The sequence below is a fragment of the Prionailurus bengalensis genome, chromosome D1 (assembly GCF_016509475.1).
Source record: "Prionailurus bengalensis isolate Pbe53 chromosome D1, Fcat_Pben_1.1_paternal_pri, whole genome shotgun sequence".
Classification (NCBI taxonomy): Eukaryota; Metazoa; Chordata; class Mammalia; order Carnivora; family Felidae; genus Prionailurus; species Prionailurus bengalensis.
The window spans coordinates 49,477,448-49,578,731 of NC_057346.1; the positions used below are offsets into that span (position 1 = coordinate 49,477,448).

General features: G+C 40.5%; 1 protein-coding gene across 1 annotated transcript; it reads left to right on the forward strand.

Annotated features, from left to right (window-relative positions):
- The first annotated feature begins 13,625 nt into the window (after positions 1-13,625).
- RAB30 (RAB30, member RAS oncogene family) lies at positions 13,626-97,503 on the forward strand. Its single transcript, XM_043580099.1, has 5 exons — positions 13,626-13,859; positions 73,242-73,342; positions 76,677-76,760; positions 83,675-83,858; positions 88,302-97,503. Exons 2-5 carry the CDS (start codon positions 73,250-73,252, stop codon positions 88,550-88,552), a joined length of 612 nt encoding a protein of 203 aa, XP_043436034.1. The 5' UTR covers positions 13,626-13,859; positions 73,242-73,249; the 3' UTR covers positions 88,553-97,503.
- The last annotated feature ends 3,781 nt before the right edge of the window (positions 97,504-101,284 follow it).

A 101,284-nucleotide genomic window follows, 5' to 3' on the forward strand; every position in this document is an offset into this window, starting at 1 on the left:
TGCAGTTGATTTATAATTATTTTCAAAATATAAAACTGCAATGTGACCTGCACAAGAAAACTACAAGTCAAAAAGAATTCTTGAACTAAAAATTGTTCTGTAAAATCTCGTAACACATTGTCACTGTGTTTATTTCTAGGTACCAGATCACCTAGATGACAGCTCTGGAAAGGAAATTAACTATAGGTCGACAATCCCTTACCCTAAACAAATTGGGACGAGGTTTGATGCAGAATTCAGAAATCCTTGTAGTTTAGAATGGCAATAAGGTCCATACACCATGAATTATGAAATGGCCACAGCTGGGTCTAAGACAGAATGCTCACACCTAGTAGCATAGGTAAAGCCTACGAATGGTTTCACATTAATATACTAGGCTAGGTTTTGTATCCCAGCTATTCAATTTCCATCTATAACATGAAGTCCTGTTTAACTTCAAGTTATGGATTGATCAACATGAGTATGTCTGAGTCATAACTGAAATTGTCTGTATTGGTATCATGCACTAATTTAGAGATACTGGTCTGGTTCTTCCTGGGTGGATCAAAAGGACTTTGAAGCCACTCTTCAGTTTCATTAATGATGCTTTTGCCCAAAATGCTTTACTGCCTTTTAAAAAAGCTATGTGAAAATATACCCATCAATGGGAGGGTGGGGAAGAATGGACATTAAAGATACCTATTAGCTGTAAATCACCAACACAAACCCCTGAAATCTTGAAACGTTTTTCTTGGAGGGTAAAATATAAATGATGAAAAGATACCAAGTATGTTGTGAAGGCAAAGCAGAGAAAATTACTACAGCATAAACTATAGCTTATCTATATTTAAAGTTTAAAAATATTTTTTTAAATACGAATTTTTAAAGATGTGCTTAGCTATGAAACTTATGTTTTGTGACCCAGTCTATTTCGCATGATTGTACTTCTGGGAAATAGGAGGGAAAGACCATATTTGTAGTCTTGGCCAAATGGGAGAGATACCTAGGTCTGGGACATCCACTTCATTTCCCGCCGCCTCCCCCCCACCCCCCCAATTCCTCTACTAGTTAATGATGGATTCTGGGCAGATTTGTGCCTTAATTTTAAAATAATGACAATTCTCACCCTCACTACTGTTGAGTGAAAATCGTAGCTGCATACATATTTATGACAGCATTTATTAGCTTTCTGTTAAAGAGAAAGTATCCCTCTTTATTCACCTATTGAATGTCTGCTAAGGAAAAAGTTATTTCTACTTTGGGTAGGTTAATGCTCAAATATTTCAGCAGCGTCTAGATTAATAGAGGCACACAGATCTGAGGGCTATCAGGTGAGGACAGATTAGTTGAGTGTGGCAGGCACTTTTCCTAAGTTTTTTGGATACATTATATCATGAGCAAACTAGACAAAAATCCTTCCCTCATGGAACTTACACACCAGTAGGACCACTTGAGGACGTTAGCCCTACCCTTTATTTATAAGAGACTACTTGGGTTACAAACAACCTCTCCTCTGTTCATTTATAGATCAAAGAGCATTTAGCGTCTACTATAGTATTCCATAATTGGTGTACCTTGATGAATTTAACGTTCTCTGACATTGTGAACCTCTTATGGAAAAGTTCATTTATTCTGTTATTGCGCTCTTACTATATACCAAGTGTAGCAGATACAATTTTACCTATACTTTCAGACAATAGCAGCCCCTTCCCCTGCTCATCCACAATGAAACAAATACTTAGTATTTGTTTTCAGGGATAATTTAGTACTTTTTAAAGAAGCATCAGAGTTTTCACCATGAGAAACAACAGAACGTCCTTTAAATCTACTTTATGGTGTGAGTATTTTGATTTTGAATTATATGAGGTAAGGTATCACAAGTTTTTCAGTGCTTAGGTATCTAAAGATTAACTAATTAAGCCTTGGATACAACAGTGAAAAAGAGAAAATTCTTATCATTAAAAAGTTTAACAAATATTCTTAATCAGGGGTTCATAGAATTTAGTGGGTCCATGATTTGGAAGGGGAAAAATTACATCTCTTTGTGCAATAACTTCTAATAAAATTTGAATGTAAGCATCATAGTAGTGCTAGCAGTAAAACATAATTTTAAAAAATGTTTAGCCATTTATTTTTGAGAGAGCGAGTGAGCGAGCAGGAGAGGGGCAGAGAGAAAGGGGCTCCACACAGTCAGCGCAAAACATGATGCAGGGCTTGAACTCACGAACCAGGAGATCATGACCTGAGCTGAAATCAAGAGTTCGATGCCCAACCGAGTGAGCCACCCAGGTGCCCCAAAACATAATTTTTATAGTTCACGGATGAACTGTATTTTCATATATTACAATTGTGCACAATTTGAAATACCATTTATACTCACCACTGTTGAAGTTGTAAATTATTAGAGCTACTGCTAGGTCTTGTTAATAAAGCATATTTATTCTTATGTAAAAGCTTTTGGTAACTATTTCATTACCATTGGCTTCCTTTTTTTTTTTTTTTAATGTTTATTTTTGAGAAAGAGCACGAGTGGGGGAGGGGCAGAGAGGGAGACACAATACGAAGCAGGCTCCAGGTTCTGAGCTGTCAGCACAGAGCCCTATGCAGGGCTCGAACTTAAAAACAGAGAGATCATGACCTGAACCGAAGTCAGACGCTTAACCCACTGAACCACTCAGGTGCCCTACTCCCTTTGTTTTTTAAAATTTGAGACAGAAAGAGAAAATCCCAAGCAGACTCTGTGCTTTCAGTATAGGGCCTGAGGTGGGGCTCTGATATCACAAAGTGTGAGATCATAACTTAAGAAATCAAGAATCTGATGCTCAGCCAACAAAGTCACCGAGGTTCCCCAATCATTTGCTTCCTTTGTAATCCAATATACTGTTCTCTATACATTTAAAAACATTTTGTATTTTTGGAAAAGTGACCCATAGACTTTACTCGATTCACAAAGGGGTCCAGGACACTAAAAATGTTAAGTCTAGAGGGCCATAGTCTTCTTTATATCTCCAGGGCCTTTAGCTTGGCAATTACTCAATACATTCTTACAGAATCAAAGAAATCAATTTAGAATGGATTGAAACTGTGCCCCAAATACTGATATTTTGTATGTCTATAATACTTTATGTATGGCTTATTATTCAAAAATTTTAATGAAAGTAGTATAGGGCACTTTGCTCATTTTTTAATCAGATGCTTTAGATTAAGATATAATTTGTTCATTTCTCTTAAAAAAAACCCTATATTATACACCTTAATTAAGCAATTCATGTGGTTGGGCTTTATTTTTCACTGAATATATGTGTGCAGAAATGCTTTTTAAATTTTGGCAGCAATAAGAGCTATTGAGCACAAAGGAAAGAAGACTGAGGAACATGAAAAATAGAGGGCCTATCTTTAGAATATTTAGAAGTAACTTTGGCAAGCTATTTCACCATGGTGCTTTCAAGAGTAGGTAGAGCAATCACCCGATGAATTTATTAAAAATGCAGATCCCTAGATCTCAACCTTAGATTTTTTAGTATATCTAGGTGGGACATCAGAATCTGCATTTTTAGCATGTATCCCAGATTTGGATGCTAGAAGCCTGTAGATCATACTGCAGAACTAACATCACAGAGAACCATGTATTTGGTATTGTTAAATGCTTTTTCTTTTTCCTTTAAGTAGGCTTCATGCCTAGCATGGAACCCAGTGTGGGGCTTGAACTCAGGACCCCAAGATCAAGACCTGAACTGAGATGAAGAGGTGGATGCTTAACCAACTGAGCCACCCAGGTGCCCCTAAATGCTACATTTTTAAACATAAAGAAACAGCTTAGATTCAAGGGGTGTTTGGGTGGCTCAGTTGGTTAAGCATCTGACTCTTGATTTTGGCTCAGGTCATGATCTCACAGTTCGTGCGATCTTTCAGCGCAGAGCCTGCTTGGGATTCTCTCTTCTTTTTTTTCTGCCTCTCCCCTGCTTACACTGTCTCAAAAAAAACATTTAAAAAACCCCAAAACAGATTCAAAAAGTTAATTTGCCTAGGCTGACATTTTAGTTACTAATTATCAGACCCCAAATCCATAACCCAGGCCTGACTCCAAAGCATTTCTTTCAAGTTAAGCCTTTCAAATTTTTTAGATTAATATTCAAGTGGGCCATAAAGCTTGAGCTCACCTGAAAGTGGTTTTTAGACAATACTTTCCCTACCTTCTCAATCTTTAAACTGTCAGTGTGATAGAGTCCTTCAGTTAATTGTAAATCACGGCATAAATATTGCATGATACACATTTTATATACACATATAAAATGGTGTAGACATTACAGGATATATTTGTTATATACACACCATACAGGTAAAGTAGTTATATAAAGTGCCACTTACTAAGTTAGGTATCAACCCAGTGAGAAAGGTATCATTCCCACTGCACAGATGAAGTGAGGTAGTTTAAAAACTTGTTCAAAGTCCACATAGAAATTGGCAGAAGTGTGATTTCAACCCAGGTAGACTGACTGAGACTGCTGTAAGCCACCATAGCATACTGCTTTTTGAGGGCTTATTAAATGTCAACCATTTTCATTTATTTCCTTCTTAGGAAAACTCAATGAATTCAGCAACTGTTATTTTTGTAAGATTGAAAGTCTCAGAATGATGAATAAGCGCAGTCACTTAAGTATTGAGATTCAAACTTAGGATTTGTTGAAGTCCTTACTTTTTACTAAAGCAAATTTCCACAATCAAGTTGTGATCTTAAAAGGATTTATCCATCATAATTTATAATACTATTGGCAAATACGTGATAAGTAGGCTGTAGTTCTATTTTGACCTCAACTAGTTCACAAGTATTTTAACAGGATGTTCTCACCAGCACTATAAGAAAAATTATTTTTCAGTTTCCTGTGAACTATTAAGTGAACTTGAAGTGAATTCTATACAACACCAAAATATATTCCAGAAATTTAGGGTTATGTTAAGTTACAATGGGCCATAAATAACTTTCCAGTTTCTACTGAAAACCAGAATGGGCTCAGGCACACAAATGAACCTGTATGAAGTCTATTTCTTATCTTAGACTACTGAGCAGGTAAGTATTAATACTTAATATTAACAATTAAGATAATTACCCACATTAACAGTAGTAAGCAGGAGTATTTGATAGGTTTCCAAATCTGGGTCTAACTTTGGGCCCATGACAATAAACAATTACATAGTTAACATTTATTTTCATGTTTTTTCCTCCTTCCAGACAGTTGATGTGGTAAGAGCACTGGACAGCCTTACATTTGCCAGAAACAGGTATTAGCCTGGACACAAAGTCAAGTGTTAGCTAACTTGGGAGTCATGTTGGATGTATGGGGCTTTGCACAATGCCTTGGTGTTCAAAATGTAACTTGGTAACAGCAATTCAATTGGTAGCCACAAGTCTTTTCTCAGAAATACTTCCAGTTATTTCTTCTGGTACCTATTTCATCAAAGGAAATGAAACATATTTGGACATACAGAGTGTCAGGATCTAGTAATAACCAACTTCTTTTGAGATTTTTGATTATACAGAATCCTTACCTGTCTTAGCTGTTCTCTTGCTGACACCTATTTATTCTGCTAGCTAAACCTCTGAAAGGAAGCAGCAGCTCACTTAAATTATTGGGTAATGATAGTGAGTTCAAGCAATGGAGAATTTACTTCATAACTGTCAGAAACAGATTTTTTGTTGAGGGCTTTGTTGCCCTAAGATGTTGGATGCTTTTCTCTCGTGCATTTTTCTCTATTTCCACAATCCTACCTTCCTTATGTAAATAACTTAAAGAATCTATTTCAGATTTCTCCTCCTCTAGGTAATGTATCTTGAAAACCACAGCTAGACAAGGCAAATTTTGTTCAAGTTTAATCTCCTGGTTCAAATGAGCACTGTTTTCTCTAACAGTGACTGTGAGGATCTCAGTCAAGTTTGCTTGGTAAGTATTAATGATATAGGTATAAAGGGCAAACACCACCTTTTTAGGACCAATAAATTCTCGAAAGAAGCCTAGGCTCTTGGTCATTGCTACTCTTTTTTGGAATTGTCATAAAAATGCACTATTCTTCAAGCAGAAGTTTGGTCAAATGGTAGCCATGAAAACCCTTGAAGGAACTGGAAAGGAAAAATAATCAAATCAAATGGAAAGTACGGAGTATAATGTAGAAAAAAATTACAAAAGTACTTCAGAGCTCTTCCCCTCCTCTCCTGGCCCCATTCAGAGCAGGGTAGAATCCTAAATCCTGATTGCTTTGAGAAATGATCAGAGTGCCCTGAAGTAGTGTGATTTTGGCCTCTAAGTAGGAAGATTTAAATATAAACCCTCTTTCAATCCCACATGCCCTCTTTTTATATCCTATTATTTCTTGCCTCTTTGAGAGACAAACTTCATAAAACAAATTATCTACATTAAGTACCTACTTCTTACCTCACTCCCATTCATTCACTCCCCAAACCCCTCAATTCTGGCTTCTTCTCAGTACTCGATTCTTCAGCTTTTCCATTATTAGCAACCCAGTACTCCAACAAATGCCAAACAGGTCCCAGGAAGGTCAAAGAGCAGAGTTTATCTGCAAAATGAGAAAATCCAGCAACCCATCTCAAGCAAATACACAGTAACATGAAAAGCAACAAAAATTGCTCAAAAATTATCTCAAGACAAGCAGGAAACAGAGAAGCAAACAATTTTGAAAAGACACACAAAAATGAATACTGAAAATGGGTCATGGGACTGAAACTCAAAACAGGCATAAAACCCAGCATTAAATACACAAAGTAAACAAAGTGGCATTGAAATGGAGATTCTTGCACTGAGATGGTCAAAAGCTAAAGAAGGTAATAAATGTAAAGTTCATCACCAAAAGTAACACTTAACTTTCACCACATTCATGAGACAAAGGAAATGTACCACGCTATTGTTAGTAAAGTATTTCACTGAAATAGGACGAGAGTGGTAAAGGTCATTTATTACTATACTTATATAAGTTGCTCTTTAGTATCAATATGTCAATTGTAAAGTAAATGCTCTAGTATGTCAGTGTTATTCGCAGTTTACTCTTATATTACCACTTCTGCAACTGCTTTACTTGACCATGTTTAAAAACTTAAAAAAGCTGCGCCTGGGTGGCGCAGTCGGTTAAGCGTCCGACTTCAGCCAGGTCATGATCTCGCGGTCCGTGAGTTCGAGCCCCGTGTCAGGCTCTGGGCTGATGGCTTGGAGCCTGGAGCCTGTTTCCGATTCTGTCTCCCTCTGCCTCTGCCCCTCCCCCGTTCATGCTCTGTCTCTCTCTGTCCCAAAAATAAATAAACGTTGAAAAAAAAAAAACTTAAAAAAGCTATTCAATTTGATAAACATCTATGTATTCAATTCATCAACTCATGAGTTAGGTGTTAAGAGGCTAACTGATGAACACTTCCTAAAAGGGTTTATGATATGACTGAGGATTGATCTTCGCAGGAAGTTCAAATCCATATAGCACCCTCAATGTCTATGTATCAAGTTAAGAATTTTAAGTATGTGCATACTTGCATAATTGCTTACAACTGCATATTTCTGCAGTTTCCTTAAAAGGCTTTATATTCATAAACATTTATGTTTGATTAAATTCATCTTCATATACTTCTGCAAAGAAATATTTTCTAGTGTTAAAATTATTCAAACCTATTAAAAACCGAGAAATCAAATCACCAGATAAATAGGGCTCACTTTTCTGGTTTATCATGAACTATGGACGTTTGGATTTTAAATCTTGACCTTGGGATATTTACTGCATTTACCTTCAGTGGCCTATAAACTCCAGCAGCTAAAATTATGCCAGTTTCAAACACCATGCGTCATCTAAGACTAGAAAACATACATTTTAGTTTCCTGAATATTAACTCAAAGTAGTATTTAAAATATGAAATATTAAAGTTTCCAGAATGTGTTAAGATCTTCCCTAGAGAAAGTCCAACCGCTAAACTCTGTATGGCACATGCTGTGTTCACTCATAGAAATGTACACTAGAAAACATCTAACTTAATCTAAGGTGAGGTCTGCAAAGATGTTTTCATAAAATGTTTTTTCCCCTTTAAGTTTACTTGTCTCAACTCTGTGATCAGGTTAGAATAACTGTTAATGTACTTGTTGGGTCTATATCACCTTTGGGTTGCTGGCATTTCATTTCTGAGAAAGGTTAAGAAAATTATTTCTGTTTTGGAAAAGAGATAAAGATAGCAAAAGAGATAGTTGTTCTCTCAAATTTTATAGGTTGGCATAGAAAAGTATTATTTTAGAACTTTTTAAGATATAAAACACTTCCTTTATGCAGTATGGGCTGAAAAAGATTGTTGCCCCATATCACTGTATCAAAGGAAGAAATGGAGCTATTTTGCTAGGAACTTGGTCATGTAAATTTGACCAAATTGTTGGAAGAGTACATCTAAGGTAACCTCTGTCCTTATGACTCTAAACTACTCTGTGGCTAATTTTTAAAAGCATCCAATAAAAAAATTACCATTTACCCAACTGTTAAAAATTAAAAAAAAAAAAAAAAAGATCCACAGCAAATTTACATATTCCAAAATCCTTTCCTAAATGTTTTACACAATTATTTTTGTTTAATCTTCATCAACATCCCTAGAGGCTGCTATTATCAATGAGGCTTAGAATGTTACTAATTTCTGTGATACTGAGCAAGCTATTCAAGGTAGATTTCACACTGAAGCAGCAGGAATGGAAGCCAATATTCCTCAAAATACTGAAGTCAGTCTTCACATTCCATATCCAATAGGACCTCCCTCAACTAAAGATGGACCCATTAAGTGCCTGAATTCTAGGACTGCTTTCATAATTTGAAATGCTTGTCCTCTTGAATGTTGTATTCATTCCTTAGCAGACACAGATGACAGAATGTTACAGGATTTTGAATGCAAAGACCCCAGACAAATTCAGTAATGAATCAAAGAATTTGGAACTTACCAAAAAAAAAAAAAAAAAAAAGATACTCTATTGTATACCATTCACCTAAATACCAAGAATACTAAGATTGTTGGCGAATAAGAAGCTGGAGGCACTGGAAGAATGTCTTGAAGGAAAGGGACAGAACAGCAAGTAACCAAAAGCAGTTTCATTCTCAGGACGGAAAGCTGCTGGGACTGCTCATTCTCTCCAGAAGGACATCATACAGGCGCGAGGCCTGGGGATAAGAATGTTTTCTCTGGTGCCAGACCCATGACCCATGGTCTGGTGCCATGACCCAGTATGGAATACACTGCAGGTGCGTGACCTGTCAAGATGCCAAATACTATGTTGTATGTGCTTGCTGTCATCAATTTGCAAAAATAAAAGAGGCTTGAGCTGGGGGACTGATGCTTCAGCTCCTGGAATCTCAGCCCCCTGCTTTCCAATTCTCTTGTCACTGCACCTTTAGGACTCGTCTCTCTACATAAGATAACATCTTTATTTATTTTTAAAAGTTTATTTATTTTTGAAACAGAGAGAGCATGAGCACAGGATGGACAGAGAGAGAGAGGGGGGGAGAGAGGGAGAGGGAGAGAGGGAGGGGGGGAGGGAGAGAGGGAGGGGGGGGGAGAGAGAGAGAGAGAGAGAGAGAGAGAGAGAGAGAGAAGGAGAGGGAGGAGGAGAGGGAGGGAGAGAGTGTGAGTCAGAGTCCCAAGCAGGCTCCACACTTCCACCACAAAGCCCAACACAGGGCTCAAACTCATGAACCTGTGAGATCATGACCTAGGCTGAAACCGAGTCAGATACTCAACTGATTGTGCCACTCAGGCACCCTGACATCACCAATTTTAAAAACGTAGGATTCACAGCAAGGAAAGGAGTTATTGAAGAGAAAAGTTATTTTCAAAAAATTCTAGTATCTTGTTGCCTTTTTTTTAGATACTTCTTTTAAATATTTGAATAGCTTGGGACACCTGGGTGGCTCAACAGGTTGAGTACCTGACTTGATTTTAGGATCATCCAGTCATGATCCTAGGGTTGTGGGAACAAGCCCCACATTGGGTCCCATGCTCAGCATGGAGCCTGCTTGGGATTCTCTCTCTCTCTGCCCTTTTTCTAGACTCCTGCTCTCTAAAATTAAAAAAAAAAAAAAAAAAAAATCTGAATAGCTTTACCATAACCTTGTGATAGCATGAGCTCTTATTCAGTAAGTGTCTCTTATCCTTACTTTCTTAGTATTACACTCAACTCTAAGAAATATCCAGATAATTCAAGATATCATGGTACTCATAAGGCTAAACTAAATCTCCCCCAACCCACTCCCCTCACCAATGTATAGACTGATCCCCAGATCATTTCCTCATCTACACATTTTCAGAATTCATTTATGGGTATAATTACTAACAAGCCTGTAATCTTTGCCAAAACTTTTATTATTACTAGTGTAATGCACCACAATAAACACAAATATGGGATGTAGAGAACTACTCTACCCTACCACTGTCCACTCACTCATAGTTTTAAAAATACACAATGGGTTCCAACCTAGCAGAATAATTCAACAATAATTCAACAGGTGAGTGGACAACTATCTGTTTTATTTTATATTTTTAGAGTTCTCTATATATTTTTATTTTTATTTTTTTAAATTTTTTAACGTTTATTTATTTTTGAGACAGAGAGAGACAGAGCATGAATGAGGGAGGGTCAGAGAGAGAGAGAGAGAGGGAGACACAGAATCTGAAACAGGCTCCAAGCTCTGAGTTGTCAGCACAGAGCCCGACGCGGGGCTCGAACTCACAGACCGTGGGATCATGACCTGAGCCGAAGTCGGAGGCTTAACCGACTGAGCCACCCAGGCGCCCCTATATATTTTTATTTTATTTTAGAGTTCTCAGCTATATATTTTTAGAGTTCTCTATGTGATCCTGACACTTGAAGCTGTTGAAAAAAAACCCTGCCATAAGAGCAAATGACTCCATACTCTTTAATAAGCTACCTATAATTATAACACAAATCAATATCCTAATTCTTTTCTGAGATGAAAAGAACTTAAGTTGCTTTATCCACCTCAAGCATTCCTAATCCCACTTTTCAACGTTCACCTAACCCAGTGCTTTCTCTGGATCACTGAGGCTAATCTTTCAGAAGCTGGTGTCCAATTCCTCAAATATTAACTTTGTAAATAAAATTTCTAAAGAAGGATGCAGACTTTTTCCCCCTAAAAGTTAAAGGTTAAATCAGAGTCTTTTTTTTTTTTTATTTTTTTTTTTTTTCAACGTTTATTTATTTTTGGGACAGAGAGAGACAGAGCATGAACGGGGGAGGGGCAGAGAGAGAGGGAGTCACAGAATCGGAAACAGGCTCCAGGCTCTGAGCCATCAGCCCAGAGCCCGACGCGGGGCTCGAACTCACGGACCGCGAGATCGTGACCTGGCTGAAGTCGGACGCTTAACCGACTGCGCCACCCAGGCGCCCCAAATCAGAGTCTTTTTAAAGATATTAAATAGATGTTTCATTTCTTTATGGTTAGATGTCCACTGGATGTAAGCCTGGAAAACTTCAAACTACCTAAACATATGACAAATTATACACTATAGAAATCACTGCATCATATAGGTCTAGTTTCTCACATACAAGATTTGTAAGCAATCTGCCCCCTGCCCCTGCAAATTTGTCTTCCATAGTAACTCAGACTGAGGATGTTATTGCTTATATAAAGAAATATCTTCTACAACGAACAAGATTCACTAAAGGTTTGTAAAATAAGACACACCAGTGAACCACCAACCCCTAAAAATAATTTAAGAGTTTGAAACTAAGCCTAAATGCAAACCTGTCCAATTTTCTCTCTGTTAAATGTAAAACACTTAGGGGCACCTGACTCAGTCAGTTGAGCGGCAGGGCTCTCTGCTGTCAGTGCTTTCGATCCTGTCTCCCATTCTCTCTGCCCCTCCCCTGCTCATATTCTCTCTCTCAAAAATAAGTAAACATTAAAAAAAAAAAGTGAAACACTTCTACAGTTATACTGAAGGTCCGAAAGAAATCAGCAAACATTTTGCTCCCTTTCCTATACTTACCATTACTTGCAAAGACAGTATTTCTGAACAGAAATATTTGTATGAGTCTTTCCCATTGTATTGCATGGATAAATGAAACCAACACATACTACTTTTGTTAAAAATGAAATAAAGCCTTTCATCTTGTGACTTGTTCTCAGAAACATGGCAGACCATTCTTCTATGTTTTTGAAGTTGTCATCTGCATACATCTGAAAGACTGTTTCTACCATGTTTTTAACATTTCTAATCACTCTGCTTAGCCTTTCCTGATAGAATACATTCATCACCTGTAGTATTACTAACAGAGAGGTGAAATGCATACCCTTACTGACCCAAAGTAACAAGTTTTGTTTTCAGAATAATTGTGCAAAAGGGAGAAAAACAGCATAAGGTATTATTGCATTTTTAACCCTTCAGACACCCTCAGGAGGAAAAGAAATTTTCCATCTTTCACAGTGTAGACAGACTCTGAAAAAGAACAAATACACAGCATTGTTTCAGTAACACAATTAGGAAAAAATACAGTTCATTTGAGATACTGAGCAAGATAACTTAAGACCAGTGACTTTCGTTTCATTTTTTAAAAATTAGTTCTTAAAGTAATAGTATATATGGAATACCAAAGGTGAAACACTAAATGTATTTTTAAAATAAGTTGGTGATTAATGCTAATGAACACCCTGTCTTCTCAGTATTTTAGCATACACTCTAGTTTATTCAAGAACCCTCGTTACTCCGAAACCGATAGCCAGCCGTCAATGGGCCTGTCATCAAAAATATCCTGGGCATTTTAAACCGGGTGTTACTCCTTTAGACCTCTCTTAGTTTTTTCTTAATTGCGGCGCCAAAGCACCGTCCCTTTCCAGCTTTGGCTACTAGAGCCAACATCGATTTTTCGACATCGATTTCTTTGGACCCTTCTGCAAATCATTCCTTTATGAAAAAGCAAAGAGGGTCCGAAACTTTGCGGAGGGTTAATAAGGTTGGAGTATCAGTGACAAAAAGATAAAAATAAAATTGGGAGAAATAACCCCACTCCGTGGGTAGAAGCGGGCTCCTCCGAAGTGAAACGGGTAACCGTCCGGCGTCCCCGCAGCCCAACAAAGACACTAACCGCTCCGAGTGTCCTGTTAGCGGGCCGAAATGATGCTCTGAGCTCAGAAGTAAACCCACTCCCTCAATCTCTTAATAAGAAAAAGGAGCAAGAGGTGTAGGGGGGCCTATATACAACCCGCTGGACCGTAAGGCCGAGGCCCAGTCGGCCTCTTGATTCTGCCTCCAGCCGGACCCGCCCTACAATCTGTCCCCAGATGCCGCCTCCACCCCAGGTCCCCAGGTTCGGGCCTTAGGCTCTCCAACCGGCTTATCCTCCACCTCACCGTCCCCACTGCACCACCACTCGGCTCGCAAGCTCCCTAAAACCTCAGCCGGGATCCGCAGAATCGTCCCAGCACTCCTAACATGGCGGCCGAGTCCCCTTCGCTCCTTTCGCCCACTCCGGGCACGTCCGACCTTGGCGCATTTTGGGCATTGTAGTTCCCGCGATAGCCTCGGTGTCCTGCCAGGCCTTTAGAAGACTACGATTCCCAGAATGCACCGCTCCTGAGCATGGCTATTGGGGCCTTTTGGACAGAGGGATGATGTCATTGCAAAAACCCCACTGCATTCATTGTGCTACGGTCTATCCACCCCCCTGCTGCTGCTGGGCTTGCGATTGCCGCTTGCTCCAGCTGAGCTAAGAGTAGCAGCAGCACCAGGGCAGGGACTCACTCCAGCCCTTGGACTTAGGACATCGCAACACGTTCCCTTGCCTGCGTGACTCATTCGCACATCATTTTTGTTTATGCCTGGGGTGGGGAGAAATATCCCAAACCAGGTGAGTTGAAGTGATTTATTCAAATGGTTCTACCAAGTTATTCCTCCCGCTTAATTCTCAAGGCTTTCTTTTGGGAAGATGGGGGGCGGGAGGGCTGGAGAGGTGCTCGCAAGTGCTGCTAAGCGAAAAGCTCTGCAATTTGGGTCACTGCAAAGAACAACTCTAGCAACCTTCCCCCGCCGGAGGACCGATTCCTGCCAATTCCCTAGTCGCAACTCCCCTCAACCTTTTTGAGGGTGGAAGAGGGGGCTGGGCTGGGGAGCATGTTGGGAAGTGCTCTTGGAAAATCAGAAGAAGGCAGAGGTGGCGGACTGCAGTCCTGTCACAGACGGCCCCGAGTGCTGAGGTTTTGAGTGGGAAGGGGTGATGCGTGGGGAGAAATGGAGACAGTGATTTACTGTGGTTGCACTACTTTAGAACATTTCTATGTCGCTCGAGCAAGCACACACTATTTATTTTTAAGATGAGCGTGCTTCTCCTGAGTAGGTTAAGTTTTGTGGGGCTCTCTTTTATGTGTGTGTGCCTATGTCGTTTGTCTCGCCTTTTCTGATGATTTGAGGTGACAGTGTCCTTTAATGGTGCACTCCCTGCCAGTCAGAAACATTTCACGTGTCTAAGGAAGCTTCTCTTAAGCTGCTGGAAGCAGCATTTTTGTTAAGTGTTTTTCTTCTCCCTACTGCAGGATTGTTTGGAAGTGGAGCCGACAGATTTGTGCTCGTGTGAGTGTTTTAAATTATGTTGCAGTAGGCTCCTTGCCACTGACAATGGTACCATAATGAGTTGCCTTTTCGTGTGGCACAGTCACCAGTCACAACTAATGGTTTGGAGAAGGGATCATTAGGGAAACCCTGGTTCATTTTAACGCATTGGGGAAAGGGAAAGTTAGAAGCACTGCTAACCTTCATTTACCATTACTGAAAGGTACTCACAAGATACCTTCTGAAAGGAAGAGCGATCCTGGCTAGGGAAACTCAGGAGCATAGTAGTATTTTTTTGTTTTTTGGGTTTTGTTTTTAAGCCAACTGACGCACTTAATAGGACAGTAAGCATTCTGGCTTGTATGATTTTGGCTTTTTTCTTGTAAGAGTTATTAGGATGATTAGTGCAATAAATGTTACTTGGAGATAAACAGCTGGCTGACTCCAGAACAGATGGGGCCAGTCTTAGCTGAGAGATCTACAACCTTGGAAATGAATGGACTTGGGGTCAACCACACCCCCTCCTGGAATGTCAAAAGAAGGAGAAATGCCAGAGCATTTTATGCTTACTCCAAACTGCCAAACCTTTTTTTAGCCAGGTCAGGCATTGTGAAAGTCATTACTGGTTGTCTTCTACTGCTGAACAAATTTTGTTCATTTTTGATTCAGACCTTAGGTCTCCAAAGTTGCAGCTGGGTGATGCTTCGTTAAATGCTGCTTGTTACTGAATGCAAAGGATAGTCTATTATATGGGCTTTGTAGTAGAGTGATTTATTGGGATGCAATTAGCAGCTTTGGGATTTGGGAAAAGACTGCCTGGCTTTGCCTCTCTCTACGTTTCTCTGGTGCTTACTGTGTATTCTCCTGGCCAGCCTACCCTTTTCGCCTGTAACTTCCTTGCCCCACCCCTCTATGTCTCTTGAAGTTCTTTCAGTTTCTTTCCCTGTTTCTCCATTTACAATTCCCATTTTTCCTCTCCATGTCAAAATTTTCCTCTTATTACCAATATATCACGTCTAAGCCTTTTTCCAATCTCTGAATACCCTCCTCACCCCTTCTTTACCTTACTCAGAAACTCAATGGTGGATGTAGACTTGGTGAGTATTTATTCCACAGAGTCCTCTTGGGCTTTTCTCTCTCTTTCAGTGGGTGCCAAGCAAGATGAGCAGCAATGAGCCTGACCTTGTGGCCTTTGTGGCTTCTGTGACAGACATAATTTGGCCTCAGCAGCTTGTGGACAGTGCATGTTGCCACTGAGCGCATGTCACTGTTCTTTCCCTTGGCACCTGTATTAAGAACTGCCAGTGTGTTAGCAAGGTTTTTAAATGCTTTACCTGAGGGGCACCTGGCTGGCTCAGTCGGAAGAGCAAGAGACTCTTTACCTTGGGGTCATGGTTTGAGCCCCACATTGGGTGTAGAGATTACTTAAATAAATAAAAACTTAAAAAAATTGCTTTACATGAAATGTTCTCTTAATTCCCAAGGATAAGAAGACTTCAAATGGCTTCTGCGTCATTTAATACTTTTTTTTTTTTTTTTTTCTGATTCCTGCTCCAGTGAGTGGTGGGAAGGCCATCTTCTCTGTTGACTGCTGAGGAGCAATCCAGGTGGCCAAACTGCCTTTTTTTTTTTTTTTTTTTTTTTTTAAAGACAATTGGAGTGGCAACAGTGTTCCCTCCTGTGGTGTCTTCTTTTGGATGAAAACATTTGTTATTTTATATCGCCCCTTAAGGAGAAGGGAGTGGTGGTGGTTATGTGTGTTTGTTTAACATTTGTGCTTTTCTAGGCATTGAGTCTGACTGTTGGTAGTATGGAGGCAACCAATGTGACAGGCAGATTCAGAAGGTCTTCTAGACATGTCTCTCACCACCTTCTCATTACTCATTTTCTTAAAAAAATTTTTTTTAATGTTTATTCTTTGAAAGAGAGAGAACATGAGCAGGAGAGGGACCGAGAGAGGGAATCACAGAATCTGAAGCAGCTTCCAGGCTCTGAGCTGTTGGCACAGAGCCCGACTTGGAGCTTGAACTCACAAACCACGAGATCACCTGAGCCAAAGTCAGACGCTCAACCAACTGAGCTTCCTAGGCTCCCCTCATTACTAATTTTCTTATTTTAAGATCCTCCCCCTCCCTGATGCTTTGTAGTGTTTTAAAGGGACAAATGAGCTGACTGATGGGTTAGATTTAGCGCCATCACTGTCTCTGTGACCTTGAATAACTATGCATTTCTTTCTGCCTCTGTTTACATATTTGCAAATAGATAAGGATCCTTGCCCCTTGGCTTACTTAGCCTCCTATCATCATAGCCTGCTACCATTTGGTCCCAGTTCATCATTCTGACAGCAAATATTAATTAAGCAACTACTGTGTTTTCAGGACTGAGGATATATCAGTGGGAAGAGAGGTTTCCCCTGCCCTCATGGCATTTCTATTCTACCAGGGAGATAATCATTGGACAAGTAATCACAGTGTGATGAAGTTACTGACAAAAAGGAGATGTGCTATAAGGTCGAATAGGAGTGCCTCACTGGTGCTTTCACCCTGTCTAGGGGAATCAGAGAAGGATTCCTATAGGAGACAACACTTCAGGAAACTTGAAGAGTGAAAGTAACTTAGGTTGTCAATGAGAGGTGCTTACAGGGACACAAAGAAGGCTTCTGACAAGGGAAACTGCATGTTCAAAGTACGAAAGACAGAGGAGTGAATATGAGGGTTTGAAAGGACGTCAGTCAGTATATGGAAGCAGAGCAAAGGGGAGCGAGACCAGAGCAGGCTGGAGAGGTGGGCAGAGTGTAGAGTTTTCTGAGCCTTATGTGAATTTTGGTCTTTATTCTAACAGTAATAGGAACCTAATAAAGGGTTTTAGTTAGCTAGATGAATTATATATGTAGAATGATATGGAAAACATCACCTTAGCTGTTGTGTGAAGAAGAGATTGGAGGAAAGGACTGGCCAAAGTGAATGTGTGGATGACAAGTAGCAAGTCATTCTTGTAGTCTGCATGAGGGATGATGGTGGTTTGGGTCTAGGGTGGTGGCAGATGGCTTGGAGAGAAGGAAAGAGATTGGAGAGATGCTCAACTTGAAGATGATAACTGATAAGATTGTTGATTGAGTAGATGTGAGGATAGAGAGGAGTCAAGAGAGTTTTTCCTTGAGCAACTGGGAATGCCATTTTTAGAAAAAAAGAACACTCGACAGAGTCCAGATTTTTGTCTGTTTGTTCAAGGAGGGACTTTTGGGCAGGTTGACTCTGAAGCTCCAGACAGACATCAAGATCTTTCTCTCCTTCAGCCTGTCCGAGTGTAGGATGTGGCATAGTGGACTTGAAGACAGCTCTGTGAAGCTTTCTAAGATCAGGTGCTGCTTATTTATTAGCTGTATGATGTTGGACATGTTATATTCTATTTCTGAACTTTAGTTTCCGCATCTGTAAAATATATTTATTCTATTAATTTATGCTGATTCCCCCTAGCTGTATATGCACCATGCTAAGAATACAGTATTGAATGAGATAGTGTTTGCTTTGGCAGAATTCACTTGGTGAGAGAGACAAACATAGTCACATAAAGAGAGTGATGTAGGCCACCGTAGGAGAGCACAGCCCCAAGGAAGGCTTTCATTCTTTCTTATTGGTGAGAGGGGCAGGAGACCTTTGACCTGAGACACAAGCAAGAAAGGGCTCCAAATAGAGTATCTTGCACAGATTAGGGACTCTGAAAGTTTGTTGACTGAGTAAATTAACTTAAGTCACTGAGGGTCCATTCAAAAGCAGGAAGTATCAATGCATTGGAAGAGGACATTTAGTAATGCCAAGTGGCAAATGTGAAATGCTTTTAACAAATCCTTTAAAATGTGTTCCTGAGACCTGCAGCCTTTGAGATATTTTGTAGATGACTTTTAGGGAAATTCAGAAATATTTCAGATCTGGTTTCTTTTTGGGCTGAACTTCCTTTATTCAAGTTAGTTTCTCAAAAATAATTTTAAAATTGTATAGTGTTCCCTAAATTAGTGGGTCTCAAACTTTTGAATTTTATAACAAGCAGAATTACAAAATTACCATGACGCCAGGATCATATGTTAAAGTGTGTGTATGTGAGTGAGTGAGAGAGAGAGAGTTCGTGTGTGCATGCACATATTTTTCTGTCATATGTGTGTCTTTAGGCAAGTTATTTAAGATTGTTGTGAGGTTTAAATGAGATAATATATTTATTTATTTATTTATTTATTTTTTAATTTTTTTTTTTTCAACGTTTATTTATTTTTGGGACAGAGAGAGACAGAGCATGAACGGGGGAGGGGCAGAGAGAGAGGGAGACACAGAATCGGAAACAGGCTCCAGGCTCTGAGCCATCAGCCCAGAGCCTGACGCGGGGCTCGAACTCACGGACCACGAGATCGTGACCTGGCTGAAGTCGGACGCTTAACCGACTGCGCCACCCAGGCTCCCCGATAATATATTTTTTTAAATGTCTGGCACTATGCCTTGTATACCTGATGGTCATAGTAACTGTTTTTAACGTTATATTTATTTCTTGGTTTAAATATTTTATTTATTGGCTGATACTCACTTAATAACCACAATGATAACACAAAGAAAAAAGATAACAGTAAAACTGGACAACCTGATGCAGTGAGAAGTACACAATATCACTGATGCAGAATTCTTGCCAAAAATGTTTAACCTAAATCTAATCATGAGGAAATAATCAGGCACATCCAGATTGTGGGACATACTGCAAAACAGCTGGCCTGCAATCTTTGAAAATGTCAATGTCGTGAAAGAGAAACAAAACAAAATAAAACAAAATACATAGGGGACTGACCTAGATTAAAGGAGACTGAAGAGCTATGACAACCAAATGCAACATATAACTCTTGATTGGATCCTGGACTTTAAAAAAAAAAAAAGCTATAAAGGACATTTTGGGGGCAATTGAGGAAATTTGAATGGGAGCTGCATATTAGATAATCAGTAACAATGTTAGTTTTCTTGGATGCAATAATTCTTCCATCTGCTTAGCCTGACATATTGTGGATATTGGTGTCTAGATCAGTTGCTGTTCCTGAATGTCATCATTAGGAATGTCACACCAAAGCTAGAAGACATCAAGGATTGCTTCAGAAGACAGTGATTTTCTTGGTTACTGTCATAGGTTTAATCAGCCTATGTATGGGCTGTGATACCAATTATTGGGGATATTGTAAGGGATTTTTAACTGTCCTTTCTAAACACAATCCTGTCATTCTGTAAGAATGCAAACTTCTAGGGGTACCTGGGTGACTCCATCAGTTGAGTATCTGACTTCAGCTCAGGTCATGATCTCGCAGTTCGTGAGTTTGAGCCCCACACTGGGCTCATGCTGTCAGCACAGAGCCCACTGTGGATCCTCTGTCCCCTTTCTGTTACCCCTCCCCCACTCGCACCCGTTCTTTCTCTCTCTCTCTCTCTCTCTCTCTCAAAAATAAATAAAACATAAAAAGAAAAGAATGCAAACTTCTGGAGCTGGCACGCTATCTTTGATATTACTAGAGGTAGTGAGGTAGCTGGAGCACGAGCTGCTCCCAACGAAGAGGAAACGATGGCAAGTGGCACGTTAAATATATATCCTACATTTTTTTTTTTAACGTTTTATTTATTTTTGGGACAGAGAGAGACAGAGCATGAACGGGGGAGGGGCAGAGAGAGAGGGAGACACAGAATCGGAAGCAGACTCCAGGCTCCGAGCCATCAGCCCAGAGCCTGACGCGGGGCTCGAACTCCCGGACCGCGAGATCGTGACCTGGCTGAAGTCGGACGCTCAACCGACTGCGCCACCCAGGCACCCCTCCTACATTTTTTTTTTTTTTGAGTCTAGACATAAGATTAATCAAAATTTATTACAGAAATAGATAATGAACTGGATACAGGAGATTCCCCTTAATTACACCTCACATAGATTTGATTCCACCTCACTTTGAGATTTTGATATGTATCCCTCTGTCATTCCCCCCCCCCCACACACATATACTAATGATACTATTATAATATATATAATTCTGTTTGCTGCCTCTTAATATATTTTGAGTATTTGTCCCACACATTTGCACGTTGTTCTAACTTACCTGTCTTAAAGGCTGTGGGATACCACTGCAGTGTGCATTTGAGTATGCATCCTTTTGTGATCAACTTGTGGGATTATTTCTGTCGGATACATTTCTGGGGGTGGACATGCTTGGTCAGAGGGCATAAACAGTTCCCCGTCAATTGCTCCCCGGTTTAAATTTTTACCAACAGTCTGTGACAGTGCCATTTCTACTTACCTTTGCCAAGTCCAATAGCCACTTGGGGTAAACTCTTATTAAAGGGAAGGAAGTTGTGATGGGTGGACAGAAAGTGGGCAAAAATGGAATCACGGAGCTCCTGCTGCTTTTGTAATGGCTGTGATAATACAGGTGAGTATGTAAATAATGTGAAAATCTCTGGAAGAAAGAAATAAAATACATTTATCTCTGCCTACAACACAGTGTGATCTTTAAAAAGTGAACTGAAACAATAAAACAGCCAAGAGTTTTCCCCAGAAAATTTTTCAGAAAATTTTTGAGTTATGGTTAATTTCACTAAAATGTAGACAGCATCACCTTGAGATGAAAATAACCTCTACTGCTCACTTCCTCTCTATTGCAGTCACACAACCACACTAGAAAGGGGAATTTAAGCTCCACTTTTAAAACAGCTGAATCAGGTAGTTGAAAGACCCCACCGTTCATCTTTCTGAAGATCAATAGGAGCAATCCCAGGGCAGATTTTTGGCATTTTTTTTGGAGAAAAGGTATGAATTTAGGAGTGGCCATCAGTGAGTGACTCACTCTGTTCCAGCAGAGACCCTGGGGAAAAGATTGCAAGGTTCACAAGCTATGAATTATTTCCATTCTTATGTGGCTGGGTGGAGCACACAGATTTGAGCTCTGTGCTATGTGGAAATTTATCTCTTCAAGTCTCAGTTTCTTCTTCTATTAATTGGGGGTTATTTTGAGGTCAAAATGAGATAATGTGTCTAAAAAGACTTTGGCAAATTTATATGTACATAAATATGTGCTGTTGTTAAGGGGCTGCTGTCTCTCACTGGGGCAGCTCATATTATTCTTTCATTTAATTCCAATGCCATTTGTATTCCAAAGGACTTTTTTAAGGCATTCTGTCCTGTAATGTCTTATTGTTACTTCTTTGGCCAATATTTGTGAGCATAAGCTAAATGGGAGATTCTGTGCTGGGTTTTCTGAGAAGGAAAAAAAGGTGGAAACATCAGGAGCCTTCCTTTTATATATGTGTGTGTGTGTGTGTGTGTGTGTGTGTGTGTGTGTGTGTGTAAAGTTTATTTATTTTGAGAGTTTGAGAGTTTGTTTGTTTGTTTGTTTATTTATTTATTTATTTTGAGAAGAGGGCATGAGCAAGGGAAGGGCAGAGAGAGAGGGAGGGAGAGAATCCCAAGCAGGGTCCACATGGTCAGTGCAGAGCCAGACACAGGGCTCAATCTCACAAACAGTGAGATCATGACCTGAGCTGTGATCAAGAGTTGGACGCTTAACTAACTGAGCCACCCAGGTGCCCTGAGACTAATATCTTTTAATGAGAGTGTTCAATGAAAGATGCTTTACAAAGGTGTATTTTGTATGCTGTTTTATAATCTCAAACTCAGGGGTTGCCTGGGTGGCTCAGTTGGTTAAGTGTCTGACTTCAGCTCGGGTTATGATCTCACGATCCGTGGGTTTGAGCCCCACATCGGGCTCTGTGCTGACAGCTCAGAGCCTGGAGCTTGCTTCGGATTCTGTGTCTCCTTCTCTCTTTGACCCTCCCCTGGTCATGCACTGTCTCTCAAAAATGAATCAACATTAAAAAATAAAAAAATATATAATCTCAAAGTTAGGTGGTAGATTTTACTTCCATTTTTTCCCATATAAATGAGGAAACAATTCTTAGTGAGGTTAAGTAACTTGTTTTGTTTTGTTTTGTTTTAAAAGTTACCTAGCTTAAAAATAATTTGCAGATGTAGGCCCTAGGTAGATTTTCTGGAACCAAAACCAAAAGCATCTCCAGCTGCTTCCTGTTTTTGCCTTGCCTTCTGATCAAAAGTATAAGCTTCATGAAGGTAGGACTGGCTGGTGGCATTTACTTTGATATGGTTCCTTTTACCTTCAGGCACATGGGGAGGAGGTTTCCTTAGATCTTCAGAGTTAGTTGAAATGTGTGCGCATGTACACTTCTTTTCCCAAAAAAATCATTTAAGAGTGAGTTGCAGACGTTAGGACACTTTATCTCTAAGCTCTGGAGCATGTATCTCTTAAGACACAGGGAATTCTCCCATTTACCACAATATCATTACATTGAAACAATATTTTTCAGATTTCCACAGTTCTAATGTTTCTATAATCAGTCTCTGTTCCTTTCTCCCTCTCTCTCTGTCCCTTTGTCTCTCTCTCTCCTCTCTCTCGCCCCCTCTGCCCTTTAACACAAAGTAATTCTGTTTAGTTTCCTTTAATGTAGTGTAGTATCTCGGCCTTTTTTGTCTTTTATGACATTGAAATTTTGAAGATTTCAAGTCTATTGCCTGGTAGACCATAAATTGGATTAGTCTGATTGTTTTTTCTGTAACAAACTCCAGTTAAATGCTTGTAGTAGGAATTCCACATAGACAATGTTGCATCCTTTTCTTTGCATCACACTAGGTGACACACAGTATCAGTTTGTAACATCACTGGTGATGTGAGATTTGATCATGTGGATGAAGTGATATTGCCTTGATCTCTTCATTGTAAAGGTACCTGTTTCTCTTTGTAATAAGCAAAATTGTGCGGTGATACTTTGAGATTGTTTGAATATCCTGTTCCTCAACAACTTCTATCCAATGATTTTAATATCTACTGATAATCATGGCCTAAGTCAAACGGTGTCTATTAAAGGATGATTTACTTCTATATTTATGAACCATGTGTTTTTTTGATAGATCAGCTTTCAACTCTTCCTCTTCCTCTTCCTCCTCCTCCCCCCCTTTTTTTTTAACCTGGATTCCTCAATTCTTTTTTTCTCCCAGTGTGTTGTAATCCGTTACCAACCTTCTGCCCATTTACAAGTGAGGAAATTAAGAGTCAGAAAATACAAGTAACTTTCTGAGAGTCACAGCCAGTTAGCAGAAGAGGCCAGACGCACACCCAGTTTTGACAACTCTGTTGCCTCACTGGCAGTCCAGGAACAGAACATCACCTGATGAAATCAAGTTAAAAAGAATGAACAAGGAGGGGCGCCTGGGTGGCCCAGTCAGTTGGGCATCTGACTTTGGCTCAGGTCATGATCTCACAGCTCGTGAGTTCGAGCCTCGCATCAGGCTCTTGGAGCTTGGAGCCTGCTTTGGATTCTGTGTTTCCCTCTCGCTCTATACCTCGCCCACTCATACTCTCTCTCTCTCTCTCTCTCAAAAATAAATAAACATTAAAAAAATTAAAAAAAAAAAGAATGAACAAACATTGCATCATTGTTGCTTATAGCAAATGATTGGAAACAACCCTAAGTGTGGGTCAGTGGGAAACAGGTTAAATAAATGAGTATGTTCACACAAGGGAAACTATTAAACCACAAACAAGAATTAGGGTATTCTGTAAGTACTAATATAGAAAAATCTCAAAGGATATATTATATGAAAGAAGGAATGTGCAGAAGAGTGCATATTTTGTGAAAGAAGCAGGGATAAGAAAATACATTTGAACTTGCACAAAGAAACGCTGGAAGGATCTTAAATAACGAAGTAGTTACTGGTACAGGGCTGTAAAAATGAGTGGTATGTGTATGTGCATGCATGTGTGCATTGGGAGATTTCTTAACATTTACTATTTTATTATAAAGTTGACTTTTAAAATAGCTTTATTTAGGGGCGCCTGGGTGGCACAGTTGGTTAAGCGTCCGACTTCAGCCAGGTCATGATCTCGTGGTCCGTGAGTTCAAGCCCCGCGTCAGGCTCTGGGCTGATGGCTCAGAGCCTGGAGCCTGTTTCCGATTCTGTGTCTCCCTCTCTTTCTGCCCCTCCCCCGTTCATGCTCTGTCTCTCTCTGTCCCAAAAATAAAAATAAAAAACGTTGAAAAAAATTAAAAAATAAATAAATAAAATAGCATTATTTGGGGGCACCTGGCTGGCTCAGTCGGTTAAGCACCCAACTCTTGATTTCAGATCAGGTCATGATGTCACAGTTTGTGAGTTTGAGTCCTGCATTGGGTTCTGTATCCATAGCATGGAGCCTGCTTGGGATTCCGTCTTCCTCTCTCTCTGCCCCTCTCCCACTTGTTCCCTCTCCTCCCCCCCCACTAAAAAAAATAAATAAAAGTAAACTTAAAAAAAAAACAAAATTGGGAGAGACATAAAATCATATTTAGTTATCCATGTAATAAATTATCTCAGTATAGTGTTAAATTTACAAGGAATCATGATTATCTTAAGAAGGTTAGGGGTTGTGATCACTTGGGGCCATTTTGGGGCCAGTATTAGCATTTGGGCAACTTCCCCTTACCTTCTCTTTTTTTTTCTCTTCCCTCTTCCCCCAACTACATGGTCAAGTTTCTGATTTTGTCTGGGAGAGCCATTTGAATTAGCCATGGCAAATGTTAATTGTTTTGGCAGACAAAAAGAAGCTTGAATAAGCTTTTCCTTCTAAGACTCAAAAACTTGCCTTTCTAAGAGCTAACGTTGGAAGGAATGTTTCTGGTCTGGAAAATTCGGATAGCAACCTCAAAAGGAATTCATGTCCTAGAGGAACCGGGAGTGGGGTGGGGAGCTCAATTTCCTTTGAGACAGATTGAAATAAATACTTCTGTCTGAAACAGTACTAAAGATCAAGATCTATTTATTTCTTTCATCTTTTACTAAAAGCTTCAAAACCTGAATTATGATTAAATTCAAAATAGATTTAGCCCAAGCACCCAAAAAGCCTCAAGTAATCCTGATTTTAAAACATTCATGAGATTGGGGCACCTGGGTGGCTCAGTCGGTTAAGCGGCCGACTTCAGCTCAGGTCATGATCTCACGGTCCGTGAGTTCGAGCCCCGCGTCGGGCTCTGTGCTGACAGCTCAGAGCCTGGAGCCTGTTTCAGATTCTGTGTCTCCCTCTCTCTCTGACCCTCACCTGCTCATGCTCTGTCTCTCTCTGTCTCAAAAATAAATAAATCTTTAAAAAAAAACATTCATGAGAACTTGGACAGGCTGCTTTTCTAAACGAGATGATCTTTAGTATAAGATGTAAGTCTGTCCCTTTGAAGTGACAAAATTTCCAGCTCATGTGTTGCAACTGTATAGCTCAAGATTCCACATTCAGTGATATCAGTCCAGAATCATTGTTGCTGCTGTGGTAGTGTCTTTCTGTTTTGACTATTACCTGCTGTAAATGGTTTGGTCTGAGAATTTTTTTATGTTCTTTGCCTTTAAGGTTACCATGGCTAGGAAGCTAAATGGCATGTTTGTGCAATAAGAAGATTGTTTTTGTTGTTGTTGTTGTTGTTGTTGTTGTTGTTTTGAGTAATCTCAGTGGGGGCTTGAATGCATGACCCCGAATTAGGAGTCGCATGCTCTATTGATTGAGCCAGCCAGGCTCGAGCCTCCCCAAGTTACTTTTATTATAGGACTTTATAATAATATTGCTAAACATTTTTTGAGTTTATGATGTGTCAAGTGCTATGTTAACTGCTTTACATAAGTTGTAGCTTTTAGCTGTGTCAAAAACCACATGAGGAACTGCAGCTCTGAGAGCTTAAGTAACATGCCTAAGATTATAAGACTAATAAAATCAGATCCAGGACCAGAAATCAGGACTGTCTTACTGCAAAGCCCGTGCTTTTCTGCTGTGTGATACTACCATTTTGCAGATTTGTGGGGAAGATGATTACTTTTTCACTTCATTTTTGGATCAGATTCCTGTCTTATTTACTTAATGGATATTTACTGAGTGCCTATCACATGTTAGGCACCTAGAGAAGATTGAGACCCAGGCTTTGTCATTAAGAAGCTCACACTCAAGTAGAGGAGATAAAACAGATATATCCCTATATGTCCATGTTCACAACAGCATTATTCACCATAGCCAAAGGGTAGAAGCAACCCAAGTGTCCATCAACAGATGCATGGATAAGCCGAATGTAGATGTACATATAGTAGAATATTATTCAGCCTTAAAAAGGAAGGAAATTCTAACACATGCTACAACATGGCTGAATCTTAAGGACATTATGTTAAGAGAAATAAACCAAATACAAGTGGATGAATATCATACAATTACACTTATATGAGGTACCTAGAATAGTAACACTTATAGAAACAGAAAGTAGAATAGTGGTTGCCAGGGGCTAGAGGGAGGGAAAAATTGGGGAGTTGTTGTTTAATGTGTATAGAGTTTCAGTTTTGAAAAATGAAAAAGTTCTGGATATTGGTTTTACAACACTGTGAATATACCTAACACCACTGAACTGTACACTTACAAATGGTTAAGATTATACATTTTATGTGATGTATATTTTATCACAATTTTAAAAACCCAAACAGATATACTCTCCCCTACTATGTGGTAGAAAGTAATTAGTGAGACAAGAAAGACTGATGCAGTCATAGGAATTAGAGAGGCTTTCTAGACAGGGCAGCTCTGACTAGGCAATGGAAGATGGGTCAGATTTATGTGGCAATGAGGAAGGTGGGAAGGGCAGCCCGGGTAAAGGGAATAGTGAGCAATGTTATAGAGGCTTGAGGCTGCTTAAAGATCCAGTTTTAGCAAGGAACAAATCTCGAAGTGACTCTATAATTATGGGTGTCCCAACCACCTTCCATGTGGGCAGAGACTTAAATGCAAAGTCTAAACCAGGTTCATGAAGTTGTGGTTTGCCGGACAGGGACTCATTCATGATTCATTCAGTAAACATATATTTAGCACATAGTGCCCGTGCTATGCTAGGCACTTTATGTATGTTGGCAGATGCAACACCCCCAACAACTCTGAAGTTATTAATATCCCTAATTAACAAAGTCCGGGATTGTGACTCAGAGAGATGAAGTAACTTGCCCAAAGTCACATGACCAATAGGTAGCCGAAGCAAGACTTTGCCTGTGGAGCCCATGCTCTCTGTATCCACAAAGCTACGCTATCTTCTCTTGGGGATGAGTGTGAAGTGATGTCTGCCTTTGAACTCACGGTAAAAATGGCATGTGACTTCCACCACTTGTCATCTTCTTGCTGCTTTGAGACTACCTTGGTGGAGTTACCTGACAGCTCTGAGGCCCTGCTTCCGTGTCTGTGAAATGAAGACCTGGTATTGGACTAGATTATTTCTAAGGTTTCTCCCAGATCAAAAAACCCTATTTATTTTTTCATCTATCCATCTACCCATCTACCCATCCATGCAACACTAATTTGGTATCTATTATATACCAGGTATTGAGCTGGTGGGTACTGGGACTGGTTATTGAGATTTGGTATAACACAGTTCTTGCCTGAAGGGAGATTGTGAAGGAGATGAAATGGATGATTATTGTACAGTATGGCCATAGCATTCGTAGTGGTGTACACAAGAAGACTGGAGCATAGAGAAGGGACACCTGTCCCTGTCTTGGATGAGTGGATGTCAAGAGGAAATTATCCCAAAGGCTAGGAAGGTAATGAGGAAGACCATGAGAACTTTATCCTTCCTGTTGTTCCTCTGGTTATAAGAACACTGCGTATTTATTAAATTCAGTTAAGCTTTGTTGACCTTAGAACTCCTTTTTATTTTAAGTCTTGTGGAAAGTGTAGTTGATTTTGACAAGTGAGTGCAGCCAAATATTGATATAGTTTGAATTCTCTTTCAGATTGGAGAAAGATGATAAAGTTGAAGAGAGACCTAGGGGTTAATTTTTTTTTTTAAGGAAATTTAGGAAGCATGGAGTAGACTAGTAAGAGGCCCAAGGACCCAGAGTTATTTAAGGTGTTCACAACTAAAGTCACAGATGATTATGTTTCAAAGAGGCAAGTGAAATGGCCAATCTATTCTTTCTTTTTTTTTTTTTTAATTTTTTTAAACATTTATTTATTTTTGAGACAGAGAGAGACAGAGCATGAATGGGGGAGGGGCAGAGAGAGAGGGAGACACAGAATCGGAAGCAGGCTTCAGGCTCTGAGCCATCAGCCCAGAGCCCAACACAGGGCTCGAACTCATGGACCGCGAGATCATGACCTGAGCTGCAGTCGGACGCTTAACCGACTGAGCCACCCAGGCACCCCAATATATTCTTTCAATACTATTAAGGACCAGTGAATTACTAAGAATTAGAATGACTCAGTATTAGAATTCCAATGCTAAGGAGTTGAAGTGAGGTTTGAGGGGGGAAAAGTTAAAAGAACTAAATGTATTGAGCAGCTAATACATATCAAGCATTGTACTATGTCCTTTACATTGATAATTTTGTTTTATTCTCCCCAAGTCTTATCCTTCACAGATATGGACATTAAGCCTCAAGGAGGTTTAACATGCTTAAGGTAACAGCTAAGAGGAGACTGAGCCGGGACTCAAGCCCAAGTTTGTTAAAATCAAGGCCTTTGCCCTTTCTACTACCCCATGCTTCTTCAGGTTCCTTGATTTTCTGTTTCTGGATACAAAATCCACACCAGACAACAAGGCTTCCCTCTCATCCTTGGAGCCTAGAAAGTAGCGATATTTAGGGGTGGCTTGCTCTTGAAATTTTCCAACATGCCAAAGGGCAGCTCCCCCAATTTTCTATGTCTTCCTTCTGAACTGGTGGGTCACTGGCTCCCACAGATAAATGACTCTTACTAAAATGTTAATTCTCCCCATGCCTTTTTTGCCTTTCCTTATAGTATATGAATGTTTGATGTTGGCAGTTTGTCTCTTAGAAGTGGCTCATAAAAGTCATCTGAGAGGGGCACCTGGGTGGCCCAGTTGGCTAAGCATCAGACTCTTGATTTCAGGTCAGGTCATTCAGTTTGTGAGCCTGAATCCCACCTTTGGCTTTGCACTGACAATGTGGAGCCTGCTTGGGATTCTCTCTATTCCTCTCTGTCTGCCTCTCTCTCTCTCTCTCTCAAAATAAATACATTTTAAAAACTTAAAAAAAAAAAAAAGTCATCTAAGAGAATGCTGATTGAGACCAGCTCAGTTTAATGTATTTGATCCCCTCTCCTTCCCCAAAAAAGGGTAACTTTACTTCCCTTGCCCCAGATCCCCTCTTTGGGGTCCTAATAGAGCTTAGCTTTTTGCCTGGCTCTCAGAGGCCTCCATCTCTGAGGTTTTGACGGGATCACATAGAAGTTTCCACTTTTAACCCCTTATTTCAGGCTCCTTCCTCCTCGCTCAAGTCTTCCTGTGCACATAAGCTATTGTGTCTTGTTAGGGAGTGTTTTCCCAGCTTGTTTTGGAAGCAGGCCAGGCATTTATCCTGGGCCTTTAACCCCCCCAAAAAGCTCCTACATATGGTTGCACAAAGTAGCAAACTGACCTCCAAATGAGCTAATGAATTATAGCAGTGGTGAAATGATGCCAGTGGGCCGTTTCTCTGCCCTGGTATTCCAGTTTGGGCTACAGTGAAATGGACAGAGGATGTAGGGTAAGGGGATTGGAGTTCAAGTCTTGGCCCAAGTCACAAATCCTGGGGCTGTGAGACTTGACCTGTCTGAGCATGTGTTCTTAGCTCTAAGTGAAGGACTGATGACAATCCTAACTTCATACCATTGTGAGAGGCAAATAACTCAATGTATAGTATTGAAGTGCTGTATAACAAGCCCGTAGAATGTATAACAGATGTCAGTGCTTGTTGTTATAAAACAAATTTGGCTCAATGAGAGACATTTCTGGAAACTGAGCAGGATGCATGCTCTGTCATCTCTGGCCCCAGTTCCTGGCAAATCTTTTCATTGCTCAAGTAGGCATGCATGGTATCATTCTCATGTTTATTTTTGTAATCTTTTTCATTTATAGTCTTATAATACTCCCAGAACCTTTGGTGATTCTTAATATTTTCTTCGAAAACTCCGGTCAGGGTTATACACTCATACCCGGAGCTAGTCACCCCAGAGTAATTACTTGGATTCTTAGAGCTGTATGTGGATCCATTTCCCAAGAAATCCAGGGACAGCAAAGCTGGCTGTGTATGATAAATGAGGTTTATCTTGCTTGCTAGGGCTCTGGATGGTTGGGAACTCCTGAGGATATTTGATAGTAGGTGGACCCTAAGGCAACACTATTACAACTCTGCATATGCTTCTGGTAATGAAATGAGAATGGGGAGAGAGTATCTCACTGTACGTGGTTTATGAGTTTAGAGCCAGAAAGCCCTGGGAAACTGAAGAGTCTTCTGTGTGTTGTCATTAAGTGTGTTGGGATTATTTCTCCGTTCTGAGAAATCTTCTAGGTGTGTTCCTCAGACACTTGGGGATTGTTGCTTAGCACTATCTTTATGCCATTTCAAATTATTGTAATTCATTCTTCTTGGCTACATTTCTCAGAACTCTTTGGGTTGTAAATGAAAGAAACCCAACTCAAACTAGCTTGGGCGAAGAGGGACTTGATGAGAAGAATGCTGAGGTATTTCATATAACCATTGGAAGGAGGGGTACAGCTGGAGCTGAGAGGTTTTAGAGTAGGTAACTGCCCTAACAACCCCCAAATTTTGGTGCTTAACACAAATGAAGTGTTTTTCTTGTTCAGACAGCAGTTCAACATAGTTTCTCCTGGTTAAGCCAGTTTCTGTGTTTCAGGGACACACTTCTTCCGTTTTTTGGTTCCCTTCTCCTCTGTGTTAGAATTCTCTCCTTTTAACCTGCAGATGGAGAGGTAGATTCAAGGATCTCACGTGATAGGTTTTCATGGGCCAGGTCTGGAAGTGGCTTATATTACTTCTGTCCTCGTTCTATCAATTATTACTCAGTACATGAGTACATGACTCCACCTAATGGTAAAGAGGCTGAGAAATATGGCCTGTTTGCCCAGGAAGAAAAAGAAATAGGTTTGGTGAGCATGTAGCTAGTTTGAGCCAAACAGGTACTCAATGTCAAAATTCTGCCCGTTGCCTTTGATTTTCTTCCTACATGGTAGGGAGCATGGTCACCAAATGCTCCTAAACTTTGAATCTCACTGTTGTCAAAGCAGAGAAGTGACCTACATTCTTACTGGCTCTAAGTAAAAAATTTCAGAGTAATGATTGGCTCAGTTTGGATCATGTGACCATCCCTGAACCAATCAGTGCCCCAGAAAGGTAAGGTCACTTAGCATAGTGGGAGCCCCACTTGGGCCGCTTCTCCTCAAGGGGGAGTCATTGTGAGACCCAAAGCCACTCTATTTACTAAAAAGGCCCAGCCTCTCTTTTTGTTTCTACTCTTGTGGAAAATACAGTACAATTTTATAGTCATCGTTCCAGCCCTTCTTACCTCAGTCACATCAAAAGATTGTATTTCACTGAATCAGTGACACCATCATTTCTTTTTCTTTTTAAGATTTTATTTTTAAGTAATCTGTTCACCCAGTGTAGGGCTCAAACTCACAACCCTGTGATCAAGAATCACATGCTTTTCTGGCTGAGCCAGCCAGGTGCCTGAGACACTATTGTTTCTAACGTGTACAGCTGTCCTATTCACCACTGAGAAAGAAAGAGAAAATAAGGTTCCAAATAAACTATGACACCATGCAAAGATGCCATTCATTATAAAATGCATCCTAATGTCCTGTCAAAATATAAGAAAAGATGTTTTAGAATTGATGGAAGATGACATTCATTACAGCCAAGCTCTGTACTTTCATGCCTTAATACTGCTGTTCTTTTGTTTCTTCAGTCCATCCATTAATTTCAAAAATATTTATAGGCCAGGCAACAAGGAATAAAAGATTAAGTTTCTGCCTTCTTAATGCTTACTGCCTCACCCCCTTTTCCACCCTCGTGTTATGAAGCACCTGCTGTGTGCTAGGCAGTCTATTGAGCATTGAGGGCTCAAGAAGGAATAGGAAGTCTTTATCCTCAAGAGACTTATAGCCTGGGGGAATAGAAACAGTGGGGTGTAGGAAAACAGTCATACAAACAAAAGACTAAAGGATCACAGGTTCCATTATTAAGGTCCTTACAAGGTACATTAGGCCCCCAAAGTAGAGGGAATGGTCAATTCTGCTTTGAGGAATGAGAATGGATGTACTGTGTTTATTAAGATAACTGTGCACTGTTGAAAGAGTAAGCAATGGTCTATTTTGAGTACTAATATGCAATTTTTGCATACATACCTAATTATAACTAAGTAGGCCAACATGTTCTCCAATGCCTATTTGAGTCAATGCAAACTTCCTATTAAACTTCACAATCAAGGGGTGCCTGGGTGGCTCAGGCAATTAAGCGTCTGACTCTTGATTTTGGCTCAGGTCATGATCTCACAGTTGGTGAGTTTGAGCCCCACACTGGGTGACACCCTGAGAGCAAGGAGCCTGCTTGGGATTCTCTTTGTCTCTCTCTGCCCCTCCCCCCCCAATAAATAAATAAACTCTAAAAAAAGAAACATCCCAATCAAAAGGCACATGTGGGTCTCTTTTCTTTATGCAAACATTAATGAATAGTCTGCAAAAGCTTTTTAGAGATAAAGTGAGTAAATACCAGATTTACCCTATGGTGGAGGCAGTCAGCTTTTTTTGTACATTAGTTACCAAGCCTCCTTCCAGGGATTGTTTTTAACTGTGTGATGATTTTTCTCTCCCTAGTGGATGCTCTGGATCACATCCAGAGGGAGAAGAGTGGGAACATCCAAGAAGGGCTTGATGCAGGCTCAGGGCGGGACTGGGTCCCCAGAGCAGGGTTTACAGTGATGGGATTTGGAGAAAATGTAGATGAGGCTGTTTGGTCCTGGGCTCAGAGAACAGCCATTGCAGGACTTTTCCTGAGAGGGTCCCAGAGCTCTGACAATATAACCTGAGTGCTGGATCCTTGTGTCTCAAGCAAGGATGCCAGCTAAGGTTAAGGCCATTTTTATTGGTTGAAAAACATGAAAACAACAAGGCTCTCGGAAGTAAAGAGTTTTTTGGTTTGTTTGTTTTGAGGTTCATGCAGAGGTCAGCAGAGGGTCAGTGTCTTTCCGACTGTTCTGGCTATTAGGAAAAGCTTACTTAATGAGTCCGGAAAAGAATCCAAATTTAAACTATTCTTTGCTCCTCTGGTTTATGAACAGCCTGGAAATGAGCACTGAGATATACAGGATTTTTTTTTTTTTTTTTTTTTTTTTTTTAACTTTCCAGGCCAGTATGTCTGGAGCATAGTGCCTGGGGGTGGGGGTGGGGGTGAGAAGTGGAATCCACCTCATCCTTGGTCATGGGTTGGGGGAACTTCAGACTTCTCTGGTCAGCTAAGAGAAGAGAGAGCTCCAAAGAGCAAAGGGAAGGTTTAAAAAAAAAAAAAACTCCACAAAAGCAGAAACCCATCCTTTGAAATCAGCACAAGGTATATGCCTAGGAGTGATTTATGGGTGTACAGAGAAGGAACATTAAAAGAATAATTGTTGGCTGTTTATTTTGGAAAAGTATGTGTACTGAGAGTGGAAGCAGGGAGCTTTATTTTCTCTTTTACCTTGCTCCAACTTCCATTAGTGTTAATAGGATCATATATTCTAGACTTTACTTGGCTTCCTGCCCTGACATAAATGTTTGAATTCCTTGTTTTGCTATTATATATGAACAACAAAAGGGAAAGAAGAACAGAATGTTGAAAGCTAAATTATCCTATATGCCTTACTGTGGATGGGATTTATTCTCGTAGGCCCACCACTATTAAGATTATCTGATCAGATGATCTGTGTTTCTGATAGCTACATCTTGACAGCTTTATAACTTGTTTGTTTGAAGTGGTTTGTTCAGGGGATAGCTAAATGTATTTTTTACTTGGTGGAACAAGGTGTTATCCGAGCTCCGGGCCATCACAGGTGTTATCCAAAGGGCCAATGGAACTACGTGTTCTCCTTGTTGTGGCCAGTCAATCCTGGAGGCATTTATTAGGTGGTCATTTGATCCACATTGACCCAACTTACCCTCCTGGTGTAGGATTCGGTTCTTAGGGTTACTGCAACAGATCCATTTATTCAATTAAACAAACAACAATTAAGGTCCTGCTGTGCCTCAGGTATTGTTTCAGTTTTGGGAATACTTGGTATGTAGAGCCAGAATCTGACTGTTCAAGGAAACCCAGTAGAGTTAGAATCCAAAAATTTCTGGATTTGAAGGGACCTTAGAGATAATCTCATCCAGGGTCAGCAAACTTTTTCTGTAAAGGGCCAAAAAGTGAATGTATTTGGTTTAGTGGGCCACATATCATCTCTGATGCATATTGTTCTTTGTTTGCTTTTACAACCATTTAAAAATGTAAAGATCATCCTAAACTGGGGATGAAGGGCATAGGCTGGATTTGGCTCATGAACCATAATTTACCAACTCCTGATCTAACCCATTCCCCACCCCTTTAAAAATTATTATTATTATTTTTTTAAAGTAGTCTCTACACCTAACATGGGGCTCAAACTCATGACCTGGAGATTAAGAGTTGCATGCTCTAACCACTGAGCAAGCCAGTGTTCCCAGTGCTACCTCCCCCTTTTTTTTAATCAAAGAGGAAACTAAGAGCCAGAGGGTAAAATAATCCCCCTCTGTACACCACCCCCCCCCCCTTCGCCTGCACACCAAGAACACAACTAGTTCCTGACACTGTTGGATTGCTGACCCTTAATAAAGGATCCTTAGAGGTTCAGGCCCACACCTCAAACTGCCTAGTTACTTTTCAAATGTATAGTTTTGGTCCTGAGGGAAGTAGGAATTTAATTATTATATTTTTAATGTTTCTTTATTTTTGAGAGACAGAGAACACACAGCAGAGGGGCAGAGAGAGAGAGGGAGACACAGAATATGAAGCAGGATCCAGGCTCTGAGCTGTCAGCAAAGAGCTCTACATGGGGCTTGAACTCACGAGCCGTGAGATCATGACCTGAGCCAAAGTCAGACGCTTAACTGACTGAGCCACCCAGGTGCCCTGGAATTTAATTAAGTAAGTTAGGTACCTACCACATTCTAGGCACTGCTGTGGTAAAATTAGCATGGCAAGATCCCAGCACTCCATCAGGCCAGTTGTTGGTGCGGGCAGGTAAGATGGCAATGTGGAAGGTAGCATGTGGAGACAAAGAGTGGGTGTCTTTGGAGCACAAGAAAGCACTCCTCCTTCAGTATGTGGGGTGCTTCAGTGGGCGTAAAAATGAATACATTCATTCATTGCACCTCCCACACTCGTGTTTTGGAAGCCACTAACCGGCCTAAAGGAAGGGGACGGAAGCTTGGCTTCCTCCATACTTGCTTATTTTTTTTCTGTGGGTACTGATACTATGCACATGCTATATATGCATGGGTGTGTTATGAGATTAAAGGAAAAACGTGAAAAAAGATAAAGACTGCTTATCTGGCAGTTGCTTTGTACCAATTTATCTAGGCAGGGGCACTGACACACATATGAAAACATAGAAGATCAATCATAGAACCATTTAATATTTTTGAGCTGGAGGGGATTTTAGAGATCACTGAGCTATATATACCCTTTGATTTAACAGATAAAGAGCATGAGGCCCAGAGATGTCAGATTTCTTACTGTGGGTCACACAGCTAATTAATTCATAGAATCTTAGAGCTGTAAAGGCTCTTAACAGATATTTAGTATAACCACCCAAATAATGATAAAGAATAAGAATCAGAGCCAACATTATTCAAAGTTTATTGACATAAATAATAATACATATTACTCAGTGTAATAGATAAGATTACCATCCCCATTTTACAGCTGAGGAAGCTTGAGGAAACAGCTTGAAGAGATTAAGTAAAATTTGCCCAAAGTTACCCAGTCATTAAGCAGTAGAAGCAGGATTCAAGTCCAAGCTCTAGTGCTTAAGCCGCTCAGAGCCCTTTATTCCCACTTGACTGTGACAACTAAATGGGAACTCATTGGCTAAGCAGACCCATGCCAGGTCTGCTGATGTCTCATCCTTCCACCAGATGTTATGCTAATATGCAGATGTGGGCCAGGAAAGCCTATTGCTCTGCAGCTGCCTTTACGGTGTCACAGAAGAGTTTTGAGAATGTGCACAGTAGAATTCTGTTTGGACGTCAAATTTCCCTTGAAGATGTGAGAGCGTGGTTGGTTTCCCTGAATCTGATGACGTTTGCAGGGGCAACTGGAAGATTCTGTCTGCATGTGTTACCCTCTTCTTTTTGTACAACCATTTAGATTTAAAATTGTAGTTTCAAACTATAGTCTGAGGCATCCTGGGGTTCATGCTAGAGAATTGAGGGATTCTGTAAGAAAAAATTTGGCATAGGTTTCACTTTGAACCAAATGATGCCTAAAACAAGTATCTTCGCTGCATTAAGTTTTTAGTTCTGACGGATGGGCACAACCTATTCATTAGATGTATGGTATACCTTGTGATGTTTTCTTTCCCTTCTTATGTAACTTGAATGTTTTTCTCACCCGACAATGGTAATACATGGGTTTGCTTGATTGGAGGTTTTTTGTTTGTTTGTTTTGTTTTGTTTGAAGTCAAAGACATTTTAACAGATTTGTAGAGGTTATTCTTAAAAAAAAAAAAAAAAAACCCTCTCTACCTAGATTATTGTTTTTTACATAAGGAATATTGTGGGCTTTGTTTGCCATCCATTCATTGTAAGCAGAGTTTCTCTATATGGCAAGGTTCTTAGATTTCAGCTCAGGAAGCTATATCCTTTGAACCTGGGCCCCTGGGTTGGTATGTATAAGTCAATACACAGCATTAATAATTGCTGCACGTCACTTGGAGGAAGATCCAAATTAAATAAAGAAGGATTTCATTAGGTTGTGAAAAGACAGATTTAGGCTCTCTTGGTAAGAATCTTGAGGGATTTTGCAGGGGGAAGAGATGTAATGCAAGATTGTCTTCTCATTTGTGGGCGTTTGAGAAATCCCTTAAAATAGAGAAACACATGAATATTTGTTTTCTAACAGAAAATAATTCAAAGACCTGCCCATGTTTTCTTGCCAAAGCTTTTTTCTTTTCAAGCTTCAGCCAACCCGCCAGAAGTTTTTTCTGATTATGTCAGGGAGAAACCTCACTTAGCAATTGCTTGCCATTAATACCTACTTTTAAACATTTCTTATCCGTTAATGATTTATTTTTTTAACTATCTCAGGGCATATCCCTCGTTTACTGCAGCTTATATCTACTCTACTTCCACCTTTAGTGGTCACCTTCAGAAAAAGGGATAGGAGGTAGAGGATGGCTTAAAGAATGAGAAGGATTTATTTTCACTCCGTGGTAGTATGCTGTGTTACCAGATAAATATTCAGCACTATCATGTTCTGGAGATAGGCGTGTGTTTTTTCTTTCTAACTTTTTATTTTGAAGAATTTCAAACAAGCAGATTAGTGAAAAGAACGGTCAAAAGCTCTTAAATCTACTAGTTGTTAACATTTTGCCACATAGGCTTTATTTTTTTCTGTATGCAGATTTAGATTTTTGGGGGTGTGGGTTGGGAGGCAAGACATCATGATACTTTGTTTCTAAATACCTTCCTATTTCTCTCCAAAGTGTAAGGATCTTCTTCTCCATAACCACAATAGCATTATCATGCCCTGGAAACTTAACATCGATTCCATAATGTTGTCTAACACGCAGTCTATATTTAAATCTCGCCTTCAATCAGTTGCCTTTTTGCTGTGTAACAAACGGTGCCAAAACTTTGTGGTTTGAAACAACCACCATTTGTTAATGCTTGTGATTCTGTGGGTCAACTGGTTGGTTCTTGTAATGGGGATCAGGCTCAGCTGATCTTTGGTGGGGCCTCTTCAATATCTGCAGTCAGCTGCTGGATCCACTAGGGGCTGGCTGCTCTAAGCTGGCCTCAGTTTGGATGGCTTGTCTCTGCCCTAGAGGGCCTCTCATCCTCCAGCAGGATAGTCCACACTCGCTTCCATGGCATGTAGGCAGATTCCAAGAAAGAGTGGGAGTGTGCAAAATGTTTTGAGGCCTAGGCTTGGAGCTAGTATGGCATAACTTTTGTTGCGGTCTTTTGACCAAAGCAAACCACAAGTTCTTTTTTTTTTTTTTTTTTTTAATTAAAAAAAAAAATTTTTTTTAATCTTTATTTATTTTTGAAAGACAGAGTGTGAGCAAGGAAGGAGCAGAGAGAGGGATACACAGAATCCGAAGCAGGCTCCAGGCTCTGAGCTGTCAGCACAGAGCCTGACGTGGGGCTCAAACTCAGGAACCGTGAGATTGTGACCTGAGTCGAAGTCAGACGTTCAACCGACTGAGCCACCCAGGCGCCCCAAACCAGAAGTTCTTGACAGGAGGAACTGCAAAGTCGTATTACTCAGAGGCGTAGATACAGGGGAGTGAACAATTGCAGCCTCTTTTGTAATCTGTTGTACCCCTATTGTCCAAATAATAATAATTATGTTAATAATTTAATTGTTGATTTGTTTTCAAAGGTCCAAAGATTACACATTAAATTTAGTTGTTATGTATCTTTAGTCTCTCTCTGTTTTTTTAGTCTTTTAATCTATGATTTTCTTATTTTTTGTATTTTGTGAAATTGATATTTTTAAGATTCTTAAAAATATCTTACAATTTAATTTGTCCAGTTATTTCTTCATGATTAAATGGAGGTTAAATATTTCTGGCAAGAATTCTAAATAGCTGATGTTGTATACCTCCCATTGCTTTACAAGGAAAAGCCCAAAATGTTAATTTATCCCATTATTGGCAATGCTTAGTACAGTCACTTGGATAAGTAGGGTCTGCCAGATTTTGCAATCATAAAGATGCCATTTTCTGTAGATAGATGTGCACTAAGTCTGAACATTTGGTGCTGAAGTTCTTCCAATATATCAAGATATATTTATTAGATACCTACTGTTCATGTAGTCTTGCATTTTAGTACTGTGGTGAATCTAAAAACATTGCAAGGAATGTTGCCCGTCTGAAGGAATATGCAATTTTCTTGCGGTTAAGTTACTCTTTTAAAAACTGACAGAGTATAGGAATGGTGATTTTTTTTTTTTTTTGAGGGAGAGTGAGAGAGTAAGAGTGCAAGCAGGGGAGTGGGGCAGAGGGAAAGAGTGAATCTTAAGCAGGCTCCATGCCCAGTGCAGAGCCTGATGCTTCAGGAGTGGTGATTCTAAGTTAATAACTAGTTTATGAAAACTTTTTATTGTTGTATAATGTACATAGAGAGAAGTGCACATATAAGTGTAATAATAGCTTAATGAGATTTTCAAACTGAACACACCAGTGTACCTAGCACCCAGATTAGAAAACAGACATAAGATATAATAAACACATCTCAATAAGTCTGATTTTTAACTGTGTGAAACTTATATCCAAATAATGGTTGTCTTTTTCCATACCAAGTAATTTATGAGTGGCCCAAGGAAATCAATATCATTTGAAGCTTAAAATGGTGTTCCCTAACTTGATCAGTCTCAGGATCCATCCATCTTGATTCAGAGTAACTTGATTCACATGGGGAACCTGGTTAGCTCAGTCAGTTGAGTGTCTGACTCTTGATTTCAGCTCAGGTCATGATCCCAGGGTCATAGGATCGAGCCCTCTCGAGAGCCCCTCTCCCTCTTCTCCTCTGCCCCTCTCCCCTACACACGCTCTCTTTCTTTGTCTCTCTCTTAAAGAAAAAAAAAAAAAAAAGGCAGAGTAACTTTCACAGTGTCCATTTGTGGTAATCTTTCCTCCTTCATTCCTATCTCAGAACAGAAGGTGACCTCTCCTTTGCCAAGGGTAGCCATCCTGTGCATTCCATCCCACCCCTCTGGACTTCCCTGGGTTTGGTCCTTCTTTTTCTTCCTTGCCTCTCTTCCATGTATCATCACTTTTCAGCTTCTCCTTTCCTTTGGTTCCTGCCCCTCACCTTCTATACTTAGCAGTAGTTCTTCTGCTTCTCCTCACCAGGCTGCTATTCTCTCTCTCTCCTTTTTATCACCAAACTTTTTTTTTTTTAATTTTTAAAGCTTATTTATTTGAGAGAACAGAGACAGCATGAGTGGGGGAGGGAGGGGGGGGAGAGAGAGAGAGAGAGAGAGAGAGAGAGAGAGAGAGAGAGAGAGAATCCCAAACAAGCTCCATGCTGCTAGTGCAGAGCCTGACATGGACTTGAACTCATGAAACCGTGAGATCATGACCTGAGCTGAAACCAAGAGTAGAATGCTGAGCCCACTGAGCCACCCAGGTTCCTCATCACCAAACTTCTTAAAAGATTGACTGCTCTTCCTCTTTTCTTTTTTTAAGTTTATTTATTTATTTTGAGAGAGAGACAAAGAGAGTGAGTGGAGGGAGGGGCAGAAAGAAAGGGAGAGAGAGAATCCCAAGCAGGCTCCCCACTGTCGGTGAAGAGCCAGATGTGGGGCTTGAACTCACAAACCATGAGATCATGACTTGAGCTGAAAACAAGAGTCAGATGCTTAACCGACTGAGCCACCCAGCTCCCCCTGCCACCTCCTCTTCCTCTTTAGTCCTTTCATCCAAATGCTCTTTGAGATTTGGTTTCTTTCCCCACAATTCTAGTGAAGTTCATAAGCAAATTCCTAGGTGTTAAGTCAGCCTTTTTAAAAGCTTTGTTCTCTTAGATTTCTGCTTCCTATTGAAGTTTTATTCATCTTACCTTTGAGACTATCTCCTCCATTGGCTTCTATTTGCGTGGTCTTAATTTTCAGCTACAGTTGGACTTCCCAAAGAAAAAACAACTAATTCTGGCTTCTTTTGGTCTGAGAATGGCATTTCTTAGGACCTTTTTCCATGGAGTATGGATTAATATCTTAGAATTTATCTGTGATTTGAAGGTTGTGGTTTTCACAGCAACCTCTCAATTAAATTAATGTAAATTCTGTGTAACCCTAGTTTTTTAATGCTGTGCCTGCTAATAACTCAATATATGTTTTCTGGGATCATTTAATCATTCAGTTATTCGTTATATGTTGAATAAGTATTTACTAAATGTCTAGTAAGTGAATTAAATTCCACAGTAGATTATTACATTTTTTAAATATCTAAACATCTATTGAAATACATATCCTTTCTTTTTCTTTTCATTTTTGTTGAAGTTTGCTTGTTTCTTCCTAATTTGAGCAATTACTACTTATCTGACTGTTGGGTAAGTTATTTTATCTCTAGAACTCTTTACTCTTTTTTTTAAATTTTTTTTAACGTTTATTTATTTTTGAGACAGAGAGAGACAAAGCATGAACAGGGGAGGGGCAGAGAGAGAGGGAGACACAGAATCTGAAATGGGCACCAGGCTCTGAGCTGTCAGCACAGAGCCTAACGCGGGGCTCGAACTCACAGACCGTGAGATCATGACCTGAGCCGAAGTCGGACGCTTAACTGACTGAGCCACCCAGGCGCCCCTCTTTACTCTTTAAAATAAGGATAATAATAATAATATCTGCCTTCTGGAATGTTGTAAAGATTAGATGCAAAACAATGCACAGAGAGCACAGAGCATATGCTAGGAGATAGCAATGACTCGATAAGTGTTGGTTATCGTTATTACTTGCTGTGATGGGTCAGTACTGGACTTTGGTCCTCACAGCGAACATCCTGAACTAGCCATTAGTCTTCCAACTTTGTTTCAAAGAGAGAAACTGAGACTCAGAGGACTTAAATAACTTGCCACAGGTCACAGAGCTAATAAATTGCATATCTGGGATATCTGATTCATAACTTGTGCCTTTTACAGAACTACACGGAAAGCCTTTCAGCATCTTGTAGGATACTTAGAAGTAAACTAGGAGTCTCTTTTTAGTGGCTGAAATCAACTAATATTCTTCTCATTTGCCTTCTAAAAGGTAGGACATACTAAGGAAGTTCTTCCTGGTCGGGGAAGCTCCAGTCCTAAAGGGCAGATTAATAACGATTTTATCTTAAAACCACAGAATTCTAGGGCTTAGAAGGATTTGCCCACCCAATTATTGAATTTTCTCTCTAACCATCCAGCCAAGAAGTCATTGGTTTATTCTTTAATGCTTCCATTGACAGGGAAGTCATCATCACTCTGAGGCAGCTCATTCCCCTTTCCATAACTCTCACCATGAGACTGTCCTTCTCCATCCAACATCCAACTGAGCTTCCCCTACGTGTGCCTTCTGCCCATGGGTCCCAGCGTGGTAGTGGATAGCCACGTGAAATAAGCAGAACCCCTATTTCCTAAGGCAGCCTTTCAGATTCTTGCTGTTTACTCTCCATTTTCATTCCCAATACCTCCTCACCAGGTTGAGCAGCTTCAAGCCTTTCATTTACAGCTTCCCCAGAACAAACACAACTGGGTATACTCTTTTTTTCTTCTTGGTGTGACAGAGAATAAAAACCATGGCTATCTCATGAGCATTTTGCTTTTCCTTCAGTCTTTCTCATTATATATGGTACCACCATCCACCCAGTTGGCCAAGCTAGGTACCTAGGAGTTTGCTCCCTTCACTATTTTCATATAGTCCATCAGCTACTCTTTTCAGTCCTATCTCCAAATACAAAATCCATCTCTACTACCATCACCCTGGTCTAAGCCACATCATTTCTACCCTCATTCCTTTTTTTTTTTAATTTTTTAATGTTTTATTTATTTTTCAGAGAGAGAGAGAGAGAGACAGAGTGCGAGTGGGGGAGGAACAGAAGAGAGAGGGAGACAGAGAATCTGAAGCAGGCTCCAGCCTCCAAGCTGTCAGCACGGAGCCTGATGTGGGGCTCGAACCCACGAACGACAGACCTGAAGTGAAGTTGGCTCCTTAACCAACTGAGCCACCCAGGCGCCCATCTCCCCTGATTCCTAACTCTTGACCCGTCCTTGCACAAAGCAAACAGAATTATCTCTTTAAAGAACAAATCAGATCATGCCACCTGCTCCCCCCCCCCCCCCCCCCCCCCCCCCCCCCCCCCCCCCCCCCCCCCCCCCCCCCCCCCCCCCCAGTCAAAACTCTTCTTTGGCTTCTCATTGCCCTTACAACAAAATCCAGACTCTTTTCTGTGGTCAACAGGCCCTGCGTCATCTGAAACATTCTTTCTTCCCTGTTGTTCGTTCAGCATTGGTCCCTGGGGGCCTTTATGTTCTCTAGACATGCCAAGCCTTTTCCTGCAGCCAGCCTTTGCACTTCTTGGTACTTCTGCCTGTGCCCTTTGCCGAGCTTTGCAAATAGCTGGCTCATTTTCATTTTTCAGGTTTCAGCTCAGATACCACTTCCTCAGACAGGCCTGCTCTGATCACTCATCAGAGGCCCTAATCTCATTAGTTTGTACCTGCCTTTCAGATCTGTACTGCTTCTCTTGAGAACATAAGTTCTTCAGTGACTGGACATAGGATGTCGTGTTAGCAGCCACAGCTTCTACAAGTGGCATAGTTGCTGCCCTTAGAAGGTACTCAATAAATATCTGCAGGATAAATAAGTAGCCTCATGATTGACTGGATGTAAGGGTGTTGGAGTCATATTAAGAAAGGATTTGGGGTGCCTGGATGGCTCAGTAGGTTTAACGTCTGACTTTGTCTCAGGTCATTGTCTTGCAGTTTGTGAGTTCGACCCCCACATCAGGCTCTGTGCTGACAGCTCAGAGCCTGGAGACTGCCTCTGATTCTGTGTCTCCCTCTCTCTCTGCCCCTCCCTTGCTTGTGCTCTGTCTCTTTCTCTCAAAAAATAAATAATAAACATTTACAAATTTAAAAAAAAAGAATGGATTTGATTCTGAAGTTGCCACTTCCTGTGAGATTTGGGGCAAATCATATTACCTTTCTGGGTTTCAGTTGCCTTATCTGTATAAAAGCAATCTTATCCAAAAAAAAAAAAAAAAAAAGCAATCCTATCTACCTCACAGAATGTTGTGAATATTAATTAAGATATTGGCCATGGATGTACCTGCCATGGTACCTGGCACATATTAGGTGTTCAGTCTCCCACAAAGCCTGGTGCTTAATTGCGATGTGTGGAAGCATTCTATCAAGTTTGAACCTGATTTACAGAACTGTTTCTGTGGTGTGCCTGGGAGTGCATGACCCATAAGATGCCTGCGACTCCCCTCAGGTTACACTTGCCTGGCTGTGAAGTGCTAACTCTGGTTATCCGCAGTTGTGCTGCATGACACTCAGTCTGATAACCCAGAAGTGCCAGGCCCAGAGCCTTCACTGGGGTGCTGAACATTCCACCCCAGAAACCTAAATGATCAAACCTGACATTGTGTGGCCCATCTCTTGTCAAGATGGATTGGGATGCTCTGTCTAGACAGTTGTCTCCTTTGGGAAATCACAGTTGCTCTGAGAGGAGGCACATGGTCTACTGTTAAGAATACCAAATAGGCCTGTGAGCTGTTGGGGGGGGGGGGGGGCGGGAGGAGTTGCTGTGAGGTGGGTGGGCCTGTGCCGCGGAGCCTGCAAAAAGGAGCTGTCAGCTTCTCTACTCACAGGCCTCTCCGAATCATGCTGGGAGCCGTCTTCTTCACACATGCAGTGCCAACAGAGCTCCCGGTCCATGGGAAGGTGCAGATATCACTGTCAGTCTTCCCAGAGGCAGTGATTCTGTGCCCCCACCGAGGAGTGCTAGAGGAATTGAAAGGTAACCCTGTAACATGGATAACCTGCTGGGAAGGAGGGCTGAAGTCTTTATGCAACATGTTTGGTTGGTTTCTCCGGTAGGTTGGTAAGAGTGAGTATTTTAACATGAGGCTCTAGAATTAGTTAGACCTAGATTCACATCCCTAGATTCACATCATGACCTTGGCTGAGTTACTTAACATCTTGCATTAGCTTCTCGTCTAAAATGGGGATTGGGGCACCTGGGTGGCTCAGTTGGTTAAGTGTCCAGCTTCGACTCAGGTCATGATCTCACGGTTTGTGGGTTCGAGCCCTGCATCGGGCTCTGAGCTGACAGCTCAGAGCCTGGAGCCTGCTTTGGATTCTGTGTCTCCCTCTCTCTCTGCCCCTCTCCCACTCATGCTCTGTCTCTCTCTGTCTCAAAAATAAATAAAACACTAAAAAAATAAATAAATAAAATGGGGATAATAATGACTCCCTATCTTATCTGGTCATTGTGAGGATCAGATGATACAGTACATGAAAAATCTTAGTTTAGTTCCAGGCACATAGCTGATGTTCAATAAATGATCTTTCTCTTTATTAGGTGGGACAGGTTGGAATTTTGAGTTTGTTCCAGATGAGCCTCACCCATATTGAACTTTGGGCCTTGGTTCTCCCTTTGCCAGCTATGTGCCTGGGACAACTTATCTAGCCTCTCAGTCAGTGTTTTTATCTGTCACATGCAGTTTATAATTCCCACCTCATAGTGAAGGTCGAATGAGATCAGAGTGCCTGACACGTAGTAAGTGCTCAAAATACTCATTTCTTCCACCTTTGGTTCTTGAGTATCTGAAATACGGTCCCTTTAAGCTTGTTAAGATTCCTCACTAGCCTTGTATGCAGCTGTGTTCAGACAGCTTTGGCAGAAGGAAAAGCTTTTTTTTTTTTTTAAATAGACTGTTTCATAATCTTTTGGCTCAGATCTGCTGCTGCTGTACCCTGTGCTCCTCAGGGTCCCTGGGTCCTCCTGCAATCAGCATGTGCCTTGCCTCTCACCTAAATGACCCTGGAAAGTGGCTACCTTGGAATATGTTGCTGAATGCGGAATGGATTTTCCTCCCTGCTCTTGGGGGTAAAACTGGTTCAGGGATTCTTAGCTGAAGGGGGAGGGGCTATTGGGCCTGAACTGCAGTTGGACATAGTGGCCAAGACTTTTCTGGTTTTCATTAAAATTCTCTGGCTGTCTTTCGGGATTGCTCATTGGATATGACTGTGAGCTGGAGGTGGTTATGCTGTTCTCTCGGCTACCCACACCCATCAAGTCACAGTGGCTCTGAGGATGAGAGAAAATTGAAGGTGGAGAACAGGCTGGCTAAGGGGTCTTGCTCAGCAGTCTTTGTGATAGGAGCCCTCTGTCTACAACTACAGAGCTTGAGTGTTAGAAACTCTTAAATACAGATGGGGGAGCAGACATAGCCCAGCTGGGAATGGGTAGCAGAGAGAATCCTCTTACAGATGACCCTTGATGACAGGCTTGCTTTTCAGGGCAGATAGATAGAGGTTTCCTGGCAGCTGTCAGAGGGTCCCCAAATGTTACATCAATGAATGAAGTCAGTCTGATCTAATCATTTTTCTGAAGTGCTTATACCCTTACATGCCCAAGGGGGTGGGGGTTGGGTGGCAGACTGAAGTAGAGGGTGACAGACTGAAGTAGAGAAGACTCACTTCTTTAAGAGTTAATTTCTAGTAGTTAAAGAAATCTCACTTGAGATTAGAATTTGAATCTGAAAGTCTAGGTTCAAATGATGACTCTGCTATTGACTTGTTCTGTGATCTCAGGCAACTTGCTTCCGGGGGATAAATTATGTAAAGCTTGTGGCATATCATATGTTCTCAGTAAGTGGTAGATGTTGTTCTAAAGTGCGCTAGGTTTGACCTGTCACTCCAGCTCACCAAGATATATCCCAATTCTGTCATCTAAAACATTTGTTCTACATCCCTCCCAGCTTTGTGTCATTTAAGAAGTTGAGGCGAATGTGTTCCCTAGGGCAAGCTGTATCTTCTTTCACTGGAAAAATACATCAAAACCATATTATTATGTTTCCCAGTGAGATGCTCACAAAGTCAGATACTTCATTGCTTGGTAACTTAGTAGGAAGAAAAAAAAGGGGTTTTCCTGTCATTCTTGATGGATAGATCATGAGAAGGCCATTTAATTGATCTTGGGTATAAATGTCCCCTGACTCCCAAGAGAGCAGCACTGAGGCTGCCATTTGCCTTCACAGTAAAACCCCATTTCCAGTCTTTTCTCCATTTACTCTCAAACCTCTGTGTTCTAGCCACAGTGGACTGCTCACAAAGTTAATATGGAACATATCCTATATACCAAAAAGTGTTCCAAATATGGATTTACAGCTCAAATAAGAACAATAAAATGAAAATCGTACATCCATCATTCAGCTTATAAAATTGAATGTTATTGACCTTAGTGGCTGCTTGTATACCTTCTGCCCCCAAATCATGTCCCCTTTTCTCTTCACCACAGGCAGTGGTTATCTTGACTTTTGTGTTGATCATTCCCTTACTTTTAAAATGGTTTAACCACACATGTTTGTATTACTAAATTGTATATTGGTTAGTTTTTTAAAACAAGGAGCAAGTACAAGTCTAGCAAGCTTTGTAAGAAAAGGGCAATAGTGCCACTATTAGGTCTAAAAATGAGCTGATTTGGGTTCATAGTTTGACTTTAGCTTTCCTAGGGGTTACAGAAGGTCCTGATGGGGAAGTTGGTGGGCAAGATTATAAGTGGATCCTAGGAAATTTAAAGCCCACCATTATCAGGACATCTGATGAGGCTATACTGTGGGTCAGGCACTGGACATCTAGTAGGATATGGTCACAGAGTGGACTATTCTATCTTTTCTATCTCTTATTTCTCTGTGACCTACCTCCAGCTCTAGGGATTAGGTCAGAGCAAAACTCGTCTGTGGGATGAAGTGAATGCCATCAGCTAACCCACATGGACAGCATAGAGGAGATGAGCAGGCACTTCACTAACACAAGGTCAAGGCAAATGGAATCAGAAAAGAGTTGGGACCAACTCTTTTACCCATCGTTCTTTGCCTGGTTAAAAAGAGAATGTGCAATACCATCTATGGAATTTTCTTACCTAAAAATTGACCCCTAGGGGCGCCTGGGTGGCGCAGTCGGTTAAGCGTCCGACTTCAGCTCAGGTCAGGATCTCGCGGTCCGTGAGTTCGAGCCCCACATCGGGCTCTGGGCTGATGGCTCAGAGTCTGGAGCCTGCTTCCGATTCTGTGTCTCCTTCTCTCTCTGCCCCTCCCCCCTTCATGCTCTGTCTCTCTCTTTCTCAAAAATAAATAAAAACGTTAAAAAAAAAAATGACCCCTAAATCTAATCAACCCTCTAAAGCTAACTTTGATTTATCAGAAAGATGGAAAAAATTAAGTTATACTCTAAGGAAGCAAATAGATAAATGCAGAGTGCTGGACAACTGATTCGACATTTGCAACAAGTCAATGGCATGAAAAAATAATAATGTGACTTAAAAATTATAATCAATGTAATAAATGAATCTTTTTTTTTTTTGATTCAGATAGTCTATGTATTAGTTTGCTACAGCTGCCATAACAAAATACCACATACTGCGTAGCTTAAACAACAGAAATTTATTTTTTTTCCCATTGCTGGAGGCAATGATTAAGGTGCTGGCAGGCTGATTTTCCCTGAGGCCTCTCTCTTTGGCTTAGAGATGTTACCCTCTTCCTCCCTCTTCACATAGTTATCCCTCTGCACACACATGGCCCCAGTGTCTCTCTATATGTCCTAATCTGTTTTTTTTTTTTTTCTTATAAGAACATCAGTCATATTGGTTGAGGGACCACCCTAAAGGCCTCATTTTAACAAAGTTACCTCTTTAAAGGCCCAATTACAGTCACATTCTGAGGTACTGACACTTAGGGCTTCAACATATAAATTTGGGGGTCAGGGGTGACATGATTCAGCCCATAACAGTCTAATTGTAAAAAAGCATTGTTGAAATGTTAGGGAAATTTTATTATGGACTGATATCAGGGGGTCACTGTTAATTTTTCTAAGTATGATAATAGTACTGTGATGTTAGAGAATGGGTAATGTAGAGGTGAGTTCTGAAGTATATAGAGATGAAATGATATGATGTGGAATTTGTTTTAAAACATTTAAACAAAGAAAAAATAGAAAAAGGCCAAAGTGTTCATATATGAAGTCAGTGATGAGTATCATGGGCTTACTTTTCGGCATGTTTGAAAATTTTATAATCAAATATTAAAAATATTTAGATCAGCAATTCCAAAGAGGGCTTAATGGCAGTGGGAAATTTGATGATGGCCATCTTCAATGTCTGTCCCTTGAGTTTTACTTCTACTCTGGTTGGCTTCTTCATGTGGTAGTCATTTTGGGGTTCTGTGCTGACTGCCTCTACTCAGTCCTTGGTGAAGGACATCCTTCAGGAACTTCTTAGGTAAATGGAATGTGAATTTCTGAGATCTCGTATACCTGAAAATACTTTTGTTCTATTCTCACAGTTGATAGTTTGGTTGGAAATCATTTTTCTTCAGAATTTGGAGAGTATTGCTTCATTGACTTGTTTTTATTGATGCTGCTACGAAGTTGGAAGCATTTGAATTTCTTATTCTTTGTATATAGCCTGTTTGTTTGCTTTTCTTCCTACTGATGGCTTTTACAATCTTCTGTCTGTAGTTTTCTGAAATTTCACACTGTGTTTTGTGTGCTGGGCCCTTTGAATTTGGCAACCTGCACCCCTTAGTTCTTCAAAGTTTTATTGAATTATGTTGTTATAATTTTTCTTCTTTTTTTTTTTTTCTGTTCTTTGTTGGGAATTTCTCTTAGTCAGATAGATATTGGACCTCCTATACTGAACCTCTAGAATATTCTTAGCTTCTCCTATTTTCCATACCTTTGCCTTGTGATTCTCCTCTCCAGAAGATTTTGTGAACTTAATCTTTCAATCCTTTTATCGAATTTTTTTTTTCTGCTATTAAGTTGTCAATTTCCAAGAGCTCTTTTTTGTTCTCTTGGTGTTTCCTTTATATAGCATCCTATTTTCATTTCATGGCTGCAATTTTATATCATTTTTGTGAGAATATTAATGGTAGGTCCCTCCCACCTTGTTCCCTGCCTCATATAGTATGTGTTTCCTTCCAGTTGCTTTTGTGTATTTTCTGTGGTCTGTATCTTCATCAGAGACTTTTCCAAGATATTACTCTGAATGTGATCCTTGGCTGTGTGGTCTCATTAAGGTTGGGGGCAAGGAGAGGGAGTGATAAAAAAAAAAAAAATCTGTCGAGACCTTGACATGGTAAGTGAAGGAAACCACTCACAAAAGACCACATAGTGTATGATTTCATTTATATGAAATGTCCAAAATAGGCACATCTATAAAGACAGAAAATAGATTAGTAGTTGCCTGCGGCTAGAGGTGGGTGGGGGATATGGATGGAGTGACTGCTAATCGGTTTAAGGCTTTCTTTGGGGTAATAAAATGTTCTAAAATTGATCATGGTGGTGGTTGTACAACTCTGTGACTATACTAAACACCACTGAATTGTACACTTTAAAAGAGTGAATCGAGGGGCACCTGGGTGGCGCAGTCGGTTGAGCCTCCGACTTCAGCCAGGTCACGATCTCGCTGTCCATGAGTTCGAGCCCCGCATCAGGCTCTGGGCTGATGGCTCAGAACCTGGAGCCTGTTTCTGATTCTGTGTCTCCCTCTCTCTCTGCCCCTCCCCCGTTCATGCTCTGTCTCTCTCTGTCCCCAAAATAAATAAACGTTAAAAAAAAAAATTAAAAAAACAAACAAACAAAAAATAAATAAAAGAGTGAATCGAGTGAGTTATATTTTAATAAAACTTAATATTATATCTTAATAAACCATCCCAGTGGTGATGGTTGTACAACTCTGTGAATATGCTAAAAATCATTTGAATTGTACGCTACATTTAAAAGGGCAAATTGAGTATGTGAGTTATATAAAGCTGTCACAAAACAAAAAAGCTGTCAGACTGAGTATGGGATGGAGATCATTAACTGTGGGCTTCACTATAGTGTGATCTGGGTGGGCTGTTTGTTCAGAGCCCCTAAGGCTGCAATCTGAGGTTTTTCCTTGGTTGCATTTACCGGGGAGGAGAGTCTTCCTCATTTCTTTGGCTGGAGAGGGAAGAGGGAAATCTCTAGAGGAGAGGAACTAGGAAAATCTATTGTATTTCACCTTCACCAGACATAGTGCCCTTGTCTTTTTTATGTTCCTTTTTAACCACGCTGGGTATTCCTGGACCAGAGCCACTCTTACTTTTTATTATGGAAAATTCCAAAGACTACAAAGTAGAGAGGATAGTGCAATGAATCCTCATGTTCCTATCACCCCAGTTCACCAATGATCGCTTCACAGACATTTTTGTTTCATCCGTGTCCCCATCAACCCTTTCCCCTAGATAATTTTAAAACAAATACTAGATATTTCTGTTTTATGCTGTCTAGTGTCTAAGCCTCCAGAATTCTGTCAGTGAGGAGAAGGATCTAAGGATTTAACTTCTTTTCAAGCAGCTTTCACTGTTTTCTTTATTTTTACATCCTGTCCCCCTGCTCCAGGAGTGAGCGTTACTGCCAGTCCCGGGCCTGGCGAGGACTCTGTGGTTTCAGTCAGCCGCACACTCAGCTTTTCCTGCATCTGGTTTAGATTCAGATTCCTTGAGTCTGCTGTCAGTTACTTGCTCATCTGTTTCCCAAGATTCCAAAATTTGACACCATTATCTTCTCTCCTCTTTCCCTGTACTTGAACGGTTTTGTTATTAGGAAAAAAAAAAGTCTCTGCTGAATTTTTGTCGGGTCTCAGGAGTAAGTGAGATTAGATGCAGCTGTTCAGCGTACACCTTCTTAGGAAGATCAGCTGCTCCCCCACTTTTTTCTTTTCCGTTTTGCTTTTATCCTACCACCTGATTTTTTTTTTAATTAAAAAAAGTTTTGTTTAATGTTTACTTATTTTGAGAGAGAGAGAGAGAGACCAGGTACAAGCAGGGGAGGGGCAGAGAGAGGGAGACACAGAATCCGAAGCAGGCTCCAGGCTCTGAGCTGTCAGCACAGAGCCCGACGTGGGGCTCGAACTCACTAATGATGAGTTCATGATCTGAGCCAAAGTCAGACACTTAACTGACAAGAGCCATCCAGACACCCCTATCCTATCTGATTCTACTCAAACCTTGACCCTGGACAGATATGTAGGTAGGTAGTTAAGTAGATAGATAGATAGATAGATAGATAGATAGATAGATTTGCCAGGAAAGGTCCTTTCCAATCTTCTAAGAACTGAGAGAAATCTTCTTATTATAATACACCTCTCTTCTGACCCTAAGCCCAGGCAGAGGGAAGGAGCGCCTGCCTGCCTTTGTGCCTCACTGGCATTTTGCACTCACCTCTTATTATAGAATTGTTTGCTTACACTTTGCTGCATTGCAGTGTGGTTACCTGCCTGCCTTCCCTGTTGGCCTGTGGGCAGGACTTGGGAGCAGGGCTACGTGTTGTTTCTCTCTGTATCATGAGCACCGTGCCTGACTCCCAGTAAACATTTGTTAACTCACAGGCTGGATAATTGAGCACGTCGCCTCCAGGGTAAGGACAGAGAAGCATACAATGCCCCTTTCCAACTGCCCCTTTGCGGGCACTGCTGTTTGCTAAATATTAAGGAGGGAAACAGGCCTAGTCGGCTTGTTGTTATGCAATGTTGTTCCCTTTGCTTTCAAGTCTGGTGTTTTTTACCCAGTCAGCAGGTCGAGCGGGGAGAGGGAGGGGAAGGGGAGGGGAAGGGGGAGCCCACTCCCGCTCCAGAGTCCTCCCCCCATAGGAGTGTAAACATCCTACCAAAGAAGGAATGGACTCCAGCAGAAATGCCTTCCTTCCCTCCCTCGATAGAAAGGCTTGTGGTCTGCACGTCACTTTACCCTAGTGGAGTCCATTTGTTCTGTCTTGACAGCAACTTAGTTATGCAAGGTCTTTCATTGCTTTTTTCCTTTTGGATGAAATGCCAGAAGAATTTTTTAAATTTCTGATTACATTGTTTTTAAAAATCTGACGTTAAAATATGATCTAGCAGAGGTCCTGTTAAAATGCAAATACGTAACTTTAAAAGCGTAACATTTAACCTGTAGTTTTTTCAAGTATGTTACTCAAAATGCTATATATAGCCTCTGGGAGGAAAGAAATGGAGAACTATAGGTCAAACAAATTTGGGATGCTGGATTAAACACACTTAAATAGGGTTCCGTACTTCAGGACTTGTCAGAGCCTTGCTACTATGCATTGTGAATGTCACAGAGGGGCATTCAGTAGGCAGCATTTCCTAAATATACCTTACTTTTCATCAGAGGAGGAGCATTTCAGTTTTATGTTTTGTGGGAAACACACAACTCTGGAAACAGCCCCTTAAGCTCTTTGAGCTCTAGTTGAAATGCCACTTCCCCTAAGGCTTTCCTGAATTCCCCCAGAGATACATAACTTTTTTCTTCTTTGAATTGTACTGCCTTCATGTGTCTTATTGTCTCCCTACCTCTTCCCTTACCCCCTAGTACATCATAAATTCCTTGTATATGTTGTATCACTTGTTTTTTTCTTAATGGTTATTTATTTATTTTAAGAGAGAGAGAGAGAGAGAGAGAGAGAGAGAAAGGAGAGACAGACGCAAGGGAGGCAGAGAGAGAATCCCAAAGCAGCATGGAGCCCGACACCGGGAGCCCAACTTGGGGAGCCCGATGCAGGGCTCGAACTCATGAACTGTGAGATCATGACCTGAGCCGAAATCAAGAGTCGGACGCTTAACCGACTGAGCCACCCAGGCGCCCTGTACATGTTGTGTCACTTCTGCTGCATCTGAGACATTGCCTTGCACACAGGTGCTCGAGAAATGTATGCAGTACTGCACTGGTGCCTTAGCTAAGTCATCCTCGGAGTTCAGAGGGCACTGGCAGGGGTGCGAACTCCAGACAGATCTGGAGCTTGGGACCCTCATATGGATGGGGGAGAGGGCTCACAGGAAGGACACAAGGTCAGTTGAAGAGCCTGTTCCTAAAGGACAGAATAAGAAGGCCAAATCAGGAGATGCTGAGAATATAAATCAAATGTACTGATGGCTGGCTGTATGCCAGACACCCTGTGGTAAAATGAATATTTAAACTTAATTCCATCCCTTCAAGTAGGTGATATTATTCCTATTTCATAGATGAAGAGACAGGCATCAGAATGGTGGAGTAGAAATAAGTACCTTTATGCAGCAGGTTCTGTGCTCCTGGGGATACAAAATGAATAAAGTTCAGTCCTTTCCTTCAGGGAACCCTGGTTTCATGGAGTAAATAGTCCTGTAAATATATAACAATGGGGTAAGTGCAGGAATGAAGCTATGATTGGGGTAATATGGGAGAACCAAACAGGAGAACCTAACCTGTGTGGGGGAAGGGGTGGAAGGTGACAAGCCCAGATTGCAGGGGGAGAGTGACACCTGAGCAAGGTGGCATGAAGGTGCAGGGACTGAAGGGACCAAAGGCAAAGCATGGGGTGAGAGATATCGGGATGACTTCGTTGTCACCAGCGTAGGAAATGTGAGGTAGGCTAGGAATGAGGAGAAGCTGACAGGATGTTGTGAACAGGTTGAAGCATTTCAGACTTGATTTTGAAAACTGTGGGTTTGTAGTTTTCAGCCGAAGAGCAAACTGCCCAGCATGTTTTATTTTATTTTTATTTAAGGTTATTAAATTTTTTAAAGTTTATGTATTTTGAGTGAGACAGAGACAGTATGAGTGGGGGAGTGGCAAAGAGGGAGGGAGAGAGAGAATCCCAAGCAGGCTTTGCACTAAGCAGTAAATCCCAAGCAGTGCAGAGCCTGACTTGGAGTGGCAAAGAGGGAGGGAGGGAGGGAGAGAGAGAATCCCAAGCAGGCTTTGCACTGAGCAGTAAATCCCAAGCAGTGCAGAGCCTGACTTGGAACTTGAACTCATGAAACCATGAAATCATGACCTGAGCCAGACACTTAACCAACTGAGACACCCAGGTGCCTCCCAGCATATTTTAGACACATACCCAGGTGGTGGGCAGTGGTAGTATTATTCCCATCCTAGGTAGGGGAGCCACGGTTCAGAAAGTGACTCACCCGAGATCACTTAGCTTGTTAGAGTTGGAACAGAGCCACAATTTCAACTCAGATCCATCTGAATGTTTATACTACTGAGCTACCTCTCAAAGTAACAATGGCCAACAGACTGAAGAGTATTTACTCTCACTCTGATATTTGAATCAGAGAATAGTTTTAAGACTTCATATTATGAAGAGCCAAATTTATGTGGTACTGGTCCTTAGTGCTATAAAAGTTCAGAGAAGGAGAGATTAGGGAGGAATTCATGGGGGAGATGACATTTATATTGCCCTGAGAGAAACTAGAACAGATAACAGGAAGCCAGGTGAGAGAAAAGTGAGGCTGTGCGCCATGTGGGAGGGCAGGAGTGGGCCTGGGAAACAGTTGAGGGGAGGCCACTTCCTGATATAATCACGGTCACTTGCTTCCTGAGATGGCTGTGTAAAGAAGAGAGAAACAAATGATCACATACCTCAGTTCCCATCTTTACTTTTGCAAAACACACAACTGGCATTGAAATCATATTTTTATTACTTTATTATCGTCACTAGAGAGTTTATTCAACAGTGTTCCCTTACACTGCACTGTAATTTGTCTCGGTATCCCTGTCCTCTCCTCAGAAGCACTCCAAATATATAAGGGAAACAACTGAAGTTCCTGTAGATAGTAGAACGACAACCAGATGTGTAAGTGGAAATGACATTTGACAGTCTGTGTGTTGAACTGAGCTTGCTTATATAGAAGGGGGTGTTTGTTTGTGTTGGCTCTCCCAAGTTCTCGTAAGAGTCCTCCTAACTAGATACTGATTATCTTCAGAGCCTGGAATTGGGATCTTTTGTAAATGCTACTGTATTTATTACAGTGAATGCTGTGAAAAAAAGGATGCATTTACGAGTCAGAATAGATCTGGGTTAGTGTCCCAGCTTCCCAGACTACCAATTCTTCTACCTTGGGCACATTATGAATTTTGTTAAGAATAAATCTTATAGATCTTTGATCTTGTAATTATGCCCCTTCTCTCTGCCCTCATCAGATTTACCCTCATCACTAGGTAATTCTCAGTAGCAAATAACCATGCTCCAGTATTTCTTATCTGAAAATAAACAACCCCCCCATCCAAAATCCCAAAATGTTTTCTAATTTTGTCCCTTAACTATTGCCAAATAAATTCATTATGTAATTTACACCTCTGTTGACATTATATCCCCCTCTAACTGTCTTCAAGTTTCTTTGTTCCTTTTCTCAGTAAAACTTTCAGGTTGTCCACAGTTTGGGCTTTGATACCTTTCCCTCCCTCTAATCTTTTTCCATTGTCCCACCAGGACTATTGCCAATGTCATTCAATGAATGACCTTCATGTGACCAAGTTGAAGGCCACTGCTTTCTTTTAATCTTATTCATTTTCTCAGCAGCATTCGACAAGACTGATTTCACTGTTTTCTTGGACTCTACTTTCCTGGGTCTCTTCCTACCTCCCTAGGCTCTCCTCCTTATGTCCTCCACCTCTAAGTGGTAACATGCTCCATATTCTGCAATGGTCTCCTTCCCTTCTCTGAGATAGAGAATAGATATCCTCTTCTAATCCAATGACTTTCAATAACATCCATTTGCCTATGACCTTCAAATTTGTATCTTTATCCTCAAACTTCCTCTAGAGCTCCAGACTCATGTCCAAATAGATGCCTAAGAGGCATTGCACATTTAACATGGCCGAAAGTGAACTCTTGACTTTGTCTCCACCTGAAACTTGTTCTTCCTTCAATCTTCCCGACCCCAGTAAGTGGTGCTACTGTCCCCCCTCAGTGCTGAAGCCAATCTAGGCATTGCTTTTGATTTCTTTTTTTTCTTCCCCATCATCATCCATTCTTTCAGCAAGTCTTATCTTCTCTGGCTTCAGAAACATTCCCAAATGTATCTGCTTCCCACATCTCCACCATCAGCACCTTAGTCCAAGTCATATCATCCTCCACCTAGACCATGTGCAGTGACCCCCTAACTAGACTCCTTGCTTCTGCTTGTATCCACACCACTCATTATACCCTCCATTACAGAGATCAGAGAAATCTTTAAAACTGGTCATTAGTTTGTGCCACACTCCCTACCCGTCCCCTTGTAGCTGGCCTCCCATTGCACTCAGAATGAAATCCACACTCCATGCCTTGGTGGACCAAGGTCTCTGGACCTGCCCCATGTCACTCACTCAGCCCTCTCCTCGTGGACTCAGCCTTACTGTGCTGGTTTGGTTCCTTGAACTTGCCAAGCCCATTCTCATTTTAGGGCCTTTGCCCTAGCTCTTCTTCAGCCTGAAATGCTCTTTTTCCAATATGCATGTGCTTGGTTCTTTCTTGCTCAAATCTCATTGTAAATATAGCCACATCAGAGAGGATTTCTCTGACATCCCACTCTAAAATTGCCGTCTAGGGGCGCCTGGGTGGTTCAGTCCATTAAGTGTCTGCCTTTGGCCCAGGTCATGATCTCACAGTTCATGGGTTCAAACACAACGTCGGGCTCTGTACTGACAGTTCAGAGCCTGGAGCCTGCTTCAGATTCTGTGTCTCCCTCTCTCTTTGTCCATCCCCTGCTTGTTCTCTCTCTCTCTCTCTCTCTCAAAAATAAACATTAAAAAATTTAAAAAATAATAAAATTACTGTCTAGTCACTCTGTCCCTTCTTATTTTAATTCTCTACCTGTACTTGTTGCTATCTGATATTTTTCTTGTTCATTAATATATATGCTCATTTCTCCATTCATTCATTGCTCTGCTGCCCAACTGAAATGCATATTCTATGAAGTGGGGCAGCTCTGTCTGTTTATTGCTGTATCCTGTAGTCCTGGATCAGTACTTGCACATGGTAGATGCCCACTACTAATGAATGGGATGGGTGAGCATGTTTTCCTCAACTGTAGAATGGAGAGCCTAATACTTATGTCTCACAGTTGTTAAGGACTTACACTATCAAACTTGATAATGCATGTGAAGTGAATAGTTCTGTGCCCAGCATATTATATTTAATGAATAGAAAATATATATATTTTTAAAGTTTATTTATTTATTCTGAGAGAGAGAGAAAGTGTGAGTGGAGGAGAGACAGAGAGAGAGAGAGAGAGAGAGAGAGAGAGAGAGAGAGAGAATCCCAAGCAGGCTCTGCACTGTCAGCAGGAACCGTGAGATCATGACCTGAGTTGAAGTCAGATGCTAAACTGACTGAGCCACCCAGATGCCCCTAAAATATATTATTTTTTAAGCATCTGGCTTATTATAGATTTTCAACAAAGATTCATTCTCTTTCTTACAGTCCGGATCCCCGTAGTATTTTTATATTGAGACAGTTTACACTCTGGACAAGGTGAAAGGTACTTCCCAATCAGCTATAACTTCACATTTTTTTTTCTGAAGAAAAGGTTTAAAAAGTACTGTTCAATGAATAGTTGACATCAGCTAGTTTAGAACCATTATCAATGTCACTTCTGTCCCCATCCCCTAATATACACAGAGACAACTGCATTACAACAAGGTTTGGCATTACAAACAAGGTTTCTCCTGGGAGATCATAATATTCTTCTTCTCTTTGGTTATATGATCTTTTCCAATTAACTTTCCTTCGAGTCAGTGTTTTGGGATTTGACTTCCAAATCCTGGTGTTTAGTTTCTCTGAAAAGCTTTCCCGACTTTTGTGTGTTCTGATCAATATTTCTTTTGCATTTATTTAATAAGTATTTAGGGTCAACTGAGTGCCAGGAAATGGGGATACGGTTAAGAATTCATAGGGGCCTCTGTCTTTAAAGTCTAGTGGGGGAAACAGGATTCATAAATCAATGAGGATAATAAAGTATCTATGAAGAGAGTCTGAATAGAACATAGTGGAGGCACAGAGGAAGGAGTGGCTAATCCACATGGAAGAGGAAGGAAGGTTTCAGAAATCTATAGTTGCTCATCAGCCAACAAGGAGAGAATGGCTGTAGAGGAAAGGTGAGCAAAGGTGTGGAGGGATGAACCTGCCTTGGGGTCTGCCCTCTGGGAGCCTGGCATGGCTGTGTGATCACAGTGGCAGTGGTAACTCAAAGGTCACAGGAAATAGCTAGAAAGATGGGCAGGGCCTAGGTCATGGATGGCTCTGTATGCCCTGCTAGAGAAGTTGAACTTTCTCCAACAATAGCAATAACAGGAACAGCACTTAACATTTACTGAGTGCTTCCTATCTGCCAGACTTTATTCTTTGTTCTTTATTAATTATTTTAATATGCACCATAATCCTATGAGGTAGGTACTGTTATTATCCCTGTTTACAAATAAAGAAATACAGGTACCAAGAGGATAGGGATCCTGCCCAAGGCCGCTCAATACATAAAGGGCAGAGGCAGGACTCGGTCAGGCAGTTTGGCTCCAAAGTTTGCCTTCTTCAACAGGGCACTTTACTTCCTCTCACAGACAGCTTTGTGTGGGCAGCCGGGAGCCCCCGAGGAGATTTAAGTGTGGGATTGACATGATCATGTTGTTGCAGTGGAATTACACTGCATTTTGTACATGAGTTAGTTGCTAAAAGCCTCTAAGGCAAAAAATACAGCTACCTCTCTCCTTGAAGTGAGGAGTATTTGAGCGAGGTTTGCCATGTAAGCAGTGGTGTCTCATGTCACACTTCGCCCAAGGCCGCAGCTTTTCCCCTAGCCTTGGGACAGAGGGCGGTCTCTGGTAGAATGCATGTAAGAGATGAATAGTTGGTTTGTGTGGAGAGGCCCTGTTGTTCAAAAAGCACAAAAGCATCACACTCCTGCAGAAACTGAGCCCCTCCGTAGCGACTGCCAGCTCAGCCTCCCCTCTCACTCTTGCCAGGGCCCACTCTCACATCATGGGCAGCAGAGCCCATGCGCTGCTTAGTGATTGTCCCTGTCTCCGTGTCTCTCCCCGGAGGAGTCCACGTGGCATGGAGGAAGAACAGGGCAGCTGCTGCCAAGGTATTAGAGGTTGGCCCCACTGAAGTCAGGACAGCTGGACTGGAGATGATGTGAGAGATGAAAAGGAGGTAAAATATTTCAGACCTAATGACCAATTGGATTTGTTCCCTTCAAGCTTTTTTTCTGATCTGAAAACTTGGTACATCGTTGTATTTTTTGTCTTCCAAGTCTGGTAAAATTCCTTCTAAATTTCCCACTATGTCAGCCTCGGTAACACAGTATTCTCTCTGCTCCTGACCTGTGATTACTGAAATAAGCTTAAGAGTCTTCTGCAGGTGTTTATGGAACTTTGATCAATCCATCTATTGTGACAATGGTGCAATACGTCTGTTTTTTGCTGACAAACAGACATTGTGTTAGGTAAGTTCTCTTGAAAACACTCGAAAAACCCACTACTATGTTCTCTGGCAGGACTTTTGTTAAGTTCACTGATTATTTTTTAAAAATTGAACAGATTTTATAATTGCTTTAAAGAAAACATTGGCATGATTATAGTGGTAAAAACCAAACCAAATCACCCAGTGCATAGGAAAAAGTGACAGGGAAGAGGAATGTGTCAAAATGCTGACAGGGATTGTGCTCTTTTTGGTAATTGATTTTCCTCTTTTCTGTGTTTTCAAACTTTTCAAAATATGTGTCTATGGTGCATGCAAAAACCTAAAAAAAAAAATGGACAAAACTTAAAAAAATAAAAAGCTCCCTGTAATCCCATAATCCTAACATGACATGCTCTTACTTTTAAAATGTCCTTGTTCACATACATGCTTATTCTTCATAGCTGCAGTCCTGACAAACACAGTTTTGTGTATTCTTATTTTACAGCCTATTGTCAACATTATTTCATATTTCCACATAGTTTTCATAATTGGCATTTCTAATGGCTGCCCCGCATTCCATGGTGTTGATGTTCCATACTGAACTATCCCTTGTTGGACATTTGGATTGTTTCCAGTTCTTTTAGATAAGATGTAATCAACATTTTTGCACATTTAGCATTTTGAGTTTGTTCAGTTCTTTCCTTAAAGTGAATGAATTCCCAGCAGTGAGCTCACAGCATGAAAGGTTTGAACTCTGTTACGGCTTTTGGTTTGTACCTAGTTAGAGCCTGTTTTCGAAGAAGAGCCAATTGAATGTGGATGGTCGCTAGCTGTGTACATGTGTGTCTGTCCCATGTTCCCTTCGCTAGTATTGAGCCTCTATGATACTTTAATAAGGTGTATTATTTCTGTCATGTTTATTGAAGAAAACTTTAAAAAAAAGATACATATGAAGAAGAAAACAAACTATCCATAATCCCATTACTCAGAGGGAAGCATTTTAAAATGTACTTCAAAGTATATATTTCATAATGTTACATCATGTGGCTCAAAAAATGCAAAACTGTAACTCTTTTCTATTTTTGGATAGAGGCTTTACTTCTCTCTCCATTCTGAGGTCAATTCTAAGTAATATTGGAATGAACTTTCTTGTGAATAAATCTTTGTACACATCTTGGAATCATTCCTTAAGAAATTCCCAGAAGCAGAACTGTTGGATCAAAGAATATGATTGTTAAGGCTTTTGAAGAATATTGAAAACTTGCTGTTGAGGAAAGTTGTGCCAGTTTATATACTTCACCTGTTTAGAAGTCCATGGCAGGCTGATTGGGTAACAGCTAAGCCTTGGGCTGGTTCTGAGCCAGGTTGCTGTGGTAGGGACAAAGGTGGTGCCAAGGGGGAATTCGAGCTACATTTCTGACAGAACATCTGTAGGCACTGGTGACAGATGGCTGATGGCATGCTGTGTGTGTCTGTATGTCTTGGGGAGCCATGTTGAACGAGAGTTTCTACTCTATCTTTTTGCATAGGAATTTTCCAGGATGCAAATAATAAGATAATTTACAGGAAAGCACTTAGCAAAGTTGAGGTGCTCTATAGATGTAAAAGATTATTGTTAGTATTGGTAACTAAGAAATCTACCCACCGTGCCCTTGGAACAGGGTTGTTTCAAGGATGAAATGGCTGGTGTGTGTCATGTACATAGGCTCTAGACAAATAGTCATTCTCTTGAGTGACACAGGAACTAGGACAAACTTGAGAGACCAACCTGGGAGAATTCCTGTATTTCATTCTCACCCGTCTGAGTTCCAGAGCATGGGGACACTTGCTTCCCCTTCACTTTTTCTCATGCTTCCAGTGAGGAGGGAATCTGTTTAAACAGCTGCAGGAAGGGTCCAGCCTGGAATGACAGTCTTCTGGCAGAGAAGGAGACACCTCTGTCCTTGAAAGGCCTTGGGTCCCTAAGGCTGGGGGAAGTGCTTAGGCCCACTTGTGGGCTGCAGCCCTGCGCCCTGGCTGCCTGGCTGCGTGGGTATTGTGTGCTCAGCCTGGGGGAGGAGACTGAAGATGCCGATAAGGAGGCCCTTCCGGTCCAGCCAAACAGGCGCAGGAAAGCTTCTGCAGAGGAAAGATTAGACACAGCCCCCAACTTAGAGAACACAGAGGGGAGGGCATTGGGACAAACCCCCAGAGCTCTTTGAGGGTGATATTGTTTACTGTTGGAGAAGGACGACGGAGGGAGCCCGGCCTGCTTGTGCAGATGGCGGAAGCTGCAAGTTGGGTCTGGAAAGGCCTTTTTTTAGATCAGTTCCACAAACATGTTTTGCATATAGAAACTCCCCACCTTGGAAAGGGATTAATGAGTGGGAAAGGTATCGTTCATTTCCCCAGGAAACAAGGTGCCAGTATTTACTGGCGCGTCCAAGACTCTTTGCCAAGCACCTGCGCCCCAGTGCTTTGGTACCAAACAACCTAGAGCTGCCTGGGGAGCTAACTGACTGGGGGCCCAAGTGGCTCTGTCGCAGTGGCCCTCCCTCCTCCTCTCACCTCTGAGGAAAATCAAATCTGTGCTCAGTACAGCGATGCTTTCTTACTATGGAAAGTGAAAGAGCGCACTTACTTCAGCAAGAGAATTCAGACATTTGCTTTGGTTAGTGCTGATGAAATGCTGTTTCATGGATTCACTTTCATTTCCCTTACATGCCTGGTTTCCCAGATCTATTGTGTATTTCTAGGAAATAGGAAAACATTAAAGGTAATATATACAAAGAATAAAATAAAATATTTCATTGTCTTTCTTTTTGAGAATGATATTGTGGCAATCTCAGGCCTGCCTTATTTTTATTTTTATTTTTCACATGTATTAAAAAATATTCCCAAAGGCTGCTTTTGAGCTCTTTCTCATCTGCGGGTCCATGTCAGCCTCCCCTGGTGCTTAACACCTGTGGTCTTGCCTAGGAGGGATTTATGTTTGCAGGCCTTGTTTGTCCTGGAGATAGCTCTGATTTAGAGTCAGGGGACTGCCCAGGAGGGATTTATATTTTCAGGCCTTGTTTGTCCTGGAGATAGCTCTGATTTAGAGTCAGGGGACCCGTTGTGCATGCTTTTCTGGCTCTCTTGATCACATGCTGTATGGCCTGAGGCAAGTCACTCTTTGGATCCCAAGTCCCATTTCTGTAAAATGGGGAGAACAAGATGGGCTCCACCCCCCCTCCTCAGGAGGATTCTGTATCAGAGTGCAGTGAGTAATTTCTGAGCTGTAATACACGATACAGATGTGTGAGGGTTTTGTTTTTACTAGTGAAATAAACAGACTGTTGTTCTATCTGTTTGGCTGTGATAGAATGGATGCTTGGTTTTGAAGGCAGTTGATATGAACGAATGAATCCACCATGTAGGAACTGAGTGCTGGGACCTGGAGAGAAAACCATGGCACACACAAGGGCCTGGAAAGGCCAACCCCTGAGGCTGGGTGGGGCTGGGTGGGGCATTCCTTCCCTGTCACATGAAGGGATGCGGCAGACAGACAAAGAGAAAGACAGAAAGATAGAAACAGAGCACCCCAAACAGACTTTTTTTTTTAAAAAAGGACTTCTCTCACTGTTTTAGGAAAATCATCTTGCCTTTCCAGCACTACTGCAGACCGAATGGAAGGTCGGAACACAATTTGTTAAGAGCTGGAGGTTATCCTCTTTCCTAGAGCTGGATACTAGAGCCTCTCCAGAGTCAAACACTATTAGTAGTTTTCTTTTGTATCTTTCTGGAGATTTTTTTATGCTTATACAGATTAAATAATTGAATGTGCCCTTTTCATACTATACACACCATTTTCTACCTTGCCTCTTTCACTTAGTGCATCTTGCAGATGTCCACAGCAGGCTTCATGGTATATTGATGTATGGTTTTCATAATCTTACAACCATTTTCCTGCTGATGGACTTTCAGGTTGTTTTTCATATTTGTTAGTACAAATGTTGTAATGAATACCCTACTACATGTATCCTTGTACACATGTATTACATAAGTAGGATAGATTCGGTAGAACTGCTGGGTCTGAGGGTTTGTAATAGCCTTTTTAGTTTGAAATCAATATTGCCCTCCGTAGAGGTTGCATTGATTTACTTCCTACCAGTGGTATACCCATGCCCAATTTCTCCGTACTCTTTCCTATACAGAGTGAACTTTGCCAGTCTGAAATGAAAAACGGCTTCTGATTATGAATTTATTGTAGTTTTCATTATAAATTATAATCTTAATTGTCTAGAATTATAATTTAGAATTATAAATTAATTAGAGTTTGAATTTACTCTTAGGAATAAAGTTGATCATTTCAAAAAAAATGTGTCATTTTTATTCCCCTGCTTGTAAACTATCTGCTCATGTCCTTTGTCCATTTTTTCTATTGATTTATTCAATTTTTCTTATTGATTCATAGGATCTCTTTAAGCACTTAAGGAAATTAGCCCTTAGTTATATGTATTTCAGATATCTTAATCAGTTCATCTTTTATTCTGCCATGCAGCATTTGTTTTTTTTTTTTGTTTTGTTTTGTTTTTTAGAGAGAGAGTGTGTGTGCACAAGTTGGGGGAGAGGAGCAAAGGGAGAGAGAGAGACAATCACAGAGCAAGCCCCATATTCAGCACGGGGCTGGAAGTAGGGCTCAGTCCCACAACCCACGGATCATGACCTGAGCTGAAATCAAGAGTCAATGCTTAACCAACTGAGACACCCAGGCACCCCATGCCATGCAGAATTTTTTTTTTTTATTTAGTCAAATTGGCCAATCTATTTATTTTATGGCCTTGATTTTGAGTAATTCTTAGAAAGCCTTCCCCACTTTAAGATTTTATATAGACCATGCTTTCTTTTAGTACTCTTATGTTTTCATTTTTCAAAATCTAAATCTTTAATCCATCTGGAATTTATTTTAGTATAAGGAATGAGATAGAGTTCCAACTTAATTTTTTCCCAGAAAGACGTGGGTTTTGAATTCTGGCAGTTTTACTCATTAGCTGTGTAATTTTGGTGGAGGCTTAGAGTTTCCTCTTCTGTAAGCTGGGGGTAATGATAATAGTACCTGCCTCCTAGGGTTGTTGTGAGGATTGAATGAGTATGTACATGTAGAAGAGTATTTGGCACATAATAAGCATTGAATTAAGTTTCAGCTATTATTATTATTAACAATGATAGAATGTAAAATCCTTATATCCTAGGTGTCTAGGATATAGAGGCCACCTTGCAAGTCACTAGTGTGTGACTTAGGGTGACACTTTATTACCTAAACCATCAGTTTCCTCACTTGCATAACGAATGATAAGAACCAGCTCATGAGATTGTTGGCAGGTGCAGATTAGATCATGTCTGTGAAAGCATGTTGTAAACTGTAAAGGGCCACGTCAGAACACTGGAGATTATGGCCGGGTGCGTGAGGAGCAGCCATGGCACAGGTGGGTGTTTGACATCTCTGGCCAAGGAGAATGATAACTTGCAATAACATGAAATTAGCAGCTTATGTAAAGCAAGTAGGCTTGCAGCAGTTGATTATAGTAATGTTTAGTAATTGCCTTCTAGTAATTAAGCACTAACGAGCTTCCTGAGACAGAACCTTGTCAGAGTGAAAGATCAAATGCTTGCAACCCAGTGTCTACTTGAACATGGCACTAGGATATGCTGATGTGAGTGTCTTATTGAAGCATGGTCCTTGTCCTTAAGGATACTAGGGGCAGTAGATGTGTAGAGCACAGCCCCCTGGACCAGGCAGGCGTACATATGGAAATGTACTTAGAAGAAGGTCCACTGTGCCCTGGGATTGTCCAGAAGGGGGAGACTCACCTGCAGAGCTCTGTGTGCCAGTCTGAACCTGGTCCCTGGAGTCCGACTCAGATTATAAAATACCCAAGCTCAGTAATACCTTCAAATGTTACTTGTTGCCCTTTTTTATTCCTCCGTTTGTTGTTTTGGATTCATCAGGCTTATCTTGTTTCTCATGCCTTGCCAATCGCCCTCCACAGCTTCTGGATACACATGATATTATGTTGGGGCCTCTGTTTCTACTAGATCTGACTCCTCAAGTTTTCTCTGGGTAGTATTGCCCAGTAAATTTGAATTTCAGATAAACAGCTAATAACTTTTTAGTAGAAGTATGTCCCATGCAATATTTGGAACAAACTTGTGTTAAAATTTATTTGTTGCTATCTGAAATTGAAATTTATCTGGGCCTGCCCTTCCCTCCCCTTCCCTCCCCTTCCCTCCCCTTCCCTCCCCTTCCCTTCCCTTCCCTCCCCTTCCCTCCCCTTCCCTCCCCTTCCCTCCCCTTCCCTCCCCTTCCCTCCCCTTCCCTCCCCTTCCCTCCCCTTCCCTCCCCTTCCCTCCCCTCCGCTCCCCTCCCCTCCCCTCCCTTCCCTTACCTTTCCTTTCCTTTCCCTTTCCCTTTCCCTTTCCCTTTCCCTTTCCCTTTATTTATTTATTTTTTCATGTAGCAGCCCTACCTGGGTGGCAGCCCTGATTTCAGGTGCTATAAAATAACATTTACTTCACTGATGCTTCATGGAGCCCTAGTGGTGTGGAATTTTTTTTGTTAAAAGGTGTTGGATGAGAAAAGAACTCTCAGCTACAATCACATATGGTAAATCCTGGGTCATTATGGGAATTTTTCGAACCTTTTAAATAATTTGTTTTAAGTTTATTTGTGGGAGAAAAAGAGAGAGAGGGAGGGATGGGGAGGGGCAAAGAGAGGGAGAGAGAGAATCCCAAGCAGATCCCATGCTGTCAGTGCAGAGCCCAATGTGGGGCTTGAAGTCATGAACCATGAGATCATGACCTGAGCTGAAACCAAGAGTTGGACACTTAACCGACTGAGCCACCCAGGCACCCCTAGAATCTTTTAAATCTTCAAGATTGAGTCATAGTATTTAGTATTTCTCAAAGTTTTATCACTGTGAAGCTATCCTCCTGCCACCCCTTACCTGAGTATTTAGGGTCATGGGAATAAATGTTGAATGAATGCTGAGAGTCTTTGGTAATCAGTTTTGTTTGTAGACCATGTGTTCTGATTTTGGGTTTGGGGAAAATACCACTCTATAGAAAACAAAAAATTCTGCCTAATGTTATAATTGCTTTTGTTTTTAAAATCTATACATTTAAAAATCTATACATGTATAGGTCAGTGTATATAAACAAAAAAACTAGAAGGACGTATACCAAAATGTTAACTATAATTATCCCCAGGCAGGGATGTGGTTAGGGAAAGAGATTATAAGTGATTTTTCTCTTCCTTTTTGTTTGGCTGCATTTTCTGCAATCAGTATATGTAACGCTTGTCATATATAGCTCTAGTCATATGACATTTGATTATTATATTTTTTTAAATGTCACTTTCCATGCATTATCTTATTTGCCTCTCAAGCAACTCAGTGATAATAGATTCTGTTATCCCCATTTTATGGATGAGGAGACTTTACACAGCTCTTTAGCAGACCCACGTCTCTTGATGTCATTACCCATGCTGCCTCTTTGGTATGAGAGAATGGCAGCACACTCTGTCCTGAGAAGGGCTGTGGTGCCTCCTCACCCAACCCCCTCGGTTTACAGTTTAAGGTTGAGACCCTGAAAACGAAAAGGACTTGAATGAGACATGTGGTTTTTGAACAAGGACAAGTCCCCCAAACTATCATTTTCTGGAGCAGGGCTGGGAGAGGGAATCAAGCCACTGTTTACCAGAAGCCTTGACTTTATCTGTTATACTGAGCCCAGAAGGGCGAGGGGAAAAATGTACTGATGTGCAATGGAGAATACAGTGTGTGTGTGTTTTTTTAAGGTCACTTTGATAAATGGTTTATGTTGCCAAGATCACATTGCTTTAGAATTTTTTTTTCTTTTCATAGTACACCTCATTTAACTGTGTCTTTTTTAAATGCATTTTTTTCTTTTCCTCATCTATTTTTCCTGTGAATCTTATTCACATATCCATTTATGTAGAGCTACTGTGGTGATTATGATGTTTGGGGTTTTGCGGGTTCATCTGAGTAGTGTTCCTGTTTATTGCCCCATGCCCAATACTTAGTTACATGGATGAATGAATTGTGGGAGTGGTATTTGGGGGAAAGTCAGGGTCCAGCTCCTCAAGAGACCTGGGGTCAGAGGACACTGTGAAGAGTTGTGCTTGTGTGATCCGGAACCAGTGTGTGGCCCTATCAATGTGGCTGTGCTGCTTCGAGAGGAGGGAGATTCTAGAATATTGCAGCTCACAGGCATTGAGGGGTTCCATTCAGCTGAGCCTCCAGCCATTAGGACAGGTCCAGCAGTGCTGTCTACCACAGGGCAGGGGACAGCAGCATCCTACTTCAAGAGGAGCCAGGCTTTGGAGTCAGATGGATCAGGGTATGAATCCTGGTCCTAAGACCCACTAGTTGTGTGACTTCAGGATAACCTCTCTATGCCTCTGTTCCCTCCTCTGTAAGCTGGGGATGATAATAAAAACACCTCATAGGATTGTTGTGGGGATTAAATGAGTACGTACACATGGAAGAGTACCTGGCACATCATAAGTACAAATAAATGTCAACGACTATTATCATTAACAATGATACAACATAAAATCCCAAGAATAAAGATGCCTGGGTGGCTCAGTCGGTTAAGCGTCTGACTTCGGCTCAGGTCACGATCTCATGGTTTGTGAGTTCGAGCCCCGCATTGGGCTCCGCATTGACAGTGCAGAGCCTGCTTGGGATTCTCTCTCTCCCTCTCTCTCTGCCCTTCGCCCCTGTCTCCTGCTCTCTCTCTTTAGATAAAAAATCTAAAAAAAACAAAAAACAAAAAACAAAAAACAAAATCCCTAGAATAGTCAGTAGCATATCTTTTGACATGTTTGCTCCCCAGAGTAGGTGTGACTTTTGTTGTCAATTTAGGGCTGTGTGTCACTAACTGATTTTGAATGGGTTTCCCTCTCCTGGAATGCTTTCTTATCCCAGGGTGATTGGCAATGCCTGAGCTGTTGCCTTACTTACCAGTCAGAAGGGCTTCCTCAGACATAGTTTTCAGAGAATCCTGTGATCTTTTCAGTCAGCAATGTGTTTTCTATTAGAGACAGCACGGTGACCACAGCAGGTAACCCATAGTATACAGTCCAGCCTTAGCCACAGACAGCCCTGTGTTTTTAAAAAGACCAAACACTTTTTCCCCAGAGCTTTATTTAAAAACAACAACAACAACAACAACAACAACAACAACAACATTCAACAGAGCATTAAATTGACTCCTTATAGAAAGGAGAAGGGCCTTACTTTATCTTCTGTGGCTCTCTCCAGGTGCTGGCCACATGAGATTTGACTGTCAGCATTGACTCTGACCAAGTAATTCTTCCCCTTCTTTCCCTGAAGGTGCAGAATTTGGACACTGCAAACCTCTTAGGAGCCCTGTTTCTTGGGCCTTTAAATTTGGACATTCTCTGAATTCTCTGCCTTATGTCTTTGGCCTCTGCCAAAGATGGAGGAGTAAATGTGTGGCAAACAATCCAAGCACAGAAGGATGCTATCTGGTCCTGTGCTCCCTGTTCACTGGCTTATGAAAGCAGTGAGTTGTGGTCTGTGTGGGACCCAGAGAGCCCCACGTCCTCCTGCTGTCTTTGTCCCTATCTCTGAGGTTTTTTTTCTTCTCACTATTAAAGCTTTATTGAATTTTAATGAACATACTGCATCCCTGAATTTTTATCTGGAGTCTGTCCTTGATTCTTAATTAAACTACTACAGTGTGGTGGCAAGAGTTTTGGATGTGAAGCCAGAGGGAAGAGAAAAAGGAAATCACATTTTATTGAGTGCTTGCCCCTTATCATTCAATTCATCAGATCTTTCTTAAGGTTTTGCCACAAGCGAGGCATTGGGAAAGGTAATGTGTTAAAGATGTCCATGGGGGACTGGACCCAGCCTATCTGGGTTTGAATTTCAGCTCCACCAGTTAGGTGGGACCTTAACAACTTCTTATTTAACTTCTCTTGTGCCTCAGTATCCCCATCTGTCAAGTTAGGAGGCTAAGAGTGTCCACCTGTTAGGAGTGCTGTGAGGAGTAAATGAGTTAGTAGTATAGAATGAGACGATGATGATGATGATGGTGATGGCAGCAAGGATGACAGTGACCTTGATGGGGAGGGGTTAGGATTGGGACTCAACCAGATAGACACATCATTTCTTTCATGTTGCTTATAGTCATGTGTGTGCACGTGTGTGTATAGGGTGGAGGTGCTGAGGGATGCACTTGGAGCCTAAGACAGATATAAATAAATCAATACAATGAAGCTTGGTGAGTATGACTCTAGGACAGGGAAGGGTATCATGCGAGTGTCCAGCAGGGGGTCAGCCTCCTAACAGGTCAGAGAAGCATACTAGACAGTGACTTTTCAGTGAAATTGAAAGGAGAAATAAAAGTTAGCTGGGCTGGGGGTGGTGAGGGGAGGTTGTGTTCTATGTTCTTGGCAGAGGAACAGTATACGTGAAAGTCTGAAGAGGAAAGCAGCTCCACGTGTCTAAGGAACTGAAGAAATCCAGTGAGCCTAGAGCTCGGAATGTGAGCAGAGTGGTGAGAAGTCAGTTGGCAATGAAGGCAGAAGCCAGACCATGGAAAACAGTTGTTATATTGAGGAGTTTGGATGACTAAAGAGCCAAATACTATCCTCAGGGATTTTCATGAATTCCTTCAAGCATTACAACTCTGTGATATAGGTGTTATTAGCCCCATTTTGTTAATGGGGAAGTTGAGGCTCCAAAAAATTTTCACTTATCCAGAGGCATAGACTTAGAAGATAGTAGAGCCAGAATTGGAACCTAGTTCTCTCTGGCTCCAAAGCTAGAGTTCTTTTGATGGCAACCTATGCCTTCTGAACTTGAACTCTGGCTATTAGCTTTATGACTTCAGACTACCCTCAGTTTACTCACCTGTAAAAAATAGGTGGCATTAATAAATGCCAGCCTCAGAGACTTGTAAAGACAAATGAAAATACATCTAAAATGCCAAGAATAGTGCCTGGCATATTAGCGAATTCCACAACGGGGGACCCTTGACAGAGAAGCGTTTTTCCTTCACAGGCCCGGTGAACTGAGAGAAAACCCCATGAGCTGCCATATGCATGTTGGCCTGGTTGTCGGTCATCTTTCCAAGGATGAGTTAGGACCCACATAGAAATCATCTCTGCACATAGGGAATCTCCTCCCCCTAGCTACTTGACAAGTCTCAGTGGAGTAGCCTCTCTTTCAACCCTGCAGCCCCGTAGCCATTTGAGCTTCAGCTCTGCTGGTAGGCATGATCCTGAGGCTTCCTTCAGCTCTCCCAAGCACCCTTCCCCTCATGGGCTCAATGGGTGTCCTTTTCCTCTTCTTCTGGAGTCCACCAGGCCTGCTCTTCCTGCACCTTATGAAATGAGCTTCACTGCTGGTTTGAAATATATTTGACTTTGTGGTTGTTGTTTGACTTTTCTCACATTAGTCTCCACGGCAGAGCCTGTCTCATCTCTGTTTCCTACCATGGTTAGCCCAGTGCTATAGTAGGTACCCAATAGATTATAATGGTTTTCACCAGGATAGAGCTTTGTGGATACCAAGACTCTTCTGTACAGTTAAAAAAAAAAAATCTTTACAACTGTCCTCTGAAGTAGACACAGCATGTAGTATTCTTTTCAGCACAGTTGGAGAAATTAAGGCCTACACTCAAGCATTAGGCCTACTAATTAACTTTTTAATTCTACAGAGTAGACATTTACTAAATATAACTGTCCCATGCATGGGCTAGGAAATAGAGCCAAAAGATATAATCCCTTCCCTCAAGGATGAAGCAGACACTTAGTTTTAGGACAGAGGGATGATGAAAGTGTTTCAATTTATTTGGAGGAGAGCAGCAAAAAATTCAGAGAGAAAGAGATGCTTGCATTGGGCTTTACAGGATTGACTTGGTGGCACAGAAAGGGCAGGAGGGAGGGGATTCCGGGCAGAGGGAGTGACACATGCCACAGCCCATAGGAATGAGGAGCCAGGCACCTTGGAAGGTACTGCGGTGTCAGCCTGGCTGGCAGGAGGCTCTGCGGTGGTGGCAGGGGAAGATGGCGATAACTCCCTCGGTTAAGACTCCAAGACATCCAGGACTTACCGGGGACTGAGAGGTTTGTTCCTAGTTCCTTCCCTTCATTCAGTCTCCCAGTCACTTGGCATTCTTCCCAGAGGCACATACCGCATGTGCATAAACCACCTAGAAGCTTTGGATGGGCTCTCTTTTGTCCCTGCTTCCTTGCACTCCCAGCTCATCTGCACATGGGTTTGTAATCTCCTTTCCATGCTGAAAGAAAACAGATCTTGCCACATGAGTGACCTGTGACCTGACGACTTAGCAGAATAAAGGTTACCAGGTGAAAGGCCATTGGTATCATTTCCGCCCTGTGGCATGAGGTAACCGCAAAGGAATAAAGTTCATCTGTGACCAGACACCTGTGTTCCTGTCTCACTGGCAAGATCACCGTTAAACTGAAGAGCATTAAATTGCTCTTCGAATGAGTCAGATCCCTTGTTCCCGAGGAGACGAGCCTGGCGCAGCTTGAGCTCTGTGGGCAAGTCTGACCAGGCCCCATCTCACTCTTGCCTGTGTTTGCCTTGCAGCTGTGTAAATGAGTATGGAAGATTATGATTTCCTGTTTAAAATTGTTTTAATTGGCAATGCTGGTGTGGGGAAGACGTGCCTAGTCCGACGATTCACTCAGGTAAGAGAACTTGGAAGTCCAGAGTTGGGTTTCTCAGCCCAGTTTAAGAGGATGGGTGAGCGGTCCCAGTGCCGGCTTCTTGGCTGCTGGTTCTTAATGTGACCTTTGTGCACCAGCTCTTGTAGCCTAGGTCAGAGTTTTGGAAACCATCTCAGGGGAGCATGGCTCTCTGGGTGCACCAGTCAGTCCTCCCACACTCTTGTTGCTTCCTTTGTGAAAGGGGCAAGTGGTTTTGCTTTTGGTGTGCTATTCAAAACAGATTATTAGATTAAAAATAGATTATCACTTAACAATCTACACGTGTTAACCAAATGAATCTGGACCTCAGACTAAACCTAAATACTAATTAAACATTTTTTTCTTTTTATTTATTTATTTATTTATTTATTTATTTATTTATTTATTTATTTTTTTGAGAGTGTGCACGCATGAGCAGGGGAGGGGCAGAGAGAAGGAGAGACAGAATCCCAAGCAGGCTCCACACCATCAGTGCAGAGCCCGATGCAGGGCTTGAACTTACAAACTGTGAGATCATGACCTGAACCGTCATCAAGAGTCGGATGTTTAACTGACTGTGCCACCCAGGAGCCCCTAAATATTAATTTTTTAAAAACTCAAATACAAATTAAGCCAATCAATCCCTTGCCTATGCCCTCTCACATCCTCCTAGGCAAGTGAGTGAGTCATTTTGGTTTAGAACCAAATATGCTGATGTTTTTAAGTCTATTAAATGGGAGTGAAATGAGAACAGTGAAGGACTATTTGAACGAAATTAAATGTTCCCTCTGGATTGAGTCCTTATCGTATGATCTAAGTACAAGTTCCCATCAGGGCTGCTGCCCTTTTGAGAATTACTGCCAGAGATTATATGCCTGTTTTTGTACAGAAATGAGTGAGAAATCATTCTGAAGTTGGCCTTCTTTTGTATTTTCCTTGAAAAAATATGAACGGCATCCTTTTCAGGATTATGATGCAGGCATCTTGCATTTTTTCATAAAATGCCAGTTGGGAAAGCTGAGACTAGCTGTGCTAAGGCATGGGACAGCTGGATGCCGTGGAAAGAGCACCAGCTTGAGTGTGGAGACTCGGGTCCTAGTCCCCACTCTGCACTGGCCCATCCTGTGGGCCTGGATAAGTTACCTCCCCTGCTGGGCCTCCCTGCCACACGTAAGGGACCTGGTGATCTCTGAGGCCACTTCCAGCTCTGACAGTCTGTGGCTCTCTGCAGAACTGGAGAGGCAGATTGGATAACACAGACGGCTTTAGGGCATAATCACCTTTGGAAATGCCAGGGATTTTCCCATGGTAAATGAACACGGAATAGAACTCATGCTTTTTACTAAGTCTGGGCCCGGTGAAATCAAAAGTAAGAAGCTACCAGGCATCTGGGCTTAGTCAGCCGCTATGGCGTTATACTGGAAACTCCAACTGGTTTTACTTCCACCTAACGGTAATCTTTTCTGCTTTTGGCAGGAGGACAAGACTGCAGAGTTGTAGAGGAGTTTTTAGTACCTTTATCAAAATTTCCTTTGACCTTGTTTTATTACTGAAATATCCCTTAGAGATTATTCAGCCTATTCCTCTCATAACACAGATGAAAAACTGAGGTCTACAGGGACAAAGGACCTCTTAGCATCATACGTCATGTTAGTGGCAACGATAGGATTAGAACCCAGGTCTCCTGCTTCTCAGCCTGGTCATTCTTATTTTCTGTGTCCTAACCTCTGAGACCATAGGAATATGGCTTTTGTCTTTAAACTTTGTCATTAAAGTTAAAATGCTTCCATTTTTGAACATTAATTTTTACCGATAAGCACAACTACCCCTTTCTTTTCTCTCTACTTTTTACACCCACCCCATGCCCCAGACCCTTAACTCCTCCCAAAAGTAACATTCCCTAGAGAGGATTATGTTTGGTTTTGTTAGTTGGTAGGCAGTTAAAATGAATTGGATTCAGCTGTTTTTGAGGCATGAGGAATTGGGGAACAAAATGATGGGGGAGATGCTGGGAAGGATCTGCTTTATTTTTTTGGCATTTATTAGACAGCAAAACAGCTGGAGTGATAAACTCGAAGCTTGGCAGCCTTGTGTTTGAGCCAAACTAAAATAGAAGAAAATTGATTCAATATTTGTAAGTAAAGTTATGAATGTTTATATTTACATCTTTTGCAGACATGCAATGGAATATTTTCTATGGGTTTGAAGCTCAGTCTTCTAAGTTCAAACTTTAATTAAAGAACTCTCCTGTTAGGGAATAGACTTAATTAAAGATGCCCCAATCTTAGCTGCCAGAGCTAATAAAGTCCATTTTACTTTAATTTCTGGCAATTCTGGAATAGAAGTGGAGAGGGAATGGGACTAGGTGCAGAGCTCTTCCTTAATAGAATTCCTTCCCACCTCCAGGTCCCTCCCTGAGCCTCTAGGAAATATTGTATACCAGTAACGCACATTGTACGTGTAATTTCGCTAAAATGGTATCTTTCTAGTTCACCTTTCAGTTTGAGGTACCGCTTTTTTTTTCTTTTTTTGCTTTGTTTTCTTTTGAAATGCTTGCATCAGCCTCAAACCCACTGAATTTAAGACCCAGAGAAGGGGACTCGTTTGCCTAGGACCACACAGAGAACCTCCGGGCTCCCAGTTTAATGTTCTTCCTACTACACTTTCTCCCTGAATTTTATTTTCTGTGATTATCTTCCAAGTGTCATGGGCCCTGATCTCATGGAATTCTATATGTGTGGTACAATGCACTAAGGGAAATTGTTATCACCCTCAGGGCAGAGGGAAATCCAAAAGCTTCACTATCTCGTTCATGTTTCTTGTAGTGAGTTCCTGTTTGCTTTTTCATGTTGCTTGTCCACCCCCATGACTGTCCATGCCCTAGACCAATAACCAGTTTTAATCTTCCTGGAATTTACCTCTTTGGGAGCACTATCCTTTTTGCCCCTCTTCTAACAATCCTGATCTCATCCTGATGGCTTCATGCTCCTCGGTCTTACCCTTGTGTCTGACTTTTGTTTCAGTCTTTAAAATCAGGGCCCCCACCACTTCTCCGTTCTCTCCCTTCACCCCTCTTTCTCCCCTTTTTCATCCCCCTTTCAGTTTCTTTGTTCTTTTAGCATTCCTCTCTCCACCTTCTCCCTCCTTCCTCCTCCCCTCATACATACATACAAAATCAAATTAAACAAGGCTCCCCTGACACTAACCAGAGTTCTCTTTTCTTCCAGTTAACTCAGCCAAAGGAAGGGGCTGGTGATGGATAGCGAGCGGGGAGAGGGGAGAACATTTCATTTAGTTGAAAGATTTGCTTAATTATTTTCCTTTATTTCCTCTTTAGGGTCTTTTCCCTCCAGGGCAAGGAGCCACGATTGGAGTTGATTTTATGATTAAGACAGTGGAGATTAATGGTGAAAAAGTAAAGGTAAGATGCTAAGTGTTCAATCAGGCTTTCATTGTGCTATGTGAGAGGAAGTAGTGTTTTCATAACATTTATTAAATCTCCTAATCAAATCCCTCATTGAAAATAATATACTCAGCCATGGAAACTTATTTCTAAACAGAGTTCTTCTATTCCCTTTGTAGATGTTGTGTTTACTCTTAAGAACAGCAGCCCCATGAAAGAGCCTGCTGATTCCCACTTTGGTTATGGGTCATTCGGTCATATGCATCACTTATTGGAGTTATTGTGTCTCCCACCATAACCCTATTTGTAACAGGGGAGAAATTCTAAGTGAGGGGTCCAGGAAGGATCCACTATCTCCCTTTTCCTCTCTGTGGCCTTCGGACTGTTGGGTACCTGTAAGAACCATGGTATGTCTGGTAACAGGAGAAGGGAGGTAGTGTTTATTGACCTAATATGTCAGTCATATTATTGACCTAACATTCATATTTAACTTAGTTCTTACCGTAACCCCTGTGAGGTAAGTGGCAAATTACCTTCCTTTTATAGGTTTCAGAGAGATTGAGCAACTTATCCATGGCTACGCAGGAAGGAAGGGAGGTAGGCGCGATCTGAACTACTTTTGCAAGCCGGTGATCCACTGCCTCCCTGGGGTCTCCTCTGCTATGCTAAAAGAGGGGGATGAAGGCACAATAGGCCTGTCACCTTGAAGCAAGGAAAGGAGGAAGGTGATGGGAAGAAATGTGGAATAACACTGAATTATATGGAAAGAGGGTAGAGAGGCTGATGGTTGGCTCTGTGCTCTACCTGCCCCTCAGAGTTAGTGAAATTCCACCGTCAGATCTTTCAGAGCTGAGTCCCATGGTGAGAAGCAGTGACCCATAAACAGCCAAATGAAAACTGCGGCATCAGAATTCCAACTAGATCTCACTTAAGCATCCCAAGTTTGAATCCATGTCTCTTGCATCCTTCTCCCATATATACCTGCACTCCTGCCTTCAAATGCCTCGGGAAGGGCAGAGAAGCTCCAGGGTGCTCTTGCAGCATTTCAGAGATATACAGTGAAGTGTTTAGGGTGAGGTTCCTGAGGGGGGACAGAAGCTATCCCACTTCTCTTCCAGCCCTGACTCCTCAAAGTGGTTCCTTAGGCAGAGGCGTCCACATCAAATACAATAGTGAATGGAGAACTGGGGGCGCTGGAAAACAAAGCAGGGTGTGAAACCCATGTAAATGCCAACCAGAAAGCTCAGAAAAACAGTGCATTGGGGTGGGGAGAAGGAGCTAGGGTGTGGGAGTAGGAAGGAGACAAGAGTGTGCATCCAGGGAGCATTGGCAGAAGAGCCAATTGTAAGTACTGTTCCAGCCGAGTGGAGGTGATGGCCACCCCTAGGAGTTGAGTAAGGATAACTAGTGTTTCAAGCATTTTACTTCCAGATGTTTGGGTTTCCTATTCATATACACATATATGTGTGAATTCATTCCTTTGACCACAAATGCTATGTGCCAAGCCCTGGGAATGAATAGGGGTGAATATTCATTTCCCCACTGTGATCCCCACTGTTAAAGAACAGGCTTTTTTTTTTTTTTTCTGAATCCCCAGGTTTAGGTATTGCATTTATTCCATTTTATACAAACCATAAGCTCATTGTTATGTGCTTATTATACTCAGCTAAAATCCATCTTTTCATAACATCTAACTCTACCATGAGACCACAGGCTCCCCAAGAACAAGGTTTGTGTCTTACTCATCTCTGTATCCATGGCATAGTTCCTATCCTGTTACCTCTCCTGGCCCCTAGACCTTCACCTTTAAACAGTAAGAGTTGGGGGCGCCTGGGTGGCTCGGTTGGTTAAGCATCTGACTTCAGCTCAGTTTATGATCTCACCATTGGTGAGTTTGACCCACGCATCAGGCTCTGTGCTGACAGCTCAGAGCCTAGAGCCTGCTTCAGAATCTGTGTGTGTGTGTCTCTCTCTCTGCCCCTCCCCCACTTGCACTCTGTCTCTCTCTGTCTCTCAAAAATAAACATTAAAATAAAAAAATAAACAGTAAGAGATTTAATCTTCCAAATGCAGTCCTAATTAATTTGTTTGAGTTTTTTTCTAGCCATTTATATAGAATCAAGATCTAAAATAATGCTCTGAGAGTGGTGCCTGGTGGCTCAGTTGGTTGGGTATTCAACTCTTGATTTCAGCTCACAGTAGTGACATTGGGCCCTGCATTGGGCTCTGCACTGGGCATGGAGCCTGCTTAAGATTCCTTCTCTCCCTCTCCCTTCATCTTTCCCTTCTTTCCCTTGCTGGTGTGTGCGTGCACACTCTCAAAACAAAAATAAAAATAATAAAATAAATGACCTTCTTCAACCACATTAATCCAAGGGCCTCATTAACACGTGGATACAAAAAAAAAAAAAAAAACACGGGGATACATGAGGAGCAATTTCTTCAGTCTTTCAGTAGAAGAAGGAAGAGCTGCCCAAACTTCCCTAGGGAAAGAGTTTTTGTCTTACTGTTATCCTTGTTCTTTAATGTTTACCGAATACCTCTTCTTGGTGATGTTTAAGTGTCGTTTTGCAGGTAGTGTGCAGGCTTTCTTAGAACCTCGTAAGTCAGTGGAAAAGAGAATCTACGGGTGGTTTGTGCAGGATCACCTGCCTGGTGAGTGCCAGGGCAGCACCACAACCTAGGTCTCTTTCCTGACTTTCCATCACCCCGCCTCAGCCTCCCCTATTAAGGCTCATTCCTTCTAGGATAGCCTCCAGGACTGAAGGCAGGAAATCAAAGGTATTAGAAAAATTCTTGTGGCTGTTAAGCCTTAGTGCCAAGTCAGTAAAGGCAAAGTTGAGGCCCTTTCTTAAAGTGGTCTGCACCTGGGTAACTTGGTTGAGCATCTCATTTGGGCTCAGGTCATGATCTCATGGTTTGTGAATTCAAGCCCCACATCAGGCTTGGTACTATCAGTGCAGAGCCCTCTTTGGATCCTCTCTGCCCTTTCCCTGCTAGCATAGACACATGTTCTCCCTCAAAAACAAATACATTAAAAGAAAGAAAGAAAGAAAGAAAGAAAGAAAGAAAGAAAGAAAGAAAGAAAGAAAGAAAGAAAGAAAAGAAAGAAAAGAAAAGAAAAGAAAAGAAAAGAAAGAAAAAGAGGTCTGCATTTTGAAAATGACCTTGAGTAGAAAATGGGATGAAAACAGATGTAGAATTTTCCCCTATCCTTTTTTTTATCAGTCTATCATAAATAAATGAGTAACAAACAAAGCTTTAAGCTCAGACTACAACATTTTAACTTTAGGAGATTAATTATAATATAAATAGAAGAGTTACTGACTATCTTTGTGTCAGGTATATATTACATAGATAAGAAAGTCTTTTGTTTTTTAATTTTATTTAAGTCCAAGTTAGTTAACATATAGTATAATAATGATTTCTGGAGTAGAATTTAGTGATTCATCACTTACATATGACCCCCAGTGCTCATCTCAACAAATGCCCTCTTTAATGCCCATCGCCCATTTAGCCCATCCCCCAACCTAACACCTCACCAGCAACCCTTAGTTTGTTCTCTATATTTAAGAGTCTCTTATGGTTTGTCTCCCTCTCTGTTTTCATCTTATTTTTGCTTCCCTTCCCCTATGTTCATCTGTTTTGTTTCTTAAATTCAACATATGAGTGAAATCATATGATATTTGTCTTTCTCTGACTGACTTACTTTGCTTAGAATAATACACTCTAGTTCCATCCACATTGTTGCAAATGGCAAGTTTTCTTTTTTTTTTTTTAATGTTTATTTATTTTTGAGAGAGAGACAGAGTGCAAGTGGGGAAGGGGCAGAGAGAGAGGGAGACAGAATACGAAGTGGGCTCCAGGCTCTGAGCTGTCAGGACACAGCCTGACGTGTGAACTGCTAGATCATGACCTGAGCCAAAGTCAGACACTCAACCTACTGAGCCACCCAGAGGCCTGAAGATTTCATTCTTTTTGATCACCAAGTAATATTCCATTGCATGCATATATATATATATATATATATATATATATATACACACACACACACGCACCACATCTTCTTTATCCATTCATCCATCAATGGACATTTGGACTCTTTCCATAATTTGGCTATTGTCAGTAGCCAATGAACATCCATTCATCCATATATCCATCCTGTAGTATAGTAGATGATATGCACCAAGAATAGGTAAAACATTTTTGCCCTGTAGGAACTCGCAGTCAGCTAGCTCAAACATTTTATGTGTGAAACCTTCCTTAATATCCTACTAATCATTTAAGCAGCATTAATCAGTCCTTTCTTTTGATTCCATAATCCTTTGTTCATTCAGGTAGCCATTATTTAATTGTGTCTACCATGTACCTTGTACCCTGTTAGGAAAGCACACTGGAGTATAAGGTTCAATAAGAGACAGCCCTTGCCCTTAAAGTACTGAGTCTAGCAAAGAGGCACACCTGTGACTACAATACATTATTGAAACAGTGAGACAATAGAGATAAGTAGTAGTGCAAAGAAGAGTGGAGACAAACAGTGTAGCCCCATGCTGGACATGAAGGTGGTTAGAAAGCCCATAACTGAACTGTTGAGAACATACTGACAGCATGAGACAAAAACTAGGAGGCACTCTCTCCTGCTGACACCTCTGTAATAGGACATCTCCTATTTTATTATGGTTACTTTTCTAGGTTTGTCCTCCCTGTAGACTGTATGCTCTTTGAGATTGGGCATTATGTTTTATTTGTCTTGGGATCCTCCCTGTACCTAACATAGCAGCGGGCATATATTAATGACACAGAAATGCTGAAAAGGAACAAATGAGTTGTAGAGAAAATAGTGAAACCGAACTGAATGATGAAGGCAGTGGAATATGGATATCCTTAAAAATCAACTCTGAAGCTAGAAACAGACAGCCCCCTATGAGAAAGCAGCATATTATCTTGGCAAGACCATACAATCACTATTCTAGAAAATATTTCAGTAGTTTTTAACTCTCAAAGCTGTTCTCAAGATGTGCCAATCATGAGAACATACTGATATCTAATGATTGACAGTATTAAATTCAATAACAAGTATTTCTCAAGGCTCATTGTAGCATTAAAATAATAGTCTGTTGTTCTAAGACACATCCTGGCAGAGGGGAACCATGTCCCTAGGTTTGAAGCAGAGCAGAGAAATAGTTTTTGTCCCAGCAAAAGCCATAACATCTGTATGGTTGCCTTCAGCACACAGACTTTCATGTACATCATGAAAAGCAGCTGCGACTTCAGATCAAAGGAGAGCCTTGTGCCCCTGTTTGGGGGCAGGGACCGCCAGTCCCTCATTAGTCTCCTGAGGGAAACTGGTATGAACAGAGGGTGACACCAACTGACTCATCCTCTCTGGATGCAGATGTATATTTAAATCAGTCTCTGGGGGCAAAGGCAGCATGGTGGTGGAATGTGTCCGCACCTGGGAATGAGAAGGTCTGGAGTCCGAGCCCCAGCTTTGTGAGTAACCAGTTAAAAGGTGGAGGGCAGGCATAAACTTGCCTACCTCACTGGGTTGTTGTAAAGATTAAAGGAGACCTGTAATAAATATTTGAATGTTTGGGGTGCCTGGGTGGCTCAGTCAGTTAAGCGTTTGATTCTTGATTTCAGCTCAGATCATGATGTCATGGTTTGTGAGTTCGAGCCCCTCATTGGGCTCTGCACTGATGACATGGAGCCTGCTTGGGATTCTCTCTCCCTCTATCTCTGCCCCTTCCCTGATCATGCTCTCTCTCTCTCTCTCTCTCTCTCTCTCTCAAAAAATAAACAAACATTTTTTAAAAACCTATTATTACAAATAAATGATTTGAGTGTGTCAGGCGTCATGAGGGAGAATTACAGGGTGGGGTGTGGGAGGAAATATGTGGGGATTGGAGGTTGGGTATGGGCAACCTGACCTAATCTGAACATTCCAGAAGGTGTTCCCTGAGGAAATGATGTTCTCTTAATGGGAGTGAATGTCTTTTGTGAGATAAGGTTTATGCATTTAGAAGGGAACATTCTTACTATTGCTGATGTTATTCCTCAAGGCCTTGTGCATTGTTCTAGAGAGCTGTTCTCTTGGCAGCCTTCTGCTCTGTGCAGAGAAATTCAGGGAGAAGTGATGTTTACTCTCTTCTTTGTTATTAGAAAATGTGAACTTTCAGTAGGCTTGCATATTACTGACTCCTTTTTCTAAAGAAACTACTGAAACCCAGATATTAAGTGACTTGTCCAAGATCTCAGTGCTTAAAAGGGGTGGAGGGAAATTATTTTCTCTATCTGCCATGGCACTGTTTCTGTTTTCATTAACAAAGATAATATCTTAATAGATGCATTGAATTTTGAACTGGGAAAGGTGGTTGAGGTTGGATGTTCTCCTGCTTCAGTTGCTGACTGAAGTACCAACTATCATAGAATGACAGTCTGCCCTGTATCCTGATGTTTGTAATGTGTTGTTGTGGTCAAGAACATGAATTCTGGGACCACAAAGCCTGCTTAAATTGGCTCTGGAATATACTGGCTGTGACACCCTGAACAAGTTATTTAATCTCTCTGTGCCTCAGTTTCTTCATGTGAGAAATGGATATGGTAATAGTACCTACTTCATCGAGTTGTTACATGTAAAAGCCTAGAGCTTGACACATAATATATGCTCAGTAAGTTTTTTTTTTTTAAAAGGATAAAAGAAATTCTTGGGTAACAAAACAAATAAAAAGCAGAAAACAAAAAACAAAGCAAGCCTCTCTCCCTAACCAGGCATACCCAACACATTAAAAAAAAAAAAAATGTGCATTTTTTTTTTTTAAGGGCAGAAAGCAACCATGAAGTTGAGTGAGGTGTTTCCATTTCTAAACTAAAGCAAGGCAATACTTTCTTTTCTGCTTCTCCAACCTGATCTTTCTCTTACGTTTTTACAGCTTCAGATCTGGGACACAGCAGGTCAAGAGAGATTTCGGTCCATTACCCAGAGTTACTACCGAAGCGCCAATGCCTTGATCCTCACCTATGACATAACCTGTGAGGAATCCTTCCGTTGCCTTCCTGAGTGGCTGCGGGAGATAGAACAATATGCTAGCAACAAGGTCATCACTGTGCTAGTGGGTAAGTAAGGACTAATGAAGAGGGAAATTGGTTTGTGGCCATCAGAGAATTTATAATCACATAATACCTATGCCCTGGTATCTTCCAGTAATATAGTCTACAGCTATATAATTCATGCAGTCAACATTCAGTTTCTCCTGAGGTTGAAGAGAAAATGAAATAGGTCATATCCCAAGGTGATGGTTTAGAACAGTAAAGTAGAAAATATTGCTGATTGATTTTTCTGTCAATGAAGGCTCTAGGGAAGAAGGTGGACTGCCATGAGATTTATGTGGGCTGCTAAACATTAAAAAAAATCTAGTTACAAGATTGTGGAAACTGCTGGTCTAGAAGTAAAACATGTCTTGACAAAGAATTTGTTTTTGAAGCAATTGTTTATTGCCTAAAAAAATGGACTTTGGGTAATTTTTTCTCTTCTTACATTCATGCTGACTTGAAAAATTCTAATTTCAGAAAGAATCCACTAAAGGAAATTCTGCACTTTGTTTCATCTTGTAGGAGGGTAGAACCTGTTTAGCATGAGGGAAAAGCAGAAAACAACCCATGATTTTCTTTTGTGACAAATATACCCATTAGAAAAGGAATTGATGGTTAAAAACTCCTCTTGTGGTGATGAAAAATGTTAATAATATATGGCTGTTAAAATGTTTACTTCCTATAAAGGAACATCACTATATATTCTAGCAAGACTTGAATTTTGGAAATCAGGGTATAGAATCTCAGAAACATTGTTAAGTTACAAATTATGGTTAACCATAAGCTAAGTAAATACTTCTGTAAGCATTATAGCTAGCATACATGTGCCAGGAATCATATCAGAAAATTTATGCGTGATGATTCGTTATTTATATACAAGGAAACCAAGGCTCAGAAAGGTGAAGCTCTTTGCCTAGGGTTGCACAGCATGTAGGATCAACTTCAAACCCTGTATTTGTCCAGCTGTAATGTTCTGCTTTATAACAAATTGCTGGACTTTTCTTTCAGGCTGCTGGGTTAAGTATCCACCTGTCTATGAGCTAGTACTCTATGCCCATTCCTGAAAACCCTCTTGCACATTGGAGAATGTCTGTCATGAAGCACTTGAAAGCACCCGTCTCAGGACTTGGGCTTTCTTTCTATTTGACAGAAAGCCCTTGAGAACTTGAGCCAAAGCATTATTCCTTGGGATTCTGTCTAAAGAAATTAAATGGAAGTTTGATGGGAAATAGTCCACTCAGTATGAAAGAGGCACTGGCTTAAAAAAACAAACAAACAAAAAACCTTTTTATTCTTGAAAATTTCAAACATAAGCAAAGTAGAGAAAACAGTATAATGAACTCCCATGAACACATCTCACCTTCAATGATTATCAATTTACGGTCAATCTTATTTTATCTGTTCCCCCTCTTTTCTGTCTGCCCTTCCCTTCAGATTATTTTGAAGCAAATTCCAGATCTTCTATTAATATATCTTTCATTAGTTCAATGAGTATCTTTAAAAGATTTTTTGAGAAAGAGAACCTACCCACAATGCCGTTTTCACACCTAAAACATATTAACAGTTCTTGAATAGCATCAGAAATTTAGACAATGTTCAGATCTCCTTGATTGACTCCTACATTTAAAAAAAAAATTGTCCAAATCAAAGATCCCAATAAGGCTCATATGTTCTAATTGATTTTTGTGTCTTTAAAAAAAATTGTTTTATGTTCATTAAATTTTGAAAGAGAGAGAGACAGGGCATAAGTAAGGGTGGGGTAGAGAGAGAGGGAGACACAGAATCTGAAGCAGGCTCCACGCTATGAGCTGTCAGCACAGAGCCTGATGCGGGATTCGAACTCACGAACCGCAAGGTCAGGACCTAAACTGAAGTCAGACGCTCAACCAACTGAGCCACCCCGGCACCCCGATTTTTGTGTCTTTTAATTCTCCTTTTATATGTTAGTTATCCCTCCATTTTTCTGCCTTGGAATTTATTTGTTAAAGCATATGTTAATCCTCCAGAGTTTCCATGTCTGAATTTTGCTATTTCACCACTATAGTGTCATTTAACATGTTCCTCCATCACCTGTATTTCCTGCAGATCTGTAGGTAAATTTAGAGGCCTGATCAGATTCAAGTTTTTTTGTTTTTTTTTCTTAGCGAATATACTTCCTATTTGATATTCTGAGGTACAGTTCTCATAGGACAGCTAAGAAAAAAACTTGATTGTCTCTTTTTTATTTTCCAATTTTTAAAATAATGAGTTGGTTCCCTATTATCTTCCAAAAGTCACTACGGAAATTTTATATTTTTAGTATCATTAGAGATTTAAATATATGCAGTATTTTCTAGGCTCTTGCAATTGTAATTATTGAAGGTCCAAATGTTCCAACTGTGGAGCTGCTTCAGATGGTCTCCTGAGTCCTTTTGACATGACCTCACTTGCTTTCTGGTTTAAGGGTTCCAGGCACAACCAGTGCATTTCCTTCCCCGGACCTGGAATTAGCCATTTTTTCAAGACACACATTTATTATTAATGGCAAATTATATTTAGAGGCCACAACCAAAGTGATAAGAATCTTCTGTACTAGTAGCTGGTCATTGTTTTTAGGCTTTTCAGTGGACAGAACTAATGTGTGTGTGTGTGTGTGTGTGTGTGTGTGTGTGTGTGTTGAATTCTGTAGCACTCACAGGGGGTTGTCTCTTAGGCTCCACTAAGCATTTTTATTCACAAGACTACTATAGGCCATACTTGGCAGGACATTCACTTAGAAGGATTCAGAACAGGAAATAACAGCTTAATAGTAGGTCAGCATCAGGCATTACTCTTCAGTGGAAGTAATCCTCAATAGCAGTCCACATAGCTGTCCAGGGCCTTCCGGACAGTTCAGGTGAGGAAAAAGACTCATGTCAGGCACATGATGGACCTGCCCTGGCCTAGAAGCCTCAACAGGAGCCAGTCTCTCTTGTAACAACTCTACAAACCTGACTTTCAGAGTCTCTTCAAGTGAGGAATCACCACACTACGGGAAGCCCAAAGTTGTGGTTTTCCACTAGATATTTATAATTCATATGTAGAATTCCCAGGCCAGATGGAATTTAACCTGATGATAAAAGGTCACTTTTATCATAAGCTGTGTTGCCAGGTAACATGGTTGACATATCACTTTTGTCAGGTTTCCAGGAGAACAGAGGTAGAACATTTTTTAATGATAAAATCCATCATGAATTATTCACACTGATACTTGCATTTATAATTCAGGACTGTACAAATTTTACTTAACCTCATTAATCTTTTTTTAATTAAAAAAATTTAATGTTTATTTTTGAGAGAGAGACAGAGTACAAACAGGGGAGGGACAGAGAGAGAGGGAGACACAGAATCTGAAGCAGGCTCCAGGCTCTGAGCTATCAGCACAGAGCCTGATGCGGGGCTCAAACTCCCAAACCATGAGATCATGACATGAGCTGAAGTTGGATGCTTAATTGAGCCATCCAGGTGCCCCTTTAACCTCATTAATCTTATATCTCTTTTTCCTTTTTCCCATGCCCAAGTCACAGGACCATGACACCGACACAATTACTTATTTGCTTTATCCTCTAATACCCGTATAGCAACCACAGAATAACAATACTCACACTACCACCGACAGGACGACAGGACGATTACTACAAGAGTTCAAGGGTTTTTCCTTCAACTCTTTTTGTCCTTATATACCACTGAGGATACATGGTTAAAATACCAGAGAAATAGTTCCTCTCTGTGTGGTTACACCATTTCATGATAAACAGGTTCATTTGTTTCATATTGCTTTCCATTCTTAGGGATTGCTTTTTAAATTTAATTTTGTATTAATTATATAGTTTTAATTGTACAATTATGTGAAACATTTCTAAGATTCTGAAGTCAAATCTATTAGACAAAGTGTAGAGACATCTAGTTTCTATCCTTTCCTATCTCCCCAACCTTGCTCCTTTCATGAGTAACCATTATCTTTAAAATTAAAATGTTGGCTTATTCTAACATTAAAAAAATAAATTAAGCATGTAAGTGTGCCCGTGTGTATTTTTTTTTCATCCCTTTTGCTTAAGCAGTTGTATATTATATACCTTTTTTATACTTAGGAAAAAGTAGAACAGTATAGCAGGTATACGCTTAACAGTATATCCTAATGTCTCATTCCATGGCAGTATATAGAGATATTCCTCATTGCTTTCTACAGTGGCAAATAACTGCATTGTGTGCATGTGCCATACTTCATCAAGCCAGTGGCCAACTGGTGGTCATTTGTGTTTCCAGTTATTTGCCGTTACACACGACACTGATATTTTAAAATAAACATTCCGGTAATCACAGACACATTTGCTCTGCTTTACTTGCCCATCTGTCTGATTTGACTTCAGATTTGAAATTGCATTTTGATGCCTCTGAGCCTGTAAAAAGTCAAGTGATGGCTCCTTCTCTGATTTATCCCTGTTCCAGGCAATAAGATTGATCTGGCTGAAAGGAGAGAGGTCTCCCAGCAGAGAGCTGAAGAATTCTCAGAAGCTCAGGACATGTATTACCTGGAGACCTCGGCCAAGGAATCAGATAACGTGGAGAAACTATTCCTTGACTTAGCGTGCCGCCTCATCAGTGAAGCCAGGCAGAACACGCTTGTAAACAATGTATCCTCGCCCTTACCTGGAGAAGGGAAAAGCATCAGCTATTTGACTTGTTGTAATTTCAACTGAAGGCTGATGCAAGGAGAAGCGAAAGGAATCAGCAGCTGCCCTGATGGGCCCTGAATTGCTGGGCAGATCTGGTGATGACTGTGGCTCCCGCTCTTAGACCCTCTGACTCCTGTGGGATCCAGGGCTTACACAGCATGGCAGGCCAAAGGCTTTGTCCGCAGGCCAGCATTAGCAGAACATACAATGGTTTCACCCTTTCGCAGTCAGGAGTTGGAGCAAGGAGAAAATTGCGCTAGACGCTCCATGATCTGCAGAGCATGTTGCTTTTGTTCTTTTCAAAAAGCAAGTAAAAGCGCATTCCTGAACACAGTCCAGGGGGAAATGTACTGTAGGGACCCCTCCTGCACGTCAGTGGGTGCATGTGGGGGCTGTTCTTTAGGGCTTCTGGGGGCCCTGGTTTTCTTGTCTACCAGATAAACCAAAACTGGGAAGGCCAAGTACTGTCTTTGTGGTGCGTGTTGATGACTCCACGGAGACTTTGAAAAGTGTTATTTCTCTTGTCCACAGGCACTTTCAAGAACTTTGGGATGTAAAAATGAAATGAAACCTTTACCCCATGACCAACAGTAACAATCATTGGTTTAATAATATATACAAGCCCCATGACTCCTTCTGGTGCTAATGATTCTGCTCTTTCACAGACCAAACATTTTAGTACATTGATGTCCTTAAATGTATTATATTGAAATAAAAAAATAATAATAATAAGGGAAGTCCATGAATCAGCACTCTTTCTCAAAGTCTCCTTACTACCTTTTCTAGGGTAGATTTGTTGGAAAATAAAATACTATTCCTTTCATGTTCTTTCCCCTCGAAATCTCTACCATTTTATTCTTCTCTTCTCCCATCTTTCCTGCCCTTTAAGTAAATGAAAACACTAGAAAAATGAAAAAAAAAATGGTTGATGATATTCTAATAAAAAAGACTATCTCTAAGACATTATGAGTAGTATGAGAAAACAGACCAGATCTGACCAAAATACTGTGGATTAATGGACTGCAATGCAGAGTTCTAAGCAGAGCACAGTCCTTGATAGCAGGTGACATCTTTTACTTCCTGGTACTACCCATCTTGGACAGACCAAGGCTTAGAATTTTGTACCTGTTTTTAGTATGATAAGTGACAATAGCAACAGATGAAAAGTCTCATGAACCATTTTTGTATTGTCAAGAACCTTCGACAGATTCTGCTTGTGGAAGCAGGTGGAGCTGTCATTTGTCACCTCCTTCATGTAGTGATGTTACTCTCAGACTCACGACCATACGTTCTATCTTATTTCCTTTCCTCTGCCTTTCTTTCCTGGTCTTCTCCTACTTTCCTCTTTTCCTCTCTCCCTTCATATGCATGTGTTACTGCAAATCTCCAATTCAAATGGAGGTGTATATGCCTTTACTTAGCCAATTTTAAAACAAGACTCAAAATGGAAGATGTGCTGCTGAATATGTGTTACTAATTTCTTTAGTGCCATACTTTGATGCCTTCCAATTTGTTCACCGATATAAATGCAAATTGGGGAAATAATTAAACCTGTATGCTGTTGATGCTGTCAGATGTTTCTGTAGCTTGCTGCTTAGCATCACTGAGGGCTGAGGAATGGGATAAGGATATGATATGCAATTCTGCTGTTGTTGTCGATGGTGGCAATCTCGGTCCTGATATGTTGATATTTGAAAGCTATTTAATTTTAAAGAAATGAGACATGTGGAGACATGATGTTGATAAAGCATTTCCAGCATTTCTCCAGCAGATTTCAGAGTGACTCATCTTTTGTATAGAGATTATATACATTGTTTAAGGGGTTGATACCTTTGGTTGGCCTCACTGTGTTTGTCCTGGTCCTCTGCATGACAGAAGGAGATCTCAGAAGTTTAAACTGCTTTTATTTTGAATCTGTGTCTACAGGAAAGAAAAATCATTTTAATAAATACCAACCAAAATCAGTGATAATTGTTGCTTTTCCCTCCCCATTTCTCCACTAAGCCAGCAACAATAAAACTATTCAGAAAACAAGCTGATCAAAGTGGGCAGAAGAACTTCTCTTTTTAAACTGTGAGGAAGTATCCCTAAGTGTAGATTTATTGTCTTTCATTTAGGGCAAAAATCTAATTAATATCCCACATCATGACCCCACCTTAGCAGCAAGTGTGTTGAAACTGAAGCTGCTTTGAGAATTCAGATAGGACTTTGTTAGATTGGGCAAATTTGGTCATAAAACAACAGTTTCTAGGGCTACTTTTGCATCTGAAATTCTTATTCCTTAGGGCTCAGTATTCTCTGTCCACCCATGGCCATACTCATAAATAAGGGGATTAGAAAGTTCTGCTCTTGGGCCTTTCCTTCCCTGTTACTCCTCCCAGCCTTTCTGTATCTTACAGTCACCCATCGATGGCCCATAGTGGAGATACATGAGAATTTGAAGCTTTTCTCCATGCCCTGACCCCTAGTTGTGTGAAGGCCTTATGGACACTTGCTCACTGACACATTTCAAGTTTGAGAACAATCCCTGACAATATTGTAGGTGCTCAATAAAAGCTGAAAGAAGACTTTGTGCCAAGTGGAGCTTTGCCAGTGAAATAGAAATTTCTCAAATAGAACTTGAGAAAGGGTCGTAATGAAACGTGGTTATCTTAACCTAGACCAAGACCTAAACTTACTGGTTTGCTTACTAGTTGTTATTGCCATGGCAACATTTGCTAAGATGAGCCTTCTTAAATAAAAATGAATTCTTACTTAATGGTGGATGAAAGAAAGAGTGCTTTCTCATTAATTTAGTTTGGCTTGGTCTGACTCACACTACCAGAGTCTGTGTCCACTTGCATTTTTGCTGTAATCTTTTTCTTCTTTTAATAAAGTTACTAAATATATGGCAAAACTTTTTTTTCAATTTCCAGTGAAAACACATCATATTCATGTTATGGAGTCAGGTTTGGGAGAATCTGAAATCTAAAAGCTTGCTGATATTAATGATATTTTATATGGCTTTCTATAGGCTGTATCCTCAAAGGATTTTGTGTTTTTTCCTTTACCTACATAAGGCTTTTTATTTCTTTATATGCTTTTATTATTTCTAATGTATTAATATTTAATATTGATTTTGTGGGGCCACTTATCCTTTCTGTGGATTAGAGTAGGCCATTAGCTCTCCTGGCCTTTCTTTTTTCCTGTCTTTTCTAGTCATTTCATGTTACCATCTCTTCCTGAGTAAAGCAGCAAGAATAGAACTAGAAATGAAAGTCAAATGGATTGATTTGACAGTATGTCAATTTCTGAAAGAAACATGAAAACCACTGGCCAAAATAATATATCTGAGTTAGGGTTATTTATTTTAAGCAATTTAGATTTGTTGGAGAGAGGAGGCAGAATCTGACAGAGGACTGGATTCTATTTGTGCATGTATACCTTTGGAGGACACTGGTGACTTCCAGGGTTAGGTCAATGATTTGTCTCATTTACCTTCTTGGCTATTCCACAAGCCTTCCAGATTAAGCATCAAATTTCAGCTAATGAATCATTCTGAATAGATACCAGTTGAAAGTGATTTTGAATTGCTCTTCTGACTAAAGTGAAAACATCTTTTTTAATAAACTAAGCCACATAAGATACCATCTTGTAACCAGAAAAAAAACCCTTTCATTTTCTCCCCCCCACATATCAAACCAATGGCTTTAAAGATAGACATTTTCTGTTTCTTAATCCTGCAAAACTTGTTACCTTTCATAGCTGTTAGTACTTTAGGGAATACTGCTCTATTAGCTTCTGGAAGAGCTCTTCTAGGGTTTGCCCTTTGTTTTCTTTAGAATTTTTTTTTTTTAACTGCAACTGGTTCCTTACTCTCCTCAACCATGGTCCTGACAGATGTGTTTTAATGCAACTATAATACTTTTGAGACTTAACTAAAAATTCAAAAACAGTAAAAAGACATGTTTATCTCATCGTTCAGACAAACAGTACTCCACATAAGCAATCAGGTTGAACACTAATTTTGGGATAAGAGAAAGATGTGCTTTCTTTTCTTTTTTCTTTTCAAATTTAATTTCTGTCCCATGAGTGTATTTGTGTTTAAAAGGAAAGCTGCCTTCCCTTACATTCATCACACTATGTAGAAAGCACACTGAATTAAGAAATTATCATCCCTTCAAACACTTAATTAATACAGTGATGTTAGAACAAGAGAGGTGACGGTTCATCTTTCCTAAGTCTATTTATTACATTGGAATGCTACAATCATTTTTGAGAGCTATACTTTGAAATTAAAAACAAATTGAGGCATAACAAAGATGGTGAAGGAATTTAAAATTTAAGACATTTGAAGAATATTTGAAGGATTTTTGGAAATTTAGCCTGGAAAAGAGAGGAATACGGTTAGTGAATTAGAGCAAGACTCTGGTTCAGAGGGGTAGAATGAGGCCTACTGATTAAGAGCCATAGGACCACAGATTTGGGCTCTATGTCAGGGAGAACTTTCTCAAAAAGATGGTTGACCATGAAAGGCACTGCCTTAGGTAATGGTATCTGTCAAGCAGAGGCTAGATAAGAACTTGGTAAAGATGATGTGGAAAGGATCTCAGCATTAGTTGGAGGTTGGACTATATGACTTATTAACTTATTAACATAATTCTATGTTCTAGCACTTTGTCTTTCATATCATGTTAAGTATCTTTTGACCCACAGCTAATGATTTTTTTTTTAAAGGCTTTGCTGTTCTGCCAGTCCGGGAAGGAGGTTAGTTACATGTTGTTAAGCTAAAAGACTGGCTTGTCATTGTGCTCGAGGGATTGCTTTATCAGTCCATTCACTCATGTTCAGTTGAAATCACAAACTGGTTCTTGAGTTAAAAAGAAGAAAAGGTATTTTTTTAATAGAAGTTACATGAAATCAGGAAAATTAAGTTTTTGTCACTTGCCAAACATAGGCCATGCTCAATTTAGTGAATAACTGGTATCCAGGATTTCAAGCCAGTCCTTTTTAAAGCAGAACAGAATCTTCAGTTAAAGATCCCATAAACATACCAATGTGAAGTTTTGCAGCTTCCATTAGAGATGGGCTGGTATGTTACTGGCATAAAGCAGACCCTAAGATCTATTTTGGCAAAATCTCAGATGACATTTGGTTAGTTGGCTTGATTTTCTTGAAAAAGCATGATCTGCAAATTATTTTATTTTAATAGAACCAAGGCCAAATTACTTCAGGTAGGAAAAGTAACAAAACATGGGTTTTCAAAAATCAGAGATAACCATAAGCAACATTTGCTAATAAAGCCTATGACCAAATGATTCCACCTGCAAAATAACTTGCATCCCTGTTAGGTTGATAGATAGCTTTTCATTAGTGTTTATAAAGTCATTGGTCTTGCATCAGTATGGTGAGAAACACATGAATTTGGGTGAGACTTTCCTTGACTCCTTTAAATAAGAGGTCAGAGCCCAAAAGCTAGCTACCTCTTTAATTGACTTACTGAGGTACCTGAGACAAATTTTTACTTTCCTACTGAATTAGAGCAGAATTTTTAGAGATGTTGTGTTCTAGTTCCTGGTGGATTCTTTGGTAGGTTGTAATTTTAACATTTCAGAAAGTGATGTAGAGAGGTGTGTAGAAGGGGGAACACCGGGTTAGGTATGAGGAGTCCTAGTACTGCCATGAATTAGCTGTAACTTTATGCAAAGCACAATCTCTTGAGCATCAGTTTCGTCATCTATGAGAAGACTCATAATACCTGTCAGGATTATTGTGAAAATTAGATAAGATAAATTGAAAGGACAACGCTCAGTAAACAGTAAGCACTCATAAATTCTTTTCTCCTTGATTAAAGGCAGACTTGGATGGTCTGATAAAAGTATAAATCCTTAGGGGAAAACAAAGAACCCTTTTTAACTTCAAAGAAAAGAGCATCATTTCTGAAAGGGCATTAAAAGGAAGTCACTTATTTGATCTATCTTTCTGCCTTTGGGCATTACTGTTACCCAAGAGTCTCTTTATTTCTTTACACGCTTCAGGAAAGGTATTCTCTCTCTCTTTTCCAACAGGCACTTCCAAGGTTGCAAACTCCTCATAATCAGGAAACTTAACATTATTACTGAAATACCTCACAGTGCAATTTGAACCTCTTTCTTCTTGATCCCATTCTCCATGGGAAGAAAAATGGGTTTATCCTATCATCTTTTTAAGGGACTGTGTTTGCCATGCGTTATTGCCCTTTGCCTCATTTTTTTTCCCTTTAATGACAGTCAGAAAAAGCTCATTAAGGTGATAATCATTATTCCCTTGGGGAATGTCAGGCTAGGTATTTATACTCTCTTAGTTTCTTATTAGTGTCAGATTTAGATCGTAATCTTAGTGTTGATTAACTCTTCAATTATCCACGTAGCTTTCTTCCTTATATACTTGATAACAAAGTGTGCTTCTGAAGAATTATTCTGGATGTGTGACTCTTATTTCCTTGTCTTGGTAAAAATGGAGTTATCAATCCTAGTTTGTCATCTACTTTTAGAATTTAATTTCATAGATGACATGTATTTGGTGGACAGAATTACCAACACCCAAATTTAGCAGGGTTTCTTAACCTTTCTACATGTGCACTGTACTCTGAAATAAAAATTGGAGTACCAAATGCCTAATAAAGCAAAAATTCATGTATAGAATAATAAAAGATAAGAATCTGGTCTGTAAGATAATTTATCACTAGTTAGTTGAATGGTCCACAGCTTTGTTTAAAGTTACACAGTTATGCCTGGATTAAATAACACTAGCAAAACTTGATAAGCCCTCTGAAAAACAGCTGCTAACCATATTGCTTTCTGGAATGTAATTATTAGGAATATTCTCTTATCCTATACAATTGCAGAATGCTAGTGGAACTTTCTTGTAGGCTGTTTGACAATGAATGTCAATTGATTTATTAAAAAAATTTTTTTAATCCCCTTATTCCTTTAAGGCATGTTGGGGCTTTCATGTTCCTTTGTTGAAAATTTCAAATGACTGGAATGCTGGCTTCTAATTTCTGCTCACTGAAGTGTCCTCTAGACATACCAGATGGCTGGAGCTCCTTTGATGATATGTAAGGGAGCTACATAAATGTATTTATGTAAATACACTTACATAAATGTGTGTGAGTAAAGTTGCTGTTTTCGGCAAAACACACACACACACACACACACACCTCCAGAAACACCTCTGCTTAAAATTTCAAATAATAAAGGATTAAGAAGAGATTTCTGATCATCGAAAGGGAAAAAGTTGTGCCCCATATATATTGTTACATATACCTTAATGCATGACTTTTAGTGTAGGGATGAAATAAAATGCAAAATATATCATTATGGAGGTCTTCTCAGCAGCTAGTTAAAATATTTAGAGAAGCTGTTTTATGAAGACTTAGAGAACCCCTGATTTCCCCTCTTTTCCTATCTCTTTCCATTAAAACATGGATCTTTAACATACACATAATTTTAACAAACATGTTAATTATCAAATCTTATGAACTCAGTTATTAATATTTGGCTGTTGGTTTTAAGCATAGGCTTTCAGTAATATCTGAATACACCAGTATATAAAATCTAACCATCTGCTTCTATACAGGCATAATACTTGATTTTAAATGTTAATATGCAGATAATAACAGTATACTGTATTGTCCTATGTGTACATGTATTTTGTTTAATAAAAAGTCTGTTAGAAATATAAGCCCACAATGACCTGAGTGCACTTAGCTGAAGTGCACCTCTGTAGAAAGGTGATTGCATGAAAACTTCAATTAGCATTAAAAAGAGGGGGTAGGGAACAGGAATGTGAACAAAAAATTTTAATGAAGTTGCATCCCTCTTTTTAAAATTAAAATATAATCCACATACAATTCATGCCTTTAAAAGTGTTCACTTTGGTATTTTTTAGTGTTTTCACAAAGTTGTACAACACTCACCACTATCTAACTCTTGACTATTTACATCATCCCAAATGAAAAACTCTGTAATCATTAGCAATCAATCTTTTCCCTGTACCTACCACCCCTCCCAGCATCTGGTAGCCACTAATCTACTTTCTGTTTCTCTAGATTTGCCTGTCTTGGACATTTCGTATAAATATAATTACACAATATGTGTTTTTTTTGTGTCTGACTTCTTTCACTTAACATAATGTTTTCAAGTTTCATGTAGGATGAATCAATACATTCTTTTTATGATTAAATAATATTCTATAGTATGTATATTCCTCAATTTATTTGTCCATCCATCAGTTGCTGAGCGTTTGGGTTGTTTCCATTTGGGATTATTATAAACAATGCTGCTATGAACATTTGTGCACAAGTTTTCCATGTGGGTATACATTTTCATGTCTCTCTTAAAAGCAGTAGTCTAGCAAATCAAGTCATTTGTGTTCCTTAAGCAGAACCTTTTAAAATCCCACTTGGAGATGCAACTTACAATCTTAGGTCAATTGGTCAATTAGGAGATCCCTGAATAATGGCTAACTTCCCAATATGTCCATAGGAGTCTTTCAGTGAGCCTATCATTTATATACAGTAATCAATTTCATGAAGACTGTTGCAGTCTTGTAGAAATTGTCATTGCACAGAATGAATTTATAAAGTCCTCTGCATTGTTTTAAGGGACAGCTACAAACCATGTTGGAGAGGAGTACTCATTCAATCTTCTAGGATTCAATGAAGGAGCACTTTTAATATACAATTTCCTTTACATATTGAGTGTCTTTAAAGTTTGGATTTTCCTTCTTGAAAAAAGATTGTCAAATCGCCAAACCATCTGACTGTCCATTGTAGCTTAAGTTTTTATTATTAAGAAATAATTCATACTGAGAGTAAAAGTAAAAAGAATGTATTTTGTGTGCAAAGGATGAATGTATTAATAACTTTTTATTTGTATAAATTTTTTTAAAAGATGAATGGAAATTGCTTTCTCATGTACTTGTATATAAATAAACATTTCCTGTTGCCCATATGTGGAGTATAATATGCCATCAAAGCATGTAGAAGTTAATAAGCTTTTTAAGTATACCAGTGTCCTTCAGCATGACATGGAAACTGCTCTGGATTTGGGCACTTGAGTTTGTTTATTCTCTAACTGCCTAACCTTGGACAAATTATTTAACATTTTGCACCATAGATTTCTTCTCTGTAAAATAAGGGGCTAGATTAAATAATCTTTAATCCTTCCAATTATAATACTAAATAAGACTATATTCAGGGTATGAAAATTATTTGCTAATTGTTTCTAATGGTGAGAAAGATGCTTTATTGGATGGTATCCTGGAAAGAGTATTACACTGAGAATCAGAAGACATAAATTCTAGTCCCAACTCTGACACTGATGAGCTGTGTGACTTTGGACTAATCATTTAATTTCAAGCCTTGATTTTCTCAAATACTAACTACACACTAGATTAGATATCTTTAAGTTCCCTTCCATCTAAAACACACTATATGGTTCTGTATTCTTTAGACATATCACTTAAGATCTTATCCTTCACAATTAGGAATGAAACTACATACTCATTACTAGAAAGGCATTCATTTATTCACCCATTCATTTATTCACAATTTACTAGCATATGCTATAAGGCAGGTGCAGGAATCCCTCCCCTACCTCTACTCCAAGAGTCGGATTTGTTCTTTTTCTTGAAATTCATCTCCTTTCCAATCCTTTCGTCTTATCCTCTGCATTGGGACATACACTTGAGAAATCAGTGTCTTGGATTAAGAGTGAGTACATGGGTCATGGAACATGCTAGGTAGGGTTAACAGAATGATAAAAGAATCAAACATTTGGGCTCCCTGACATGGTGTTCTTTAGTTACTAGATCATAGGCAGTATGATTATTTGACATGATCATTTAGCATTTATAAAGTATCAGGTTTTAAAAAATCATTTACTATAAATTTATGTTATTGTCTAATTATAGCTTTTCTACAGTTGGTATGAAACTCTTATTTTTGCTATTTTAGCACCTTCATTAAAAGGATGTGTTTTGTTGCATTTCTCTTCTGAATTTATACATTCTGTGGTTTTAAGTGTTCTATTATTAATATTAACTTGCACCACAAAAAATTTGTTTTTGTAGGTCAAAACCAGTCAGATAATTTCTTATCATTCTAATATGACCTAGTATGCTGTAAGCTGCAACGACTGAGATGCAAATACCACTAGCCAGTGAAGAAATGGTTTCTTATGTATTTTCATTCTATTTTTTTTTTCCCCACTAAGGAAATTTGGACAAGTTACTTCACCTTGAACATTGATTTTTCCATTAGTTAAATGGGATACATTGCAAACTTGAATAGAATTTTTAAATACTTATGCATGTACAAATATTTACAGATCATTGGAAGAAAAGTATGAATGTGATTTATTCCCCAAATAGCTAATGTTTAGATCACTGTACTTCTCATTTGGGCAATGTAATGCTTCAGATACACAATTCCTTGGCAAGCTGGAAATCAGTGTTTTAAAAAACTTTGAGGATAACTATCCTCAGTTGACTCAATTATTCCACATCTGCTAACCGGCAGACTATACCTCATATAAGCTGTCTATATGCTCCAAAACACATCTGCAGCTGAGATGAAACTGGGAGCTATGTTTAAACCACAGTCATGTGCCTGTGCTTTTGTCCAGGTGCTCACCTCGGAATATTTCAAGAACTAAAATATCTTATTTCCATTCCTTGCAGGAAACCACATGTTGGTAACATTAAGACATCATATCTAAATTTTCATACCTGGAATTTATTCAGGTTCCTAGAGAAGAGTTACATTTTCACATTTAGATAAAAATAAGCTTGAAGAAACAGGCTGGTCTTTCTGACTTTGATCTTAAGAGATGAAACCACAAGAACTAACAACTGTATGTGGCCTAACATTCTACAAAGTTTGTTGATGTTTACATTCACATTTAATCTTCATTGTAACCTTGTGAAGTGCTTTCAGCAGTTGAAGTAGAAAGTACACAAGTTTTGATGGAAGACAAAGATTAAGACATGCTTTGAACATGGAAAGCATTCCAAACAAAAGGAATGAAGAGTACAAAGGCTTTAGGTCAAGATATCTGTATTACTTTGGGCCAATTAGCCTTTTTAATCTTGCTTTCCTCATTATAAAATGAGGATCTCAATGTTGATAGCCTTCAGTTATCTGTCAAGTACCTACTGGGTGCCAAGAAGTGTTCTAGTCACTGAAACTATGGCAGTGAACTGTAAAAACTTACTCTAATGGAAATTATAGCATAGGAAGAATAGAAAAGAAATACATAGTAATATAAGATGGTGATAATCACTGTGAAGAAAATAAACATTTTTTTTAAAAAGGGCCAATAATAGAACACTGACAGGCACCATCTTTTTTAAAACGCAGGCAAATAAAAGGGTAGTCAAAGACATAAGGGGAGATGATCAGACAATACTTCTGAGACTTGAGTATGCAGGGATCCTGCTCCAGCACACATGCTTCCGGGAGACTGGTACTTTAGAGTGCCTTCAAGATTTTCTAAGTTCTCCAGTTTCTGGGACTAAGCAAGGCACCCTGAGTCTGGATCTGGTCCCACATGGGATGTGGTTGCTGGAAGTACCTCCCTTGAAATTTTCTAAGTTTCACTTAGTGCCTGGGATAAGTACCATTTCTCCCCTTTCAAGTACTCTCCAACCCCCTAACTCATGCTGGGTGTGCAGCAAATGCTCAAAGGAGCTCTGGGTCTTGCACCTATGGCATCGCCCTGGGTCTGAAGAAATATTTCATTCACATGGCAGTATGTGATTGGGCTGCAGGAATGGTGCTTTGTTTAGGTGACTCTCCTATTGAACGAGGCTACCAAATGTCACCACTGACCTGTGGGATTGAGTTGTGTGTGTGGGCTTGTGCATGGGCTCTCATCGTTTTAGCTATGGCGCTGCCTCTGGTCTGTAGACCCCAGGCTTGTGAGGTGGTGGCAGTTGTTCTTTACCGTTTACCTCCTGCCACTGGCACTAAGGAGGTCCCCTACACTTTTGCAGGTTTTGTACCTTGTGCCAGGCCAGGCCCTTCTCATCTGAGGCCTTTTATGACTATTGCTCCACAATGCCAATTGTCCCTTCTAACCAATGTCCTCCTTTCAATTGATATTGACATTGTGGTGTCAATAAGTTTGGACTTAAGCCATGCCGATGGAGAAATGGACATTCCTTGTACAAATGAAACCCCTCTTCCTGTTCCATCTCTGGGCCTCTTGTCTATTCTTCCTGGGTGTGGCCAGAGATCACAGCCTAGGAATGCAATTACAGCCTAAAAAGTTCAAGAAAAGACATTGTGAGAATATGTGTTCTGTGTTTATGCTACAAAAGTCCAAATGATAAATACAATATGACCATAAAATGAAATATTATTCATTTCCCTGCATATTCTGGGTAAGGCTTGCATTTTTGGTAATCATCAATGAAACACAGCAACAACCTTTGATAGTCACTGGAAGCCAGTATTCAGTGGCACAATGGGTGCAGCATCCTAAGTAATGATGTAAGCATTAAAAAGATGGTATTAGGGAACTCTAGAGGGAAGATCCACATAGTTCAATACAAACAGGTTCTTAAGAGCCATAGCATTGTGAGTAACTGCATTACCATTCTTTTATTGCAGTTGGGAGATATATTATAAAGAATCTTTATGTGCACTGATTGAACAATAAGCGTGTACCTTTTCTATTCAGTGTTCTAAATCTTTATTGACAAACCACATTACCTTATGTGGGCCCATGA

What these genes read in the sequence shown, in the direction of transcription:
- RAB30 (XM_043580099.1), top strand. Translation starts at nt 73,250, where the DNA reads ATGAGTATGGAAGATTATGATTTCCTGTTTAAAATTGTTTTAATTGGC. An exon ending in TTAATGGTGAAAAAGTAAAG is followed by an intron (nt 76,761 to 83,674) that starts GTAAGATGCTAA and finishes ACGTTTTTACAG; the next exon opens with CTTCAGATCTGGGACACAGC. An exon ending in GGTCATCACTGTGCTAGTGG is followed by an intron (nt 83,859 to 88,301) that starts GTAAGTAAGGAC and finishes TCCCTGTTCCAG; the next exon opens with GCAATAAGATTGATCTGGCT.